This window comes from Somniosus microcephalus, chromosome 13, assembly GCF_052327205.1.
Source record: "Somniosus microcephalus isolate GS21.2 chromosome 13, FLI_Smic_1.0, whole genome shotgun sequence".
NCBI lineage: Eukaryota > Metazoa > Chordata > Chondrichthyes > Squaliformes > Somniosidae > Somniosus > Somniosus microcephalus.
In genome coordinates, this window is record NC_140999.1 from 161717835 (window position 1) to 161862013 (window position 144179).

The 144179-nt window shown below is 46.0% G+C and overlaps 2 long non-coding RNA genes across 2 annotated transcripts; both read left to right on the forward strand.

Moving 5' to 3' along the window:
* The first annotated feature begins 57645 nt into the window (after positions 1-57645).
* Positions 57646-71070, forward strand: LOC147108730 (uncharacterized). Its single transcript, XR_015080637.1, has 2 exons — positions 57646-57902; positions 69838-71070. It is a non-coding gene; the product is annotated as an uncharacterized LOC147108730 (long non-coding RNA).
* Positions 71071-77524: 6454 nt separating this feature from the next.
* On the forward strand, positions 77525-92535 carry LOC147108731 (uncharacterized). Its single transcript, XR_015080638.1, has 2 exons — positions 77525-79864; positions 90760-92535. It is a non-coding gene; the product is annotated as an uncharacterized LOC147108731 (long non-coding RNA).
* Positions 92536-144179: the final 51644 nt, after the last annotated feature.

The following is a 144179-nucleotide window of genomic DNA, read 5'->3' on the forward strand; positions in this document are numbered from 1 at the left end:
GGGCAGCGCTGCAGGACCCACCACAGACTGGCAAGTACGAACATCTGAAGGCTGCGCTCCTTAAAAAATTTCAAACGTCCTCTTACCAGCGCCACTGCCAACTCCTTGACCTCCCCGGCCTTGGTGACGCTTCACCATCAGACCTGCTTTCCCACATGCTGTCCCTCGTGGACGACAAGCCCCCTGGCGCCCTCTTTCGCACGCTTTTCATTCGGCAGCTTCCCGCCAGCATCCGCCCGCTCATTGTGGAGTCCGGCTCCACGGACCTGAATGACATAGCAGAAAAGGCCGACCGGCTGCTCTCTGCACAGTCCGCACGCGACGTCACGCCCGACCTCGCGGCAACGACCACGCGGTCTCCCCGGCCCACCAGGCCCGCCTGCCCTACCACTCCGGGCCACTGTTACTACCACACCCGTTTTGGCACTAAGGCCCAACGCTGCACGCCACCGTGTACCTTCAATTCCCCCCCCGCACCGGCCCCCGCGATTGCCGTGGGGCAAAAGGGGCCTCTACTGTGCGTCACTGACGACAGAACCAACCGCCGATTTCTGTGCGACACAGGGGCCCAGCACAGCATCACCCCCGCCTCCGCCCTCGAAATCCAACGCGGCACACGAGGTATCACGCTGGCCGCCGCCAATGGCTCGGACATCCGCACATATGGCACCCGCATGGTCAGGCTCGACCTCGCGGGCCGCCGCTACCGCTGGGAGTTCCTCACCGCCAAGGTCTTCTGCCCACTCATCGGCGCCGACTTCCTACGCGCCCACGGCCTCCTTGTCGACATTCCGAGGCACCGCCTCGTCGACGCCAACACGATGGCCACCATCCCCGGCGCCTTTACCCCGGACCGTTCGGCCGGCCTGACGACCTACTGCCTCGCCAGGGCCGTGGACGACTACTCGGCACTCCTAGCCGAGTTTCCCGCCCTCACCAACCCGACCTTTTCGGCCAAAGCCGCCAAACACGGGGTGGAGCACTATATCCCCACCACCGGCCCTCCAGTTTCTGCCCACGCCCGCAGGCTCAACCCGGCCAAGCTGGAAATCGCGCGGGCCGAGTTCACCACCATGGAACAACTCGGCATCATCTGCCGCTCCAGCAGCCCCTGGGCCTCGCCCCTCCACATCGCCCCTAAGCCCGGCGGAGGCTGGCGCCCTTGTGGGGACTACCGCCGCCTTAACGACGCCACCACCCCCGACCGATACCCGGTGCCTCACATCCAGGACTTCTCGGCCCGACTAGCCGGACGAACCGTCTTTTCCAAAGTCGACCTGGTGCGCGGTTACCACCAAGTCCCCGTACACCCCGCGGACATCCCCAAAACGGCTGTCATCACCCCATTCGGCCTGTTCGAGTTCCTGAGGATGCCCTTCGGCCTCAAGAATGCAGCCCAGGCTTTCCAGCGCCTTATGGACTCGGTCCTGCGGGACCTGAACTTCCTATTCGTCTATCTAGACGACATTCTCGTGGCCAGCTCCTCCAAACAGGAACACCTCGAACACCTTCGCGTCCTGTTCGGGCGCCTAGCCCAACACGGGCTCATCCTCAGCCCGGCGAAGTGCCAATTCGGCCTAACCGAGATCGATTTTCTCGGTCACCACATCACCCCTGCTGGGGCCGTCCCCCTGCCCAACAAGGTGCAGGCCATCCAGCAGTTCCCCCGCCCCACAACCATCAAGGGCCTCCAGGAGTTCCTTGGGATGGTGAACTTCTACAACAGGTTCATCCCCAGAGCTGCAGCCCTCATGAAGCCCCTATACGACTCCCTCCGAGGTAAATCCGGCAAGATGGCCATAGCCTGGACCACTGACACGTCAGCCGCCTTCGATGCCACCAAAAACGCGCTCGCCGACGCTACTCTGCTCGCGCACCCGAGGGCCGACGCCCGGGTCGCGCTCACCACCGACGCCTCCGACCACGCGGTCGGGGCCGTGTTCAAGCAGTGGGTTAATGGCGCGTGGCAGCCACTTGCCTTCTACAGCCGCCAACTGCGCCCCCCGGAGGTCAAACACTCCACTTTCGACCGCGAGCTTCTCGCGCTCCACCTGTCGGTCCGCCATTTCAGGTTCCTCCTGGAAGGCCGCCCCTTCACCGCGTACGTGGACCACAAGCCACTCACATACGCGATGGCCAAGCACACCGAACCCTGGTCCGCTCGGCAGCAACGCCAGCTCGCGGCCGTGTCCGAGTTTACCACGGACATCCAGCACGTCTCCGGTAGAGACAACATTGTCGCCGACTGCCTTTCCCGTCCCGCCATCTGCGCGAATCACCTCACGGTCGACTATGCGCAACTAGCAGCGGCCCAGCTCACGGACCCAGACCTCCTCTCGGCGGCTACCAGCCTGCCAGGGCTATGCCTAGCCAAGGTCGCGCACGGGCCCGAAGCCACGGCAGTTACTTGCGACATCACACTCAGCCAACCCAGGCCGGTCGTCCCTGAAACCTGGCGCCGCCGCGTCTTCGACGCGCTCCACGGGCTCTCCCACCCGGGTTCCCGCGCGTCCGTCAAACTCCTCTCCCAGCGTTTCGTCTGGCGCGGCCTCAGCAGAGATGTTCGGACTTGGGCCACCTCCTGCCTCGCCTGCCAACGGGCTAAGGTACAACGGCATACAAAGGCACCCCTGGGAGACTTCGAGGTACCCAGCCGTCGCTTCGACCATGTACACGTCGACATCGTCGGGCCCCTGCCGCCATCGCAAGGCCAGACTTATCTCCTCACGATGGTCGACCGCTACACACGCTGGCCTGAGGCAGTGCCGCTGACCTCCACCACCACAGCCGACATCGCCAGGGTGTTCGTTAACACCTGGGTAGCGAGGTTCGGTGTACCGGCCGACATAACCTCCAACAGAGGCACCCAGTTCACCTCCGAACTCTGGACGGCCACAGCACGCAACCTCGGTGTGACACTCCACCGAACCACGGCGTACCACCCGCAGGCCAACGGGCTTTGTGAACGCTTCCACCGGTCACTCAAGGCCTCACTCCGTGCCAGCCTGCAGGACAGTACCTGGACTGACCGCCTACCGTGGGTACTACTAGGCCTACGCACCGCGGTCAAAGAAGACCTCCAGTCCTCGGCAGCGGAGTTAGTCTACGGACAACCGCTGCGCGTCCCAGGCGAATTCCGTCCGGAGGCTACCACGCCTTGGTCGGCCGACCAGCAGCGGCTCAACTTTTTCTCTTCCGCTCAGCAGTTCGCCCCACTTCCGGTCAACCGACACAGCGAACTCGCACCTCACGTTCCGCCAAATTTACAGCAGGCGTGCTTCGTCTTCGTGCGACACGACGCGCACCGCGGACCCCTGCGACCCCCGTACGACGGACCGTACGAAGTACTACAAACCGGGGACAAGGTCTTCAAGCTGCGACTCGGCGACAAGGTCGAGACAGTCTCCATCGACCGGCTCAAACCAGCACACACAGAACCAGGGGAGCAGGTCCCCGTGGCCCGGCCTCCAACTAGAGGCCGTCCCGCTAGCAAGCCAGCACAGCTGTCAGCGAACCGCCAGGCCCCGCCAACTAGACCGGCGATCACGCAGAGCCGCTGCGGCAGAACCATCAGACCACCGTCACGACTCGTCCACTCCTCCTAAGCGGATTCTGGGGGGAGCTCTGTGGCGACACGCCACCACTGGACACAATCCGCTCACGGCGGTACGGACAGTTTAAGCAGACGCCCCCAACCGGGGGCCCTTTCCTCCAGCAACTTGTTTCCCACAGGGACAGGCTGCCGGGAGCACTTCCTGTCTGGGGAGTATTTAAGTCAGGCGCGGGCTCTTCCAGTTCCTGTTTTGCCATGAGGCTGAAATAAAAAGCTGTTCTGTTTTACTAGCTCTGGTCTCGACTCCCACGTTTGCCGCGGTATCTCAACAATATGGTACTTTTTATGCCCAACTCTAAATTATCTATATATAACTGACCCCTGAGGTACACCACCTAACCCTTCTCCAATCCAAGCAACATTTGTTAATTCTATCCCTTTTGTTTCCTGTCAGTCAACCAACTTTCTATCCTCGCTACTATATTTATATCATATGCCTGAGTTTTGTGTAACAAACCTATTGTGAAACATGTTATCAAAGACCTTTTGAAAATCAGTATACGCTACATCTATTGCATTCCTTTTATCCATTCAATCAGTCACTTCTTCAAAATACTGTTGGGACTGGTACCCTTTAAAGAGCAGTGTGAGAAAACAGCATGGAGTTCTAAGGGGAAACTTTTGAGGCTGTGCTCCTGGCATCGAGTCTCACTTGAGAGTACAAGTTGGAGAAATAGGCACAGAGTGCAGCGTGCCTGATTCACTCCTCTCCCAGTATTTTGATGATTAATCTTAATAATTGGAAAATCACAAAGCCATAAATTGGGTGTCTGATTATCCAATCTGCCCTGCTGTCGAACAAGGCTCTGTACCAAGGTGATTAATCTTAATGAACAGAAGATTGCAAAGCCATAAATTGAGTGCATGAATCTTTGATCTGCTCTGCAGTTGAGCAAGGTTCTGCGCCAAGAGTGGATCCTTGGAAAAATGTTCCCTTTACTGTTCACTTGCATTACTCTCTAACCAGGGAAAGCAGAGCTCTGTTGATTACCCTGACAGCTCCTTTCGTTCATTGCAAGCTAAAAGTTTCAGAAGAATTCTGACAGGTTGCCTTTAACGTCAGAGTTTCAAAATTTACTTTCCCTAAATGGTCTGATGCCAAACCCATACCAGTTCAGCACTGTTATACTGATCATCATATCAGGTCCAATATGAAACTGCTTTGCACGAATACCAGACATGCAGTACAACTGTCCAATTAGGTAGCAAGCATTGTGCAATCAGCGTCTCTAAATGTAAAACAACACGCAGATAAGGGAGTGGGAAAATGGCTAAATGTTCAGTAACGTAGTGAGTAGAATCATTGGCAGTGCATGCCCAAATGCCAGCAGGCGAGGCTCCCTGGTGGTGGTGCATAGAATTACCACCGCTCTGATGTCAGCACTTGACCAAGTGTATCAGAGGCTTAAGTACATCACACTTATTAATATGACATAAGTATCATATTCAGAGATTTTTTCAGAACATTTGGGAATAGCTACTTTTGAAAATAGGGTGCACTGAAAAAGGGACCATATATCGACAATCTAATGTTCTCATTGAAACCAAAAACAAGCACAGCTAGTTATACTGCAATCAGATTTTCATGTCATATCAATGCATAAAGCACAGCTGTTACTTTTTGAATGATAGTAAAGCAGGGGTGTCCAAATGATGGCCTGTGGGCCACATATAACCAAAGTAATCCAAGCCCACAAAACCCAGGCAACTAGTTTCACTATTATTCAGAAGCTTAACTGGACTAGCTATTATCAAAATCATAACTATAAGAACAGGTCAGAGACTGGATATTCTGCAACAAATGGCTCACCTCCTGCCTTGTTAAAGCCTCTCTACTATCGACAAGGCTCAAGTCAGGAGTGTGATGGAATATTTACCACTCGCCTGGATTACTGCAGCCGTAACAACACTCAAAAACCATCCAGGACAGTGCAGTTCACTTCATTGTCATTAAACTCAATATCTACCCATACCATCACTGGCTACACTATCCATTCCCTACAGGATGTACTGCAGTAACTTACCATGGTTATTTCAATAATACCTCGCTCTCTTGCAAACTCTATCACTGAAAAGGACAAGAGCAGCAACGACATGGAAACACCATCACTTCAAGTTGCTCTCCAAGCCAAATGCCATCCTTACTTGGACAAATATTACCGTTCCTTGATAGTCACTGGGTCAATAAACTGGTATTCCCTACCTAACGTCATTGTTGAAGCACCATCACCACAAGGACTGCAGCGGCTCAAGAAGACCCAACTCCACCTTCTCAGGGAAACTAGGGGGTGCCCAATAAATGTAGCCCTGCCAGCATTGTGCACATCCCGAGAACATAAAAAAACATACTACAGGTTGAGCGTCCAAAATCCGGAGTTCCGGAATCCGGCATGTTCCGGAACCTGGGACGATTGGTGGCAGGGTCGTCCGGAATCCATAAAATGTTCCGGAATCAGGACACCCTGTCAAACCGCAACCTGGGCCCAGGCATTTCTGGACTCGGAACATGTTTCTGATGTCCGAAGTCCGGAAATGCCTGAGTCCAGGCGCGATATTTCCGGACTTCGGACATCAGAAACATGTTCTGAAGTGCGGAAAAACACAAAAACCGGCTCGGCCTCAGTCCCGAGGTTGCTGGATTCAGGACGCTCAACGTGTATTGCTATACGGTAAGATGCAGCTTGCAAAGGGTTAATTCCCAGGGATACAATACTTTTGACTTAACATTTGAACCTGGAAGATATGGGATTACAGTGAGTTGACCACTTCCTTGTATCCCTGACCACTCATATTTGCTCTACCCCCAAACACCACTTACATTTGAGGCAACTGAATAGATGGTCTCAACCTTAGTGACAAAGAAATCTATGAGCTTCTTGTGTGTATTGTTGGAGGTGAGGCCAGAGTGGGCGGGGGCGAGTGATTTAAGGAAGGAGATGGTTGGTAGTGGAGAAAAGATGCTGATGAGTTAACTTTGGAACAAGCTTTCCACCAAGTCATTTACAACGGCACTTTCAAAGTTCCAACGACCTAGTCCTTGGTCTTCCATTCACCACAGAGCTTCTGCATCGGTTGATTTGCTCAATTATTTGTCCTTGTCCCCAGCACAATGTTTATTCTCTCCCATCCTGGTTGTTCCCCCTATTGTAGCCCCTATCTTCGCTCTCTCAAGTCCAACAGGAGCAGACTTGAGCATATCTGCGGCACAACTGGTTTAGCCATCTATCACAAGATCTGGCTGGACAATACCATCAACTACTCCAGGATCATCCAAGAAAGCAAAGTTAACTCACGGCATCTTTTCTCCACTACCAACTGTTGTGTATGTACCTTTAAGAGAGAACTGATTTTATACTGCAGTACCGGCAGTAACCACACCTGTATATAAAGCCATAGCAGGCTTCTGTACTTCAGTCTTAAGTTTACCCTCTGTTCAGTAAATACCTGTTATTATTGTTCTCCTGCAGTCCGTGTATTATTGATACTCGGACACTACACCAACCATTTCCTTCCTTAAATCACTCGCCCCTGCCCATTCCAGCCTCACCTCCAACAATACACACAAGAACCTCATCGATTTCTTTGTCACTAAGTTTGAGACCATCTATTCAGTTGCCTCTGCTGCTTCCACTCTTCCCCTTTCTCAGCAAACCAAATCTCTCCAAGACTCCCCCACCCTGCTCTAGCCTTGAACCTGTGTCTCTCTCTAGTTTCTCTCCCAATTCCCCTCATTCCCTCTCTGAGCTCATCTGTCCTTGAGACACACCTCCTGCTCCCTTGATCCCAGTCCCACTAAACTGCTGGCCACCCAATTTCTCTTCCTAGTCTCCATTTTAGCTGATATTGTAGATGGTTCTCGCTGCTTGGGTATAGTCGTCCTCCCTTTCAAAACTGTCATAATCACTCCCATCTTCAAAAAACCCACCCTTCGCCCCTCCACATTTGCGAATTATTGCCCAACTCCAATTTTTGTTCCCCCAAAGTCATTGAACATATTGTCACCTCCCAAATCTGTGCCCACCTTTCCTGTGACTCCCTGTTTGAATCTCTCCAATCAGGTTTCCGCCCTTGCCACAGCACTGAAACGACTCTATCCAAAGTCACAAATGACATTCTCTGTGACTATGATGGAGGTGCTTTATTCCTCCTTGATCTCTCTGCAATGTTTGACATGATCGACGACACTATTCTCCTCCAACACCTTGCCACTGCTGTCCAGCTCAGTGGGACTGCGCTCGCTTAGTTCCACACTTACCTATCATGTCGTAGTCAGAGTACCTCCAACAATGGCTTCTCTTCCCGTACCCACACCATTAACTACGAAGTCTTCCAAATATCCATCCTTGGACCCCTCCTCTTTGCCATCGATGTGCTGTCCATTGGCGAGATCATCCAAAGACATGGGGTCAGCTTCCACATGTATGTTAACAACATCAGCTTTTCCTCTCCACCACTTATCCCAATCCCTCTGCTGCCTCTGTGTTCTCAGACTGCTCATCTGATCCAGTCTCAGTTAAGCCGCAATTTCCTCCAGCTAAACTTTGGTAAGACTGAAGCCATTGTCTTCAGACCCCACTGAAAACTCTGTAGTCTTGCCAAGATGAAAGAATATCTAGTGTGACGCCTGTAAAATTTGTAACAGGGTCGCAAATACTAACTGGTAAAAGAGGCAGATTTTTGTCTTCACTGCCCGAGCAGTAATCTGGCAGAGTGGATGACCTGACTTTTATTGAACCCAACCGATTGAATGAAAATGCATTTTCTGGCAGCTTTCCGGGAGGCCTCCAGTGTTTGTGGGTCAGTAAATCAATGGGTGAACTCCATTGCAATGATTGAAGATGATCTGTGATAAAATCTCTTTTATCTGCATTCATGTCATAAACAAACAAAAAATCGACAAACATCGGGTGGCAGCTAATATTATTGGAGCACGTACGGCAACTGTTTGTGTTGTTCCTTTCTTCCCCATTCCCCTACACTGCGACCAGGAGACAGAAGCGATCTTTGGCCTCCTTCTGGGATTAGCGCTGCAAAGGTCGCGTTGCACTACAAAATCACCGCCACGCTGGTGATAATGAGCAGGCAGTACCAAAATGCCGGTAATGCCTGTGCTCTCTCGGCCGGCGGCTGTTAGCCTTGGCCGCCAATGTTACCGGCAGGTTTCCAGAGTTCCCCAGTTTCTAGGCCAAGATCTTTGAAAGCATTGAAGAAGTTAAACATTGTGATTGGGGAACATAGGTTTCTATGAAAGGGTGAATTAGATGAGCCTCATCTGTACTTATCACTGTGATCTTCATAATGTGAACAATCACAGAATCACAGAAACCCCACAGTGCAGATAGAGGCCATTTCGGCCCATCGAGCCTGCACCGACACATATCCCACCCGATCCCCGTAACCCCTTCAACACATATCCCACCCTATCTCCGTAACCCCACACATTTTAATCCCCCTAACACTAAGGGTCAATTTATCACAGCCAATCAACCTAACCTGCACATCTTTGGACTGTGGGAGGAAACCGGAGCACCCGGAGGAAACCCACGCAAACACGGGGAGAATGTGCAAACTCCACACAGTCACCCGAGGCCGGATTTGAACCCGGGTCCCTGGCGCTGTGAGGCAACAGTGCTAACCACTATGCCACCGTGCTGCCCTGATTCTTATTGTGCATTCATTAGTCACTAAATTCTGGGAAGATGAAACAGTGTGTGACTGGTTAAATCATCATTGTAAAACTACTGGTACCTCAGGATATGGCATCAGAATCTCTTACTGTCCACTTCAGTGTGTCTGCATATTTACTACAATAAGGGTAAATTATAAAGAAATTAAAAACTTTGATACAAAACGCTACTTCAGTAGTCAAACAGTTAAATCAAAAGATAAGCTGAACTGTTAACCATAATGCAAGAAAATGTTACTGATGTATTTCAAGCTATAGCTTAGGCTCTTAAAGACTCACTGTAAACACCTTCTGATTTCAGCAACAGAGGGCAGACTAGATTCACAGTCTGTTAGATGGGAAGCGGCCTTCAGTTGTAATTGTAACTTAAAGTGTGCCCTACAATATACTCAGCTTGTCTAATGCTGTTTAATGAGGTAGATCCAACTATATAAAGTTAAAGCACACCGATTTAATATAAAAGGCAGGTACTGTTATGCACAACTGCAAATCTTAATTATCGCTGTCAAAAGTGAATATTCACCAGAAAGAACCAAATAAAGAGACATAATAACTCCAGATAGCAAATTTGGGGCTGTGCGTGCCTGTGATTCAGGTGCACTGTCAGCTGCGTTCATACAGGAGGGTGGCCTTCAACCCCAAATGGGGTTACTCTCCTTCACTCAACCTCCTGCAGCAGAGCCTCCAGCTCTTCAGCAGCAAAGAGAGCAGCGTTGCACACATGTTTCTGCTGTGTCATTGTGAACAATTAGTTGACTTTTCTGTCACGATCTCAGCTTTCCCTTTAATGCCAAGCTGCAGCTCTTTAAACCAGCTGCCTTATCAGATTTTGCACAGGCCAAGCTCCTTGGGAAAACTTTTCCTGTACCTGTAGCCTAAACAAAATAGGGGGCAGGTTTTATAATCTTCTACTGACATAGATGTGCCTGTGCATTGTATAAGTACAACCTCATTTTTTTGCCTGTCTCACAATATTGGGGTTTAAGTGTCTCAGCTTAGGGAGCGCAAGACGGTGGCCAAAAGCTTTCATTGGTTATAATCACTAGCTTCCTTTTCTTATTGGTGGCTTTTGCTGACTGCTGATTGGTGGTTTTCATATGTCCTTTGTAGCATATATTTGCATATAAAAAAGTGTGACACCTGAAAGGTGATGCCTGAGGTTTGATGGAAAAAACATGTACTAAAGTAAGATTTGCATCTGACATAACTATCACACTGTAGACAGCCCTTGAATGTGTGAGTGAGCATGCACATGCATAGAATGATACAGCACAGAAGGAGGTCATTCGGCCCATTGTGCCTGTGCCGGGCATGTAAGAATCTCATCCATGTTAATACATATGTATTTACTAGAGTATGAGGAACCAGGTTTCTAATCTAAAGTAGAAAAAGTAACAAAAACCCTAGCGTGTAAATGAAAGAATGCAATTGGAAGAGTAGAAAAGGGAAAAAGACAGGCTTTTTTTAACTACAATGAAATGTAATACTATATCTGCCAAACATGCTGTACTGATCATGGCGTTTGCACTTCATATTGGAAGATAATGATGAAAATCATGTCATGGTGCTGCAGTTTACTCTAAAGATACACTGTGCCTCTGTGAGGACTGAGCTGATAACATTTTCAAGCAGCCAGTTGAGAAGCACTCTTAAGAAAATGTTTCTGGTACTAAAAAGAAAGAAAAATTTCCATAATAGTTATTGCAATCACCTCTTTCTCCTGTCTGTTTTTAGATGGCAATAACTATCACCTCCTTTTGGTCTTGTGGGCAGGTACCATCTCTCCAAATGGTTTTGAACAGTCTCTGTAACTGGTCAGTTAGGACCCCGTAGTTGCATTTGCAATTCTCTGCAGGGATCCCACCTGGTCTTGGCACCTTATCAGTCTTAATTGCATTGATGGCTTCACTAACCTTGGCAATTGTGGGGATCTCATTACTTTGTGGCTATTGTGCTACTCTGTCAAGGACTTCATCTGTAATGATTAATAGTTCATCAAAGTTCTTGTGTCAACTTTGCATGGTCTAAGCCTTTCCAGTGACAAGCGTGGTATCATTTGAACTCAGCAGAGGTGCAGTATTGGTATATAGTGCAATCTTTCAATGTTAATTCAATGCTTTCAGTGATCTCTGCCTATAGTGAACATGTGAATATAATGCTTAAATTACAATTTCCGACATTAATCTATATTAAATCTGTGGATTTTCATTACATTGTTAATATCAGTAAAAGCCAATTGTACTGATTAGTTTCTGCTGAAATCCCCACTGTTTTGCATTTTGATATTGGTTCTCATCTTCTGATACCATCTGTGAGCAGTGTTGTTGTTTGACAACTGGGCAGTGCTGATCAGTGCTCATTGCCACTGTAAGGGGTTTTCTCTCCGAGGTTGCAGAGGTTTCTCTCGCCAGAGGCCTCTCTCTCTCTTTTGCACAGTAAAACCTTGAGTGGTTCGACCCACTCACCCCTTAGGTTCTAGACACTGGACTTAGGTGCAGGAACTACAATGCAGAGAATACTCTTATAGACCAAGTTTAATGAAACGAAATGAAATGTTATTGCATAAGGAAAAACAAATCAAATGCAAGCAAATAAGAGGGTACATGGGAGGGAAAAACAAATCATAACAATACAGTACTAGCTAAAATGGATACAGGCATATTATACTTTACAAAAGTCATCATGAAATGGGGAAACACATGGAACATCGAGGGACAACTCATGTTAATTATACCCAAAAATGCCCACCCCCTTAAACCTATCTAGATCCGATTATGAAGGGCCAGAAACATGCTCACCAATCCAGCTAGGAATTGTAAGGTTTTGAAACAGGTCTGCGTTTTGATCCTTTCAGGCGTCCTGTCTCCTCGTGGTCAGCGCTGCGGGCTGCGAGCTGCGACACGCCTTCTCTTCCTCGAGGTGAAGGTCACGGACAGGCTGGATCTCAGCAGGCCTGGACGTCGATATGAGGGAAGGTCAACTGTTTGACCACTTTCAAGAGGTCTCTTTGAGCCAGTTACCATTTTCAGATAGTGTTCTTCTGTAGGGCTGCTGCCCTCTTGTCTCGTCAACGGCCCGGGGTTTGTCAACGATCTCCCGATGGTTACCCCGGGGCGGGACGCAGGCTCGAATTGCCTTCTTGATGGCTGCTTCGTCTTCTTCTTCTTCTATGGTTAATCGCCGCCGTGTTGCTTCGTTGCTCTGTGATGGCCCCCGATCGCTACCCCGGGTGTCTCCAATTATACTTCTCAGATGAGGCCATTATCTCCCGCCAAATCAAGGTTAGTCTTTGTTTAACTTTTGGCGGGCTTGTAGCGCAGCGGGGTAGTTATTATATTTAAACTGCTCTCAGGATGGCCGGTAATGGCCATCTCTGGTCTGGAATGACCTGCATTGTTTCGAATGTCTTCTTAATGTCTTTAATGGGTCTTTGATGCTCCCCTTATGAATATGAAACTGTTTCCCTTTGTCTGGGTAAACATTTAGATGGCCTTTATCTACAGGCCGATCTGACTGGATCTGCATCCAATCTTTATGTATAGGTTTGTGTCTGGTTTCGTTTTCTCAGAAACGGCTTCCAGAACTTACTGTGGGTTGAATCCACAAAGGCTGTCTGGGGACTGCAGGAACCATTTTAAAGTGTCCCAATAAGTCGGTCATGGGGTCTGGTGGCTGTGGTGTATGTAACCTGTTCCACCTTAAGAGAACTTAAGCCTGTTCCACCTTAAGAGATGTACTACTTTCTCTGGCTGCTGTATACGTAACACCGGTGGTGACCACCGGTATATAAGTACTGTGTAGTGATATTGCTGTTAGTATAACCCTGACCTCCAACTAGTAAAGACCTGTTGAAACGTTATTCTTGTAGTCTGTGTCAGTAATTAATCTTAAATACAACTAGAACACACAGACTTAACAGTGGCGACGAGTCCGATTCTTACCCTGCGGCAGTTTATATCCACGGCGGCTTCGTATACAGAACGGGCGTCGAAGAGAGGCATCCACCCTCATCACCCTGCTGGAAGACACATCGCGCGGCAGGCATCGAGGACCCGGAGTGCAGAAGATATCCTGAACTCAAAGCCTCCATCAGCGGCAGTCAGCTATCTTCCTTCTACCTCGGTGGTGGGTAAGCCAGTCAGCGACGCGAGCAGAAAGTCGGCCGCGTTGGCTGTACAGACGGGGAGGGAAGACGGAGGAATAAGGGCGGTGAGATCGATCGCGACCGGAGATAAGGGCCGGGCCGCATTCGGGCCGAAAGGCGCAGCGCGGGGACATCGATCACGGCTGGTGATAAGGGCCGGGCCGCATTCGGGCCAAAAAGGCGCAGCGTCTGGGGCGACTGAAGGCGTGAGAGCCGCGGTGAAGGCGAACGCAGCCGGTGCTAATAACCGGGCTGCAAGAAGGGCTGCGAGGCGCGACATCGGGGAAGCGCGAATGTCCGAGGGAGCCGCGGTGAAGCGGAGACAGCGTCGGGGGAGTTACTAACCGCTGGGAAAGGGGAGCAGCAGCGGCACGCCAAACGCCATTGCAGCCAGTGGGTGAAGAAGGTGAGCGCGGGAAAGACCGCCAAGCACGGGAAACCGCCATTTTGTAGGCGGAGGACGAAGACAAGAGCGGGAAACCGCCATCTTGGAAAAAGGGAAATCACTAAAAAAAATTGCAACGATGCCTAAACATGGGAACATTAATACCTTTGATAGCGACATCGAAGATTGGGCCACATATGTAGAACGCATACAAAATTATTGTGAAGCAAATAAAATCCCAGATGATGAGAAAGCACTAACTTTATTAAACTTAATGGGTGTGAAGACATACGGGCAATTGAAACACCTTTTATCACCAGATGAACCGGCGGAGAAGACGTTTGAGGAGATTGTTACTGTCCTGAGAAATCATCTAAACCCCACGCCGCTGATGCTAGCGGAACGATTTAAATTTTACAGCAGAAAGCAGCTGAAAGATGAAAGCAATGCTGAATATTTAATGGAATTGCGTAAGCTAGCAAAGTACTGTCAGTTTGGAACGGGACTAACAGATGCACTAAGAGATAAATTTGTGTGTGGATTATTAAAAGAAGATACACAAAAGCGACTGCTCGAGGAGAATGAGCTGACGCTTGAGAAAGCGGTCACTATGGCAGCAGCACACAAAGCCGCAGCGAGAGGCACGGCAGTAATGCAGCTACGGTCACCGGAACTCAGTACAAATCAATTGGTTTTGGGTACTGTAAAATGTTATCGTTGTGGAAAGACAACGCACGATCAGAACCAGTGTTGGTTTAAAAACCAAGAATGCAGAACGTGTGGCAGGCTTGGCCACATAGCTAAAGTATGCCGGTCAGGAAAGAAGACCAGCAACAAAAAGTCACCGCAAGGAAAATACATAAAGGTACACAAGGTGACAAAGAACAGTTCGAACGAACAGAAGTCAGATTCAGACGCCAGCAGTAATGAACTGGGTAGCTTAAGAGTACACAACGTTGGTAAGGATGCAGATCTCCAGACAATTTGGGTCACTCTTCAGACAGCAGGAGTCAAAGTAAAGATGGAATTGGACACTGGATCGGCATTGACGGTCATGAATAAGAAAGATTACAAAAGGTTATTCCAACATATTCCCCTACGGGATACGGAGATTATATTGAAAACATACACGGGGCAAAGAGTGTACCCCATCGGAAAGATAGAGGTAAAAGTGGTCCACAAGGGCAAAGAAAGCCAAGTAATGGACTTATATGTGCTACCTGAAGGAGGTCCACCACTACTGGGACGGGAGTGGATTAGGAAAATGAATATGGACTGGCACTCCTTAAAGGCACTAACGGTAGATTCCGGGGAAACAGATGTCAAACCTAAACGATTGTCCAGAATATTGGATGATGCTAAAGAGGTGTTCCAGCAGGGACTGGGAACACTGAGAGGAATTACGGCAAACATCAAGATTGATGAACATGCACACCCAAAATTTTTCAAAGCCAGACCGGTACCCTATGCAATACGACCTGCTGTAGAAGCGGAACTGGAAGCGCTAGAACGTTCAGGTGTACTGTCTAAGGTAGATTGGAGTGAGTGGGCTATGCCCATTGTTCCCGTTATGAAACGTCCTTCGAGCAACAAGCCAGGAGAACCAGGGAAGGTTCGCATCTGTGGAGACTTCAAGATCACCGTTAATCTGGTGCTTCACACGGTGCAGTATCCGCTTCCGCGGATTGAGGATATTTTTGCTTCGTTGTCTGGCGGGAAACACTTCACCAAGATAGACCTGGCGCAGGCGTACTTGCAGATGGAGGTTGAAGAAGAGTCACGCCAGTACCTCACGATCAACACGCATAGAGGTTTGTACCGGTATAATAGGCTGGTTTTTGGAGTGGCATCGGCTCCAGCAATTTGGCAGAGGGCCATGGAGCAGGTATTACAGGGAATTCCAGGCACACAATGTTACCTGGACGATATTCTGATTACAGGAGATGGTGATGAAGAACACCTCGCAAACTTGGAACTGGTGCTCAACAGACTGAAAGAGTATGGACTTCGAGTTAATCGGCAGAAATGTGAGTTCTTCCAGAAGCGGATCTCGTACTGTGGTCATGTCATTGACCGGGAGGGGCTTCATAAGTCTCCTGACAAGATAGAGGCAGTTGTAAAGGCTCCCGCTCCGGATAATGTCTCTCAGTTGAGGTCGTTTCTAGGATTGATTAACTATTACCATAAGTTTCTACCGAATCTATCCACGGTACTGCACCCGCTGAACGCTCTTTTACAGAAGGGGGTACCATGGGAATGGAGCGAAAACTGTAAGAAGGCATTTCGCAAAAGCAAAGAATTGATCACCTCAGAGGAAGTGTTGGCTCACTTCAACCCGACACTGCCTATTCGGTTGACTTGTGATGCTTCTCCATATGGTATTGGGGCAGTACTCTCACACAAGTTGCCAAATGGCACGGAAAGGCCAGTCGCGTTTGCATCCAGATCATTGACCTCCGCTGAGCGCAACTATGCGCAGATCGATAGGGAGGCTCTCAGCCTTGTATGGGGAGTGAAGAAGTTTAATCATTACCTGCAGGGCCAAAAATTCACACTTCTGACAGACCATCAGCCGTTGGTATCCATTTTTAACCCTAAGAAGGGTGTTTCGGTGATGACAGTACAGAGACTCCAGAGATGGTCCCTTTTCCTAGGGGCACATCAATATCAAATAGAATTCAAAGGTACAAAGCAGCATGGCAATGCTGATGGGCTGTCGCGCCTGCCACTACCTGAAGAAGAAGAGACGACGAAAGTTGACCCTGTTGAGTTATTTCACTCGACCATCATCGAATGTTTACCAGTCACCAATGCAAGTATTGAAAGAGAAACCAGGAACGACCCGACACTGTCCCGAGTCTACGAGGTGACAGTGAAGGGATGGCCAACACATGGTGATCCTCTGTTACCGGCATTCTCGGCAAGGCGAGACCAGCTGTCCGTCTGCCATGGTACTTTGATGTACGGGACAAGAGTGATTATTCCTCCCAAGTTAAGGGAAAGAGTTCTAAAGGAACTGCATGAAGGTCATCTGGGGGGAGTTAAGATGAAAAGTCTTGCTAGGGCTTATGTATGGTGGCCGGGTATTGACCAACAGATAGAGGAGTTGACGAAAAGCTGCGCTGGGTGCCAAAAAGTGCAAAATGCACCTCCGATCGCACCGCTACACCCATGGGAATGGCCTTCAGCCCCATGGCAACGCATACATATTGACTTTGCTGGTCCATTCATGGACTCCATGTTCCTAATTGCGGTGGACGCACATTCCAAATGGCCAGAAGTGATCAAGATGAATACCACTACTTCAGAAAAGACAATTGCGGTGTTAAGAACAATATTCGCAAGGAACGGATTGCCAGAACAGATATGTTCGGACAACGGACCACAGTTCGTGTCGGAAGAATTCCAAAAATTCTTAAAGAAGAATGGGGTGAAACATTATACCTCTGCCCCATATCATCCGCCGACAAACGGGTTGGCTGAGAGATTTGTCCAAACATTCAAAAAGGCAATAAAGGCCATGAACGATGATCAGATTCCGCTACAACACAAGGTGGACAATTTCCTAATGGCATATCGAAACGCTGCTCATGCAGTAACTAACCAAAGTCCTGCCATGATGTTTTATAACAGGAGGTTGCGGTCCAGGTTGGACTTGTTAAAACCAAATGTGCGGAGGGAAGTGGAAAACAAACAGTTCCGGCATATTAATAACAAGACCACTCGAAGTTTCGACGTAGGACAACCAGTGTTGGCAAGGGACTATGGAAACGAAAAATGGCAGTCCGGAACAATTCGGGCCAGACAGGGACCTCTGATGTACACAGTAGATATTGGTAACAATGTGATAAGGCGTCATGCGGATCAACTGGTAGAATCGAGAGCAAGGGTCGAACCCATGGTTGCGACAGAGACAACTGTGGAAGACGTTAATGAACCTGAAGCATCTACCTCGGCAGGGAATGTACCTGATGATGACGTCCAATACATAGGAAACCAACTAGAGGAGTCACCTCAGCAACAAGAATCAGAGACCACTGAAAGGCGTTATCCAACCCGAATCAGAAGGCCTCCTGAGAGACTGAACCTTTGAACTGTTTATACCTGAAGTTATATATGTATATATGTTATTATGTTATGTTAAATGGGGATATGACTGTTAAGCTAAAAAGGGAGGATTGTGGTGTATGTAACCTGTTCCACCTTAAGAAAACTTAAGCCTGTTCCACCTTAAGAGATGTACTACTTTCTCTGGCTGCTGTATACGTAATACCGGTGGTGACCACCGGTATATAAGTACTGTGTAGTGATATTGCTGTTAGTATAGCCCTGACCTCCAACTAGTAAAGACCTGTTGAAATGTTATTCTTGTAGTCTGTGTCAGTAATTAATCTTAAATACAACTAGAACACACAGACTTAACAGTGGCCATTTTATATGCCCCTTTTTCCTGGACTTCTTTTAAAACGGTCTTTAAAACAAGGCCTCTTCTGCCAAAGGACCCTTATAGTACAATATTAATTTTGCGGATCTTACACCACTTTAATCAGCTGATAAACCAACTGCTCACCTTTTCCTCCCACCATCTTTTCTTAATATCAGGGTTTCCCTTAATATTAGTGCTTTTATTATCAGCTGCCCTTAATGTCACAGCTTTAAATACTAACTGACCTGAATATCAAAACTTTTAATATCAGTTGCCCTTAAAATCAGTGCTTTTAATATCTATTGTCCTTAATATTGCAGCTTTCATATTAGTTGTCCTTAATATCAGCGTTTTTAATATCAACTGCCCCTAACATTGCACTTTTAATATCAGTGCTTTTATTTTGCTGCATTTGTTCAGTCCCAGACTGACACTTTTTAAGTGGAATACAAAAGCAAAATACTGCCAGTTCTGATGAAGAGTCATCGGCCTGAAACGTTAACTCTGTTTCTCTTTCTACAGATGTTGCCTGACCTGCTGAGTATTTCCAGCATTTTCGGTTTCTACTTTAAGTGGAATGGTGCTCAGTGTCAATTTGGTATACATCAGGATAGTTGGATATGATCACATGGGCCAAATCAATCATTGTAACAGGATTCTATTGCAGCTGGGATAGCACCTGCTTTAACACACTATATACAGGTTGTTTAGATCATTCAGGTTGGTTTAGGATTATATTTCATCAGATTTTTTGTTCCACCAGTGTTGTTTTCATTTCTGCACCTTAGCTTGGACCAGTGCACTCAGTTAGGGAAGAGGAGCTAAAAGAGAAAGGCAGGTTTTTAAATCACAGCACTAACAATATAACAGAGATATGTTGAATTGAAGTGTGATCTCTTTTAAAATTTTCTAATTTTTACCCAGCTCCTGAAACAATACTGCACTGCATATGATTTGTTTTAATGTAGTTTAAACGTGAATGTAAACCATACTGCAAAATAAATTACATCACATAGGACACATATTTATTTTCATATTGCAAAAATCATAAAACTGAAAAATAGATAAACTACTCATAGAGAAACAATTTTCTGATTCAAAAGGAGCCTAAAATTGTAAAGGTAACTATTAAAAATACAGGGGATAAATCATGACACAGCTACATTGTCTTGATGACAGAGATAACTACAATATTGACCTTTAATTAACATTGATCACTGAGGCTTTTTATATATTCCAGTCAGTGCATGTCAAAACCCATCAGTGAGTTTCCTATTAATGACCTTTAACACTATTTAAATTGATTTTCTATTTGTAGATTTATATTTTAGCATTTTTATGTAAACTAAAACATTCACCACAATTTCTTTTCAGTAGATTTTTTTGATGTATCATTTGTCTTTAGAACCACATCCAAACTTGCATTTAAATAGCATCTTATCACATCTCTCAATGGGGGAATTGTAACCCCCAAAAACAGGTGGGTTGGGGTTGGGTGGGTGGTTAAAGTATTAAAAATCAGAATCCCGACCCCCAACCCGCCCACTTCTGGTTTTAACGGAGGCGGGCAGCCAACCTGCTCCCAGGAGGTGGGTCGCCCATTTAAATATTATGATGAGGCTGCCATGCCTCAGATTTAACCACAAATTACAAATTTAACTGTGGCTGGTTGGGTTTCGCAGGCCTCGGGGAACCCGCCAGCTAAAGTAAGGCCAGGACTGCTTGATCTAGGAGGTAAGTGCCTTTACACTTACCTCCTGGACCCAGCATCACTGCCTCATCCACCCCCCACCCCCACCACCCCCCCCAATCAGAGACACTCCCACCGAGGCCTCCGATCCCCTCCCCCGAGGCCTCCGTTCCCCCCCCTCCCCATGAGGCCTTCAATCCCCCGCACGAGGCCTCCGATCGCTTTCCCGGAATCCCCCCATCAGCCCCGATGCTCCTCCGGCCCTGATCCTCTCCTCCCCTCGATCCTTCTCCAGTTGGCCCCGCTCCTTTTTCCCTCACCCCGATGTTCCAGCCCCAATCCTTCCCCTCCCGGTGCTCCTCCGGCCAGCCCCGATACTTCCCCCCCACCACTGATGCTCCTCCAGTCAGTTTGAAGGTCAGTCTGAACATCATATTTGCACATTACTTCCAAATCCTGATTGGGACTATTCGATGACAGCAACCATTAGAGCCTCATATCCTGTGCCCTGCACCAGTTGGCTGTAAGGGTTGGTCACAGATATCACCATCACTCCAGAGAGGGGCAATGAGCCTGTTGCTATAAGACCCCACTCCATTGCCTACAGAAGAGCCTGGAATCCTTCAACATTGCAAGAGAATGAGCTGGAATGTGCTTGAGAACAGGGTCATCTCAGGCCTCTAAGGCTCCAGGAAAACCATTCGACCCACCCACCGCTCAACCTCATCTCACTCAGGAAGCACTTTGTGGAAGTAGCAGACTAGGAGCTCGAGCAATTAAGTTAGCTGGCAGCAAGGGTAGACACAGAGTTAAGAAGTAGTTGTAGTTAGGGTGAATGAATTTTTTGGCACATTTTGGAGAACGTTGTAATGGAAAATAAACATGTCTTTACCATATAGAGTTCTGAGTGCATTTTTGTGTATACTTGCAATGTTTTGGAATTAAATGACAGCATATGAAGGAAATAGGCAGAAGTCTTTGAGAGTGAAAGACTTTGAGATAGTGGGGCAGGGGATTTTAGCACAGGAAAGTGTGAAGTGACTTTATTTAGTGTGTCAACATTTATTAATTGAAAGTCCTGGGCTATGGTTTGCTTCCTGCTCTTTTTGGCTGCTGCCTGTCCAGTTGTACATCCTTCCCTTCCTGTACAGCCATCTCTTGCTTTGGAAATGGAGGCTCTTCATCTCCCCATCTTTTTTCACCATTCCATTCAGCTTCTGGAAGCAGCAAACCTTTTCTTCATTGTGATGTTATATAGTATACAGCAAGCTGTAATGATTCTAGAGGTTATCACTGGACTGTATTCCAGGGCTCCAGTGGATTTATCCAGGCATCTAACACGAAACATCAACATGCCTGTAGTCTGCTCTATCACACTTTAGGGGCAAAATTGGGTGCCTTTGTGCCTCCCGTTACCGGGGCGTAAATGGCTTTGCGATTGGGCGCGGCGCTGACATCGACTCCCGCCATATTTGGTGGGAGCTTTGCGGCGGCGCTACGGTGTTGTGCCCTGATCTCCTTCGCCCGGAGATCAAGATGTCATCGCCGTGCACATCGCCCCGGTAGCGTCCTGGACCCGATATTGACTTCCGCCTTCTGCAGCAGCACCAGTCAAAAACACCGACAGCTGCAGGAGACGCGCATCGGGCAGCCGGCCGCTTTGAGGGCGATGATTAAAGGGGAGTTGGCCGAGGTAAGGGAAAAAAAATGACTCTTGTTGCAGTTTTTTTCGCGGGTTCATACCCGCGATCGATCAGCCCGGCACGCTGTTCGAGCGCCGGGCTGATCGCGCGGCATTGTGGCTGCGTTGGTGGTCCAGGTAGGTACTTTTTATATTGCAGAGCCTGCAGCGATGACCCTTCCCTTTAAGGGAGGGCAGGAGCCTTTGAACGCGGCAGCGCTGCTGAAGTTTCCGCCCTGCCTGCTGCCGATTGCGCTCCAAGAAGTGGAGCGCTGATTTAGGGCTCCACTTCCTTCTTGGAGTGCAAATGGCAAATTTTTCAAAAGTTTGAAATCATTAGCACCTGGCGCTAACTTTTCAAACTTTTTAAAATTAGCGCCCCAAATGGGGTGATAGTGAATTTCTCCCCCTTTGTGTAGCATCATGGACCTCATTTTATCTGTTCTTTCCCAGTGTCTGTTGGAAACCTTACTGAAGTCATAAACCATGACTGATTAACAGTCAACTAAACTATTGCCTGGAATTTGAATCATTAGGGCTGGTGTGGTGGATTGGCACATCATGACAGCTTCCTGGATACTTGTTACTAACATACAGAATAGGATGATTGGCGTTGTACACGAGCTGGTTTTTGGGATTGTGGTAAACCACTGTTATACCTGTCTGTGTCTGTATGTGTATTCCACTAGGTACAGGTCTGGACATGCCTCGGCTGACTCCTCCCACTATTCCAGGTATATAAGTGACTACCTCCCAGTCCCTTAGTATTCTGGACGGGTCGACCACTCGAGACAAGACCTTCATTCTTTAGTTAATAAAAGCCTGGTTGTTACTCGCTCAACCTCAGTCTTTTGAGTAATTGATGGCGCATCAGGGATGAAAATTGGGAAAAATTGAGTGGAAATGTTGGCCACCTGACCTCATTTAAATGCAGTGGGGTGGGCTCCAGGTGGGCGGTAAAGGGAATGGCAGTTTTTTCAGAGGACAATTTGAGTGCATTTTTGAGCTGCAGATTTGAAGCAGGATGCTTTACTGGCCTTATTATTCTCTGTTTAGCATCACAACACCACCTGAAAATTGGTGGTAACTCAAAGGAAAATCCAGCCCCATGACTTATTGCCCCATCACCTTCTCCAACTCATTCTATCCCAGGACTTCAAATCTGTGGAACACCTTGGTGGGTCCGGTGTGGCCAGGGTCGGTAACGGGTTGCGACCTCGCTGCTGGCTCCAGCCCACTGTCCAAAGTGATCTTACACTGATTGGGCTTGTTAAGCCTGCCCAGCCCATTTCCCGGCCAATTGAAGGAAGCGGGTCTGATGACATCACTTGATGACGCGTCATCAGCCGATTATCTTAAAAGGATCACGCGCAAATTGATTTTGACATTTGTGCGGTCAGTGTTCTACAGCACTGAGGTGCTGCAAACACCGACAAGCACTGCGCAGAGGTGCACGGCTGCACCCAGGCTCTCCCATGACTCCCTCCGAGTCACAGCACACAGGGAGGTTCTCTTCCCTTCCCATGGGCAGAGGAGACCTCTCCAAGAGATCAACGCAGCCTGGCTGCACATTGCACAGAAGGACACAAGCAGGGATGTCATCAGAAGGACCTGGCTGCAGTGGCGCAAGCCTTTCAATGATCTGAGTACATCACGAAATATTACTGCAAAGCCACACTCAACCTCATCCTGCTGTGCCACTCATCACATCCACATCACTCTGCCTTCCCTACCCTACTCCTGCACATCCTTACTCACACCAACTTACCTGGCACCTCCACCCATCCCTCTCCATCTGCCTTATCACTTCCTCACACTCACCCTCATACTCGTCCAATCATACCAGGTAACAACACACAAGGGTAGGCATTTGGGTGTTTTAGCCAATGTTCATGTGAAGTTTCTGTTAATGTGGTGTCAAACATTGAAACCTTTATTTTCAACACTTTGCATTCTTGGATAGATTTGTGTGCACCTTTGGAAGTCACTTAGTGAGTTGCAGTAAATGGTGAGACATAACCATACCTCCCGCAATGGCGATGAGTGTGAAAGGAATGACTTGGGCATTGTAGGGATGCTTTATGGTGTTGGTGTGGGGTGGTGCCAACCTGGCGCATCATGTGGCAGCCAGGGTGTACAGCGTCAAGTGAAGTAAATCTGGCCATGGTGAGGCCATCCCTGGCCTCCCGGGCAGCAATGTGGTCGGGTGCTGATGCCCTGTGTCCTGTGCAGCATCAGGTGATTGCGGAGAAGGTTGGTGTTGTTCTTGATGCTACTGGTGTACCTGGTGCTGCTGGTGTCGGGGCTGATCGTGGTGGGATTCTGAGGACCAAGGTGAGATAGTTTCAAGGGCATTGATGCTGATGGAATAGGTGGCAGGTGAAGTAGAGATGACAGAAGCGATCTGTCAGTGGTGAGAAAGGTTGTTCCAATGAGTTGATACTGGATACAGAGTTTAATCCAAACACTTGCAAGCTGCATAAAGCTCAATCTGTCTTCCAAATGCAGTAAGCAACAGCTTCTGACCTTGGAAAGTGAACAGATATAAAATGGGAGCTTTTATAAAACATTTGCAGCTGTTAAGAAATTATATCATGGTGGCACAACTGACGTGATCCCCGAGCAGCGGGGAACCTGTGGGTGAACTCTTAAAATTTAAAGGTGAGTTTAAAATAGTTTTTAAGTGCCTGTTAAAAAGCTCTTAATCATCTAAATTGCCTCCCCCGCCGCTTGGTGTCAGGTCTGTTCAGCGATGACAGACCCAACATTTGGGAAACTAGCATTGCGGCGGGTTGACAGCAGGTTCCCTACCCGCTCTCAGAAATTTTTTTTCCTACCTGACCCGCCACCAAACGCGCCCACTGACTGGCCAAAAAATTCCCCCCCCTTATCTCTCTTGATCTTTCCTCTGCCAGAATCTTCAGGCTTTTAAAACCTAAGCTTGGTGTCCACCTAATCTCCCCTTCTTGATTTACCTCATCTTCTCTTTTACACTTTTCAAACTTGATGGTATCCTCTGCCATGGGCCTTAGCCTTTCTCCTAGTTTCTTAATTAGTGAATAAACAAATACAGAGACACATGCACTGATAGGAAATTTAGTATTATTATTAAAGAATAATTAAACTGGTATTGAGCATTAATTTGCTTAATAAAAGATTTAAGAGTAGAAATTGTCATGAGCGAATGTATCATATGCATGTTTAACCTGTCTGTATGTCATTCCTCTGTCTATTTTATGTAGAAGTGTTAAGCTATTTAAAATATACAGGATAACACCCGTGTTAAAATAATAGATGAAAGAATGGCTTTTGAATATTGTTCATCCACTAATACTGCCAATGCTAATTTCTAAATTTTAGTCTGATAATATTCTTAAAAAAATGTTACTGGATAAAACTAAGTAAATGAGTTAGTGTTTGAAGTTTATCATACAGAACTATGTTAAACTTGTATACCGCCTGCTTCACGACGACATGCAAGCTGTGATCCTGACCAATGGCTCCACCACAGACCCAATTCATGTACAGACCGGGGTCAAGCAAGACTGTGTCATCGCACCAATGATCTTCTCGATCTTCCTGGCTGCAATGCTGCATCTCACCCTCGGTAAGCTCCCCACTGGAGCTAATCTACAGAACAAATGGGAAACTGTTCAACCTCCGTCGCCTCCAGTCCAGATCCAAGGTCGTCCCATCCTCTGTCATCGAATTACAATTTGCAGATGACGCTTGCGCCTGTGCACACTCTGAGGCCGAACTCCAAACCATCATCAACACCTTCACCGAAGCGTACGAGAGCATGGGCCTTACACTAAACATCTGTAAGGCAAATGTCCTCTACCAAACTGCCCCCATCACACAGTACTGCTTCCCGATGATCAAAATCCATGACGAGGCCTTGGACAAAGTGGACCACTGAAGCGTTTGCAACCATCTTCAGCCAGAAGTGCCGAGTGGATGATCCATATCGGCCTCCGCCTGAGGTCCCCACCATCACAGAAGCCAGTCTTCAGCCAATTCGATTCACTCCACGTGATATCAAGAAACGGCTGAGCGCACTGGATACCGCAAAGGCTATGGGCCCTGACAACATCCCGGCTATCGTGCTGAAGACTTGTGTTCCAGAACTAGCTGCGCCTCTGGCCAAGCTGTTCCAGTACTGCTACAACACTTGGCATCTATCCGACAATGTGGAAAACTGCCCAGTTATGTCCTGTCCACAAAAAGCAGGACAAATTCAATCCGGCCAATTATCACCCCATCAGTCTACTCTCAATCATCAGTGATGGAAGGTGTCATCGACAGTGCTATCAAGCGGCACTTACTCACCAATAACCTGCTCACGGATGCTCAGTTTGGGTTCTGCCAAGGCCACTCGGCTCCAGACCTCATTACAGCCTTGGTCCAAACATGGACAAAGGAGCTGAATTCCAGAGGTGAGGTGAGAGTGACTACACTGGACATCAAGGCAATATTTGACTCAGTGTGGCATTAAGGAGCCCTAGTAAAACTGAAGTCAATGGGAATCAGGGGGAAAATGCTCCACTGGCTGGAGTCATACCTAGCACAAAGGAAGATGGTTGTGGTGATTGAAGGTCAATCCTCACAGCCCCAGGATATCGCTGCAGGAGTTGCTCAGGGCAGTGTCCTAGGCCCAACCATCTTCAGCTGCTTCATCAATGACCTTCCCTCCAATATAAGGTCAGAAATGGGGATGTTCACTGATAACTGCACAGTGTTCAGTGCCATTCACAACTCCTCAGATAATGAAGCAGTCCATGTCCACATGCAACAAGACCTGGACGACATTCAGGCTTGGGCTGATAAGTGGCAGGTAACAATCACACCACAGAAGTGCCAGGCAATGACTATCTCCAACAAGCGAGAGTCTAACCACTGCCCCTTGACATTCAATGGCATTACCTTCACCAAAACCCCCACCATCAACATCCTAGGGGTCACCATTGACCAGAAACTTAACTGGACCAGCAACATAAATACTGTGGCAATAAGAGCAGGTCAGAGGCTAGGTATTCTGTGGCGAGTGTCTCACCTCCTGACTCCCCAAAGCCTTTCCACCATCTACAAGGCACAAGTAAGGAGTGTGATGGAATACTCTCCACTTGCCTGGACGAATGCAGCTCCAGCAACACTCAAGAAGCTTGACACCATCCAGGACAAAGAAGCCTGCTTGATTTGCACCGCCTCTACCACCTTAAACATTCACTCCCTCCACCACCGGCGTACCTTGGCTGCAGTGTGTACCATCTACAAGATGCACTGCAGCAACTCGCCAAGGCTTCTTCGGCAGCACCTCCCAAACCCGCAACCTCTTCCACCTAGAAGGACAAGGGCAGCAGACACATGGGAACACCACCACCTCCAAGTTCCCCTCCAAGTCACACATCATCTTGACTTAGAAGTATATCGCTGATCCTTCATCATCGCTGGGTCAAAATCCTGGAACTCCCTCCCTAACAGCACAGTGGGAGTACCTTCAACACAAGGACTGCAGCAGTTCGAGAAGGCGGCTCACCACCACCTTCTCAAGGGCAATTAGGGATGGGCAATAAATGCTCGCCTTGCCAGCGGTGCCCACGTCCCATAAAAATGAATAAAAAAATATTTCTGCTTTGGTTCTCTGTTGCTCCCTTTAGGAAAGTGACTAGTTTCTGTTAACTCGCTTACTCTGAAATGGCTGAGAGTAAGTGGGTTGTGGAATTTGTGGGCATGAATCCACACCCTCTCACTCCATTGCCTTATGTCACAACCTGCATTATGTTGAAAAGGTAGAATTGATGTTGACGGTTGGGGTAGGACTGGGCTTTTCTGTAGAACCAGCAACTCAACAACAACATCCAAGGTGCTCCATAGAAACAAATCAAAAAATGAGCTGATTTTGCTGCTTGGAAATTTTGCTTGCCACTGTTACATTCTCAGTGTTGCTGTTTAAAGTCAGGGTGTTGTGATTAAAACTGAAACAGTTGAGGGGTATATTCCATATCATATCGCACTGGTATAGCAGTGCACTGTGCCACCACTGTATGTGCTGATTTTAGAGCAGCATTGTTAATTCAAAAGGAATCTCTATGTCTTTGGGTTGGTCTATAAATAAGACGGTCAGTACCTACATTAATTCTATATATTGTAAATTACCTTAGTGATTTTGGGGGAATTTTAACCCCCAAAAATGGGAGGGTTGTGGTCAGGTGGGAGGTTAAAGTGATAAAAATCTGAATCCCGACCCCAACCTGCCTCCAGCCCGCCCACTTCCGATTTCAACGGATGTGGAACAGGGGATGGGCAGCCAACCCGCTCTCAGGAGATGGATTGGCGCTTTAACTATGATAATGAGGCCAAAAGCCTCAGATTTAACCTGCTTTGTAGGTTTAACCGTGGCTGGCCCAGGTTCCCGGACCTTGGAAATCCCGGCAATTAGGGATGGGCAATAAATGCTGGCCTTGCCAGCGATGCCCACATCCCAGGAACGAATAAAAAATAAGCTGCAGTGAGGCAAGGACAGCCTTGGGGAGCACTCCTTGTGGGCTGGGAGGAGCAGGAGTGATTCCCCACCACCGGCCCCCAGGCTCCCCCACCATCAGCCCCCGCCCCCATACAACCCCCCACCCCCTGGGGTCAGGATTCAGACCCCCTGGGATTGAGGCTCATACCTACCTGGGGCTTCAGCCTCTTCTCCAGCGTTCCCTGCCCGACTGAAAGCCAGCCTATCAATCAGACTGACTTCTGGGTGGGAAACCAGTCAGTGACGTCACAAGCACACTGTGGAGTTAAAACTCCATAGCGTGCGGGGAAACCCGGACTTCTGGATTTCCTGCACGCTATCAGGCCACCCCTGCTCCCAGCGCATCAGAACATTAAAATTCCCCCCAAAGTGTCAGATTAAATGATTGCAGGAGGTCAGACAGAGTTATTTCTGTTAAGCTTTCTGTGTTAAAGCATGAGAAAAAGAACACAAAATAATTCAAAATAGCCAAAAGGTTTAGTAATTAAATAAATGCTACATTCTCTGTTTCCAGATCCAGAGGGTCCTACCATTTCTGATACGTCAGCTAACAGATGTGAATAGGTTATTTTTCATGTGTGAGACACATTTAATGAACAATACATCAGATATGCCATTACTCAGATTCAGTGAGATGAAAGCAATGTTGCTTATCAGTGACATATCAGTGGTGTTGTACATAAGGGAAAATTGAACACTTCCAGGGTTTTAGAGAAGTGATGGATTGTCTATTGAAAAAACATCACCAAATTAAAAACAAACAATACTCAGCAGGCCAGGCAGCCTCTGGAGAGAGAAACAGAATGTTTCAGGTCGATGACCTTATATCAGACCTTATATCAAATCACTGGTCGGGGGCGGGGGGCAGGGGGTGGCGTTCATAGCAGTGCCTGATCTTGTTTCAACGGACCATTCACAGACACGCACACTTTACAGCCCTGACAAATTGCATTAAGTTGCTTTTTCAGTTTGCGCAGTTACCATTGTCCAGCTACTTGTCATACAGAGGATTAAAAAATCTAAAGTGGAAACAAAATGTTCTGCTTACAAATATTAACAGCGAGATCCAGTATGCTTTGAGCCTTGTTTGGGCATTTTAACTTCAATTTCCAGTTCCAGCACTTGCAACACCGAGGAAAAGTTTAAATAAACCAATTGTCACATTTATTTGAAGATTAGTTATTTGAAATATATAAGTAGAATTGAATTTTTTAAGGATGGTGGATAGAATTAATTTGGGTAAACATATGTTTTTTTAATTCATTTACGGGATGTTGGCGTCACTGGCAAGGCCAGCATTTATTGCCCATCCCTAATTGCCCTCGAGAGGGTGGTGGTGAGCTGTCTTCTTGAACCGCTGCAGTCCGTGTGGTGAAGGTACTCCCACAATGCTGTTAGGTAGGGAGTTCCAGGACTTCGACCCAGCGATGATGAAGGAACGGTGATATATTTCCAAGTCAAGATGGTGTGTAGATTGGAGGGGAACTTGGAGGTGGTGGTGTTCCCATGCGCCCGCTGTCCTTGTCCTTCTAGGTGGTAGAGGTCGCGGGTTTGGGAGGTGCTGTTGAAGAAGCCTTGGCGAGTTGCTGCAGTGCATCTTGTAGATGGTACACACTGCAGCCATGGTGCGCTGGTGGTGGAGGGAGTGAATGTTTAAGGTGGTGGATGGGGTGCCAATCAAGAGGGCTGCTTTGTCCTGGATGGTGCCGAGCTTCCTGAGTGTTGGAGCTGCACTCATCCAGGCCAGTGGAGAGTATTCCATCACACTCTTTGTGCCTTGTAGATGGTGGAAAGGCTTTGGGGAGTCAGGAGGTGAGTCACTCATCGCAGAATACCTCTGACCTGCTCTTGTAGCCACAGTATTTATGTGGCGGGGCCAGTTAATTTTCTGGTCAATAGTGACCCGCAGGATGTTGATGGTGGGGGATTTGATGATGCTAATGCCATTGAATGTACTCCCACCTTTTTCCTGCTTCTGTACTTGCTTAAAACCTATTACATCTCTAACTTTTTCCAGTTCTGATATAAGGTCATCGACCTGAAACATTCTGTTTCTCTCTCCAGAGGCTGCCTGGCCTGCTGAGTATTTCCAGCATTTCCTGTTTATATTGCCGATTAACATAGGTTACTTATTCTAATATTAAAATACATCATTCACTCACAATACACACTGATGCTATAATTTTTAAAATCTCTTTTGAACAAATCTTGTATGCCAAGGTTTTATTAAGATTTAATGTCTCCTTCTTTGGCTTGGTGTCAATTTTTATCTGATAAATTTGTTTGTCTTTTAAATGTATCCAAAGGTTGAAATTCACTATGAATTGTTTATTTTGATTTCTTGGCACTTTGCTGTTCGTTTCTATGTTAACAATTTGCCTTAGTCATTAAGTGCAATAAACGCCATCAATTATCTAGTTTGAAGAGATAACAGATTGTTATAATTGGGGCATTTTGATTAGGTTTGTAACATTTTGACACAGTATTTCCAAACCCTTTACATTCATTGGAAATTTAGTAGAAGTCAAATTCTGGAAGTAGCTGTTTCACTAATGAATTGCTATTGAGTTATACAGTTTTCTGTGTTACAGAAACATTTGTAGATTGATATTAAACAGTAAAAATAACAAGCTAGAAATGTCACAAGTAGTGATAATGATGCATTAAAATTACAGCAGAAATGGCTGGTTAAGTTTCAGTCCTTGTCGTTAGCAGTTAAATACAGCTGAGTATGCTGTATTCCCAGGAGCAAGGCTCCACTGAAATGGAAATGACTAGATGTGCATTTTAGTTTAAAAAACTCACATTTTCTGTCATAGTCGCTACAGTAGATTCTTAATTATAAATCTGAAGCACCATTAATTTCAATAGAAAACATCTAATTATTTTGATATGCTGAAAGCAAGGTTTAATGATTTGTTACTGACAAAAATAAGAAATGTACTAGAATTGAACCTGGGTGTTGGAGTGCTAGAGGCTCTTTGCTGTTGTGAATTTTTGATTTATGAGAATGCACCAATTTACTGGTCACAGAAGAACTTAGTAACATCAAACTTAGCATCAACCACATCGGGGTAATCTTCCATGGTATGTGCAGGTGGCAGGGACCTCAAGTGCTGGTTAAGTATATTGAAATGTCAGAGGTAGGCTGCCATTTTCACATTGCAGAGCATGTGGGTTTGGGAGCGGGTCGGCAGTTAAAAGCACTGAAATTGACCACGTCGGGAATCCACCGTCATCCTACCGACTTCATAGAATCATAGAATGGTTACAGCACAGGAGGAGGCCATTCGGCTCATCGCGCCCGTGCCGGCTCTCTGCAAGAGCACTTCAGCTAGTCCCACTCCCCTGCCCTTTCCCTGTAGCCCTGCAAATTTCTTTCCTTCAGATACATATCCAACTCCCTTTCAGGCATTGCATTCCAGATCTTAACCACTTGCTACATAAAAGGTTTTTTCTTACGTTGCTTTTGGTTCTTTTGCCAATTACCTTAAATCTGTGTCCTCTAGTTCTCGACCCTTCTGACAATGGGAACAGTTTCCTTTATCTACTCTGCCCAGACCCCTCATGATTTTGAACACCTCTATCAAATCTCCTCTCAATCTTCTCTGCTCCAAGGAGAACAACCCCAGCTTCTCCAGTCTATCAATGTAACTGAAGTTCCTCATTCCTGGAATCATTCTCATAAATGTTTTCCGCACCCTCTCTAAGGCCTTCACATCTTCCTAAAGTGTGGTGCCCAGAATTGGACACAATACTCCAGTTGGGGCCGAACCAGTGTTTTATACAGGTTCATCATAATTTCCACACTTTTGTACTCTATACCTCTTCTTATGAAGCCCAGGATCCCATAAGCCCCTTTAACTACTTTCTCAACCTGCCCTGCCACCTTCAATGATTTGTGCACACATACCCCCAGGTCTCTCTGTTCGTGCACCCCCTTCAGGATTGTACCATTCAGTTTATATGTTCTTTCCTCATTCTTTCTACCAAAATGTATCAATTCACACTTTTCTGCATTAAATTTCATCCGCCACATGTCTGCCCATTTCCCCAGCCTGTTTATGTCTTTCTGAAGTCTATCACTCTCCTCCTCACAGTTCACTATACTTCCAAGTTTTGTGTCATCTGCAAATTTTGAAATTGTGCCCTGTACAACCACATCCAAGTCATTAATATATATCAAGAAAAGCAGTGGTCCTAGAGCCGACCACTGAGGAATGCCACTGTATACCTTCCTCCAGTCTGAAAAACAACCATTCAACACTACTCTCTGTTTCCTATCACTTAGCCAATTCTGTATCCATGCTGCCACTGTCCCTTTTATTCAACTTTGCTGGCAAGCCTATTATGTGGCACTTTGTCAAATGCCTTTTGGAAACCCATGTACACTACGTCAACTGCATTACCCTCATCAACCCTCTCTGTTACCTCATCAAAAAACTCGATCAAGTTAGTTAAACATGATTTGCCTTTAACAAGGCATTCCTTAATTAATCCACACTTGTCCAAGTAACTGTTCATTTTGTCCCTGATTACTGTTTCTAAAACTACTTCCGCGTTTAACTGTAGCATGTTTCAAAGTGCGTCATGGACCCACTCGGGAGAGGCAGATGGCCTCATTGAGATAGTTAACTTTTCATTGAGAGACCCTTAACAGCCTTTTTAATGTTTCAACTTTTACTGGTTGTGCACGGGATTCATGGACCTCGGGAAGCTCGCCTGTGAAGGGGAGGCAGGAGCTCAGTGGCCTTTGTGCTACTTCATTAAGTGACAGCTGGAAAAAGCACATAAATACTCATACCTTACATCTGCTTCCTTGCCAACACCATTTTGTGCAGAGATTTTGCTTTCAGGAGTTTGCAGGTGATTTCTGCAACCTCGGAAGCCACTCTCACCACATTGCTAGTCACTCTCAGTACATTGGAAGTTTGTGCCTCTGATCTCCACTTTACGTGGCATCTATTAGATCAGCATAGGTGCTGCTTATGCTGTCTCACCTTGGACCTCAGATTTGGATCAAGATGAGCCCCAGCACCAAAACACCAGCCACAGCAGCAGCAACAACACCAGCAGCAGCAGCAACCACACCAGCAGCTTTCTCCTCACCAACCTGATGCTCCACAGGAGAGAGGGGGTCAGCACAGGGGTGCACCACGCTGGATGTGATACCTCCAACAGAGGATGAGCTTCCTGGACATGACTGAGCAGCAGTGCTTCAGGAGGCTCAGGCTATCGCGCCAGGTCATCGCAAACATTTGTAGCTTGCGGGAAGAAGACCTGCTGCCCAGAGGACCTGGTGGACATGCCTTACCAGTGGCTGTCAAAGTCACCACCGCCCTCAACTTCCTCGCCTCAGGCTCCTTCCAGGTATCTGCAGCAGACATTTGCAGGATCTTGCAGTTGGCCAGCCACAGATGCATCACCCAGGTCACCGATGCCATGTTTCACAAGTCAGCCAATTATGTAAACTTTGCCACTGATGAAGGAAGTGTAACTGAGCGGGCGCTCGGCTTTGCAGCTCTGGCTGGCTTCCCACAGATGCAGGGCATCATCGACTGCACACATGTGGCCATCAAGGCACCCCCACATCACCCAGGAGTGTTTGTGAACCGCAAAGGCTTCCACTCGCTCAATGTGCAGCTCGTCTGCAACCATAAAAAGGTCATCATGCATGTGTGTGCCTGATTACCTGGCAGCTATCATGACTCTTTCGTCCTGCGCCAGTTCATCCTCCCTCAGCTCTTCGCACCTCCAAACAGACTTACCGGCTGGCTGCTTGGAGTCAAGGGCTATCCACTGAAGACATGGCTGATAATATCCTTGAGGAGGCCAAGCAATGAGGCTGAGGAGTGCTATAATGAAAGCCACACGTCCTCCAGATGTGTCCTAGAGCAAACAATCGGCATGCTGAAGATGAGTTTCAGATGCCTTGACAGATCTGGAGGAGCCCTTCAGTATGCACTAGCCAGGGTCTCCAGAATCATCTTCGTATGCTGCACGCTGCACAACATAGCGCAGCAGCGAGGATTGGAGCTGCAGGAGGAGCAAGGCGCAAAGCGCACAGCCTTTTCCGAGGAGGAACCTGAGGTAGAGATGGCACCAGCCACGGCACACATTGCTGCCTGGGGGGCCTGGGATGGCCTCATAATGGTGTGATTTACTTAAGTTGCACCAGTGCACCCATCTGGCTCCCAGATGCTCTTCCAACTTCTCCCCGCCTAACCAACACCAAAAAGCAGTCCTAAAATGACCAAATCATTCCTCTCAGCCAAACACCCATTGCTTGAGGCTAACAATGTCTCAACATTCACTCCAAGTGGCAAAGCCACTTCCCAGGTAGCAGGTAAAAAATGGACACGATGAGAAATTGTTGCAAATAAATTAATTTATGTGTGTCATAAATAGAACTGAAAGTTAACACTAACATATTGGCAAACACCCATGTGCATCTATGATTGACTCTTTTTTCTTTTCCGAGTGCTTCTACGAGGTGCAACCCATGTGGCTTCAGCAGAGGTAGAGGCGGGTTGATCGCCTCCCTGCTGCAACTGCTTAGACACTTTTGGTGGATGTCCTCTGGGTTTTGGAGCCTGTGAGTGCCCCGCCAAAGACTGCTCCTCCTGCAACTGTGCAGGAGCAGACTTGGCCATCGGGATCCGAGGAAGCAAGTGGGGCTCTGACTGAGGGGGAGGCAATGGGGGAGAAGTGGGAGTGCTTTGAGAAGAGCGCCCACTTCCATGTCCCCTCTCTCCGTCATCCCTCTCATGGGCCACCGCACTTCCCTGCTAGCAAGGAGCTGCAGAGCACTATGCTGCACATCAGTGGGGCAATGAAGGCACAAGTCTATGTTGGTATCCCTCCTAAAATTTGCAATCTGTTGTTCACAGCAAGCATGTTCTCATTGGACTGGCGCATTAGCTGCTTCATGCAGGTGGCCACCCTTTCCATGGAACAGCACATCGTCGTCATCGCCTGCGAGATGGTTGTGCTCATGTTGGAGATGGACTCCTCCATTCTCTGTACAATCACGCACATCGCGGTTGGAAAAGCTACCAGAGCCTTGCGCATTTGTTGCTGCTCCTCCAAGATCAACCTCTTTGTCGACGGCCCCCGAGTTCAGCATCCGCATCCAGCTGAGCAGAGCTTGGAGCATCCTGCACCCTCCAGCGAGGACTCTCCACTGCTGCCCCCATCTCCATCATCTGCTCTTGCTCACTTGTGATGTGTGAGACACCAGGTGACAACACTACTCTGTGTCTCGCTGGACCCACTGGCGTGCTCGTATCTGCGCTGGTGCTGGGTGCGCAGGGGTCTCAAAGGCTGGAGTTGTCGTCTTCCTCTGGCTGGACAGTGGAGGGGGCACTTGATGGACCTGTGGGAAAGTAAAGACATGAATTAGAACTCTTATGATCAGAATATGTAACGTTACCACTATGCACATGATGATATTTCACTGGCTGCTGACATCAGTCACCATGAGTGACTGTTGTATGCCATGTAGATATTTAATTCTGTCGCCAGGTTGCTGGGAGGTCCCCCTCTCTCTGTCTCCCACCGCCTGCAGCTCTGTCACTCCACTTATTTCGAGAGCCTCCTCCTCTGCAGGCGTCAAATTTGTATATGTTGGAGGGCCGCCTCCGGTTTTCTATCTTTCTCTCCTGTTCTGCGTTCTCTTCTGCAAGGAGGGAAAGAAGAGAACTTTGAGTGAGAATGATGGAATGAGTGTAAGGGATAAATGGGCTACTTCTGTAGAGGGTGACTATGAGAGAGTGGTGTGACATTGTCAAATGGCCTCCTTTGGTGGCGTTACTTTGTAGGATTGCGTTAGGGTGAGGGTGAGTGTTCATGGTCCCTGCGGGAAGGAGGGAGGAGGACAGTAGGAATATGTTTGTGTGTGTGTGTGCTAGGCTGATGTAGCAGAGCCAGGTCTCCAATCATCTTGGATCCCCTTGCCATTGGGCCAAGACCTTGCTCTGTACAAGCCCGTGTGGTAGCTGGTGTGCAACGGCCACCCCGTGTTAAAAGAATTCATGCACAGGCATCTTCCACCCTTTAAAATGAAGTTCGGGACCTGGAATGTTAGGACCCTCATGGACAACCCCAACAGCGACAGACCGGAACGCCGTACTGCTATCATTGCCCAGGAGCTCAGACATTTCGACATGGACATCACCACCCTAAGTGAGACCTGGCGGGCAGGAGAAGGCCAGCTCAAGGAGCAAGGCGGTGGTTACACCGTCTTCTGGAAAGGCAAATCTGAAGAAGAACGCCGCCTCCATGGCGTAGGCTTTGCCATTAAAAATGAGCTGGCTGAACGTCTCAGAGACTCCCCTTGTGGAATAAACAAACGCCTTATGACTACGGCTCACCCTAGCCCGGAACCAGTGCGCTACGGTCATCAGTGCGTAGGCCCCAACACTGGAAGCCACAGACGAGACCAAAGAGGAATTCTACTCCAGCCTCGAACAATCCCTGTCCCGAGTCCCAACGGGCGACAAGCTGATCCTCCTTGGCGACTTTAACGTCAGAGTTGGAAAGGACACAGACCTCTGAGGAGGTGTGATCAACAGAGAGGGGGTAGGGAAAGCCAACTCCAACGGTACCCTCCTCCTGACGAAATGCTTAGAACATGGCCTTGTCATAACCAACACCTTGTTCCATCAGAGAGACAAGTACAAGGCTTCATGGCAACACCCTCGCTCCAAGCACTGGCATCTGTTGAACAACGTCATCGTCCGAGCGAGGGACCGCAAGGACGTCTGCATCACCCGCGCCATGACAGGAGCTGATGACTGCTGGACAGACCACCGCCGAATCCGCTCTGTCATCTCCATCAACGTAGCCCCAAAACAGCGGAAGCAACAGAAGCAATGCCGCAGGAAAATCAACGCTGGAGCACTCAAAGACCTTGCTAAGAAAGCTCTATTCAGCCTGCGTCACACAAACAACCTGACGACTCCCAGTGATGCAGAGACACTGGGTCCACAGTGCCTTGTCTGCATTTAAGACCTCCATAATCAGCATCTGTGAAGAGACGTCGGTCACTCAACCAGGAAACACCAAGACTGGTTTGACGAGAATGACCAGAAGATCCAGGAGCTAATAAACCGCAAGTACAAGGCATTCCTGATCTGGAAACAGCAACAGAACTCGAGAGCAAGAAAGCAGCTCTACAGATGCCTGAAGGCCGAGGTCCAACAAAAAACTCACGACCTAAAGAACAGATGGTGGGTGGAGAAAGCGCAGGAGATCCAGCAGCTAGCCGACAACCACGACGTGCGTGGATTCTTTAGCGCAGTCAAGAACACCGACAGCCCAAGCACCCAAGGTCCTACCCCACTGTAGGCCAAGAATGGAGAGGTACTCATCAAGGACAGAGAGGCAGTCAGTGCCCGCTGGAAGGAGCACTTCGAAGATCTCCTTAACTGAAACTCTGTCTTCGACGCGAGTGTCCTCAACTCCATCCCGCAGCACGCTACCCGCCACCACCTCGGCACAACCCCAGCCCGGCATGAGGTGGGAAGGGTCATCTGATAACTGAAGAATAACAAGGCCTCAGGAGCAGATGGAATCCCCAACGAGGCACTAAAACATGGCGGAGAAGAACTATTGGCGCGAATACATGAAATCATTTCTCTTATTTGGAAGGAGGAGAGCATGCCAGGGGATCTCAGAGACGCCGTAATCGTGACCATCTTCAAGGAAGGTGACAAGTCCGATTGCAGTAATTACAGAGGAGTCTCCTTGCTGCTTGCCACAGGGAAAGTCATCGCAAGAATCCTCCTCAGTTGCCTTCTCCCAGTGGCTGAAGAGCTCCTCCCAGAGTCGCAATGCAGATTCCGCTCACTAAGGGGCACAATGAACATGATCTTCACCACACTTCAACTAAAAGAGAAATGCAGGGAACAGCACCAACCACTGTACATGGCCTTCTTTGACCCCACAAAGGCCTTTGACACCGTCAACCATGAGGGATTATGGAGTGTCCTCCTCAAATTCGGCTGCCCGTAAAAGTTTGTCACCATCCTCCGCCTGCTTCATGACGACATGCATGCCGTGATCCTGACCAACGGATCCCCACAGACCAAATTCACGTATGGACTGGGGTCAAGCAAGGCTGTGTCATCGCACCAACGCTCTTCTCGATCTTCCTGGCTGCAATGCTCCATCTCACCCTCAGTAAGCTCCCTGCTGGAGTGGAGCTAATCTACAGAACAAACGGGAAACTGTTCAAGCTCCGTCGCCTCCAGTCCAGATCCAAGGTTGTCCCATCCTCTGTCATCGAATTACAGTATGCAGACGACGCTTGTGTAGGATTCGCAAAATCCAGAAAATACAGTCTAGATTGGTAAAACCCCTGAAATGGCCACATTGTGAGAACACAAGATGGAGTTGGCAGTTCTCATGGCTCAGTTCAAAAGGACACACCAGCAGTATCTTACAGCAGCCTGAGTCATCACCGATTAGAAGATTCCAGAACTTACTGCTATTGATATGATAATATGGTTACAGCAGTAACGAACTCGTAAACAAAAGTATTTGCACCTGGAGGTGCGCTAATTGCTAGCAAAATGCAAACCCATCTCTGAAATCGCTGAGCACAGAAAAAAAACCATTATCTGTACCAAACTCAGAGGGACACAGGACAGATCCCATCAGTTTCATTTACAAGACATTAAAATAAAGTGCTTGCTTTTGTCAAAGCAGCCTGCCCATTACCTTGATAAAAGAAAACCCCTGATTTGGCGCCGAGATAAGGACAAGGAAACAGTATAACTGTGGAGGGAGAATCAACAGCAAGACTTCAAGATTCATTCAGTGAGATTCAGACAGATTCAAAACACAGTTTCACACAGGAGCACCAAGGTCAAGGACAGTTTTAAAAACCCTCGTGAGGTTCGAGGAGCACAGAGGGCCCACAAGATTGTGCAGGAGAGCAGATTCAGAAGTTCAGTCCAGATCCAAGACCATCAGGAGTTCGAAGGCCGAGTGGAGAGGAGACGGTTCGAGGAGTTCGGAGGACTTTCAAGATTGTGCAGGAGAGCAGATTCAGAAGTTCAGTCCAGATCCAAGACCATCAGGAGTTCGAAGGCCGAGTGGAGAGGAGACGGTTCGAGGAGTTCGGAGGACTTTCAAGATTGTGCAGGAGAGCGGGTTCAGGAGCTGGTCCCATGAGGAAGATCGGAGATCCCGGACGTCACAGGAGTACCAAGATTAAGGACGGTTTTAAAATTCTGGTGAGCATAAAGGCCCAACTCTACCTAACTGACATAGTTGAGGTATATTTTAGCAACGGGAGGGTTTGTAACATTAAGGGTTTTGTAATTCAGGAGTGTGATTTATCCCTCGATGTGTCCGTGTGCTTTTCCCACCCCCGTTTTAGTATACCGCTGATTAAGAATTGTTGTATGATTTAAGATAGTCAAAGTTATTCCTTGTGTGTTAAATTTTAGTTCCCATTGGGAGACGTGCTAATGATTTTTGTCTAAATTGATTCTTGCATTCTCTGTGTTTATTCTCCTTGAAAATAAAGATATTTCTGATTTTAAACTCACCTTGTCTCACCTGATCCATTTGTCTTCCGAGTCACAAGTTGGGCCACACATCAAGGTTGTCTGGCAATAAGCCCAGTGTCTAGAACCGGTGAGGGGGGAGCGCTTCGGAACTGCTCACGAGCAGTGCGAAGTCAAAACCGATCTAGCACACCATAAGCTCGTTAAAATGACCCCTTACAGAATGGCGACCCAGATGGGACACTGGCTACAGAAACCTTGTGTGGTGGACAAAGACTCGGGTGAGACAGATGTTATGGAAGATAGGTTAGCCTCCTACGTGTGTGGTAAAGTAAATGTAGCGAAAAAATGGGTGTATGACCTGTTAGGAGCCGAGCGTCCCCTTGTTGTTTGTGATCTACATAAATGATTTGGATGAGAATGTAAAAGGTATGATCAGTAAGTTCGCAGATGACACGAAAATTGGTGGGGTGGTAAATTGTGAGGAGGAAAGCCTCAGGCTACAGGAAGATATAAACGGGTTGGTCAGATGGGCGGAAAAGTGGCAAATGGAATTTAACCCTGAAAAATGCGAGGTGATGCATTTTGGACGGACAAATAAGGCAAGGGAATACACAATGAGTGGTAGGACCCTAGGAAGTACAGAGGGTCAGAGGGACCTTGGTGTACATGTACATAGATCCCTGAAGGCAGCGGAACAGGTCGATAAGGTGGTTAAAAAGGCATATGGGATACTTGCCTTCATTAGCCGAGGCATAGAATATAAGAGCAGGGAGGTTATGATGGAGCTGTACAAAACGCTGGTGAGGCCACAGCTGGAGTACTGTGTGCAGTTCTGGTCGCCTCACTATAGGAAGGATGTGATTGCTTTGGAGAGGGTGCAGAGAAGATTCACCAGGATGTTACCTGGGATGGAGCGCCTCAGCTATGAAGAGAGGCTGGACAGGCTGGGATTGTTTTCCTTGGAGCAAAGAAGGTTGAGGGGGGACCTGATTGAGGTGTACAAAATGATGAGGGGCATAGATAGGGTAGATAAAGAGGAACTTTTCCCCTTAGTAGGGGGGTCAATAACAAGGGGGCATAGATTCAGGGTAAGGGGCAGGAGATTTAGAGGGGATTTGAGGAGGAACTTTTTCACCCAGAGGGTGGTTGGAATGTGGAACTCAATGCCTGAAAGGGTGGTAGATGCAGGAACCCTCACAACATTCAAGAAGCATTTGGATGAGCACTTGAAATGCCATTGCATACAAGGCTATGGACCAAATGCTGGAAAATGGGATTAGACTGGACAGGGATGGATGGGCGGCGCAGACACGATGGGCCGAAGGGCCTCTTTCTGTGCTGTAAAACTCTATGACTATGACTCTATAAAGGCAGCCGCCCAGTGGACGGCTAGTAAAGAGCACCGCAAGGGCATTGAGAAAGCGGTGTGGCTTATGTGCTATAAAAAGTAGGTTCTGGTACTGGACCACGCGGTGGCCAGTAAAGAAACCAAGATTAAGCGTTTGTCCCAAGAGCTGCAGGAAAAGGTTGCAGCGGAAGGGAAAGTGTTAGTGGCTCTGGAGGCCATAAGCCAAGAGAGGGCAGCGATGGTCCGGGACCATCGGGGGAAGGTAGAAAGGTTGGAGGGCAAGATAGCTGAGCTGGAGGGGAGCGCTAGGTTCAGGGTAGAACACGTAGAGTATCAGGCAAGAGAATCCAGGGAGAAAGAGAGGAGATTAAAAACGGAGATTAGTCGCCTTACAAGGGAACTGAAGGCACAGGAGGAAAAGGTAGGCGAAGTAAAAGCAGCCTATAAGCTGGCCTGCACTCAAGGGTTTGAGGAGGCAGACCACGGCCCCTGTAGGCAGGAAATAGAAAGCCTGAATCTGGCATTGGCCAGGGCAAAGGGGATGACATGCCTCATTAGCCCCAAGGTCGGCCAGGCTGAGTTCAATGGTAACCCAAGCAGGGAAGTCCCGCAGGCAGCCCCCAGAACAAAACGGGTTAGGGAACCAGAGTTTTCACAGCCACCACCCCTAGCCTCTAGTTTTCCAGAGGTCTGGGATCAGGAGGGGGTGGAGGATGAAGAACCCAAGGTAGACCAGGGTAGCCCGAGAGAGAATCAGGGACCGGGACCGGTGTACCCCGTGACACAACGGAGGTACGGACCACCCGGTGACGACGGGGAACCTGGGGACATCCAGAACCAATTCCTGGTGCCACACGGTACGCAACAATTGCGTTCCATGGTGAGCTACACCCCCAAGCTCACCATGAAGGGGGACCCTTCTCTGCACTTCAGGGAGATAGAGCAGGCGGCCTGTGTGAATGACTGCGACGAGGCAGAAAAGGCCAAAATGATGCTGTTCTCCCTGGGTAGCGATCTCCTCCAGACGCTACCCGATGAGTGTAAGAGGGGCCAGGAGAACTATGGCAAGCTCAAGGAAGAGATCCTGGAGGCCATGGGGATGAACGAGGGGAGTCCGTTCTCCCGAGTAGAGAAAACAGTCCAGCTCCCCGGGGAATTCCCGTAGGCGTTCGCTGACAGGCTGTGGCCAGTCTATCAGGATGCGTGCCCTGGAATGCCGGCACGAGCGCGCCTGAATGGGGAACAGTTAGTTCACTGGCTAAGGTGCCTTATGAACAACTCCCTGCCCCGCGTTCGAATGCAGGCAATGGCCTGGTTCGACCCCCGAAACCCTCTGACCACGGAGGCGACGGTAATCCGCCAACTCACTGTCACCTTTAGAAACGGGAGGGATAGTGAGACACCCCAGCAAAAAGGGGAGGTTTGTGAGGTCAGGCCTGGTGACCAGCCCCGTAAAGAGTGGCGCCAGGAAGGGAGCCGTCCCAACCAAAGCAGGCAAACGTGCTACGGTTGCGGGCAGGAGGGGCATTGGCGCAGGGACTGTAAGAATCCCTGGAAGGACACAAGGGAAAAGGTTCCCACAGCCCCAGTCCAAAAGGCAGAGACAGAAATTGCTCCCGCTGGGATCGAGTCATTTTTAGAGGCCATGCGGTCTCTTCTGACTGGCCAGGGAAGTACAGCTACTGTAGTTCCCTCCCCCACTTCTGCCCCCCCACAATGACTAGAGCCAGCGCAGCCTGTCGACCTGTGTCCCCCAGAAAGACATGCACAGGAAAAGACCTCCAGTAAAATGGAGGAATACCTGCGGTGCCAGGTTGCGGAGGCTAAGTTAGTTGAGCAGGCTTTAAGGGAGGAGAACGCTAGGTTAACAGCGAGGGCTGGCAGTTTAGAGGGTCAGCTAAGGGTTTTTAAAATGGTTCATGAAGATTTTCAGCCACCAGCAGCGGGTGGTGAGGGGATACCTGCCCCCAGTACAGGAGTGGGTAGGGAAGAGGAGATAAAACTAGATTACTGGCTAGCTGCCAGGTATATTAAACAGTGCAAGCTGTTTAAGCCGGAGGCAGGGAAACAGACAGCAGGGGCTGAAAAGGCCAGTAAAGAGTTAAACGCTGTAGGGGAACTGCAGCCACAGGTCACACAGGCTGGACGTGCAGCCTGCGTGAGGGGAGGAGTGGTCTCATCTAAACGGGAGACTCCCCCATTGTTCTGGGACCCAGGAGGGGAGGAGCTGGAGGTCTTAGGTCCTGTCCCTGGTTACCCAGAAGGGGACGAGCTGGAGGTCCCAGGTCCTGTCCCCGGTCACCCAGAAGGGGAGGAGCCGGAGGTCCCAGGTCCTGTCCCCGATCACCCAGAAGGGGAGGAGCCGAAGGTCCCAGGTCCTGTCCCTGGTCATAATGAAGCCGAGTCGGAGGACGAAGGTCCCGCCCCCGACTGTGGCGAAGGGGAGGAGCCGGAGGTTTTAGGTCTTGCCCCTCAGTGTAGCATTAGAGAGGTGGCGTCTGGGGGCGGGGACTCTCAACCTGGAGTCCCAGGTAGCAAAGAGGTGCCTACCGCTGACCCAGAGCCTAGGGAGGCGGAGCCTGTGGGAGGAAGCCCACAGCCGGCAGTCGTGGGGAAGCCACGAACTGCAGCCAGGGCCAAAACTCCAGCCAAGGGTCCGACCCATGAGGAAACCTCACATGTGGTGACCGTCAGACGGTCAGATAGAAAACCGCAACCGAAGAAGGTCTGGTTGCCGGTTTTCACAAAAGGAAACCCCCGTAAGAAAGCTGCGGGAAGTTTAAACAGTCCACAGCCAGCAGCCACGGGCTGCCTGGGACTAGCAGCTGAGACTGATGTGGGAACGCCGCCACGTATAAACTTATTGCAAACAACATTTAAGGGTTAATTTTATGAATAGCATTCCTGGAGCAGAATCTAGCCAGCCCTCGGAACTGTGTGCTGAACTCCTGATCTACACGCCCAGAGGTAAGGTCCCATCCCAGTGCCATTTTGCAACATTACACCTTTACTGTAATCCCACATTTGATATTAGGCTAGAAATTACTGCTGCCAATATTAGTAGACAAGCACTTAAATGTGTTCAAATAACATTCCTCTATCTGCTGTTTTGACAGAGCTGAAATAGCGGATAGATGAATATCATATAAATATGTTGAGCATTTGTCCATTGTTGGTAGCTTTTTCCAGGCTATTATGCAGGCATCAAGGCATCAACATATAATACTTTCTAAACTGGAGCTTCTACTTTGCAAACCAGAAGTTTCCTTTTCTTTTTGACTTTATAGTAACATAACAAAATGAACAAATTCTGCACATGCACCAACAAACTACATACATACATATGAAGTGCAAATTTAGGGTAGATATCAAAACGTATGTCTTCACCTAGAGAGTGATCAACAACTGGAACACATTTGCCAGGAAGGGTGACTGAAGCTAGGACACAGGGCTCATTTAAGAAGCAGTGAGATGCTATAATAGGAAGACAGTAAAAGTTGGAATTCTGGAAAGATGGGTTTAATGGGCTGAAGAGCTCCTTCAGCACAGCCTACCTTGGGATGTGTACATGTGTGAAGGTGCAGAATCGAAAAAAAGTTTCCAGTTTAAGTGATAACGTTGGTAATTGCTAGCAAAACTGCTGCAAGAGCAAAAGAAAGAAAGACTTGTATTTATATAGTGCCTTTCACAACCTCAGGATGTCCCAAAGCATTTTACAGCCAATGAAGTACTGTTGTAAGGTAGGAAACGTGGTGGCCAATTTGCGCAAGGTCCCACAAACAGCAATGTGATAATGACCAGATAATCTGTTTTAGTGATGTTGATTGAGGGATAAATATTTGCTGTGATTATTTGCACAAACATCTTTGTGGCCTTCTGTGCATGTGCTCGGTATACCAGAGCCACGCAGAAGGGGAATGAGTGCGCATGCACATTGTATACTGGTCCAAAGGCGGGGGGGGGGGGGGGTAAGAGCAAGATGTGATCCAGATGGTAAGACGGTCACGTTCTTCCCACCCCCTTTACATCTGCACCATGTTCTCCCTCTCCTCCCCCTAGACCTGGTTGATTTCTCAGAAAGCTCAGTGCGTGCGTGGCAAGTGACATCATTGGACTGGACGAAATCTGGAAGTCATGACACTGTCATTATTCACTTCATCATACCAATAAACCTGTTAACAATCCGTGACCCACACACAATGGCCCATCGATGGGGGGTGGGGTGGGGGGGGGGAAGGTCAGGAACTTGAGCAGGGGGAGAAAGTCAGGACCCTGGTGAGGGGGGAACTTGGGCAGGGGGAGAAGTTCAGGAACACGGTGGGGGGGGTGGTGCGGGGAGAAGATCAGGGTCCTGGGGTGGGGGGGGGGCGTGGGTGGTGAAGGTCAGGAACTTGCTGGGGGTGGCATAAGCTTGTTTGGGGGAGAATAAGGTCCTAACCCATGAGGGTGAGCCCTGTCTGTTCCCGGTGAGCTCTGTCTGGAGCCTGGCAGTCAGAATGAATGGCTCGAATTACACATTGCAAAGTACTTGATTACTTAGGCAGGCAGGATCTAATTACACATTCCAGATAATCTGCTGGGTGTGTCTTGTCCTCTAAGGGGACCAATCAGAAAATAGACATGACCATAAATATTGGCAAGGACACCGGAGGATAACTCCCCTGCTCTTCTTAGATATAGTGCCATGGGAGCTTTCATGTCCAACTAAGAGAGCAGACAAGGCCTCGGTTTAACATCTCATCTAAAAGATGGCACCACTGACAGTGCAGCACTCCCTCAGTACTGCAATGAAGTGTCAGCCTAGATTTTTGCATTCAAGTCCCTGGTGTGGGACTATGAACCCACAACCTTCTGACTCAGAGGAGAGTGTTACCACTGAGCCACAGCTGACACCCGAAGACAGCTGTAGGAGACAAGTGGAGCAATAGTGGTAATTCTTGTGCACCATTGCACATTTGCGCACTTGCAACTTGGAGTCTGTCAGAGTTTCAATGTTTTTATTCATTCTGATCCTACAAGATTTATGATGCTAACAATCACAAACTGGAATTAAATACTTTTTGTGTTGGCCAATTTGGCTTCTGTTTTTGACTTTAAGTGAGGTCCAAGTACATAAGCCATCAAATCCTTCAAAACATGTCAGATTTTAACTTTGGCACATCTTAATCTTCTACGGTATTTATATTCATGATAACTCAAAAGCTTGTCTAGAGAATTAGCAACAAAGGTTAAGTAGTCCAGAAGGAAAAATGAATGCCAGGCACGTTTCGACTGTACCACTGTGATGCCCTTTATTTCTTACACTCTGCTCATTTATTCTTTCTAAAATAACTTGCAGAATGAATATAGAAAGCATAGTAATGTGGTGGTCGATTTATTTCTGCTGAAAACTGTACCAACTCTTCTTATTCATTACCCATAATAGCTACAGGAGAGAAAAAAAACTTCATCTCATTTGTTGGAGCTGAATTTCAATTAAGCCTCCAAAGATTAACAATTTTGTAACATGCCTAACTACCCACACACCAACATTGAATCAATGCCGAGCTCCTAAATTCTCCCCTGACATGATATTTGAAACAAATATTAAGTCCATATTTTTAGTAATAATTTTCATTGTGTGGTAGGCTGGACTAAATTTGACAAAAACTGACGTAACCAGTGAACTAAACTGGTTTGCAGCAAAACTGGCCAACGACTAACTGAGAACTAATTGTTTGATTTATGAATGCTCCATTAATTCCAGATATTTTTGCCTACATTCTCAAGCATGCTACCATCATCACCCAGGCCAGTGCCTTATGTGGTTACTGTCCTCTTTTATAAGGTCAATGCTAACCTTTATACAGACATCATCAATGTTCAGGCTTGTCTCCATTATTTTTCCCTCATTCAAGCCACCATTCACATGGTTGTAGCTATGTTCCCTGATATCATTGATACCACTTTTGAACTTTGTGGGGGTGATTTTTACTTCCCAATGGGAAACCGGTGGGAAGTGGGCAGGGAGAGGTCAGTGGCCATCTGGAGGAGTTGGTGGAGGACCTGTGCCAGTTTCCAGATTGCTCCTCATTAGCACGGTGGAGGTGAGCTGCAAGCTTAAAACAGCCTCCCATTGGCAGCTCGCTGATTAAGAGGTGGGAAATAAAACGCATCTGTGGTTTTGACAGGTCTGCAGCAGCTTAAAGAGGAGGTGCTTTTTTTCCTGGCAAAAGAAAGAAGCAATACTGCGGAGCTGCAGGAAGATATCTGTGCAAGCCTAAGTTCTAGCCTGGCTATTCTGAGCCAATCAACAAAATGTGATGGGGTAGTGTGGCAGGAAGTAAGCATCAATTTACAGGAAGTGTGTACTATATGCAAGGTATTTATGTACTGTATTATATATAAATAGTTAGATAATGGTCTATGTTAAAAAAAAAGGCATATCAGGCAATACAAAAGAATCAACATTCTTCACCTTTACATTGTTTAAAATGGATCCATATTCCAGGCTCAGTATTTGAATCAGGCAATCTCAAAAGAGTGAAGCTGCTTTGGTTTTACTATTGGCTCGCAGTGGGGCATCTCCACTCCACAAAAAACATCCATTTTATACCTCAAATAAAACTGCAATTAAATAAAACGGGAGGAGGTAAGGGTTCATTTGGCAGGCACTATGACAGTGGAAAGAATGGTAAAGTAATCAGCATGTGGCTGATTTGGATCTGATGTGAAACCTCTTACTGAGATGGGCCTTTGTTTAGCGTAGATCATCACAGAATTCAGCTGATTGAAAATTTGACACTGCAAAGTTCCCATCAGGTTTCTGCCCTGCCAAAGCAGTGAAAAAGCTTGAATCAAAGTCAGAAATTACATCCTCTGTGACTGTACTGCAGTACCCCTCCTCGTCCTCCTTGAACTCTGCTCCCTTTGACACGGTCAACCACTTCATCCTCCTCCAACACCTGATAACGCCCCGCTTTAACTCTCCACCACCTGTCCTGACATCTCCATTGCCTCTGGATGAGCTATAATTTCCTCTAGCTAAACATTGGTAAGACCAAAAGCCATTGTTTTCACGCTCCACCACAAACGCCACACCCTTGCCATCGATTCCATCCCCCTCCTTGGTCACTGTCTTAGGCTGAACCAGACGGTTCACAACCTCACCATCCTATTCACTCATGAGTTGAGTTTTGGACACCATATTCACTCGATCACAAAGACTGTCTACGTCTGTCTCTGTCCCTGCCTCAGCCCATCTGCTGCTGAAACCCTCATCCATACCATTGTTACCTCCAGACTTGATTATTCCAATGCTCTCCGAGCCGGCTTCCCATCCTTAAGGATCCGCGAACTTCAGCTCATCCAAAACTCTGCTGCCCAAATGTTATCCCACATTAGGTCCCGCTCACCCATTACATCTGTCCTTGCTTTCTACTTAACTTAAGTTTCTAATATAGCATCAGATCTGAATTCTATAAATCATTTATCCTCAATACCCTAATAATTATGGACTCTGAGTATGATATATACAAAGTAGAAATGAATCAGAACATTGTGAAATTGTGACTTCACAGCTCTTCTTGTGGTTGTTACTGATAAGATGTTCTGTTATTACAAAACTACCATGCATTTGATCACAAAATGTTAAGTTCCCAGTTGAAGAAGGGGGTGTCAGAGGAAAACCAGTAACTGTGTGTAGGAGATCACCTACTTGGTAAAATGTGTGGAAAATTAATTAAGAGTGTTACTGCAATGGAGTAATGAAACTCCTGCTTGTGTTTTGTATGAACTTATGGGGTTTCTTTGTGAATGAGCTGTACCAACATTCTGAAAACTTATTTATCACTAGCTGGAGGTTTAGGAGATAACTATGTGGAGGTTTTTGTTTGGAATAAACTACTGGATTTTTAAATAAAAAATTGTTTCTCCTTGCAATAACTTGAATTCATCCAATGAGGCATGAAAGAGCTCACTGTTAGACTGTGCTTATCTGATATAAGAACATAAGAACATAGGAAATAGGAGCAGGAGTAGGCCATTCAGCCCCTCGAGCCTGCTCCGCCATTCAATAAGATCATGGCTGATCTTCTACCTCATCTCCACTTTCCTGCACTATCCGCATATCCCTTGATTCCCTTAATATTCAAAAATCTATCGATCTCTATCTTGAATATACTCAACGACTGAGCCTCCACAGCTCTCTGGGGTAGAGAATTTCAAAGATTCACCACCCTCTGAGTGAAGAAATTTCTCCTCATCTCAGCCCTAAATGGCTGACCCCTTATTCTGAGACTGTGACCCCTGGTTCTAGACTCCCCAGCCAGGGGAAACATCCTCCCTGCATCTACCCTGTCAAGCCCTGTAAGAATTTTGTATGTTTCAATGAGATCACCCCTCATTCTTCTCAACTCTAGAGAATATAGGCCTAGTCTACTCAATCTCTCTTCATAGGGCAATACCCCCCATCCCAGGAATCGGTCTGGTGAACCTTTGTTGCACTCCCTCTATGGCAAGTATATCCTTCCTTAGGTAAGGAGACTAAAACTGTACACAATACTCCAGGTGTGGTCTCACCAGGGCCCTATATATCAGAAATTGTGGTGTATGTAACCTGTTCCACCTTAAGAGAACTTAAGCCTGTTCCACCTTAAGAGATGTACTACTTTCTCTGGCTGCTGTATACGTAATACCAGTGGTGACCACTGGTATATAAGCACTGTGTAGTAATATTGTATTTTAGTATAGTCCTGACCTCCAACCAGTAAAGACCTGTTGAACTTTAATCTTGTAGTCTGTGTTAGTAATTACAACTAGAACACACAGACTTAACAGTGGCGACGAGTCCGATTCTTACCCTGCGGCAGTTTATATCCACGGCGGCTTCGTCCACAGAATGGACGTCGAAGAGAGGCTTCCACCCTCATCACCCTGCTGGAAGGCACGGCGCGCGGCAGACATCGAGAAACCAGAGTGCAGAAGACATCCTGAACTCGAAGCCTCCATCAGCGGCTGTCAGCTATCTTCTTTCTTCCTCGGTGGTGGGCAAGCCGGGCAGCGACGCGACCAGAAAGTTGGCCGCGTTGGCTGTACAGACGGGGAGGGAAGACGGAGGAATAAGGGCGGTGAGATCGATCGCAACCGGAGATAAGGGCCGGGCCGCATTCGGGCCGAAAGGTGCAGCGCGGGGACATCGATCGCGGCTGGTGATAAGGGCCGGGCCGCATTCGGGCTAAAAAGGCGCAGCGTCTGGGGCAACTGAAGGCGCGAGAGCCGCGGTGAAGCGGAGACAGCGTCGGGGGACGGGTGAAGACCGCCAAGCGCGGGAAAACCGCCATTTTGTAGGCGGAGGACGAAGACAAGAGCGGGAAGCCGCCATCTTGGATAAAAATTAAAATAAATTAAATTGCAATGATGCCTAAACATGGGAACATTAATACCTTTGATTGCGACATCGAAGATTGGGCCATGTATGTAGAACGCATACAAAATTATTGTAAAGCAAATAAAATTCCAGATGAAGAGAAAGCACTAACATTATTAAACTTAATGGGTGCGAAGACATACGGGCAATTGAAACACCTTTTATCACCAGATGAACCGGCGGATAAGACGTTCGAGGAGATTGTTACTGTCCTGAAAAATCATCTAAACCCCACGCCGCTGATGCTAGCGGAACAATTTAAATTTTACAGCAGAAGGCAGCTGAAGGATGAAAGCAATGCTGAATATTTAATGGAATTGCGTAAGCTAGCAAAGTACTGTCAGTTTGGAACGAGACTGACAGAGGCGCTACGAGATAAATTTGTGTGTGGTTTATTAAAAGAAGATACACAAAAGCGACTGCTCGAGGAGAATGAGCTGACGCTTGAGAAAGCGGTCACTATGGCAGCAGCACACGAAGCCGCAGCGAGAGGCACGGCAGTAATGCAGCTACGGTCACCGGAACTCAGTATAAATAAATTGGGTTTGAGTACTGTAAAATATTATCATTGTGGAAAGACAACGCACGATCAGAACCAGTGTTGGTTTAAAAACCAAGAATGCAGAATGTGTGGCAGGCTTGGCCACATAGCTAAAGTATGCCGGTCAGGAAAGAGGACCAGCAACAAAAAGTCACCGCAAGGAAAATACATAAAGGTACACAAGGTGACAAAGAACAGTTCGACCGAACAGAAGTCAGATTCAGACGCTAGCAGTAATGAACTGGGTAGCTTAAGAGTACACAACGTTGGTAAGGATGCAGATCTCCAGACAATTTGGGTCACCCTTCAGATAGCAGGAGTCCAAGTAAAGATGGAATTGGACACTGGATCGGCATTGACGGTCATGAATAAGAAAGATTACAAAAGGTTATTCCAACATATTCCCTTACGGGATACGGAGATTATATTGAAAACATACACGGGGCAAAGAGTGTACCCCATCGGAAAGATAGAGGTAAAAGTGGTCCACAAGCGCGAAGAAAGTCAAGTAATGGACTTATATGTGCTACCTGAAGGAGGTCCACCACTACTGGGATGGGAGTGGATTAGGGAAATGAATATGGACTGGCATTCCTTGAAGGCACTAACGATAGATTCCGGGGAAACAGATGTCAAACCTAAACGATTGTCCAAAATATTGGATGATGCTAAAGAGGTGTTCCAGCAGGGACTGGGAACACTGAGAGGAATTACGGCAAACATCAAGATTGATGAACATGCACACCCAAAATTTTTTAAAGCCAGACCGGTACCCTATGCAAGACGACCTACTGTAGAAGCGGAACTGGAAGCGCTAGAACGTTCAGGTGTACTGTCTAAGGTAGATTGGAGTGAGTGGGCTACGCCCATTGTTCCCGTTATGAAACGTCCTTCGAGCAACAAGCCAGGAGAACCAGGGAAGGTTCGCATCTGTGGAGATTTCAAAATCACCGTTAATCCGGTGCTTCACACGGTGCAGTATCTGCTTCCGTGGATTGAGGATATTTTTGCTTCGTTGTCTGGCGGGAAACACTTCACCAAGATAGGCCTGGCGCAGGCGTACTTGCAGATGGAGGTTGAAGAAGAGTCACGCCAATACCTCACGGTCAACATGCATCGAGGTTTGTACCGGTACAATAGGCTGGTTTTTGGAGTGGCATCGGCTCCAGCAATTTGGCAGAGGGCCATGGAGCAGGTATTACAGGGAATTCCAGGCACACAATGTTACCTGGACGATATTCTGATTACATGTGATGGTGATGAAGAACACCTTGCAAACTTGGAACTGGTGCTCAACAGACTGAAAGAGTATGGACTTAGAGTTAATCGGCAGAAATGTGAGTTCTTCCAGAAGCGGATCTCGTACTGTGGTCATGTCATTGACCGGGAGGGGCTTCATAAGTCTCCTGACAAGATAGAGGCAGTTGTAAAGGCTCCCGCTCCGGATAATGTCTCTCAGTTGAGGTCGTTTCTAGGATTGATTAACTATTACCATAAATTTCTACCAAATCTATCCACGGTACTGCACCCGCTAAACGCTCTTTTACAGAAGGGGGTACCATGGGAATGGAGCGAAAACTGTAAGAAGGCATTTCGCAAAAGCAAAGAATTGATCACCTCAGAGGAAGTGTTGGCTCACTTCAACCCGACACTGCCTATTCGGTTGGCTTGTGATGCTTCTCCATATGGTATTGGGGCAGTACTCTCACACAAGTTGCCAAATGGCACGGAAAGACCAGTCGCGTTTGCATCCAGATCATTGACCTCCGCAGAGCGCAACTATGCGCAGATCGATAGGGAGGCTCTCAGCCTTGTATGGGGAGTGAAGAAGTTTAATCATTACCTGCAGGGCCAAAAATTCACACTTCTGACAGACCATCAGCCGTTGGTATCCATTTTTAACCCTAAGAAGGGTGTTTCAGTGATGACAGCACAGCGTCTCCAGAGGTGGTCCCTTTTCCTAGGGGCACATCAATATCAAATAGAATTCAAAGGTACGAAGCAGCATGGCAATGCTGATGGGCTGTCGCACCTGCCACTACCTGAAGAAGAAGAAACGACGAAAGTTGACCCTGTTGAGTTATTTCATTCGACCATCATCGAGTGTTTACCAGTCACCAGTGCAAGTATTGAAAGAGAAACCAGGAACGACCCGACATTGTCCAGAGTCTACGAGGTGACAGTGAAAGGATGGCCAACACGTGGTGATCCTCTGTTACCGGCATTCTCGGCAAGGCGAGACCAGCTGTCCGTCTGCCATGGTACTTTGATGTACGGGACAAGAGTGATTATTCCTCCCAAGTTAAGGGAAAGAGTTCTAAAAGAACTGCATGAAGGTCATCTGGGGGGAGTTAAGATGAAAAGTCTTGCTAGGGCTTATGTATGGTGGCCGGGTATTGACCAACAGATAGAGGAGCTGACGAAAAGCTGCACTGGGTGCCAAAAAGTGCAAAATGCACCTCCGATCGCACCACTACACCCATGGGAATGGCCTTCAGCCCCATGGCAACGCATACATATTGACTTTGCTGGTCCATTCATGGACTCCATGTTCCTAATTGCGGTGGACACACATTCCAAATGGCCAGAAGTGATCAAGATGAATACCACTACTTCAGAAAAGACAATTGCGGTGTTAAGAACAATATTCGCAAGGAACGGATTGCCAGAACAGATCTGTTCGGACAACGGACCACAGTTCGTGTCGGAAGAATTCCAAAAATTCTTAAAGAAGAATGGGGTGAAACATTATACCTCTGCCCCATATCATCCGGCGACAAACGGGTTGGCCGAGAGATTTGTCCAAACATTCAAAAAGGCAATAAAGGCCATGAACGATGATCAGATTCCGCTACAGCACAAGGTGGACAATTTCCTAATGGCATATCGAAACGCCGCTCATGCAGTGACTAACCAAAGTCCTGCCATGATGTTTTATAACAGGAGGTTGCGGTCCAGGTTGGACTTGTTAAAACCAAATGTGCGGAGGGAAGTGGAAAACAAACAGTTCCGGCATATTAATAACAAGACCACTCGAAGTTTCGATGTAGGACAACCAGTGTTGGCAAGGGCCTATGGAAATGAAAAATGGCAGTCCGGAACAATTCGGGCCAGACAGGGACCTCTAATGTACACAGTAGATATTGGTAACAATGTGATAAGGCGTCATGCGGATCGTAGAATCGAGAGCAAGGGTCGAACCCATGGTTGCGACAGAGACAACTGTGGAAGACGTTAATGAACCTGAAGCATCTACCTCGGCAGGAAATGTACCTGAGGATGATAACACCCAATGCATGGGAGACCAACTAGAGGAGTCACCTCAGCAACAGGAATCAGAGACCACTGAAAGGCGTTATCCAAACCGAATCAGAAGGCCTCCTGAGAGACTGAACCTTTGAACTGTTTATACCTGAAGTTATATATGTTATTATGTTATGTTAAATGGGGATATGACTGTTAAGCTAAAAAGGGAGCATTGTGGTGTATGTAACCTGTTCCACCTTAAGAGAACTTAAGCCTGTTCCACCTTAAGAGATGTACTACTTTCTCTGGCTGCTGTATACGTAATACCGGTGGTGACCACCGGTATATAAGCACTGTGTAGTAATATTGTATTTTAGTATAGTCCTGACCTCCAACCAGTAAAGACCTGTTGAACTTTAATCTTGTAGTCTGTGTTAGTAATTACAACTAGAACACACAGACTTAACAGAAATAACAACAGAAAATGCTGGAAATACTCAGCAGGCCAGGCAGCGTCCGTGGAGAGAGAAACAGAGTTAACGTTTCAGGTCTGGGACCCTTCATCAGAACTGGAAAAAGCTGGAGATGTAACAGATATTAAGCAGGTGCAGAGACAGAGGGGGGGGGGCGTTAGGAGGGGAGGAAGAAATAGAAAGAACATCCTGTACTTTTGTAAGAGGCAGGAAAGATAAAATGTTGCAAATGGGAATGGCAAAAATCATACTGCATGAAAAATGGGGGCAGGGATAATTATCTGAAATTGTTGAACTCAATGTTGAGTCCGGCAGTCTGCAAAGTGCCCAATCGAAAGATGAGGTGCTGTTCCTCGAGCTTACGTTGAGCTTCATTGGAACAATGCAATAGCCCGAGGACAGAGAGATCAGAGTGCCTAAACCCCCATTCACACTGACAAATGGGGCAGTAGACAAACAAACATATTTTAAAAGTCCTACTGCTCACTGGCCACCTGAACGCCATGTGACTCAATTTTCCAACATGCCTCAAAATGGTTAGCCAGCACTTCCAACCGAAACAGGAGAGAGGCTTATTAAAATACTTAAATGATGGTCCTACTCTATTTGTATGTACCAGTTGGCAGAGTGTGCTGTGCCCAGGAGAGCTGGACATAAAGCAGCCTAGCCAGTGATCTATGAAGGCTGCTTGAAAATGGCAACAAAAAAGCAGTGCCACTGTTTTATGTGGGGCGAGGTGGAGTGTGAGCAAATAATCTAGGCTGACACTTCAGTGCTGCACTGTCGGAGGTGCCGTCTTTCAGTTGAGATGTTAAACTGAGGCCACATCTGTCCTATCAGGCGGACATAAAAAAAATCTCTTGGCACTATTTGAAGAAGGACAGGGAGTTCTGTTGTCCTGTCCAACCAGCATTACTAAACAAACCCCCCCCCCAGATTTTCTGGTCATTTATCTTACTGTTGTTTCTGGGACTTTGCTGTGCACAAATTGGGTGTTGCATTTCCATGCATTACAACAGTGATTCTACTTCAAAAAGTAATTCATTGGTTGTGAAACACTTTCGCATGTCCTGAGGTCATGAAAGGGCTATATAAGTGCAAATTCCTTCCTAATAAAGGTTTAGATTAAATCATGGTTACATTTGATATTACATTTTAGTGGAGAGGTTGAATGATAAGCAGAGTATTGAATTGGGATAAATGGGAGTGTTGGAATTCATAAGTAGGAATTTAAATGCTGAATCACTACACTCGGGTTAAATTAGCTGGCAATATTCCAGCTTGTTTTCTAGATAAATTTGTATTCTCTAACCATTATAATTCAAGATTGTTAATTTTAATCAATATTATGCAGCAGTGCAGAGAATAAGGCGATTCATTAATCTGCATAGTACTTGGTACAGATTTATCTGGGTGGCTAGATTGATTTTTCCAACGAGTGATGGAGCCAATAGAGGGAGTCCTGAATTTGACATTGAGAAACTAGTTTTGAAATTAGTAATAAGCTCCTTTAAAATGCTTGTTTTCTGCTTTCCCACCTCAAGTTTTGCCCTGAGATATCCTCCCTCCTTTCCTCTCCACTGAGCAACTCCTCAACATTAGTGATTTCAACCTCCATCTAAGCTCCCTTTGCCCTCACTCTTTCTGAAATTTTCGTACCCATCTTTCTTCTGAATCCACACTTGGAAAAAGTCTCCATCAAGTTACTTACAACTGATTTAACTTTCAAACTTCCCAGGCTTTTGCCCTGCATTAGCCATGATAATTATCCAGCCATTGATTTGCTCAACAACTTCTTCACCTCCACCTTTGATGCCCTTGTAAAACCTTTAGGGGGAAAAATTCGGTTGCTTTGTGCCTCCCGTTAGTGCCCTAAGAGGAAATTCAGCAAGAGGTTAGCGGCGGCGGTAACCAGTAGCGCCCCGTGGCGCTGCACCGCCGGCGACGACATCATCGTCGTGCGCAGCGCCCCGCTCATGCCCCGGCCATGATCTTCAGGAGCGCCCCCTGCCTTACCGCCGGACACTATGTCCGACGGGGTCAGGGAGGGTTACCTGCAGCCAGGGAGGCGCTATTTAAAGGCGAGGTGCGGGGCGGCCATTTTTGTTGCTGGCTGCCTGCCAGCACCTGCCTCCACTCCCGTCCCCTTACCCGGCCCCCGTGGAGTGTGGCTGCGCTACATGAGACCGGCACTTCTCTTGAGTGCCGGGCTCTTTTGCCGGCACTCCCGATCCCCGAAGGCCCAGCTGGGCCCCGGGTTGCGCTGCGCAAGGTCCCTCCCCTTTAAGAAGGGGAGGAAGGCCTGCAATACCGCAGCACAACGTGCCGCAGCGCAGCGATATTCCCTCGCAGCGCTCCAAGAGGGAGGCAGGGTGCTTCCAGTAGCGTCCCGCTTCCCTCTTGGGGCGCTACCACTCAATTTCTGTCGCGGGGGTGCTAATTTTTCCGGGGTGCCCCCACTCAATTTTTAGCCCTTACTCTCTTCTATCCTGGCTGTTTCCCCCTGGTATGGCCTCCAGCTTTGCTATGTCAAGTCCAAAGAGTGCAGACTTGAGTGTATCTAGCCATCTATCACCAAATCTGGCTGGACCACATCAAGCGTGATTGATCCACCCTCTGTTCTGCTAAAACTGTCCACTACTCTAGGATCATCCTGAAGAGCAGAGATAGCGGCGGGATATAAAGAGCGCGACCGGAGGCCTGAGAGCACAGCGAGAGTGGGACCAGCGGCGGTGATATAAAGGGTGACGTAATAAAACTCACTATGCACTTGGTTTGAGCATAAAGCAAGGCTTTAATCAACTTATTTCTGAACATGGAAGTCTAGTTGTATCCACTAGCTCCCTTGTCTTTACACAATGTCCCTGGCAAGCTGGGGCCAATGCCCGAGTATTTATACTCCTTGGATGGCGCCACCAGCTGGCCGTCCAGTGTTATTTCATAGGTAGTTTCTAGATGATGAGATTTATGACAAAGGGCGCAACCGGAGGCCTGCGAGCACAGCGAGAGCGGGACCAGCAGTGAGAGCAGTGGAGATATAAAGAGCGCGACCGGAGGCCTGCGAGCACAGCGAGAACGGGACCAGCGGTGAGAGCAGTGGAGATATAAAGAGTGCGACCGGAGGCCTGAGAGCACAGCGAGAGCGGGACCAGCGGTGAGAGCAGTGGAGATATAAAGAGCGCGACCGGAGGCCTGCGAGCACAGCGAGAGCGGGACCAGCGGTGAGAGCAGTGGAGATATAAAGAGCGCGACCGGAGGCCTGCGAGCACAGCGAGAGTGGGACCAGCGGTGAGAGCAGTGGAGATATAAAGATTGCGACTGGAGGCCTGAGAGCACAGCGAGAGTGGGACCAGCGGTGAGAGCAGTGGAGATATAAAGAGCGCGACCGGAGGCCTGAGAGCACAGCGAGAGCGGGACCAGTGGTGAGAGCAGTGGAGATATAAAGAGCGCGAACGGAGGCCTGAGAGCACAGCGAGAACGGGACCAGCAGTGAGAGCAGTGGAGATATAAAGAGCGCGACCGGAGGCCTGAGAGCACAGCGAGAGTGGGACCAGCAGTGAGAGCAGTGGAGATATAAAGATTGCGACCGGAGGTGTGAGAGCACAGCGAGAGCGGGACCAGCGGTGAGAGCGGCGGTGAGAGCGGTGGGGAGAGAGAGAGCAAAAAAAAATCAAGGAGTGACATCACAGGACAACAGGAACTGTCTCTGCCTTCAGTCACTCTGGCTCAGAGTCATTGAGCTGGACTGTGAATTAGAGACACTCCAAAACATAAGGGAGGGGGAGGAATTTCTGGACAGTTGTATCCACAATACAGTCACACTCCAGAGGAAAGCACAGGTTCAGGAAGGGGATGGTGTGACTGTCAGGGAGCCAGGTAGCGGGAACTTAAGAGAGGCTGAGAAGGAGGTCCCGCAGACACTGGTCCTGTCCAACAGTTATGATGTACTCGCTACCAGTGAGGACAAGGAGAAAGGCTGCGGGGAGGACAGCCACAATGCAGACCAAGGCACCATGGCTCATAAGGCTGTCCAAGCGAGGGAAGAGCAGAATAGAAATGTGGTAGTGATAGGGGATTCTATAATTAGGGGGATAGATAGCATCCTCTGCAGCCAAGAACAAGAATCCCGAAGGGTGTGTTGCCTACCGGGTGCCAGGGTAAAGGATATCTCATGGCGGCTGGAGAAGAATTTTGAAAGGGAGGGGATAAATCCAGTTGTTGTGGTCCATGTTGGAACAAACGACATTGGTAGGAACAGGGAGGAGGTCCTGCTGAGGGAGTATCAGGAATTAGGAGCTAAATTAAAAAGCAGGTCCTCGAGGGTAATAATCTCTGGATTATTGTCCGAGCCACGTGCAAATTGGCATAGAAACAGTCAGATCAGGAGAATTAACACGTGGCTAAAGGGCTGGTGTGGGAAAGAGCAGTTCCTTTTCATGGGACACTGGCACAGTTCTGGGGCAGGAAGTGTAGTGTCCGAGGATAAATAATACTCAGACTGCAGGAGAACAATAAAACAGGTATTTACTGAACAGAGAGTAATTCAAGACTGAAGTACAGAAGCCTGCTATGGCTTTATATACAGGGGTGGTCACTGCCGGTACTGCAGTATAGAATCAGTTCTTCTCTTAAAGGTACATACACAACAATTCCTCCCCTTTTAGATAAACAGTACATAACATTCATTTAACAACTAAATAATAACTAATTACAATTACAATTTTCTCTGTACTATATACATCAACTGAAATAATCATTTATAAGTTCAGTCTTTGAGGAGGCTTCCTGATCCTGACTGGATAGTGCCTTTCTCGAGTATCCTGTTCTTGTGGCGGAGTTGATTCTGGCTCATTGTCATTGGTTGGTTCGTCAGCTTCCAATACCACTGCTTCTGAGGTAGACGCAATCTGTACTTCGGGTTGATTACCAGGTGCATCTGCTCATGGTATGGGTTTGGCTTGTTCCTGTGACTCTAGAATCTGGTCAGCATGGCGTCTCACGGTGCTCTCTCCAACGTCCACTGTGTACATTAGTGGTCCCTGCTGTGTGCATATCGTTCCTGGCTGCCATTTTTCTGTTCGGTAGTCGCGGGCCAAGACTGGTTGCCCTATCTTGAAGCTCCTGGTTGGCTTCTCATTTATGTGCTGGAATTGCTTATCCTCAACATCTCGTCTTATGTTTGGTTTGAGCAAATCCAGGCGACATCTTAGCCTTCGGTTGAAGAACATTATGGCTGGAGTTTGGTTGGTGACTGCATGTGTCGCAAACAAGAAATTATCCACCTTGTGTTGTAGTGGTATGTCGTCATTATGCATTGCCTTTATTGCCTTTTTAAAGGTCTGAACAAACCTCTCAGCCAATCCATTTGTGGCTGGATGATATGGGGCAGATGTGTAATGTTTCACCCCATTATTCCTCAAAAACCTCCAGAAATCCTCAGACACAAACTGTGGCCCATTGTCGGAGCAAATCTGTTCTGGCAAGCCATTCCTGGCGAAGATGGTCCGTAGGACTGCAATAGTTTTCTCCGTGGTGGTGGAGGACATTTTGATGACCTCTGGCCATTTTGAATGGGCGTCCACAGTGATTAGGAACATTGAGTCCATAAATGGACCAGCAAAATCAATGTGTACCCATTGCCATGGAGGTGAGGGCCACTCCCATGGATGTAGCGAGGCCTGTGGTGGAGCGTTTTGGACCTTCTGGCATCCTGTGCATCTCTTGGTCATATCCTCGATTTCTTTATCGATTCCCGGCCACCACACAAACGCCCTGGCTAGGCTCTTCATTTTTACCCCTCCCAGATGACCCTCATGAAGCTCATTGAGCACTATATCTCTCAACTTGGGTGGAATTACCACTCGGGATCCACACATCAAGGTCCCCCGGCACACTGACAGCTGTTCTCTCCTTGGCAAAAATGCTGGCAACAGTGAGTCGCCATGTGCTGGCCATCCCTTCACCGTCAAATCATAGACCCGAGAGAGTGTCGGGTCATTTCGGGTTTCCTTCTCTATACTTGAGTTTGTAACAGGTAGACATTCGACTATGGTCGCATGGAATATCTCAACAGGGTCCACTGCAGGTGCTTCCTCTACCGTAGGCGCGACAGCCCATCAGCGTTTCCATGCTGTTTTGTACCCTTGTACTCTATGTCGTACTGATGTGCCCCTAGAAAAAGTGACCATCTTTGCAGCCATTGCGCCGTCATCACCGGAACGCCCTTCTTTGGGTTAAAAATGGAGACCAGGGGCTGATGATCAGTCAGTAGGGTGAATTTCTGCCCGTGCAGATAGTGATTGAACTTCTTCACCCCCCACACCAGGCTGAGGGCCTCCCTGTCAAGCTGGGCGTAGTTACGCTCGGATGAGGTTAACGAGCGCGACGCAAAGGCTATTGGCCTCTCTGAACCGTCAAGGAATTTGTGTGACAGCACCACTCCGATGCCGTAGGGAGACGCATCACATGCTAACTGAATCGGTAGTGTTGGATTGTAATGGGCCAATGCTTCTTTTGAACTGATTAGGCATTTACATTTCTGAAAGGCACGCTTACACTCATCACTCCATTTCCATGTTACTCCAGTTTGCAGTAGGGCGTTCAGTGGGTGCAGAATTGTAGATAAGTTCGGCAAGAACTTATGGTAGTAGTTCACCAACCCGAGGAACGACCTCAGTTGCGACACATTTTCCGGTGCTGGAGCCTTGACTACAGCCTCAATCTTGTCCGGCGACTTATGCAACCCTTCCTCATCAATCATGTGGCCACAATACGAGATTTGTCTCCTGAAGAACTCGCATTTGGGGCGGTTGGCTCGTAGCCCATATTCCTGTAATCTCGTGAGCACCTGCTCTAGGTTGGCAAGGTGTTCACTGTCATTTTCGCCCGTAACCAGGATATCGTCCAAATAACACTGGGTCCCCAGGATCCCTTGCAGGACTTGTTCCATCACCCTCTGCCAAATAGCCGGGGCTGATGCTACCCCGAATACCAGTCGATTGTACTGGTAAAGGCCTTTGTGAGTGTTTATCGTGAGGTATTTCCTAGATGCTTCTTCCACCTCCATTTGTAGATACGCTTGGGCCAGATCAATCTTTGTAAAGCGTTTCCCTCCAGATAGTGAGGCGAAAATATCTTCTATCCGTGGAAGTGGATATTGTACTGTGTGCAGGACTGGGTTCACAGTTACCTTGAAGTCCCCACAGAGGCGAACCTTCTTCGGTTCCCCAGGTGTGCTGCTCAATGATTTCTTCATTACAGGAACGATGGGTGTGGCCCACTTGCTCCAGTCCACCTTGGACAGCACACCCGAACGCTCCAGACTCTCCAGCTCTGCTTCAACGGCTGGGCGGATCGCGTAAGGTACCGGTCTGGCCTTAAAAATTTTTGGGTTTGCGTTATCTTCGATTTTTATCATTGCCGTTACTCCTTTTAGAGTCCCAAGTCCTTGTTGGAACACCTCTTTCGCGTCAGTTAGAATTTTTGACAGTCGTCCAGGTGTGACGTCATCATCCTTTTTATCAGTCACAGTTAGCGCCTGAATGGAATGCCAATCCAATTGTATTTTTCGGATCCATTCACATCCCAATAGTGGTGGTCCTCCATCCGATAGTATATATAGTTACAGTTTCTGTGTTTCCTTGCCGTTGTATTCAACTGGCACCCTTATTTTTCCTCTGGGGTAGACTTTTTGCCCCGTGTATGTCTTCAATACAATGGACGTGTCCTTCAAGGGTATGTGTGAGAATAGCCGCTCATAGTCTCGTCGATTCATGACAGTTAGGGCTGATCCTGTATCCAATTCCATCTTTACTTGGGACCCTGCTATCATGAGGGTGACCCAAATGGTTTGGTGATCCTCCTTTGCGATCACGTTGTGTAACTTTAGACAACTTAGTCTCCTGCTCCCGGAGTCATTATCACTCTCCTGATCTTCCGAACTACTGTCTGTCATTGTTTTTTTACTCTCTTGTACTTTTACTTAGTACTTCTTGTAGTGTTGGTTTTCTTTCCCGACCTGCAGACTCTTGCTATATGTCCCATTTTCCCACATTGCCTGCACACTTTGTCCTTAAACCAGCAGTCCTTCTGATCATGGGTTGTTCTGCCACAGCAATAGCACTTTTCTGCTCCATACGCCATTTCGTTAGCGCTGTATTCTTGTGGTTTCTGTTGTATTTCCGCAGCTCCCCGTGCTGCTGCTTCGTAGGATACTGCCACGCTGAAAGCCTGTTCTAGCGTCAGGTCCTTTTCTGAAAGTAGTCGTTTCTGGGTTCCTTCACTCTGGAGCCCACAGACAAACTTATCCCGTAAGGTGTCTGCCAGTCCTGCTCCGAACTGGCAGTGCTTCGATAACTTGCGCAGTTCCGTAAGATAGTCAGCATTGTTCTCATCTTTGTGCTGGTTTCTTTTATGGAACTTGAATCTTTCTGCTATCAGCAGTGGTGTAGGGTTTAGGTGTTCCTGTAAGATATTAACAATCTCTTCAAAACTTTTCTCCATTGGTTTAGCTGGGGTAATTAAATTCCGCAATAGGCCGTACGTTCTCGCGCCCATCAAATTTAATAATACCGACGCCTTCTTTCCATTGGCCACCTCATTGGCATTGCAGTACACTTCAATTCTTTCCACATACGTGGTCCAGTCTTCTACCTCGTTGTCGAAAGCAGTGATACTGCCACTCTTCGGCATCTTGGGTGATTTAAAATGGCGTCTCTCGCGCTTTTTCTTCTTCCCCAATGTAATAAAATGGCGCCTCCCGCGCTTTTCCTTCTTCCCCTTGCTGCCACGCTGCTCCTAGCATTCTACAGGGTAATGGCAGCGACCCGCGGCTTCGGCGCGTCTCACTTTTCCTTCCCCGCGTTCTATCCTCTCCATGCTGCCCTGGTCTTGAGCACCGACCGCGCCCTGTGCGCTCCACCCTCTCTCTCTCTCTACCTCCCGATGACGCTGCATGGCCCCTTTGCAGAGCCGCTCAATCGAGCCCGAGCCCGCCGCAGTCCAGAAGGGTCAGCGCACTACCTGCTACCAGCACGACTTGCTGGAACACCTCAACTGGGGAGCCAGGCTCGGCTCTCCACAGCCTCCCCTGCAACTCTCCGATGGATCCCTGGGCGGTTGCCCGCGGTCGACGCCCGCCGTTCTGACTTCGACCTCCAAGAAGCTTCTCTTCAGGGAAAAGATCCCCGTGAGGTGATGCAGTACTTCAGGTGAGTTCAAACCTGCCCGTCGCCAGTGTAGTGTCCGAGGATCAATAATACTCAGACTGCAGGAGAACAATAAAACAGGTATTTACTGAACAGAAAGTAATTCAAGACTGAAGTACAGAAGCCTGCTATGGCTTTATATACAGGGGTGGTCACTGCCGGTACTGCAGTATAGAATCAGTTCTTCTCTTAAAGGTACATACACAACAGGAAGGAGCTGTACCGGTGGGACGGGCTCCACCTGAACCGGAATGGGACCCGTGTCCTAGCGGAAAGGGTAAATGGGGAGGTGGCAAAGACTTTAAACTAGTAAGACGGGGAGAGAGATCTACAAGAAATGAAACCAGCCTAAAAATAAACAAAACAGGAAAGAAGAGCATAGTAAAGAATAAAGTAAGGGAGGACATTGATGTTTAGGGAGTTTAGAACAGGAGTTTAACAAGATGGTTAAAAATAAAGTAAGAGGAACTGCTATTAAAAATGAGTTAAACTATCTGTACAGCAATGCACACAGTGTTTGTAATAAAACAGGGGAGCTGGAAGCAATCATGTGTTGTGAGGAACCAGACATAGTGGAGATTACTGAGACATGGGGCTGGATTTTGCCAATGGGGAGATTTTGGAGGCGGGACTCCCACTTGTCAGGTTTCAGTCCCGCCTCCATCAGTGTTTGGCCGACCCACGCTATTTTCCCTTGATTGAACTAGTTATGCCTGCACAGCGGGCTTAGCAGGCCAATTAAGGGTAAGTCAGTTACAGTGAATGTCAACGTATGATGTTTCATCTGTCAAATTGTCATCGTTTGACAGCTCTGTGAAGCTGTCAAACACTGACATTCTCTGTAGTTTGATGAGTTCTTGAATTCAAGACCTCATCAAACCTTTCTTTTGCAGAAATGAGATGGTTGTTGCATTGGAGAATGCAACGGCCATCTGTCATCTCTGCCGCGGAGGTGCCTTCGGGAAGCCCGCACTTGTGTGGGCAAAATGGGGATAAACCTCAACAGGCAGGTAAGTGGCACTAATCCCCTTCCCACCTCCAAGGAGACAGGACCTGGCGCGGGTCAGCTACCCGCCTCCTGGCAAGGTGGCACGGGGGTGGGTTGGGCAACCACCCCCAAATTCTGCCATTTTCCTGGCAGTCCCACCTCCATACCTGTCTCCCCAGGGTTGGCAAGATTGTGCCCATTGCTACAGAAAAATCAGGACTGGGAATTAAACATTGACGGGTATAACATATTTAGAAAAGATAGAGAAGGAAAAGGGGGAGTTGGAGTAGCTGTACTTTTTAGGGATAACATAATAGCAGTAGAAAAAAATTACGCAGCTATCAGCAAGGCAGAAATAAAATCCATGTGGATAGAGATAAAAGATAATAAAGGATCAAACACACTAATAGGGGTAGTCTACAGACCACCTAATTGTGGAAGGGAGGTGGAGGAAGAAATATGCAAACTATTTAGGGAAATGAGTAAAAAGCATAGAATAATAATCATGGGGGATTTCAAGTACCTTGTTATTAATTGGACAGAAGAGGTAGGTAAAGGGGATAAGGGAATGGAGTTCCCACAATGTGTGCAGGACTCCTTTCTAACCCAATATGTAGAAAGCTCAACAAGGGAGGATTCACTATTGGATCTAGTAATGGGGAATGAACCAGAGCAGATAAGAGAAGAAAAAGTAAGGGAACATCTAGGCAATAGTAACCATAATATAATACTCTTTAAGATAATAATTAAGAAGGACATAAGTATGATGAAGAAAAGCTGATTTTGAGGGGCCGAGAATAGAATGTGGGAAAATAAAATGGACAACAATATTGGCAAAAAATGACATAGAGCACCAATGGGAATGATTTAAAATGGTGTACAACAGAGTCCAGGAAAAATATATTCCACTAAAAAACAAGAACAAACTAAACACTAATAAGACACCATGGATGAATAAAACCATAAGGGAAAAATTGAGGGTAAGGAAAGAGGCATACATTAAGTACATGGACAGCAGGGGAGAACATGATAAGGGAGAATATGAAGAGATTAGGAGAGAAGTCAAAAAACAGTTAGGAAAGCAAAGAGGAACTATGAAATTAAATTATCAAGGAATATAAAACAAAGTAGTAAAATATTTTACAGGCACATAAATAAAAAAAGGAAGGTTTGGATGGGATTGGGCCACTAAGGGTAATACCGGATCATACCACAGGTAGCGATAGAGAGATGGCAGAAATATTAAATAATTACTTTGCTTCAGTATTTACCAGGGAGCTAGAACACGTGGACATGACATCGGATGATGAGATTAGTAATGAGATAAGTGCATTTAAAACAAAAAGAGGAGATATATTAAATAAACTAATCAAACTCAAAGAGGATAAAACCCCTGGTCCGGATGGATTACATCCGCGCATTTTAAAAGAATCTAGGGAAGAGATAGCAGAGGCATTACACATATTTAATAATTCGTTAGAACAAGTTGTAGTGCCAGAGGACTGGTGGCTAGCTAACATAATACCTATATTTAAGAAGGGAGATAGAACATGTCCAGGAAACTATAGACCAGTCAGCTTAACATGGGTGGTAGAAAAAATAATGTAATCCCTACTAAAGGAGAAAATAGAAGAACATCTAGAATTCAAAAATATAATAATGAATAGTCAGCATGGATTTCAAAAGGGAAAGTCTTGCTTGACCAACCTCATTGAATTTTTTGAAGAGGCAACAGAGAGAGTAGACAAGAGTAATGTACTAGACTTCATCTAGAGCCATCCTTTGTTTCTTAACCTGTCCCATTACCATCTCCTTTTGCCTTGAATATCTCTCAATGTCTCTTAATCTCTCCTGCCTTCTATCCTATCACAGGCCTTTCCTTTTGTTCTTTCATCCCCTCCCCCATTTCCCAGCCTCTACACTTGCTTAAAAATCTGTTCAATTTCCTGCTTTTTTCCAGTTCTGACGAAAGGTCATCGACCTGAAACGTTAACTCTGTTTCTCTCTTCACAGATGCTGCCTGACCTGCTGAGTTTCTCCAGCATTTTCTGTTTTTATTTCAGATTTCCAGCATCTGCAGTATTTTCTTTTTGTATGAATGTAGTAGATGTAATTTATCAATATTTTCAAAGGTCTTTGATAAGGTACCACATAATAGAGTAATGAATAAGATCAGAGAATGAGGAGTCAGGGGACAAGTAGCTGGCTCCAAGACAGAAAGCAGAGAGTAGGGGTAAAGGGTAGCTATTCAGAGTGGTAGAAGGTGGGAAGTAGTGTTCCACAAGGATCAGTGCTAGGACCACAATTTATATTAATGATTTAGACTTTGGAATCAAAAACACAATTTCTAAATTTGCAGATGACACCAAATTGGGGGGCTAGTCAATACTGAGGAGGACTGCAACAAATGACAGGAAGACATTAATAAACTTGAAGAATGTGCATATAATTGGCAAATGAATTTCAACACAGATAAATGTGAGGTATTACATTTTGGTAGGAAGAATAGGGAGGTCACCTATTACTTGGCAGGTGTGAGTTTGGGTGGGGTAGAGGAGCAAAGGGATCTCATAAGAACATAAGAAATAAAAACAGAAAATGCTGGAAATACTCAGCAGGTCAGGCAGCATCTGTGGAGAGAGAAACAGAGTTAACGTTTCAGGTCGATGACCCTTTGTCAGAACTGGAAAAAGCTGGAGATGGAACAGGTTTTTAAGCAAGTGCAGGGGCAGGGAAAAGGGGAAGGGGAGAAAAGAACAAAAGGGAAGGTCTGTGATAGGATGGAAGGCAGGAGCAATTAAGAGACATTAAGAGAGATTAAGAAATGATGCAAGGCAAAAGGAGATGGTAATGGGACAAGTTAAGAAACAAAAGATGTCTCTAGATGAAGTGTAAATGGCATTGGCAGAATGAAAGACAGCTGCCATGTGGGAGAGAGAAAAAAAAATAAATGGAAAAAAAATGATAGGGGCCGTGGTTATGGCCTGAAATTGTTGAACTCTATGTTGAGTCCAGAAGGCTGTAAAGTGCCTAATCGAAAGATGAGGTGCTGTTCCTCGAGCTTACATTGAGCTTCATTGGAACAGTGCAATAGGCCAAGGACGGTGAGGTCAGAGTGGGAGTGGAGCGGAGAATTGAAGTGACAGGTGACCGAAAGCTCGGGGTCACCCTTACGGACTGAATGGAGGTGTTCTGCAAAGCAGTCACCCAATCTGCATTTGGGTCTCCCCAATGTAGAGGAGACTGCATCGTGAGCAGTGAATACAGTATACTAATTTGCAAGAAGTACAAGTAAATTGCTGTTTCACCTGGAAGGAGTGTTTGGGGCCCTGGACAGTGGGAAGGGAGGAGGTAAGAACATAAGAAATAGGAGCAGGAGTAGGCCATTTGGCCCCTCAAGCCTGCTCCGCCATTCAATAAGATCATGACTGATCTTCTACCTCATCTCCACTTTCCTGCACTATCCCCGTGTCCCTTGATTCCCTTAATATCCAAAAATCTATCGATCTCTGCCTTGAATATACTCAACAACTGAGCCTCCACAGCCCTCTGGGGTAGAGAATTCCAAATCCAAGCCCATCTCTTCCACAACTCCGTCTAAATCACTCCAATTAAGTTTATACCCTACCACAGCAACAAAACTGCCCTAACCAAAGTAACAAACAGCATTCTGTGACTATAACCATGGTGCATTATCCCTCCTCAACATCTCTGCAGCCTTTGACACAGTCCACCACACCATCCTGCTCCAGTGCTTCTCCTTCATTGTCCAGCTCAGTGGGATTTCCCTTGCTTGCCTCCAATCTTACCTATCCAATCATAGCTAGAGCATCTCCAGCAATGTCTTCTCTTTCCGTCCCCATACTCTTACCTCTGGAGACCCCAAGGAGCTCTCCTTGCCACCCTCCTCTTACTCATCTACATGCTGCCACTGGACGACATTACTGAAAGACATGGGATCAGCTTCCACATGAATGCTGATAACACCGAGTTCTACCTCTCTACTATGTCTCTCGACCTCTGCACTGCCTCTGCACTGCCTCTGTTTTGTCTGATTGCTTGTCTGATGTCCAGTCTTGGATAAACTGCAATTTCCTTTGGCCATTGTCCTTGGCCCCTGCCATAAATCTGTACTCTTGCCACCTCCTCTGCCCCCCATCCCTTCCTTCTCCACCTCCTCACCCCCTCCCATTTGGAGCCTGCGCCATGCTCTGGACTTTCCTCTCTAAAACAATCCACCCCTCCACCTCCCTCTCCTCCTTTAAGATCCTCCTTAAAGTCCATTTTTAAAACCAAGATTTTGGTCACCCCTCCTTATAACTTTGGCCCGGCTTCATTTTTTATGATTATGACTCTGTGAAGCAAGTTGAGATATTTTTCTACATTAAAGGTGCTTTATAAAGTTGTTGTTAATGACTCAGTGTTGCTCCCCACTATTTTCCAGATCTCCTGCAGGCAAGCCCTGACATTGTATTTCCTGTCATTTGTGCCATAGTAACACTAAATGCCAGGGACTCCTGTAGGTCCCGAGCATCCAGCATTGCTATGGCAGCAGAAGTGTTGCTTTCAAATTTTTTATCCGGCAGAAGGCCTGTCCAATTAAACAATCTATGATCGATGGCACAGGGCAGGGGTGAGGAGGGGGATTTAAATATTGATTAATATTTTAATACTTTCACCAGTAGCTCAGAGGCTGCTGGCCCCACTCTGGCTGGACTCCCTATGGATACTTGGGAGCTCACTGTCAACGAGTTAATGACTGCAAGGCTGGAAGATTGGTCCAGGTAAGGGGCACATCTTTGTGGCAGGAGGAAGTCTTGATAGACCTGAGATGCACGATCTTTAAATGTGGAAAATCTAAGCCACGCTGTTCAATTTAAGGTTGTAAAAGAGAGGAAGATCTTTAAAGCCCAAATCAAATTATCAGGCTGGCCCTTGAAAAGATTTCCTTTCTCTCTCTAGCCCCTTCTTCCAAAATCCATTTTTGTGGAAGTGAAGAGAAAAAGGCTGAAGAACAACCAATCTGCAGCTACTCTGAGATCACACAGAAAACAACAAAAAACCTCTATCCAGCTTCTTATCAATCACTGTGGAATTCAGGGCTTTTGCTTTGTCTGTGCATGCTGTTGATGTGCTATTTAATTTCTTATTACCTGGCCTTTCTTGACCTGTTTGGCTATTAGTCTCCATGTCCTACAGATTGGGAGCTGATTTCCTGAGTACACGCTGCTGGTGGGCGAGCTTCCCTGCTGGCAGGCGCTACTTTGAAAATCGGCCCTTACCTTTGAGCACTTCTGCCATTTCAAGAAATATTTCTTGCAGTCTTAACAGCTGCTTTCTGTGGCATTTGCAGTATTACAGTTCTTTAATATTAATCTTTAAAATCTATGTAAACTTTGTTATTCATGTAATTCATGGAACCTGCTGTCCACTGCTGCCCATCATAATGCCCTGCCAGCAATAAAAAGAAAAACAGTAAGTTGAAAATGAGAAATAATTCCTAAATTTGTGTACATTTTAAAACAATACACCTTGAAGTATGTTCCAAGGCAGTAAAATGGACCTTCACTATCTTCAGTCATCTCAGCTCCTCGATGTATTGCACAGCAGAATGTGTATTATATTGTGTCAACAATTTTGGTACATTTCTGCATTGCTATTCAAAGGTTTACAAAGTATAAATAGCTGATCATCATAGTCTATATTTGCACTTGGGAGATGTGATCTAGATCTCTTTAGCTGTATTTCATTCATGATTTGCACTTGTTTAAATGTAAGATCCATTTCACTTTTTCATATATTGCTTGCCCAACGCAATTTTAATTTTCATCAACATTTGAACTTGGAGACGTTGAGCAGGGTGTTCTTTGGTTAACAGAAGTTTGGCTTTGGACACACAACCTAGTGCAATAAAAAATAATTTCACCAAGCTTACTATGATTAATTATCTTTGTTCTGAAGGATGTAGGCTTTTGTTCAATCATGTGCAATGCAAAACATTGAATTTTCTTAACGTTTTAATGCAGCCAAGAGAATTATAGTACAATGTGCTGCATTAACATTCATCTGTGAGAAAAACAGGCTGGTTGTATTTTAAAGCTGTAAATGGAAGCATAATTTTTCTTCATCATCTGTACTGACAATGTAATGCAATGACTTCTTAAATGCGAACAATGATAGATAATTGTGTAATAAGCTGTCTGGCATTTATCAATGTTCCTTTTGTACTTATTTTTCTTACCTTGGTTACTATAGCATCTGACATTTGGGTCAGCTCAGACAATTGCAATAAGCTTGTACCTTAATGATCGATGGGCCCTTCCTGCGTTAATGACCAACCAATTTGTTTTCTGTTTTGTCCAGTAAAGGACCAACACAGAATTTTTCATTACCCACTGGTCTGGGCTCCATACTAGAACATAAGAACATAAGAAATAGCAGCAGGAGTAGACCAATCGGCCCCTCGAGCCTGCTCCACCATTCAATACGATCATGGCTGATCTGATCCTAACCTCAAATCTTCTATCACTCTGCATCCACCCGAACCCATGTGATCTCCCGGGAGAGGCGAAAAACCAGATAAAGACCCAATGGCCAATTTGGGAGAAAAAAATCTGGGAAATTCCTCTCCGACCCATCTAGGCGATCGAAATTCTTCCAGGAGATCACTCTGTCCCTATATTTTCTACAATACTTACCTTCTGTAAAGGCGATCTCCACCCCAGCCAGGAACAGGAATAAAACCATCTTCTGAAATCTAACACAGAATTAGAACACAGTAGGAGCAGAACCAGGCTACACGGCCCCTGGGCCCACTCCACTACCCACAGGGCCATGACCATTCCGAACCTAGACTCATGTCCAATTTCCTGCCCGCTCCCCGTAACCCTTAATTCCCTTTACTTCTAGGAAACTATCTATTTCTGTTTTAAATGTATTTAATGATGTAGCTTCCACAGCTTTCTGGGGCAGCAAATTCCACAAACCTACCACCCTCTGAGTGAAGAAGTTTCTCCTCATCTCAGTTTTGAAAGAGCAGCCCCTTATTTTAAGATTATGCCCCCTAGTTCTAGTTTCACCCTTCATTGGGAACATCCTCACCGCATCCACCCGATCAAGCCCCTTCACAATCTTATATGTTTCAATAAGATCGCCTCTCATTCTTCTGAACTCATATGACCACCCCCTCACCCCAGGGATTAACCGAGTGAACCTTCTTTGTACTGACTCGAGAGCAAGTATGTCTTTTCTTAAGTATGGACACCAAAACTGTATGCAGTATTCCAGGTGCGGTCTCACCAATACCTTGTACAACTGCAGCAATACCTCCCTGTTTTTATATTCCATCCCCCTAGCAATAAAAGCCAACATTCCAGTGGCCTTCGTGATCACTTGCTGCACCTGCATACTAACTTTTTGAGTTTCGTGCACCAGGACCCCCAGATCCCTTTGTACTACAGTACTTTCCAGTTTCTTGCCATTAAGATAATAACTTGCTCTGTGATTTTTCCTGCCAAAGTGCATAACCTCACACTTTCCAGTATTGTATTCCATCTGCCAAATCTCTGCCCACTTACTTAGCCTGTCTATGTCCCTTTGCAGGTTTTTTATGTCCTCCTCACTCACTACTTTCCCTCCCATCTTAGTATCATCTGCAAACTTTGATATGTTACACTCGGTCCCCTCCTCCAAATCGTTAATATAGATTGTAAAGAGTTGGGGACCCAGCACTGACCCCTGCGGAACACCACTAGTTACTGGTTGCCAATCTGAGAATGAACCATTTATCCCAACTCTCTGCTTTCTGTTAGACATCCAATCCTCCACCCACGCCAGAATATTACCCCCAATCCCGTGATTTTTTATCTTGAGCAATAATCTTTTGTGTGGCACCTTGTCAAATGCCTTTTGGAAGTCTAAATACACTACGTCCACTGGTTCCCCTTTATCCACCCTGTATGTTACTTCCTCAAAAAACTCAAGCAAATTTGTCAAACATGGCTTCCCCTTCATGAAACCATGCTGAGTTTGTCCTATTAAATTATGTTTATCCAAATGTCCCGTTACTGTCTCCTTAATAATGGACTCTAACATTTTACCAACCACAGATGTTAGGCTAACAGGTCTATAGTTTCCAGCCTTCTGCCTACTACCCTTTTTAAATAAGGGTGTTACATTAGCAGTTTTCCAATCTGCTGGGACCTTTGCTGAGTCCAGTGAGTTTTGGAAAATTATTACCAATGCATCCACAATCCCTACCGCCACTTCCCTCAAGACCCTAGGATGTAAGCCATCAGGTCCAGCGGATTTATCCGCCTTGAGTCCCATTATTTTACCAAGTACCACTTCCTTAGTGATTTTAATCGTATTTAGTTCCTCCCCCCCTAGAGCCCCCTGTTTGTCCAGTGTTGGGATATTCTTAGTGTCCTCTACTGTAAAGACTGATACAAAATAATTGTTCAGTGTTTTTGCCATCTCCATGTTTCCCACCATTAATTTCCCGGTCTCATCCTCTAAGGGACCAACATTTACTTTAGCCACCCTTTTTCTTTTTATATAACTATAGAAACTTTTGCTGTCTGTTTTTATATTTTTTGCTAATTTACTTTCATAATCCATCTTCCCTTTCTTAATCAATCTTTTAGTTATTTTTTGCTGTCTTTTAAAGACTTCCCAATCTTCCATCCTCCCACTAGATTTGGCTACCTTATATGCCCTTGTTTTTAGTCGGATACTATCCTTAATTACTTTACTTAGCCACGGATGGCTATCTTTTCTTTTACACCCTTTTTTCCTCAGTGGAATATATATTTTTTGGAAGTTGTAAAATAACTCCTTAAATGTACACCACTGATCATGTACCGTCTTACCCTTTAATCTATTTTCCCAGTCCACTCTAATCAATTCCGCTCTCATACCTTCATAGTCTCCTTTATTCAAGCTCAGCACGCTTGTTTGAGATCCAACCTTCTCACCCTCTAATTGAATATGGAACTCAACCATGTTATGGTCACTCATTCCAAGGGGATCCTTTACTGGGACATTTTAAATTAATCCTGTCTCATTACACAGGACCAAATCTAAGGTTGCTTGCCCCCTGGTCGGTTCAGTTACATACTGCTCAAGAAACCCATCCCTAATACACTCAATGAACTCATCCTCAAGGCTGCTCTGCCCAATTTGATTTGTCCAGTTAATATGATAATTAAAATCCCCCATAATTATAGCTGTTCCCTTATTACAAGCCTCAACTATTTCCTGATTAATACTCCGTCCAACAGAGTTGCAACTGTTCGGAGGCCTATAGACTACACCCACTAGTGTTTTTTCCCCCTTATTATTCCTTACCTCCACCCAAACTGTTTCACTATCCTGCTCCTTTGACCCAATATCATTTCTCTGTATTATAGTGATTCCTTCCTTTATTAACATAGCCACCCCACCTCCTCTCCCTTCCTGCCTGTCCTTCCTGATTGTTAAATAACCTGGTATGTTTAATTCCCAGTCATGGTCACCCTGCAGCTATGTTTCTGTAATGGCCACAAGATCATACCCATATGTCGTTATTTGTGCCGTTAACTCATTCAATTTGTTACGAATGCTACGTGCATTCAGATAAAGAACTTTCAAATATGTTTTGTAACACTGAGTTCCTGTTTTTTCCCTTTTCAGTACTTTACTTTTTACTCCATACCTTCTGTCCCTTCCTGACATGTTCTGTTTTTTAATTCCCCCACTGCTACCTAAATCTATGACCTTCTCTGTTGTCATTTCTATTATTTGCTCTCTAGAAACCTCCCCCCCACTAATTAGTTTAAAGCCCTCTCTACAGCCCTAGTTATATGATTCGCCAGGACTCTAGTCCCAGCACTGGCCAAGTGGAGTCTGTTAAGTCTGTGTGTTATAATGAGAATTACTACACAGACCACAAGAGTAAATTTTAACAGGACTTTACTATTCGAAGGTCAGGGCGGAACTGTCAATAAATCATTACACAGCACTTATATACTGGTGTGGTCACCACCGGTATTACAGTATACAGCAGCCAAGATAAAGTAGTGCAACTCTTAAAATAGTTCTCTTAAAGGTAGGACGGTTCTCTTAAAGGTGGAACGGTTACATACACTACAATCCTCCCTTTTTAGCTTCACAGTATATGTTTCCCATTAAACATAACATCATAACATATATATATACACTTCATGTAAAAACAGTTCACAGATTCAGTCTCTGCGGAAAACAGTTCACAGATTCAGTCTCTGCGGAGGCGCCTCCTGCGCTTCCTGACTCGGTCCGGATAATGCCTCGGTGGTGTAATAGTTCTCGGTGGTGTAGTAGGTTCTCGTTGCTGGGGTGACTCATCTAATAGTCCTTCACTGGACTTAACAGCTTGAACTTTCGTAACTTCAGAACCAGCATTGCTGACTTCTAAAGGCTCAAGTACCTTGGGAAGTTTTTCTACTTCCAGACTGATTTGGCTCAGTTCGGAGGGACCACGTGCGTGACCTGGTAGGGGTGATAATGGTTCAGATGAGTCATCATCTTCTGCTTCTTCTCTATTGTCTTCTATTTCCTCCACCACTTCAGCTTTTGCCTCTGCCACCAATTCTCTGCGTGGCTTATTACTGCTGACACTGCTCACAAAAGGGTGCTCTTTCTTCTTATCTTTCAACTGATCGATGAATTTGACATATTCCCTTTCTTGCTCAGCTTTGATTCGTTTGGCCTCATTGCGCAGACGGTTTGTGTGTTCCTGTTCCATTCTCTCAATCAGCTGCTTCTGCTGTCTTTCCAGATTCTCCCACTCTGTGTCAAAGAACTTTTTCTTTGCATTCATCTCTTGCTCAAAACGGCGAATCATTTGTTCTAATTGCTGTTGTAGTTTGAGATTGAGTTGAGTTCGAGCCCCGGGTTCCTCAGAAATGTGCATGTCTGTAGACTGGACAGACTCAGAATTCTCTGTCAAACTATGTTGTTGTTGTTCAGTGGAATTCTGTTCTGATACTTTGTTCTCTCCTGAAGCATTTATACACTCCTTCGTTTTTCCATCATTAGTCTGCAAGTCCATTTTAGACTTGTCTTTTGCACATGGGCTGGTCTTACCATCATCAGTTCCAGGGTCTGAGCTGATTGTCTTCCCCGAGTTCTCACTCTCTGCTTTGTCACTGTCACTGCTGCATATGCCCTCATCCAATATTCTGGACAATCGTGCAGGTTTGACATCTTTTCTTTTTCCGGAATCTCCCGTTATTGCTTTTAGGGAGTGCCAGTCCATCTTTATTTTCCTGATCCACTCCCGTCCCAGAAGTGGTGGACCTCCCTCAGGTAGCACATATAAGTCCATTCCTTGGTGTTCTTTGCCCTTGTGTCTCACCTTGACTTTTATCTTTCTGATGGGGTATACTCTTTGCCCCGTGTATGTCTTCAAGACAATCTCGGTATCTCTCAAGGGTATATGTGAGAATAGCCGCTTGTAGTCCCTTCGGTTTATGACTGTTAGGGCTGATCCTGTGTCCAATTCCATTTTCACTTGGACTCCGGCTATCTTGAGCGTGACCCAGATAGTTTGTAGGTCAGCTTCCTTACTCACATCGTGAATTCTCAGACTACCCAGTTCCTGGTTGTTGGAGTCTGAATCCGAATTCTGTTCATCCGAACTCTTCTCAGCCACCTTATGTACCTTTCTGCACTTTTCCTGCGGTGACTTTTTGTTGCTGGTCTTCTTTCTTGACCGGCATACTTTAGCTATGTGACCAAGCTTGCCACATTTTCTACATTCCTGGTTTTTAAACGAGCATTGGTTCTGATCGTGTGTTGTCTTCCCACAACGATAACATTTCGTTGTACCCAAAGCCATTTGATCTACGCCGAGTACCGCTGCCTTCAGCTGCATTTCCGCAGTGCCTCTCGCTGCGGCTTCATGCGATGCTGCAATAGAGACAGCTTTATCAAGTGTAAGATCATTCTCTTCAAGTAGCCGCTTTCTCCCTCGCTCGCTCGGTCTCGTTCTCCCTCGCTCGCTCGGTCTCCCTCGCTCGGTCTCGGTCTCCCTCGCTCGGTCTCCCTCGCTCGCTCGGTCTCTTCTCTCTCCCGCTCGCTCGGTCTCGCTCGCTCGCTCGGGCTCTGTCTCTCCCGCTCGCTCGGGCTCTGTCTCTCCCGCTGGCTGTAACGGCGATTGCCGTATTGCTGCGTTCGCCCTCCCCAGCGGTTTTCAATCATGCCTCCCAGCCCCTCTTGTAGTCCGGTCCTTTCCCCCCCGGCTGCGGCTGAGTTCTCCGCGGTTTTTAAAAAAAAAAAATATTTTCTCCCGCGCAAGCGGTTCTCGAATCGTGCCTCCCAGCCCCTCTTGCAGTCCGGTCCTTTCCCCCCCCGGCTGCGGCTGAGTTCTCCACGGTTTTTTAAATTTTTTTTAAATTTTCTCCCGCGCCTTTCGCTGTCCCGGTCGCTGCACCTCGCGGCCTCGGTAGCTGCACGGCCTTTTTCACCAGTCGCGGTCGAGCTTGCTCTCGACGCTGTTGCGTCTCCCAGCCCGCTTGCAGCCCGGTCTCTCACACCGGCTGCGTTAGCGTTCACCGCGGCTTCCGTGCCTTACGCTGCCCCAGTCTCAGCGCCTCTGGCCCCGACTTCTGTCCGGCTCTTTTCCCCGGCCGTGGTCGAGTTCTCCGCCCTTATATCCTCCGATCGTCCCTCCCCTATTTCACAGCCAACGTGGCCGACTTGCCGCTCGTCGCTGATCGGCTTACCCACCACCGTGATAGAAGGGATGATCCTGCCTGTTGCTGATGGAAGGCTTCGTGTTAGAATTCTTCCATTGCTCTGCAGACCCGAGTCTTTTCTCAGCAGAATGATGAGGGCGGATGCCTCTTCTCGACGCCCGTTAAACTGCCTTGGATAATCTCTGCCGCAGGGTAAGATCGTACTCGTCGCCACTATTAAGTCTGTGTGTTATAATGAGAATTACTACACAGACCACAAGAGTAAATTTTAACAGGACTTTACTATTCGAAGGTCAGGGCGGAACTGCCCAATAAATCATTACACAGCACTTATATACTGGTGTGGTCACCACCGGTATTACAGTATACAGCAGCCAAGATAAAGTAGTGCAACTCTTAAAATAGTTCTCTTAAAGGTAGGACGGTTCTCTTAAAGGTGGAACGGTTACATACACTACAGAGTCCATCCCAACGGAACAGCTCCCTCCTGTCCCAGTACTGGTGCCAGTGTCCCAAGAAGCAAAACCCATTTCTCCCACACCAGTCTTTGAGCCACACATTTAACTCTTTAATTTTATTTATCCTAGCCAAATTCACTCGTGGCTCAGGTAATAACCCAGAGATTATTACCCTTGAGGTTCTGTTTTTTAATTTGACCCCTAGCTGCTCATACTCCTTTAACAGAACCATCTTCCTTGTCCTAGCTACGTCGTTTGTACCAACATGGACCACGACAACTGGATCCTCCCCCTCCCACTCCAAGTTTCTTTCCAGCCTAGAAGAGATGTCCTTAACCCTGGCACCGGGCAGGCAACACAGCCTTCGGGACTCCCGCTCTTGACTGCAGAGAACCCTATCTATCCCTCTAATGATACTATCCCCTACCACTACAACATTTCTTTTTACTCCCTCCACTTGAATGGCCCCCTGTACCACGGTGCTGTGGCCAGGTTGCTCATCCTCCCTGCAGTCCCCGCTCCCGCCCTCACAGGGAGTAAGAACCTTGATCCTGCTGGACAAGAGCAAGGGCTGCGTCTCCTTCAACACTACATCCTGGATCCCTGTACCTTCCTCACTCGTAGCCACACCGTCCTGTCCCTGACCACGGACTACATCTGCAGTAATTAACTTCATAGGTGTGACCATCTCCTGAAACATAGAGTCCAGGAACTTCTCCCCCTCCCTGATGTGTCGCAGTGTCTGAAGCTCGGTCTCAAGCTCCATAACATGGAACTTGAGTTCCTCTAGCAGCAAACACTTGTCGCAGATGTAATCACCGTGAGCCTCAATGGGGTCCACTGGCTCCCACATCTCGCAACAGTAACACATCACCTGCTCCATTCTATATAATTAATTAAATTTCTTATTATTAGTTATGAAGACCCTGCCCGGATATAGATGATAATATCACACCACTATTCAATAGGACTTACCAACTTAAAGGTATAAAAGAGAAGAGAAGGAAGAAAACCAACCAACCAGCTGATCACCAACCTCCTCCTTGATACTGTCTGTGGGGCCTGTTTGGTTCACTCGTCTCGCTGCTCCGCCTCCGCAGTGCTGTCTAAGCCAAAACTCCAGCAGCACTCAATGCACAAAGCCTGGTCTGCCATTGAGAACGGCATTGACAACCGTAATTTAATTTCCCTCCCAAACAGAATAATAACTAGAACCACTCCCAAGCCTTCAATCCTACCTAAAAAAAGTCACAAAAGCTGGATTTTCTTAGTGAAATCGGGCTGATTTTGGGTGGTATAGAGGCAGTGTGGCAAGAGGAATGAGATGGGAAGGCCCTCCGCTGATACCTGCCCCAAAAAATGTCCACTCCAATTTTGCTCCACTAATCCTGCAATAACCCAGATCTATTTGCCCTGAGCCTACATGTAGATGAAGACAGATGGACGTGGTTAGGTAAGCTTCACACAAATTTCCTGCACCCTAGAAAGCACAGTCTGTATAAAAGGGCTGATGTTGGGACCAGTTCAGCGTTCTGGCACCAGGAAAAGATGGTGAAGGCCAGAAGACAGTTCAAGCAGAGTTCCTGCAAGAGTTTGAAAACTGGAAGAGACTTCCATTTGCACTACAGCACTGAGGTATCAGTGTTTAAAAGTATTTGAAAATAATTTAAAGAATAACCTTGTAAATAAATAATGGATTTCTCTCTTGGTTTTCCATTATTCTCATTCGTTGAGAAAGAGGATGGTGAAGACAGGAGGAGAAGAGGAGGGAAGACCTGAGAATTCGGCATCACGTACATAAGTGCCACCCAAAATGTAAGTGCTCATGCCAAAGGGCCTACCGACCAAAGTGATCAAAAATGGATTTCTCCCAAAGGTAGTGTGTAAGAAGGCTGTGGTTTCTTCTTTGAGCAGTCAGTGAATTATACCAGCTGTTGGCATCTTGCCCTGAAGCCTCTTTTTACTAGGGGTATAACCCTGCCAGTGAATGGAAAGGTTAAGAACATCTCTAAATTCTGTGTCACCAAAGGCCTACATAAAAATATTCTGAAATGCACCAATGTACCAAAGATTTGCACATTTATTGATTGTCTCTTTATTATGTCCTATTACTATTTGTTATCACACGCTTACCCCTTGTGCCTAAAACCATTTTCACTCACGATCTTAACCTCTGGTGCTACCTCAGGAGATTGTGAGGTTTGGTGGCTAGGATGGAGGTGGCACTCATCTCAGTGATGCTGATGTTCATGCCGAACCTGCTTCTGGTGTCATGTTGATTGTGCGTTCCATGCCTACCTGACCCAGGCCAGAAGCTCCTTTCTGTGCTGACATTAGAGGAGCTTGGATTGATGCAGCAACAATGTCACTATCATCAGAAATGCCAACATCTGCGTCCACTCTGTCCACAGCCCACCCGCACTGGGTACAGGTTTAGTTGGGCTAATGGTCTACATGCCCAATTAAATTCTGAATGCCCTGAGCTGGGGTGCTTTTGAAGGAATCTATAGAAGCAGTCGTAATTGCTACTCTGGAAGCAACCATCACCTTCTGCCTGATGTCTTGTTGCTGTACATATCTCTTGGAATGCCACACTCACCAAAATGTTCAGCATGCCCTGATATACTTCTTTCATTGTGTTGCTGATGCGGGTTGTGGACTCCTCCAATGTATCCACTATCTGTAACACATGAGATGAGACCACTTCCACTGCCTGCACATGAGGTCTACACTCTTGCATCATACTTCTGTTCTGAGATCTGGATCCCTTGGTTTCTCAGCTGAGGCCAGTTGTTTCTGTTGTCCTCAGCCCCCAGGTAGAGACAACTGACTCTTCATCATCCCTTCACAGTTCCTCTTCTCACTGCTGCTCTGTGTTTCACTCTGTCTCACAAGTTACTCCAGAGTGAATGTACCTGGGCTGGGGCTTGAATCAGTAAGGTGCCATGACAGGGAATCAAATGAATGAATGGGCTCTGTGGTGTTGTTAGGTTGATCATCACATTCTTTCTTCTATAAAGGGACAGCACCTATGAGAGATACAAGGGTCATTCATTTTAGGAGTGTGCACTCTCACTTGTGATTCAGAATAAATTATTGAGCAATTGATAGAAGGCCTTTCAGTACTCAGAATGTTTGAAGACTGCAACCATTCACAGTACTGCAGCTAAACAATTCCCTACCAATCTGAACCTGACAGCTCTCCTCCAAATTCTTCCTCTCCCATCACCTCCCTGGTGTGTCTCCCAGGGAGTTGCAGAGTTTCCTCCTCATTCCTACTTAAGGGCCTGATGGTTGCCCCTCCTCCACCATGGAACTTTTTTCTGGAACTTTTTTCTGCTGATTGTGGGTGATCTTTTCCTCTGCATAAAACAAGAAGACATCAAAAGTATAGGGATTCATTCAAAATTAAATGTCGCCAAGATGTCCGCAGACATTCCATTGTGATCCCTGCTTTCAGATACAGACTATATAGCATTCTCTTCACTTTTTACCAAACCCTTGCTCTCAAAGTGAGATAAGGGACAGTAGAATGGTCAGAGAGGGATGTGTGACTGTTGGGTGGGGAAATTAACTGTCTTATTCATCTGTTCATTTCCACTCTGTGGAAATGGAGGGTGTGGAGGTGAGTCATGCTTCCAGCATTATTTCAGGATGTGTGTGGGTACTCAAGCTTTAACTTACCTTTGCCAACCTGATGAGATCATTAAAACCTTTCTGGCACTGCATTACTGTTTGCAGGATGGTTGATGAGACACTACCTCCCTCCATATTGCCTGCACTACCCTTTTTTGGGGCTTACTGTCTTGGGTTCCAAATACTCTAGTCCTCCTTGCCCTTATATCTGCCAATATCATTTCCACAGAAGCTTCCGAGAATCTTGGGGTATTGACCACAGCAGGCACTCTCACTGCTGGTCAACCTCTGCCATCCCCTCTGTCTGAACTTGCTCTGCCTCTGCCTCTGCTTCCTTAGGACCTGCAGTACCTTCTGGCCATTTAAGCTGCAGAAGCCTTTTAAGTACTGTAGCTAAACCATATTTCCCTCTCAGTGGCAGTGAACCAATCAGCAGCAGGATGAATCTATCTTGCATATTTAATTAGGACCTACTACTCAGGAAAATGCAGTCAGTTTCTGGTGGAATTACATGGGCAGGTACAAGTCCCATTCCACCATGTTTCTGACAGGCAAGAAAATCCAGGCCCACAAGAACCTGTATTCAGTGTTTGAAATATGTATGAAGTGAAACAGCTCATCATTGTAGACATCATTGATGTCTTTTGCACTTACCTCTATTGCACAGAAATTAGTCTTTTCAGTGTTATTTATTTTCAGTGTCACTGATTAAACATTTTGACGAGATACACATCAATACTGCTGCCCTTTAAAAATTTGTACAATTTTCTTGATGGATTTATTTTCACTACCTATCGCATCAATATCTAGCAGTAGGTGCAATTAGGTAAAGTAATAATAAAAAAAAACTTGTATTGAAAAGGAAACGGAATAACTCAGCAGTGAAATCAATTGTGACATTTACAGTGTCTATGTTGTCAAGTAATGTAGCAAAATAATTGCAGAAGAAAAGCAGTGTTACGATTTTTTGAATTGCTTCTGCATTGTACTCAATAGCATGCTCAAAAACTAATTTACAGTAAAATGTGGATCTTGTTTTTAAGCTTTTTTTTATTATATTGTGGCTAATATTGAACTATAGAACTGAAAGTTTAACTATGTTCCAAGGCCAGCTTTAACATTTACTGTACTTGGACCTTAACTGCTCATATTGTAAAACTTTTTTCAGCAACTTTCTCTCTATACTAGCTATAGCAAAGTCATCTACCAGTCTTAAAGAATGAGTTTATGTTTTCACTACACCCAGCACACAAGGGAAATATCCCTCCCATGTTGGCCAGCTGTGAGGGAATGAAGCAAAAATTGTTCTGCTCACTATTTCTCTCAATTATGTTTTTCTACTTTCAGTGACAGTTCGTCCTCACAAGCAGGGGTGGATTAACTCACATGCCCTAGCCAAATATGAGGCCCCCCCATGGGGCAGTTTCATTTAAGCGCTGTATAATTTGAGTTACAATTATTAATGTACTGTGTAGACATTCTATGGGTTTATTTCTTAATATATTTTACTACACTTTTGTGTGTTAATGGATTGAAGGGGGGACAGTTGTGAGGAGGGTGGGGAGAATGGCAGAGGGGCTCAAGAACTTTTAATTCTAGCTCTGCTCACAATTATATAAATATTAATTCAAGATGTGATTTAAGAGAGGTAAGAAGGTATAATATAAAATTTATCAGTTTACCATGCAATTTGTTTGCTTCATGAGTAAAACCAGTCGCTACCCAACTACTGCCATATGTCTATCATGTTCAGGCATTATATAGTAGTAATATTACCTAAAAAGCCTGCTGTTCAACAACTTTCATCCGTATAGTACCTTTATTGTAATAAAATGTCACAAGGCACTTCACATGGGATAGAGATTGATTAAGTGGTAGAAGATTTAGTAGAGCTGGATGCTGGGAGGGGGATGTATAGGAACCCAAAGGCAGATGACCATGAGGCACTGATGGGACGTAGACCTAGAGATGTGGTAGAGGTGAATTGGGAAGGATCAAGAGGGATTTTACTGAGGTCAATGAAAATTTGACAGGATATTTGATTTTTTTTAGTGTTGATGTGGAATCATGGGATGAAGATTCTTGACTTGATGGTAAAAGTAACAACATTTGAGTGGGTGACCGTATAAATGTAATACTTGTTTTGAAGATGTTTATGATTGAAGATGTTTTGTATGCAGAGAGACAAAATACAGTCATGTAATTCAGCAAGCATCACTAGTCATGGTGATTAAATCACTTTATTTGAGCTTAACATCTCATCCAGAAGATAGCAACTCTAACAACAAAATATTCCCTTAGTATTGCACTGAAGCGTAGGCCTAGAATATGTGTTCAAATTCTGGAGTGGGTTTAAGGATTTTTAAAAATGTGTTCATGGGATCTGGGCATCGCTGGCAAGGCTAGCATTTATTGCCCATCCCTAATTGCCCTTGAGAAGGTGGTGGTGAGCTGCCTTCTTGAATCGCTGCAGTCCGTGTGGTGATGGTACTCCCACAGTGCTGTTAGGGAGGGAGTTCCAGGATTTTGACTCAGCGGCAATGAAGGAACGGCAATATACTTCCAGGTCAGGATGGCGTGTGACTTGGAGGGGAACTTGGAGGTGGTGGTGTTCCCATGCGCCTGCTGCCCTTGTCTATCTAGGTGGTAGAGGTTGCGGAAATGGGAGGTGCTGCCAAAGAAGCCTTGGTGAGTTGCTGCAGTGCATCTTGTGGATGGTACACACTGCAGCCATGGTACGCCGGTGGTGGAGGGTGTGAATGTTTAAGGTGGTGGATGGGGTGCCAATCAAGAGAGCTGCTTTGTCCTGGATGGTGTTGAGTTTTTTGAGTGTTGTTGGAGCTGCACTCATTCAGGCAGTGGAGAGTATTCTATCACACTCCTTACTTGTGTCTTGTAGATGGTGGAAAGGTTTTGGGGAGCCAGGAGGTCAGACACTCGCCGCAGAATACCCAGCCTCTGACCTGCTCTTGTTGCCACGGTATTTATGTGGCTGGTGAGAGAATTATCAACTGGGTCAAGCTGACACTTGGGAATATCTCAAATCAGAGATACTGGCAAATTCTACAAATGTTCTAGAATATTAATGGCATCAAAATTTTTGAGAGACCTTTTCCAAAGTAACGTAAGGTCAGAAAAAAACAACAGGCTGGTGAGGGAGGCCCTTAAACGTGTGATGTAAGAAATGTTTACATTTCTTAAGAGCATCCAGTGAAGTTTGTGATTGGTACTGTTAGAAAGCAGTTCTGTTAGTTTAGATTATGTCTGAGAATTGATATGAGAAATGAAGGGGCCGGATCACAATATCAGTTTTACAACCAGTGGGAAATTGAAAATCTACTGCAATGGATGAAGTAGTCATATTATCCTATATTGTTTCCCCATTGGTGATCATTTTCTGGCTCACAACAAAGGCCTTAATAAAAGCTATCAGTCCTCCAGAGTTAAGAATATGAACATGTATAAAAACAATACTGTTATTGGTCAATGCATATCAAAGCTTGTTTAAAACCACTCAGGCCTGAATCACACGGAGGTTATTTGCAGGACTAACAATCCTTTGTTGCGACTGTAACCATGTGTAAAGGAAATAGCCATATTCCAAGATATACAACATCATATAAATAGATTTCTGATATTATTAATACATGACATACTGGGTTTAAAAGTCTGGAAAGCCTCGGCGACACAGGCTGTCAATACAGGCTTCTGAGATAAGATGAAGTGTTAACACAAAAGTTGTAAACACCACACAAGCTTTTGAAATGGGAATTGATTGTTAATACTGAGACAATAGCCTTGTTGAAACAGCAGGCTGGAGGTTCCTCTATGTCTGAACATTGGAACCAACACAATAGCAATGCCCAAGTAAAGTGTTAAAAACTGACACTTCGAACAGGAACACAGAATATTAAAAAACCATGTGCCTTTGCAAAAATAACATCAAATGAGAAACAGGAAACACGATTATATATGCAAACAATTGAAGTAGCTAAGAAATGCAAAAAACACCCTAGATTAAGTGTTTTTAATTTACATGTTGTAAAAGATACCTACAGAACACTTTGAAAATATGATATCAATAGATGACACCAAACAATCATATTGTGTTTGTGTTGAAAATGGAACAGTTAGGAGACAGGCGTCTGTAATACAACCAGTTAAGGTGTTCTAAATGTAAAAAAAGATACAAGCAGGAGACTTTGATAAGAATGGCATCAAAGGGATACATCGGTCATAACCATTTTTTATGATAAAATTTGAACACCTAAAGGTAGAGACATAATTATGCATGCAGCAGCTAAATTGACAGTAAGATAGAAAACAATCAACAGAAAGAATGACTAGAGATAATTAGTTTACATCAGCAGAAAACTTCAAAGGATAAACCACTAAAAAAAGGTATAAAAATAGGGCTTTTCAGATGGAAAGTCAGAAGTTGCTGGAAAAGGGCAAGCGATTCTCAACTTCAGAGGCAGGCTCTGTAAATTTTAATTCTTTGAGTCTCGGGGATCAAAAAGGTACTTTTATTTGATTTTGGTGGAAATTCTAGATTAAGAATAATAGAAATGTAAAAATGTACGAAGTTAAGATTTGATAATCAGAATCTCTGAGAATAAGAAATGTAAGCTATTTGTATTTTGAACTGTTAAAGTTGCGATTGACTCAACAGCTGTTAACTGTATGTCGGCTCTTAAACAAATCTATATATTTTTAGCATTGTCTCAAATAGTATTTCTGTATCAAACTCGTGAACTCAATCTCTGTACACTCTTTTGTAAGGAGTTGCAGAATTCTGGGGGGGTTTTCCAGACCCTCATAATATCCGGAAGGTTACAGTCTAGTTAAACTGATTAAAAGTGCTATCTGGAGGATGGTAACATCTTCAAGTCATTCCTTTCCTTTAGTGAGAGATAGTCTGAACCTTTGGACCCAATTACGTGTCTTCTAACTTTAGTTGACGGTGAACGTCTGGGGAATACGCCTGATCTGGGGTAGCCCAAAAAGGGCTAGGACTAGTAATTATCACTTCAGTTGGCGCCCAACGTGTGTGTTAACGAGTTGATACAGAACCTATACTTATATTTACATCTATATCCATCTTGTAGATTGTTAAGTATAGAAGGAGTGTTTTACTGATAGTGGTACTAAGACCCAGATTTAAGTCTCTAGAGATGATAAAACCCTGATCAGACCTTGTAGAACTTAAATCAGAACTCCCTCAACATACCATTGAGGTCTAGAAATTTCTTATAAAGTTCATATTAAACCCTAACTGAGGTTCGGTCCTGATGAAATATTAAACCCTAACCGATGTTAGGTCCTGAAGAAAGGGCATACCCTGTCAGAATTGGCCTAGTTTTTTTATTAGAAGATTCAAATTATTGCTTTATTAGGGGAAATAATCCTATCCCTGTACCTCCACAAAACCAAGTGATAATTTTTGAAACAGAATGCTTTGATGCCGAAGGAGCCGTTAGAACTCATGGCATGATTAATGTTGATCACCAGAATGAGGGGATACAGAATATCCTGTGGGATAATCAAACAAATACACCAAATCTACTAAATTCCTTAATGATAAGGTGCACACCTGCACAATTGGGAGGCCTAATGAATGGTGCCCAACAAGGTGGTGGCAACCATGGCCGAATAGCAGGACCCGGAGGAGCTTATGCTCCTGGGGGCTATGGATTCCATTTAAGGTGGCAAACTCATGATGAAATAAATGACAACAATCTTCGAGAAAACTATAGGCAGCTTAGGATCCATTATAATCAATGCCGACAGGCACTAGCTCACTCTTATCTAAATGCTGGAGGCGCAATGATTAATGGTGCAGTAAACCAACCCCAGCAACCACAAATTGCACCCCTAGGTCAAGTAAGCCTGAGCTCTATCTACACAATGTGTGGTAGACCGGGAAACACCAGCCAGGAAAAAACCTGCTGGATTCTAACTAACCTTGATAAATGGGAAACCTGTTGCCAAGTTTGGAATGCCCAACACCTGAGGCAACTACTGCAAATGATACTAAGTTCAGACTTAATTCCTCCATTAAACCAGTGCAACAACTGGGTTCAAATATATGCTTATGTTCTCACGGCAACTCAGGGAGGGCATGTAATGGGTTCAATCAAGGAAATACTCACTAATACAGCCACAACTAAAGGGCTGGTTGCTGCTTACAGATTAGGCAAAGTACATACACAGGATAATTTGGACATTGTCCATGGTTGCCTGGCTCATCAATATCAAAATACAGCCCCCAAACTTGCCTGTGAGGGTGCTCCAAACGATTATCGAGATAACCAACAAAGATGGGATAATGTCTATTGCATTATTCAATTAAATCATGACCTTTTAGGTCTACCCCAAACTAAACTTATAATGAGATCAGAAACTAGGGATAAAAAAACCGCAGAAGTTACCTTTGGTACTCAGAAAGAAGGACTGTATAGACCCAAGTCTCAAGTCCACCCTGCCCAGACACAAATCCGTGGCTCAGGACCACCAAGGGGGTATTCCAGAAGGTTTACACCCCCAACTTGCCCTCAATACGAGAAAGATTTCTCCCTAGAAAGATGGGATAGACGAGGGGCTAGACCTCAAAAGGAAAGCGAAGGACAGTGGACTCCCTATGGGGACAGCTTTTACACTGGCCAAAACTATCAAAGAGCCATGGGAGGGTACCGAGAAAACTGAAATTGGGATCAAAAAGATTCCTGGCAAAACCAACGTCCACCTCAACAGGAGGATCATCAAGAAAGTAAACGGCCCGACAAACCCCCTCAGGGATCTGGAAAACATGAAACCCCCAAGAGGGAGGAACAAAAATCAGTTAAAATAATTAAAGATAAAGCAGCAAATGAAGCTCAGGATCCTGGGGATGATCAATCCCAGGATTGAAGGCCTGGCACCCAGCCAGGGCCTCTTGAATTCCCCTATGCCTTGGCAACCTTGCCCACAAACACACAAGTGAAAGCCCTGTTTGATACGGGAGCTGATTACACTGTAATAGATCCTGCAATTATAAAAACTAAGTGGTCAGGTTTGGGAAGCCCAATTTGTAAAAAAATCATTAGCGGGATTCACGCAAGATAAAACCAAAATAATTAAATTTTACAAGATACCTATTACTATATATGGAATAACGATGGCCCTAGATGTAGGACTGGTACCACAATTGGCCTGTTCCCTCATTATAGGACAACCAAACATGAAACATTACCTTAAAATATCAACCAGACCTGTAGAAGCATCCACAGACCAGGATGACAGGGAAAAACATGTTCGAACACAGCTTGATCAAACTTGCCTAGAGGGGGGAGGCAAAGACCTCCTCGAGCAACTCATAAATAGGTATTATCCATATCTACAACGCCATCCAAATCAATTTGCAAAGATAGAGCATCTCCCCATCATGGAGGATGATGATACGGAGGAGGGAATCAGACAAATGCCTATGAGACTGCTTACAGAATACCATCAAGTTATTTACTGTGATGGATCATCAATGACAATTAAAAAAGAGACTTCCCAACAATCTTCATCTGGGATGGGGATAGTAGTAGGGAATTTTCGAGATTCCTATACTTTTTATCCAGAAGAATTACTGTCTATACCCCTTGGCCATAAGACAGCGCAATATGCTGAAGCCGCAGCATTACGGTATGTTTTAGAGAAAGCAGACCTTATTAAACCCACACTGTGGAAAGATATTCTCCGTTCGAGAATGGAGAAAAAGAATTGTCAGGTGATTCATGTAAACGGGCATACCACTGGGACAGTACACTCTAAAGGAAACAGCCTTGCAGACGAACAAGCGAAACGTTCAGTCTGCATGACACCCCCTCAAGCAGGTTCTGCCAATGTTAGTGTAAACACTAGGGCAGAACGGGCAGCTAATATGGATGAGGAACTGATTCAGCTATTAGACCCGACAAAAGAGAATCCACCAGGATATCCACCAAAGTACTTTTACTCAGAAACCCCTACGGGTATTGAACTAGTTAAGTTGCCTAAAGGAAACCAAGAGGTACCCCCGAGACACAAACGAGAACAGCTTGTAAAAGAAGCTCATGAGGGCATAAGTCAAGCACATTGTGGTGCCAGAACAACATTCTGCAAATTGACCCCTTATATTGGTGGCCAGGCATGCTTAAAGCCTGTAAAACATACGTGGCAAATTGTGAGCCATGATATTTAACCAATCAACCAAGTCATCACTAATTAAGCCACCACTATTGGCTCCTGTGAAAGCTGATGAGCAAATGGGAAAATTCTTTTATTGACTTTATTGGACCACTTCCCCCGTCTTTGGGATATAGATATGTTCTCGCTTGTGTAGATGGCTGCACTTCCTTCTACTGGCTGGTCCCCACAAAAACTGTTTCAGAAAACGCACTTGCCAGGGCTATTTCTGATATAATTACTGTAGCTGGTGCACCCAAAATCTTACACTCCGATCAAGGCGGAACCTTTGTATCTAAGGTCTTCAAAGACTACTGCGAACAAAGGGGGATTGGCTTAGAGCACAGCACGCCACATCATCTGCAATTAGAGAGGCTGGTGGAATGTAAAAACCTGGAAGTAAAAAAGCTATTGGTGAAACTGTTGAGAATCAGGGGGAATAAGTGGATCACCATCATTCCGGAGGTGCAGTTATCACTCAATAATATGCCCACATCTGCATCAGGGACAGTGTCCCCTAAAACTCCATATTATCTGATAAATGGGGTTGAGATGCATACACCGCTTACCTATAGTTCTTTTATTGCCTCTACACACTCTGAGTCCTTGATCTGACAGCGACAGTTAAAAAAAAGAAGTAACAGAGGAGATTCATTGAATTGATCAGAGGATAAGGGAAGCAAATAGGCAGAAAAAATTGACAAATAAAGCATGGCAACCCATAGTAGGAGAATGGGTACAGGAAAATTTCGAGCAAAAACCTGGTTTAACACCAAAGTGGAAAAAACCTGTTGAAATACATTCTGGTATTAACGAAAGAACAGTTCAAATATATATTAACCAGCCGAATGGCAAGCATATTCTTTAAACTGTCTCCATAGACAATATCAAAAGATGTCCTGCAAAATACCGAAAAGGAGGAACAATACAAGGTGCAGTCGTACACTGTCTTTCAAGACACAGCTTGGAGCACGACATAGGAAATGGATGCGATCGAATTACTGACAACGGTCAGTCAGATGGTGTCGCCGGCTCTTCCACACGTTGCTTGGCAACACATCAGGAATTGGATTTGCGAAAAGCAACAGCCGAAACAAGGAAAGATCAATTAGTTATTTCAGCTAAGAAGGAAGACACCGCGGCTAAAGAAGGAATCAACTGAGTGCCTGGCAAGGCCTTTACGACAACACACATCTATACACACGCCGGATCGAAGAAACAGCGTGTCAAGCTTCAACTAGTTTCAACTGACGTCTCCTTGACTCGTATGAATAACTCACCTCTACGGAACGTACATCTGCCGATTGGACATTCTAAGTACATGTTGTTTCACTCATAGCATGACTATGTACTTATCATCCTTTTAAATTGTGTTCAATTTAAAATAAGACAAAACATTGTCCTAGGATGACATCGAAGGAATTTTCATGTAGCACATGATTGTGCATCTCGTGAAATTAATATGCTACTGTAAACTTATTAGTATCATTTACCAAACTCTGCCCTGATGTTATGAGCTCATCTTTTGGTCAAGAGGGGGGTGTAAAGGAAATAGCCATATTCCAAGAGATACACCATCCTATGAACAGATTTCTGATATTATGAATACATGACATACTGGGTTTAAAAGTCTGGAAAGCCTCGGCGACACAGGCTGTCAATACAGGCTTCTGAGATAAGATGAAGTGTTAACACAAAAGCTGTAAACACCACACAAGCTTTTGAAATGGGAATTGATTGTTAATACTGAGACAATAGCCTTGTTGAAACAGCAGGCTGGAGGTTCCTCTATGTCTGAACATTGGAACCAACACAATAGCAATGCCCAAGTAAAGTGTTAAAAACTGACACTTTGAACAGGAACACAGAATATTAAAAAACCATGTGCCTTTGCAAAAATAACATCAAATGAGAAACAGGAAACACGATTATATATGCAACCAATTGAAGTAGCTAAGAAATGCAAAAAACACCCTAGATGAAGTGTTTTTAATTTACATGTTGTAAAAGATACCTACAGAACACTTTGAAAATATGATATCAATAGATGACACCAAGCAATCACATTGTGTTTGTGTTGAAAATGGAACAGTTAGGAGACAGGAGTCTGTAATACAACCAGTTAAGATTTTCTAAATGTAAAAAGATACAAGCAGGAGACTTTGATAAGAATGGCATCAAAGAGATACATTGGTCATAACCATTTTAATGATAAAATTTGAACAGAATTATGCATGCAGCAGCTAAATTGACAGTTAGATAGAAAAAAGTCAATAGAAAGAATGACTAGAGATAATTAGCTTACATCAGCAGAAAACTTCAAAGGATAAACCACTAAAAAAAAGGTATGAAAGTAGAACTTTTCAGATGGAAAGTCAGAAGTCGCTTGGAAAGGGCAAGAAATTCTCAACTTCAGAGGCATGCTCTGTAAGTTTTAATTCTTTGAGTCTTGGGGATCAAAAAGGTCTTATTTGATTTTGGTGGAAATTCTGGATTAAGAATAATAGAAATGTAAAAATGTACGAATTTAAGATTTGAGAATAAGGATCTCTGAGAATAAGAAATGTAAGCTATTTGTATTTTGAACTGTTAAAGTTGCGATTGACTCAACAGCTGCTAACTGTATGCCAGCTCTTAAATAAATCTATATATTTTTAGGATTGTCTCAAATAGTATTTCTGTATCAAACTCGTGAACTCAATCTCTGTACACTCTTTTGTAAGGAGTTGCAGAATTCTGGGGGGGGGGTTTCCGGACCCTCATAATATCCAGAAGGTTACAGTCCAGTTAAACTTATTAAAAGTGCTATCTGGAGGATGGTAACATCTTCAAGTCATTCCTTTCCTTTAGTCTGAACCTTTAGACCCAATAAAGTGTCTTATAGAATTCGGCTATCTCTAACTTTAGTTGAAGGGGAATACGCCTGATCTGGGGTAGCCCGAAAAGGGCTAGGACTAGTAATTATCCCTTCACATGAACAATTTAGATTCATCGTTTTAAAGAAGGACCAGCCTAAATCTGATATATCCCTGAAGCATCCAATTCACCGTATGAAAGGCTTTTGCCATTTTGAAAGGGAAAACCATTGATTCCATACCATTAACAACATTTAGCAATACTGAAAACTTTGCATAAGCTGTCAAATGGAAACTTGCTGCTTATGAAGTCTAATTGAGAGAAACATTTGCTAATTATTATTATTTTGGGTGGGATCTTTTTAGATGAGATGGATCTGGAGCAACAACAACAACAACTTGTATTTATATAGCGCTTTTAACGTTGTAAAACATCCCAAGGCGCTTCACAGGAGTATTAAAAAAGCAAAAAATTTGACACCGAGCCACATACGGAGAAATTAGTGCAGGTGAACAAAAGCTTGGTCAAAGAGGTAGGTTTTAAGGAGCATCTTAAAAGAGGAAAGAGAGTTAACGAGGAGCAGATAGAATAAAGGTAAGGAAGATTTATTCAGCTAATTGCATGGAATCCCAAATGGCGTAGTCTAATTAATTATAGCTAAAGTACCCTGTGCTGACAGAGAGACATTCCCTTATAAAGGTCAGAGGTAAAGACATTAATGCATGAAAACTGACAGCTACCATACTTGGAATAGCTCTTCGCAAGTTTGTAACATAAGTTTCCCATTGATCCTTACTTAAATAAACTTGTGAGTACTCAATTTTAAAAAGAAAAAACATCTATGTGGCTGCTCACTCTGCAGAACTTTGAGAAACATATATGGGGCAGATTTTCTGTTGCTGTGCTTGGGCATATTGAATCACCTGGAAGCAGTGCAGAGCGGGGAAATTGGGCAGGGTGGATTGCACTCCCGTAAGGGGGCTCACCCGATTTTTAAATCAACTTAATTTAAAAGAAAATGAATGGAAAATCACGAAGGCTCCCATTCAGGCGTGCAATCCTCCCCACCTGACTTTCCTCTTGTGCTGCACTCAAGTGGTCCAATACACTCAGATGCTGGAGCGGGACATTTTCCCCATTACAGCTTTTCATTGAAAATCTGAATCTAAGAACTAATTTCTTTTGATGCAACTCAGATTGGACCAGAGTATACGTCAGCCATGTGTTTCACTGCTTAGGCCTCACACTCTGGACTTCCTCCCCCCATATTGCTTTGATTCACTACTTCCAACCCTCAGCTTAAATTCCCTCCTCTTAACCAAAAGCACCAGGTTACCGCCCTGGCAGCAGTGTTGAAAATTACCCCAGTATGTCTTTGAACTGAGGAGGGGCTTGGATGTGCGAGAATGACTGTTGAGGTAACTTTTGGGATAATTATGTTCTGGTTGGCCTGATGAAAATCCTTGTTTTTCATTTTTTTATTAGATTAAGAATCTATCAATTGTGAAGTATAAAAATGCTTTAAAGTGCTTAAAAAATGGAATGCATCATTTTACAGGAAACTTTCTGGTATCCGGCACAGACGGGACCGAGCTGGTGCCGGTCTATCAACAATGCCGGAGAATTGAGCGCTATAGTTAAAAGATATGGAGCTCAGCGCTCCATCTAAAGCAACAAACCCTGTTGCTTAGCAACAGCTTCTAAACAATCAGCACAGCTTGCAAGCGTCTCTGTAGCTTAGCAACAGCTTCAGTTAGACACTTGCACAGCCAGAAATGAGTAAAAAAAAGTAACTAAAAGTAAAAAAAGTTATCTGAACCGACTCCTGAATTTTGCCGGTTAACCGACATTCCCGGTTATTTAATGGCTGGTTAATCGAAAGTTTCCTGTAATGTTAAAATTCAACATTTTCTGTGGGAGCGTGCTCCTGGACCCTCCTAAAAATGCACCATTAATTTTATACTTTCAACACTTGGATTTCCCTTTTTAGACTTTCATATCCATTTTTATGTCTCCATACAAGTGAAGGAATGTTGGGTGTACCTACTGCTTAAGTTAGAAATCCAAAGCAACCACTTGTTTTCACAAGTCAAAGGTTTATAATCAAGGACTTTCTTGAGCTGTCAGGTTCCTGAAGGTTGTTTCAGCTTTATTTGAAGCTGCAGGTTATTTTTTTTAGGTTGTCATGTATGATTCTTGGGCTCGTCGACTTTGAAATTGGGAGGAACAAGGCCTGTTCCTCCTAGCAGCCCTTTGAAGAAGCTTCATTGTCCATTCAATTAATGGTGCTGCACTCAAGAGTCACTTTTTTAGACTCTATTGGCTTTGGGTTCAGTGCACTTTTTTGCAAGAAAATGTTCTTTCTGGCCAGTAAGTAGTGCAGCATTTGGTGGATGAGGAAGGGAACAATAATAGGTTCTCGGGGGACACTGGAGGTAACGGTCCGAAGGCGGGAAGAGAAGTAATTGCTGGAGATACTTTGGCTAGGATTGGATAGATAAGAGTGAAACCAAGCAATGATAGTTCCACTGAGCTGGAAACTGAAGGTGAGAATTGGAGGAAGATGACGTGATCAACTGTGTCAAAGGCTGCAGAGAGGTCGAGGAGGATGAGAGGGATAAAGCACCATGATCACAGTCTCAGAGGATGGCTTCTTATAGTCTTTGAATTTACTTCAAGTTGTGTGCTAGGCATCTAATCTCCCAGCCCATTGAACAATTCTGCCATTTATGCAATAAGCTCATTCTGTCACTGTAACCAGGACAAGAGCCTGTCAATCTTTCACTGTTGGAACATTATCATTCGATTTCACATCACAATTAAATTATTAACAAACTAATAATGTGAGAGAAGAAAGGAGGGATACAGTGCTCCCCCACAGAGTACTGTCCCCCTTTAAAAGCTGGAAGGAGGGGATATAACATTCCTTAATGAAAACTGGAAAAATCCCTTTTCTTCATAATTAATACTTCTTCTTAGGCAGTCCCTCGGAACTGAAGATGACTTGTTTCCATATTAAAAATGAGTTCTCAGGTGACTGATGAGTCCAATGCGGGACCTACAGTCTCTGTCACAGATGGGGCAGACGGTGGTTGAAGGGGCGGGTGGGTGGGGTACTTGGGTTGACATGCGCTCCTTCTGCTGTTTGCGCTTGGCTTCCGCTTGCTCCCGGCGAAGAGACTCGAGGAATTCGGCACCTTCCCGGATCCTTCTCCTCCACTTTGTACGGTCTTGGGCCAGGGATTCCCAGGTGTCGGTGGGGATGTTGCACTTTTTCAAGGAGGCTTTGAGGGTGTCCTTGTAGCATTTCCTCTGCCCACCTGGGGCTCTCTTGCCGTGTCAGAGCTCCGAGTAGAGCGCTTGTTTTGGGAGTCTCGTATTGGGCATGCGGACGATGTGACCTGTCCATCGGAGCTGATCGAGCGTGGTCAAAGCTTCGATGCTGGGGATGTTGGCCTGAGCGAGAACACTGACGTTGGTGCGCCTATCTTGCCAATGGATTTGCAGGATCTTGTGGAGGCCGCGTTGGTGTTACCTCTCCAGTGCTTTGAGGTGCCCGCTGTAAATGGTCCATGTCTCTGAGGCATACAGGAGGGCAGGTATTACTACTGCTGTGTAGACCATGAGCTTGGTGCCGGGTTTGCGGTCCTGATCTTCAAACACTCTCTTCCTCAGGCGACCGAAGGCTGCACTGGCACACTGAAGGTGGGGTTGGACTTCGTCATCGACGTCTGCCCTTGTTGACAGTAGGCTCCCGAGGTATGGAAAGTGGTCCACGTTGTCCAAGGCCTTGTCATGGATTTTGATAATTGGGGGACATTACTGTGTGGCGGGGGCAGATTGGTAGAGGACCTTCGTCTTACGGATGTTTAGTGTAAGGCCCATGCTCTCGTACGCTTTGGTGAAGGTGTTAACGATGGTTTGGAGTTCGATCTCCGAGTGTGCACAGACACAAGCGTCATTTGCATACTGTAATTCGACAACAGAGGAAGGGACGACCTTGGATCTGGACTGGAGGCGATGGAGGTTGAACAGTTTCCCGTTTGTTCTGTAAATTAGCTCCACTCCAGCGGGGAGCTTAATAACTCACTAACAGAATAATAGTCTCTGGAATGGTACATTTTAAAGCTGTGCATTCTCATGATTTCATTTGCAAATCATTGGCCCGTATTTTCCGATGCCTACGGGTGTGAAGCGCATGTGCTGAAAACCAGCACTTCAGATTGGACGCCTGCCCTAGAGAAGGGCCTCTGTGGGTGGAGAGTTCCGCTTTCTGCACAACCTCCGCCCGCTGAAAATCCTTAGAAATCTTACGCCTGGTAAAAGCAGGCGTAAGGCCTGCTTTTACCAGCATAAGAGTTGAAAAAAAGTAACAAAAAAAATAAAAAACATTTTCACTCATTTATAATTTTAAAATACTTTAGAAAAGGTAAGTTTATTTTTAGCCCTCTAAAAACTTTAATTATTTTTTTCAAAAAATTTAATTTTGTTTAAAATATTTAATTTAATGTATTTTTAACTCATTTTAAAAACGTGATGGTTTTTTAAAAATTTATTTAATGTTTTAGTGTCTTTTTGGGGTGATCTCCATTCATATATTTGATAGGTCTATCTGTCAAAAGTATGAAGGGGGATTCCCTACTCCTATTGGCTGGCTTGGCCCACGTGATCCCAGGGATGCTTGTGAACTGCATGCGCCTCTGGGATACGTGGGCCCTGCGCATTTCAACTGTGGAGAGGCCCAGGAGCAGAAGTGTCCGGACCCCGGGAGCCCTCAGGTAAGTTCGTAGATTTTTTTCCGATAGGCGGCATCCGCACGCAGGAAGCCTCCTATCGGAAATTACGGGCCATTAATTATGAGAAAAACAGGCCTTTCCTGTTTTAGTTAGGAGAATTTTTGAATCCCAAGTGTCTCCAATGGTTAGACCTCCCCTTTCATGAGAAATTTAGAATTTATGTTCCAAAGGCTTGGATGGTGATGTGAAAGTTGGAATTACTTTGAATATAGAACTAATTATTTTTGAAATATTATCCAAACAGCAAATTAAGAGGGTTCACTATTTTATTCTTAGGGCTGTAACACACCATACATCACCTAGAAGAGGCCTGTCACTATAACGTGTGAGAGACTACATGTAAAATAGCTACTGTTAAAAGCCACAATTGATATAAAAGTATGTTTTCTGTGGCTGGTAAGTTGCCGGTGTAGTTCTGTTCTATCTATGTTTAATCTGTGCAAATACTTTGATGTATGTTGAAATTCTAAACAATGATCTTTTAGATATTTTTTCTCTTTCCATTTCTCTGTTGAAGTAAATAAAAAATAAGCATAGGTCCAATACACACATCACTATAGGATGAGTGTAATTCAAAAGAAACCATCATCTTTTATTGATGCATATTGAGAAGAAAAAGACTTGAAAGGTAATCTATTCATAAGAACACCCAATATTTGCACTCTTACCAAGCACAGTGTCCTGAAGTAGAATGAAATTGTACTTTAAGAGTGTGAGTTCCTTCATTTTGTCCTCAGCCCATTTGTTCTCTTTAACTGTGGCACAGACTTTGACCAAGAAGCCTGCTCCATGGACTTCCCTAACGACACTTTAAATAAGCTGCTGGAAATGGATCCGAATAAGATTTAAATTTATCTCATATTATAGAAATAGGAGGATAGAGCAGATGAATGCATGGCTGGAGAAATGGTGCAGGAGGGAGGGCTTTAGATTCCTGGGACATTGGGAGCGGTTCTGGGGGAGGTGGGACCTGTACAGGCTGGATGGGTTGCACCTCAACAGAGCCGGGACCAAAGTCCTCGCGGGGGTGGGAGGGGGGAGGTGGGGGCGGTGGGGGGGGGGGTTGCTAGTGCTGTTGGGGAGGGTTTAAACTAATTTGGCAGTGGGATGGGCACCAGGATGTAGCATTAGAAAGGAGAAACAGGGTGCATAAAGGATTGGGAGAGACAGATAATACTAGGGTAAGAAATAGTATGGAATTAGGTGGGGTCAGACTAAGAGAGAATACAAGAAGGTCTAAGATAGGTTTACAGTGCATGTGTGTGAATGCATGAAGTGTGGTAAATAAGGTTGGTGAGCTGCAGGCGCAAATATACACATGGGAATATGATGTTATGGTGATAACAGAGACCTGGTTCATAAAAAGGGCAGGATTGGGTACTAAATATTCCTGGAAATAAGGTGTTCAGGAAAGATAGGGAAAGAAAGAAAGGAGGTGGGGTGGCAGTATTGATCAAGGAGAATATTACTGTGCTGGAGAGAGAGGATGTCCTGGAGGGGTCAAGGACAGAATCTTTTTGGTTACTGTTGAGAAACAATAGGGGTGCTGTAAGAGTCATGAAAGTTTAAGAAAGTGTAAAGAAGAAAGAAAATACCTTAAAATATTGGTTAAATATTATGGTACAGTATGTATGTACATTTGTTTATTATTGATGCATATTCTAGTATAATAGTTAATTTACCTGACTGACTTACTGTATTGAGAAACCCCCTCTTTTCTTGTTCCAATAGTATAGTCTGAGAGGCCCCCTTTATTCTTGCTCCAATGGTATAGTCCTTAAACTTGTCATATGATATATCCAGCCATTTTTAAAGTTCAAGCACCACGAGGCTAGGAAAGGTAGAAGCTTTGATGGCTGTGGAGCAATACAGTTTTTGACCGTGTTTAAACGTGTTTTACTTTGAAATCCTGTTTGAAATGTATTACAGTAAACAGTTAAAAGACAAAGTTACATTTTGGAACGTTTTATTTCGACACGCGTCTACTCGTTGCTAAAAGCCTCAAAGCTAAAGCTCAGTGGCTGCATATTGAAAACTACGGAGCGCCACTACATTAGTCAAAAACTAGCTCCCTATGAAGGAAAGGACGGAATTGTCGGCGAACGTATATACAGGAATGGTCACGGAGCCAGACGGCAATATAAGAAAGCGAAGGTACCGTGACTGTTACTTGCCTTGTTCATTCTATTCAGAAGCTAGATAAGAGCTGTGGGTAAAATGGCCGCCGCCTCATGGAGCCGTGAGGGGCTTCCCCCGGCTGTACAAAGGATTGTTGACCAAAAGAGGGAAGTAAAGTTCACCCCAAAGGCAATGGAAGAGAAGTTACATAGAAGCATAGGTACAAGGAGGGCTAAATTAGCTCAGATAACTGGAAAAATGAAGGTAATTGATTGTCTCATGGAAGATAATGCTAATATTGAGAAAGTTGAAGACATAATGCATTATGATTTCTCCAAGTTGTATGAAGAATTTACTGTACTCAATGAAGATGTATTAGCACTTTTGTCTGAAGATGAGGGAAACGCTGATCAGCACAACTGGCTTGATCTTAAATCATCTAACATTAAGGACTCTGTCAAGGCCACAGAACAGTGGATGTTGAAGATTCGTCAAGATGCTGATACAGCAGAGAAAGATAAAGATGACGATGAAGTCAGACCAGATGACAGCATTTCAGAGATTTCAGCCAGACTGAGCAAAAATCGAAAAGAAGGTAGCTCTGTTACTGGACAGAGGTCAGTCGCTTCTACCACATGCTCGTCGCAGCGCATGAGAGAAGAGGTTGAACGGGCAGCGTTGATGGCGCACGCAGCATCTTTAGTGGAGAAGCAAGCTCTTGAACGGGAAGAGGCCAAACTGCAGGCCCAACAGGCCCAACTGAAGGCTAAGAAAGAACAGCTGGAGCTAAAAACAGCTATTGCGGTCTCAAATGCCAAATTGAGAGTGTTTGAAGATTATAAAGGCTCACATGATGGCATGAACAACTACTGCCAGTCAATGGTGTCACACAGAGTTGGATCCAGGGCACCTTCAAGAGTTAAAAGAGAGTCTGAAGACCATCTCCTGGCATTACAGCGTGGAAGAGAGGCCTCTCCACTAACAGGAGCACGTGCTGCTGCCCCAGACGTCAGACGGTCTAGACTAGACCCTGCTGATGACCACCAGAGACCTGAAGACACAGAGAGAAGCCTATACCGAGTGATGTAGCGTCAGAACAAAATTACAGAGATGCTTGTAAAACAACAGAATCTGTTTCTGTGGTGTATGTAACCTGTACCACCTTAAGAGAACTACCTTAAGAAGATGGACTACTTTCTCTTGCTACTGTATATTGTAGTACCGGTGGTGACCACACCAGTATATAAGCTCTGTGTAGTAATTTGTAAAGCAGTTCAGCCCTGACCTTCAAGTAGTAAAGACCTGTTTAAGTTTTTCCTGTTGTCTGTGTCCAGTTATTTAAAATAAGTATATCTGGAACACACAGACTCAACAGTGGCGACGAGTCGATCTTACCCAGCGGCAATTGCATCCAAGGCAGCTTCGTCCCCAGAACGGGCGTCGAGAAGAGGCATCCGCCCTCATCATCCTGCTGAGTACCGCATTCGCACGGGAGGCATCGAGAACCCGGGTTGGAATTGCTGACCACGAAGTCCACCATCAGCGACAGGCAGTGATCATCCTTCTTCCACGGCGGTGGGTAAGCCGATCTAGCGACACAGGCAGAAAGTCGGCTGCGTTGTCAGTGGAGAAGGGGGGCGAGACCGGAGGAAAAAGGGCGGAGAACTCGACCGCAGCCGGTGTAAAGGGCCGGGCTGCAATCGGAATAGACGCGCAGCAAGAAAGGAAGCGCTAATACCCACGAGGACAGCGGGGAGTAAAAGCAGCAGCGTCGGGGGAAATTAAGGACCGCTGGGAGGCGAGAACGGCAACAGCGCGGTAATCGCCATTGTAGCCAGCGGGGGAAGAAGCCAAGCGCGGGAAGCCGCCATTTTAGTCGGCGCAGGAAGAAGACAAGCGCGGGAAAAGCCGCCAAGCTTGGGAAGCCGCCATTTTGGAAAAAAAAAATACTTAAAGAAACTTACAAGGATGCCTAAAAACGGTAACATCACTGCTTTTGATAGCGATGTCGAAGATTGGGCCACTTATGTGGAGCGTATTGAAGTTTATTGTACAGCAAATGAGATACCGGCTGAAAAGAAAGCACTAACCCTATTAAACTCGATGGGTGCGAAGACGTACGGGTTATTAAGGCACCTTGTAACACCAGATAAACCGGCGGATAAGACTTTCGCGAATATTGTTACTATCCTGCAAGAGCATTTAAACCCCACGCCGCTGCTGATAGCGGAACGATTTAAATTTTACAGTAGAACGCAGCTGAAAGAGGAAAGCAATGCTGAATTCTTAATTGAACTGCGCAAGCTATCAAAGTACTGTCAGTTTGGTACAGGACTAGCAGATGCTCTGAGAGATAAGTTCGTGTGTGGACTATTAAAAGAAGGAACTCAGAAGCGACTGCTAGAGGAAAAGGACCTTACGCTAGATAAAGCTGTCACCATTGCAGCATCGCACGAGGCGGCACCACGAGGCACCGCGGAAATGCAGCTAAGGCCATCGGAACTCAGCACCAATCAAATGGCATTGGGTGCAGTAAAGTGCTATCGTTGCGGAAGGACAACGCACGATCAGAACCAGTGCTGGTTCAAAGATCAAGAATGCAGAAAATGTGGCAGACTCGGTCACATAGCGAAAGTATGCCGGTCAGGAAAGAAGACCAGCAACAAAAAGTCACCACAGAAGAAGTACAAAAAAGTACACAAGGTGACAGAGAACAGTTCGGATGAACAGAAGATGGATTCAGACTCCAGCAGTAAGGAACTGGGTTGTCTAAGAATACATAATGTGGGTAACACAGCAGACCACCAAACTATTTGGGTTACACTCCAGATAGCAGGAGTCCAAGTGAAGATGGAATTGGACACGGGATCGGCATTGACGGTCATGAATAAGCAAGATTACAAAAGGTTATTCTCACACATTCCCCCAAGGGATACGGAGATTGTATTAAAAACATACACGGGGCAAAGAGTGTACCCCATCGGAAAGATAAAAGTAAAGGTGGTCCACAAGGGTAAGGAAAGCAAAGGAATGGACTTGTATGTGTTACCTGAGGGTGGTCCACCACTACTGGGACGGGAATGGATCAGGAGAATAAATATGGACTGGCATTCCTTAAAAGCACTAACTGTAGATTCCGGTAAAAAGGACGATGTCAAACCTAAACGACTGTCCAGAATATTGGACGATGCTAAGGAGGTGTTCCAACAGGGACTGGGAGCACTGAAAGGAATTACGGCAAACATCAAGGTTGAAGAACATGCAAACCCGAAATTTTTCAAAGCCAGACCGGTACCTTATGCGATACGACCTGCTGTGGAAGCTGAGCTGGAAGGGCTAGAACATTCAGGAGTACTGTCAAAGGTGGACTGGAGCAAATGGGCCACGCCCATTGTTCCCGTCATGAAGCGTTCATTGAGCAACAAGCCGGGGGAACTGGGGAAGGTTCGCATCTGTGGCGATTTCAAGATCACTGTTAATCCGGTTCTTCACACGGTGCAATATCCGCTTTTGCGGATTGAGGATATCTTCGCTTCGTTGTCTGGAGGGAAACACTTCACCAAGATAGACCTGGCGCAGGCGTACTTACAGATGGAAGTTGATGAAGCGTCACGCCAGTATCTCGCGATCAACACGCATAAGGGCTTATATCGGTATAATAGACTGGTTTTTGGAGTGGCATCGGCTCCAGCAATTTGGCAAAGGGCCATGGAGCAGGTATTACAGGGAATTCCTGGCACACAATGCTACCTGGACGACATTCTTATTACAGGAGATGATGATGAGGAACGCCTTGCTAATTTGGAACAGGTGCTCACCAGATTGAAAGAGTATGGACTTCGAGTTAATCGCCAGAAATGTGAGTTCTTTCAGAAGCGAATCTCATACTGTGGTCACGTCATTGACCAGGAGGGGCTTCACAAGTCACCTGACAAGATCGAAGCTGTTGTGAAGGCTCCCGCTCCGGAGAATGTATCCCAGTTGAGGTCGTTCCTAGGGTTGATTAACTATTACCATAAGTTTCTGCCAAATTTATCCACGGTGCTACACCCGCTGAACGCTCTTTTACAAAAGGGAGTGCCATGGAAGTGGAGCGAGGACTGTAAGCGGGCTTTTCACAAAATCAAGGCATTGATCACCTCTAAGGAAGTGTTGGCTCACTTTAACCCAACGCTGCCTATTCGTTTAACTTGTGATGCTTCTCCATATGGTATTGGGGCAGTGCTATCACATAAGTTGCCAAATGGCTTGGAAAGACCAGTCGCGTTCGCATCCAGATCATTGACCTCCGCTGAGCGCAACTATGCTCAGATAGATAGGGAGGCTCTCAGCCTCGTGTGGGGAGTAAAAAAATTTTAATCATTACCTGCAAGGCCAAAAGTTTACGCTGCTGACAGACCACCAGCCGTTGGTTTCCATTTTTAACCCTAAGAAGGGTGTTTCGGTGATGACAGCGCAGAGGCTCCAGAGATGGTCCCTTTTCCTAGGGGCACATCAATATGAGATCAAATTCAAAGGTACAAAGCAACATGGTAATGCTGATGGGCTGTCGCGCCTGCCACTACCTACAGTGGAAGAGGCACCGACAGTTGACCCTGTTGAGTTATTTCACTCGACCATCATCGAATGTTTGCCAGTCACCAATGCGAGTATTGAGAGAGAGAGCAGGAATGACCCGACACTGTCTCGGGTCTACGAATTGACAATGAAGGGATGGCCAGCACATGGCGAACCACTGTTACCGGCATTCTCAGCCAGACGAGAACAGCTGTCTGTTTGTCAAGGAACATTGATGTATGGAACAAGGGTGATTATTCCTCCTAAATTAAGGGAGAGATTTCTAAAGGAACTGCATGAAGGTCATCTGGGGGGAGTCAAGATGAAAAGCCTTGATAGGGCTTATGTGTGGTGGCCAGGTATCGACAAACAAATAGAGGATCTGACTAAAAGCTGCTCAGGGTGCCAAAAAGTTCAAAATGCACCTCCAATTGCACCGCTGCATCCATGGGAATGGCCTTCAACCCCATGGCAGCGTGTACATATCGACTTTGCAGGTCCATTCATGGATTCCATGTTTTTGATAGCGGTAGACGCACATTCTAAATGGCCAGAAGTGATTAAGATGGCGACCACTACCTCGGAAAAGACGATCGCAGTTCTAAGAACCATATTTGCAAGAAATGGATTGCCAGAACAGATATGTTCAGACAACGGACCGCAGTTCGTGTCAGAAGAATTCCTTAAATTCATGAAGAAGAATGGGGTGAAACACTATACATCTGCCCCATATCATCCGGCTACAAATGGGTTGGCCGAGAGATTTGTACAAACGTTCAAAAAGGCGATAAAGGCCATGAGCGAAGACCATATTCCACTACAACACAAGGTGGACAATTTCCTAATGGCATATCGAAACGCCACACATGCAGTGACAAATCAAAGTCCTGCCATGATGTTTTATAACAGGAGGTTGCGGTCCAGGTTGGATTTGTTAAAACCAAATGTGCGTAGGGAAGTCGAAAACAAACAGTTCCAGCATGTAAATAACAAAACCACTCAGAGTTTCGAAATAGGACAACCAGTGTTAGCCTGGGACTATAAGAATGAGAAATGGCAATCTGGAACAATTCGTGCCAGACAAGGACCCCTGATGTACACGGTAGAGATTGATGAAAACGTAATACGACGTCATGCTGACCAACTTGTAGAATCGAGAACAAGGGTCGAACCCATGGCTACGGCAGAGACACCAGTGGAAGAAATCATTGAACCTGTAGCATCTACCTCAAATGCGAACGTACATGAGGATGTTCAATCCATAAGAGATCAATTAGAGGAGTCACCCCAGCAACCAGAATCAGAGACCCCTGAAAGGCGTTATCCAACTCGGATCAGGAGGCCTCCTCAGAGACTGAATCTTTGAACAGTTGCATGAAAGTTGTATATATGTTATCCATGTTATGTTTAAATTGGGGTGTACACTGTTAAGCTAAAAAGGGAGGAATTGTGGTGTATGTAACCTGTACCACCTTAAGAGAACTACCTTAAGAAGATGGACTACTTTCTCTTGCTACTGTATATTGTAGTACCGGTGGTGACCACACCGGTATATAAGCTCTGTGTAGTAATTTGTAAAGCAGTTCAGCCCTGACCTTCAAGTAGTAAAGACCTGTTTAAGTTTTTCCTGTTGTCTGTGTCCAGTTATTTAAAATAAGTATATCTGGAACACACAGACTCAACAGTTTCGACTCCCTCAAAGAGACATACCAGTGTTCCAAGGCGACCCACTCAAGTATAAGCCCTTCATCAGATCCTTCGAACAAGCCATTGACTCCAAAACAGAGAGCAGCAGTGATAAGTTGTACTACCTGGAACAGTACACCAGTGGTAAACCACAAGACCTGGTCAGAAGCTGTGAACACATGAGACCGGACCGGGGATACATAGAAGCCAGGAAGTTGCTTCAGGAGCACTATGGTAACGAGCTGAAGATAGCCACTGCATATATTGAAAAGGCTATTAAGTGGCCATAGATCAGATCGGAGGATGGGGAGGCATTGAACACATATGTTCTTTTTCTCATACGATGTCGCAACACCATGGAGGATGTTGAATTCATGGAAGAGATGGACAATCCTACAACTATGAGAATTATCATCTCTAAGCTTCCTTACAGGATGAGAGAACAATGGAGAGGAACAGCCTTTGAGATAATGGAGAGACGGAAAGGTAGAGCCAGGCTTGCAGACTTCGTGAATTTCATAGACAAACAGGCTAAAGTTGCTATGGGCCCATTGTTCGGAAACATCCAGGATGTCAGCCCAACTACTGATGAGAAGGCAGATGGAAGAGTGAAAGCCAAGCCTGCTGAATCAAAGACTCTCAGGAAAGGTGGTTCCAAGGGAAGCAGCTTTGCAACTATCGTCACTCAAGCTGGAGAAGAAAAGTCTCAGAACTCATCTCCCAAAAAGAGCAGCACAGTGACGCCTGCTAATGCCTTTCAGAAGCCATGTTTATTCTGCTAGAAGAATCACACATTGGATTTCTGCAGTGACATCAAAGCACAGCCACATAAAGACAGAATTGAATTTCTGAAGTACAATGGCCTATGTTTTGGATGTCTTTCTCAGGGGCACCTGAGTAGAAACTGTAAGCAAAGAACAACATGCAGAGAGTGCACTCGGAAACATCCCAGTCTGCTGCATATCCATAAAGAAGAACAAGTCTCTAAGAAGAGTGAAGAAAACAACAAAGACGAGAAGGTTGTTTCAAGTGCTCTGGTGTCGCTAGAACAAGAGACTTGTGGATTCACTGGGGCCGGTGACAGTGATTGTATTCTTGCCATCGTACCTGTAAAGATCAAGTCTAAGAGGAGTGAGAAGTTGGTGGAGACTTACGCCTTCATGGATCCAGGTAGTTCAGCAATGTTCTGCACAGAAACACTCATGCGACAGCTGAACGTTAGAGACAGAAGAACAGAAATCCTATTACGCACTGATGTAACAAAAGAGTCTCACACATCAAGGAACTTTAAAGTGAGCTTTAAGCAACTTATAATTAAACTATATACAAGAGCGGTCTTCACCATGCCTCTAGGTGAAGCCCTTTTACCATACTGAGCAGTTCAGTATTTATACTAGTCCAAACACAGGAAGTGACGTATGCACAGGAAGTGATGTATGCACAGAGTTCACAGTTCACAGTTCACAGGAAGTGATGTGTACATAACTTCCCGGAAGTTATTATTATTATCACATGCACCATGGGTCATGAGAAGTCAGTGCAAAGTTACATCCTGTCAGACTTAGAAGTGTGTGGACTTGAAGAGAAGGACTTCATAGACCTGCCTAATGTTTTCACACAGAGGGGGATTCCTGTTAAAATAGGGAACTTAGCCCTGCAGAAGGATGTGGAGAGATGGCCTTACCTGGGAAAGGTGCGTCTCCCATACATTGAAGCAGAAATTGGCCTATTAATTGGAACCAATGCCTACAAAACTATGGAGCCATGGCAGGTGATAAACAGCAAGGATGACGGACCCTACGCCGTCAGGACAGCCCTTGGATGGGTAGTCAATGGACCGGTAAGGAGAGATGATGGCAACAAGTCGAACAAGGAGGAACGACAAAATGTCACAGTTAATCGTATCTCTATCGCAAGCATTGAAGAGCTGTTGATACAGCAGTTCAACGCAGACTTCTCAGAACGCAGCTGTGAGGAAAAGACAGAGATGTCACAAGAAGACAATCAGTTCATGGATTTGATGACAAGGTCTACACAGTTCATTGATGGCCACTATCACATTGGTTTGCCGCTGAGAAGACAGACCGCGAAGATGCCGAACAATTGCTGCATAGCAGAGCAGCGCGCCATCAGTCTAAAGAGAAAGCTGAACAAGAACCCCGACTTTCATGAGGACTACAAAGGCTTCATGAGAAACATCATAGCGAAAGGCTATGCTGTAAAAGTGCCCGAGGAACAGTTGAACAGAGAAGATGGAAGGGTCTGGTACATTCCTCATCACGGTGTGTATCACCCAAAGAAGAAAAAGATCCATGTAGTGTTTGACTGCACCGCTTCATTCAGAGGAACTTCACTGAATGACCAGCTGCTTCAAGGTCCTGATCTTACCAACACCCTCATTGGTGTCTTGACGAGGTTTAGACAAGAGCTCGTTGCCATGATGTCAGATATAGAATCAATGTTCTACCAAGTCAGAGTCCCTGACGAAGATGCTGATCTTCTGCGTCTCCTTTGGTGGCCAGATGGCGACGTTAGTCAAGCTATAGTGGAATGTAGAATGGCCGTACACTTGTTCGGAGCCACATCATCTCCCAGCTGTGCAAGCTACGCTCTCAGAAAGACTGCAGAAGATGGCAAAGGCAAGGCACCATCAGAGGCTGTGGAGACAATCTTCAGAAACTTTTACGTCGATGACTGTCTGAAGTCCGTGTCAACAGAAGACGATGCCATTGCACTGTCAAGAGACCTTAGAACTCTGTGTTCGAATGGAGGATTCCATCTGACTAAGTGGATAAGCAACAGCAGAGCAGTTCTAGCTTCTATCCCAGAAAAGGAAAGAGCCACTGAAGTCAAAGATCTGGACCTGAGCCACGATGTCCTTCCTATCGAGAGAGCTCTTGGTGTACAATGGTGCATTGAGTCAGACACGTTCAACTTCAGAATAATGGTGAACGAAAGACCATCCACAAGACGAGGGATTCTCTCCATGGTCAGTTCCATCTACGACCCTCTTGGATTCCTAGCACCACTCATTCTGCCAGTGAAGCTGATCCTACGAGAGCTGTGTAGAGACAAGAGAGGCTGGGATAAAGATATCCCAGAAGGTCAAGGTCAGAGATGGCTCAGATGGTTGACAGATTTGCAACAACTTTCTAGCTTTAACGTCAGCAGATGCATCAAGCCTGTGAGTTTTGGAGTTACAAAGACGGTTCAACTACATCATTTCTCGGACGCCAGTGAGGACGGCTATGGCACGGCTACTTACCTCTTGCTGACAAATCAACAGGGCCAGAAACATTGTTCCTTCCTCATGGGGAAATCCAGGGTGGCTCCGCTGAAGCAGGTCACCATCCTGAGACTGGAGTTGACGGCGCGGTTGTTGCAGTTAAAGTTGACAAGGTGATGCGGAAAGAGTTACAGTTCCCACTAGAAGAATCTGTCTTCTGGACGGATAGCACGACGGTGCTGAAGTATATAGAGAATGAGAAGATACGCTTCAAGACCTTTGTAGCAAACAGAATCTCATCCATTAGAGAAGCTACACAACCATCTCAGTGGAGGTATGTAAACACCTCATTAAACCCAGCAGATCAAGCCTCACGGGGATTGAAGGCTGAAAACTTCATGAGGAGTGAAACTTGGATACAAGGCCCAAGTTATCTGCTGGAAACAGAGCGATCATGGCCAGAAAGACCAGATATGCCAAGTCAGATTGCTGAAGACGACGTCGAAGTCAAGAGATCAGTCACAGCAAATCTCATAACTACGAAAGAGAACTTTGACACAGTGAACAAGCTTGTTAACCATTTCTCAGGATGGCACCAGTTGAGGAAAGCAGTTGCATGGTTTCTAAAGCTGAAAGAGTTGCTGCTACACCTGAGCGGTAAGAGAAAAGAGTACTGAGCCACTATCAGTCAGCCTGAAAGTAACCCTGATAAGCAGAGAATGCTTCTACAGCAGTATATGCACCAGCACAAGACCACATTGGGTAAGAATTCACTGACCGTGGAGGATTTGGCCAAGGCTGAGATGGAGATAGTTTGCTTCAGTCAGAGACAAAGATATCCAGAAGAAATCGAAGCTTTACAGCGAAATACTCCAATCAAGAAAGGTAGTCATATCTACAAGCTGGACCCTACACTCCAAGATGGAGGACTGAGGGTGGGAGGGCGACTAAACAGATCTGCTATGCCAGAGGAGGCCAAGCATCCTGCTATCCTTTCTAAGGACCTCCGGGTTGCTACTCTCATTCTTCAGCATATACACCAGAGTATTGGACACAGTGGGAGGAACCACGTGCTTGCGAAGCTAAGACAAAGATACTGGATTCCAGGAGCTAATTCTGTAATAAGAAAAATACTCTCTGAATGCATTGTTTGCACCGGCTGCATCCCACCACGGAGGTGTCTGGGAAAGACAGATACGCACCGTAAGAAAACTACTCAGTTCTGTACTGAAGCTGCAAATGCTTGACGACGAGGGACTTCAAACCGTTCTGTGTGAGGTTGAAGCCATCATTAATGACCGACCGATAGCTAAGACATCTGATGATCCCAATGACCTCGAAGCCCTGACCCCGAACCACCTGTTGTTGTTGAAAACACAGCCAGTCATGCCCCCGGGAGTCTTCAAAAAGGAAGGTCTGTATGCACGTCGGAAGTGGAGGCAAGTTCAGTATATGTCAGACCTTTTCTGGACCAGATGGACAAGAGAATATTTACCTCTGCTACAGGAGCGTCAAAAATGGTCCAAAGTAAAGAGGAACTTCATTGTCGGAGACATCATCTTAATCGTGGATGATTCAGCCCCCAGAAATTCTTAGTTGATGGGAAAAATAATTAAGACCATGCCAGACTCCAGAGGCGTTGTTCGTCGTGTTTGTCTGCAAACCAAGACCAGTACCCTGGAAAGACTGATCACAAAGCTCTGCCTGCTACAAGAAGCAGCGTGAAAGGTTCCCGAACAAAAAAAAAAGGAAGGGGACATTTATATTGTAAATATGTTGAACTCATTAGTTTATGACTCTTAAGAATGTTTGAGTACTTGCTATGCTTCATGTGCCTAGTCAATTAGGGGCTGGAATGTAAGAGTCATGAAAGTTTAAGAAAGTGTAAAGAAGAAAGAAAATACCTTAAAATATTGGTTAAATATTATGGTACAGTATGTATGTACATTTGTTTATTATTGATGCATATTCTAGTATAATATAGTTAATTTACCTGACTGACTTACTGTATTGAGAAACCCCCTCTTTTCTTGTTCCAATAGTATAGTCTGAGAGACCCCCTTTATTCTTGCTCCAATGGTATAGTCCTTAAGCTTGTCACATGATATATCCAGCCATTTTTACAGTTCAAGCACCACGAGGCTAGGAAAGGTAGAAGCTTTGATGGCTGTGGAGCAATACAGTTTTTGACTGTGTTTAATCGTGTTTTACTTTGAAATCCTGTTTGAAATGTATTACAGTAAACAGTTAAAAGACAAAGTTACGTTTTGGAATGTTTTATTTCGACACGCGTCTACTCGTTGCTAAAAGCCTCAAAGCTAAAGCTCAGTGGCTGCATATTGAAAACTACGGAGCGCCACTACAGGTGCCATTACACTACTAGGTGTATTCTATAGGGACTAGTGGGAAGGATATAGAGGAACAAATTTACAGGGAAATTACAGAGAGGTGCAAGTGCTATAGAGAAGTGATAATGGGGAACTTCAACTATCCTAATATAGACTGGGATAGTAATAGTGTAAAGGGCAGAGAGGGGGAAGAATTTCTGAAGTATGTTTCGGAGAACTTTCTTGATCAATATGTTTCTGGCCCAACAAGGAAGGAGGCATTGCTGGATCTGGTTCTGGGGAATGAAGTGGGTCAAGTAGAGCAAGTGTCAGTAGGGGAACATTTAGCAAACAGTGATCACAGTATCATAAGGTTTAGACTAGCGATGGAAAAGGACAGGGAGCAATCTAAAATTAAAATACTTAATTGGAGGAAGGCCAACTTCAGTGGGTTGAGAATGGATCTAGTCTGGGTCAATTGGAATCAAAGATTGGCAGGCAAAACTGTAATTGAACAATGGGCTGTCTTTAAAGAGGAGATGGTCCAGGTACAGTCGAGGTACATTACCACGAGGGGGAAAGGTAGGGCAACCAAAGCCAGAGCTCCCTGGATGACAAAAGAGATAGAGAGTAAGATGAAGCAGAAAAAGGGGGCGTATGACAGATGTCAGTTTGAGAATACAAGTGAGAACCAGGCTGAATATAGAAAGTTCAGAGGGGAAGTGAAAAAGGAAATAAGAGGGGCAAAGAGAGAATATGAGAATAGATTGGCAGCTAATATAAAAAAGAATCCAGAAGTCTTCTATAGGCATATAAATAGTAAACGGGCAGTAAGAGGAGAGGTGGGGCGATTAGGGACCAAAATGGAGACCTATGCATGGAGGCAGAGGGTATGGCGGAGGTACTAAATTAATACTTTGCATCTGTTTTTACCAAGGAAGAAGATGTGAAAGTCATAGTGAAAGAGAATGTAGTTGAGATACTGGATGGAATAAAAATTGATAAGGAGGAGGTACTAGAAAGATTGGCTGTACTTAAAGTAGATAAGTCATCAGGACTGGATGGGATGCATCCTAGGATGCTGAGGGAAGTAAAGGTGGAAATTGCGGAGGTACTGGCCATAATCTTACAATCCTCCTTGGATGCCAGAGGATTGGAGAATTACAAATGTTACCCCCTTGTTCAAAAAAGGGTGTAAGGATAAACTCAACAACTACAGGCCAGTCAGTTTAACTTTGATAGTGGGGAAGCTTTTAGAAATGATAATCAGGGACAAAATTAACAGTCACTTGGACAAGTATGGATTAATCAAGGAAAGCCAGCACGGATTTGCTATAGGCAAATTGTGTTTAACTAACTTGATTGAGTTTTTTGATGAGGTAACAGAGAGGGTTGATGAGGGCAGTGTAGTTGATGTCATGTACATGGATTTCCAAAAGGCATTTGATAAAGTGCCACATAATAGGCTTGCCAGCAAATTTGAAGCCCATGGAATAAAAGGGACAGTGACAGCTTGGATACGAAATTGGCTAAGTGACAGGAAACAGAGAGTAGTGGTGAACGGTTGTTTTTCGGACTGGAGGAAGGTATACAGTGGTATTACCCAGGGGTCGGTACTAGGATCACTGCTTTTCTTGATATATATTAATGACTTAGACTTGGGTGTACAGGACACAATTTAAAAATTTGCAGATGATACAAAACTTGGATGTATAATGAACATTGAGGAGGATAGTGATAGACTTCAAGAAGACATAGACAGGCTGGTGGAATGGGCGGGCACGTGGCAGATTAAATTTAACGCAGAAACGTGCAAAATGATACATTTTGGTAGGAAGAACGATTAGAGGCAATATAAACTAAATGGTACAATTCTAAAGGGTGCATGAACAGAGAGACCTGGGGGTATATGTGCACAAATCATTGAAGGTGGCAAGGCAGGTTGAGAAAGCGGTTAAAAAAGCATACGGGATTCTGAGCTTCATAAATAGGGGCATAGAGTACAAAAGCAAGGAAGTTATTCTGAACCTTTATAAAGCACTGGTTTCGCCTCAACTGGAATAGTGTCCAATTCTGGGCACCTCACTTCAGGGAGGATGTGAAGACCTTAGAGAGGGTGCAGAAAAGATTTACAAGAGGGGTTCCAGGGATGAGGAACTTCAGTTACGTTGATAGACTGGAGAAGCTGGGGTTGTTCACCTTAGAGCAGAGAAGGTTGAGAGGAGATTTGATAGAAGTGTTCAAAATCATAAGGGGACTAGACAGAGTAGATAGAGAGAAAAGGTTCACATTGGCAGAAGGGTCGAGAACCAGAGGACACAGGATTAAGGTGATTGGCAGAAGAACCAAAGGCAACATGATGAAAAACTTTTTTACGCAGCAAGTGGTTAGGATCTGGAATTCACTGCCTGAAAGGGTGATGGAGGCAGATTCAATCGTGGCTTTCAAAATGGAATTGGATAAGTACCTGAAGGAAAAAAATTTGCAGGGATACGGGGAAAGGGCAGGGGAGTGGAACTAGCTGAAATGCTCTTGCAGAGAGCCGGCATGGGCTCGATGGGCTGAATGGCCTCCTTCTGTGCTGTCATGATTCTATGATTCTATGATTATAGGATAATTAGGAACTATAGAAGGAATTTAATAATACCCTCAAAATATACAGCCACATTTCCCTTCACCAGTACTGGTTCTTTGAACTTAAGTTTGCTGTTACAACTACAAATGTAGTGTCAATGTGAAACAGTTTTGCTTTGCACAAATACTAAGAAGTTGTAGTGTAAATTCAGACAAAGGGCCCAATCAGACTCTGGAGTGAAGTGGAACAAAGCTCCTACCTCCGGAGTCTCATCCTGCCTCACTCCAGAGTCATCTCCTATTCCTAACGCTAGATTTGCACTCCAATTTCTTAGTGTATGTGCAGATACTACAGATGTAGTGTAACTGGAATTTGAAGCTTCTGGAACTTGGCCAAGTATATTACTTAAAAGACTTATCTATTTAATTCTCACTAAGTTTATTCACTACAACTCTTCCAGGGCCCCACAGTCCTGCATAGATCATGCTTAATATGAATCAAAATGACAGGAACAGAATGCTGTCTCCCAGCAGTTATATTGAGAGCTACCCATATTCAGTTAATACACTGAGCAGTATTAAATTGCCAGACCAACACATAGACTATTTCAAATCCCATAGAAAAGGTAGGAAATTTGTCGGCATTTGACACAAATTTTCTGTTTGATAGCCTGTCAATTCTGAGACTTTAAAAAATGGGAACTTTATCCTAAACTAATTTTTTTTAAAGTCAGTTCAATGTCATTTAAATGTCACAAATTTAAACCAAATTAAAGTTGCATGTCAAGTATAAATGTCGACATAAAATTAAACTTTATATTGGAGCTGAATAACTTAATTTGAAAAAAGGGAAGAGAATTCTACATAGGTCATTTTACATTTTCTTCACATAATATTAAGAGCAACAAACACTGAATTTATTGACACAGTTCAATACGTTAGGAAGGTATTGTGCAGTGAGAGCACTCAGAATGTTGATAATTGGATGAGATAGATGACCTGTGGGTGCTGGGTCTGTAGTGTAATCACTTTTATGCAACCCTTGGTGCCTAGTATTATACATAACACTCTTACAAATATCATGATCTTTCAATATTTTGTTAATGCACATAGAAAGATATATTAAAATGGTGAGCAGGCTCAAGATGCTAAATGTATTGCACCTGTAGGTGGCAGTGTAAACATTAGCATTATATGACCAGTTGGTTATAATGGGGCAAGACAGTTATCCTCATGGAACACACAGGAATAGCAAGCATCCCAAGATTCTGCCACCTTCCCTGATGAACAAGATTTCAGCCCCCTCCCCCAACAGAATTACAGCCCTTCTCCTGATGCACATGATTGTGGTTCCTTCCCCAGATTTCAGCCCCCTCTTCCCCCCAATGAGTATGAATTTAGTTGCCTCTTGCCCCAAAAAAGAGTTAATTTCCTTCCCCTAATGTACAAAATTTTGACCCCTTTCCCTGAGCAACATTTCAGCTATCTCCCTTTCCCCTCCGCTGTCCCTTTCCCTCCCATTGCCTTTCTCTCTCTTACCACTATTTTCTCCTTCCCTATCCCCTCTCCTTCTCTCTTCCTCCCTCCTCGCTCCCCCTCCTCTGACTCCTCTCTTCTCATGCAAGATTTGAATCTCAACAATGGCAAAACTTTTCTGCACTTTCAGGTTTGGGAATATTGTTTTGAAACTCCTAAAACAGAGGGATAGCCTAGAAAAAAAGAACCCTTGTGCTTTAAATTCCTTTTATTAATTGTCCATGGTGCTGAAATTATACCATGGATCACCAGTGCATGAACACTTAACTGGCTTGTTTGACATTCGTCTTTCCGCCTCTTTAGAGACCCATTTATTTTGAACACCATTATTCCCCCAAAGCAGTTTAAGGGCCAATGTTTCAGGAGTTAAAATGTGTTTGAATTAGTAATTAGCCTTGATTTTCTCTGTTTTATCACCCACAGTCATAACTGCATTTTGTTTGCTTCAAAACATCTTGCCAACAGAAAAGTAACAAACCTTTTCAGACAACTTTAACTTTTCATTTCACTTCATCTTGTGACAACCATGTTGGCAGGGGGGTGGGGGCAGGTGGTTGGGGGGGGGGGTGGGGGCGGGTGGTGGGGGGGTGGGGTGGTGGGGGGGTGGTGGAGGTTGTAGAGGAGAGTTGGACCTAAGAATTGTCTGCTCGCACCTCATATTTTCTGGCACAGTGGTAGATCATATAAAAGGAAAACAAAAGCTGTTGACTTCAATTACAAAACATTCCTGCTTATCTGTTGGCAATATTGCTATTCTTCTCCTCAGGGATTTCCATGCCGGACTGTGATACCATGGTTTTTAATACTTTCTGACACACAGTGCGGTTCTCCTGGAGCACATACAGAGAAGCAAGATTAGAGTTTAGAAATATTTCTTCTAAAATTTTCATTTAATGTTTTATTTGACAGTAGGAAACGTCACCTTATAAGGCATTCAGCCTCGCTATATTTTACAAACTTCTTGTTTTCAGAAGAAATCATACTGCAATCTGAATGACACTATAGTCTGATTTAAGACAGGCCGACTACCATTTTTCTATTTTTATACTAAAAACAGAAGAACTTGCTGGAAACAAATCAAAATTCATTATTTAGTCAGCTTTATCTATTGCACCTTTATCAGAAAGGACTGGAGTCTACGGGGGAGGTGAAATTGGTCAACGCCAGTAGCACAAAACGGGCTAATAGCAAATCGGAAGCCTGTTTTACAAAATGCACCAGATTTTTTCTTCCATTGACTTATCCCCCCCCACCCCCACCCGCTTCCAGGTGATTGTCCACCAAAATTTAACTTTGACTGCTCAACCTATCTAGCCTCACATTGCCTTGCCTCCTGACCCCTGGAGCACCTCCATTCTGTGGGTCTCTCACCCATCTCTTTCCTTCTTTCCCTGTACAGTTGATGAACCATTCTCGTCCACCCTCCTTGTCCTCGCTGGGTGGCTGGTTCTCCATTATATAAGTGTGACAAAATATTTTAATCATAAAACACCAGTACTCGACTGTTGGTTAAAAATACAAAACTATGGGTGATGAGATGGAAAAGGAATCAAGATAAGGTGAATTGTTACAATTTGCATTTAGTACTAACATTGAAAATATGCGTAAAATTACGAAGTTTGTTCAAATGTTAGTGTCGTGAACAGCAGCTTACGTGTGGTAACCGGCGTGTGTGAAAGGCTTTGGAATATTTTTTGAACTCTAACATCCTTACTGGTGTAAGCTGTGTGTACCATCTACAAGATGCACTGCTGCAACTCGCCAAGGCTTCTTCGGCAGCACCTCCCAAACCTGCGACCTCTACCACCTAGAAGGACAAGGGCATGGGAACACCACCACCTCCAAGTTTCCCTCCAAGTCACACACCATCCTGACTTGGAAATATATCGCCATTCCTTCATCGTCACTGGGTCAAAATCCTGGAACTCCCTCCCTAACAGCACTGTGGGAGTACCTTCGCCACACGGACTGCAGCGGTTCAAGAAGGCGGCTCAACACCACCTTCTCAAGGGCAATTAGGGATGGGCAATAAATGCTGGCCATGCCAACATCGCCCAGATCCCGTGAACGAATAAAAAAAAGTGACTGCCCTTCATCATATTGGAATGGTGACATAAACTATCTTTTCAGATTAAAAGGGAAAGTTATACATCTTCTTTCTCACTCGTACACAGCTCTTTGGGGGTCAGTCATAAGTTGTATTGTGCAGAGTGCAATCACAGGAAAAGCATAATAATAAGCTGCTGATTATGCGATGTGCTTCGCCAGTAAGGAGGACTGATTATGTCAGGAGCGCCAGCAGTGCTAATGAGTTGTATGATTTCTGAACACTGGTAGGATATTTTCTATTCAATGGCTTTTACAAATCATTTTAAAGTAAAATCTGGTTTAATACTATGGCCAATAATATAAAAAATGTTGCTTTACTTGAAGTTCTCAAAATTCTGGATGATGATGATAACGCTAATACGTTTACGTAAAAAGGCTTTCCCTCTTCTCCAAATATCGCTTAATTGGGGATTAAAATTAGAAATGATGTATTTCTAAAACTACAAGAGTTACTTTTAGAGTGAATGCTTCAATGCTTAATTAGACAAAACTTACATTTTCTCAACCTTTGTTGTATTTCATGTTTAAAATAGCATTTTTCAGAAACATTTCATATTGTTTGTATCCGCATTTTGTTTATTACTCCCAGGTCATTCTCTTTCTCCTATTTTTTTGAAAGCAGTAACTTCCTAATTTTTAATTCAGCTTGAAGTGCACAAACTGTTATTTCCTAAAGCGTATTTTCTGCTCTCCGATGTGCTAAAAGGTCAGTTTTCAGAAATATTTCCTAGAATTTCAACCAATATAGGTTCTTATTACTTTCTGTAATAGTGGCAGAGTTCTACAGCAAAATTCCTACCCCTACCCCAATTGTGCTCTGAAATAGTTTGTCTGTCCAATGCAAATAGTCTGACCGTGAGATTTCAGACATAGTTAAGGAAACAGTGGCTGATTATTGCCTTATCAACCTCCTTACAATCATCAATAACATGATTGAGGGAGTCACAAATAATGCCTTCAAATGGCAGTTACCCACCTTTTGGCTCCAGACCTCAACATGACCTTGATCCAGGCATGGATGTAAGAGCTAGATGCAAGAAGAGAGGCCATTGACCTCAACATCAAGGTAACATTTAAGTGAATATAGCAGCAAACTGAGGTCAATGGGGGGCAAAGGAAAAACCTTCCAGTAGCTGGAGTTATCTGACCACAGGAAGATGGTCATGGCCAATCATCTCAATCCCGGAACATTTGCTGCAGGAGCTCCTCAGGGCAGTGTCTGCAGTCTAACCATCTTCAGCTGCTTTATCAATGACCTTCTTGCCATCATAAGTGTAATGAAATCTGTTTGTCTTGATCCTGTATTCGTTTTGCACTCATGTATATTACCCTCCCCCACTGTGTATAATTTCACTTCCTCTTTCCCGACTAACCTGGGAGGTTCCAGGTCTTGGCTCTTGGCTCCGCCCCTGACTTCTCTTACATAAAGATCCCAGGATCTGTATGACTCATTCCTGTGAACCAGTCGGCATGTTGAGATGTTAGCTCTGATCTTAGTGATTAAAAGCCAACTTGTTTAAGTCTATAACTTCTAGTTTTGTGGTTATTGACGGCCCATCAATTTTAATCACTAAAGAATACTAGGATGGATCGACTCCTAAAACCAGAGCGTCTGGACTTGGATCCACATTCTGCTGAAGCATCAAATCAATTTGGACACTGGCTCAAATGCTTCGAACTCTTCGCGGGGGCCTCATCCGCTAGCGAGGTAGATAAACTGAGTCTACTGACTACTCGCGTAAGTCAGCGGATTTATTCGTTCATCCGGGACGCCACCTCTTACACGGAGGCCATCACTATCCTGAAGGCCCAATACCAGAGGCCGGTAAACGAAGTGTACGCCAGGCATCTGCTGGCTACACGCAGGCAGCGACCAGAGGAATCAATGGGCGATTTCTTACAGGGCCTAAAGGACCTGGTCCGGGACTGTAACTGCAAGGCCGTGACAGCCAACGCGTACTCTGAAGAATTGGTCCGCGATTCCTTCATCACGGGCCTCAAATCTAATTATATCCGGCAGAGACTGCTGGAGAAGGAGGTCCTGGACTTAAAAAAGGCAGTGGCCACTGCGCGATCGCTGGACGTGGCCCAGAGAAACTCTGACTCTTATTCTTCCGGCCATGCGGCCCTCACCGCCTCGTGCTCGCCGAGGGGGCCGCCATCTTGGAATCAGCCATCTTCCCCATCCAGGTCTCAGACCAGCTCTACGCCGCTGGAGTCCCCACACAGAAGTTCACCCAGGAGTCCTACTACAGCGGCAATGTCTCGAGGCCCGAAATGCTACTTCTGCGGCCAGGCCAAGCACCCCAGACAACGATGCCCAGCGAAGGATGCTACATGCTTCAAATGTAAGAAAAAGGGGCATTTTAGCAAAGTCTGCAGGGGGAATCCGATTTCCAACTCCGTCACTGCCTCGTGTGTGCTGTGCGGGCCGCCATCTTGGGATCCGCCATCTTTTCCCGACTCAACGGCCGCCCAGGGCCCAACAGTGGCTTCGATCACGGTGGATCAATCCAGGCCACACCCGTCGACAAAATCCATGATGGACATACAGGTAAACGGGAATTTAACGAAATGTTTAATTGACTGTGGGAGTACCGAGAGTTTTATCCACCCTAGCCTGGTACGGCGGCACTCATTAACGGTAACCCCTACACGGAGCAGAATTGCTATGGCTGCTAAGCCCCACACTTCGGACATTTTGGGCTACTGTGTGGTAACACTGACTGTAAAAGGCACGGGCTACAAGGATTTTAAACTCCTCGTGATGCCAGAACTCTGTGTTAATGTAATCTTGGGCCTGGACTTCCAGTGCCACCATGAAAGTGTCACGCTAGCATATGGCGGGTCCCAGCCGCCACTCACAGTCTGTGGCCTATCAACCTTAAAAATCAGCCCGCCCTCTTTATTCGCTAATCTCGCTCCGAACTGTAGGCCCATAGCGACCAAAAGTAGATGGTACAGTCTGGAAGACAGACACTTTATCAAGGCGGAAGTGGACAGACTCCTGCGGGAAGGCATTATTGAATGCAGTACCAGCCCGTGGCGTGCCCAAGTAGTCATAGTTAAAAATAGCGAAAAGAAACGGATGGTAATTGACTACAGCCAGACTGTTAATATTTATACCCAGCTGGACGCCTACCCTTTACCCCGCATATCAGAAATGGTCAACCAGATTGCGCAATACCGAGTCTTCTCGACTATCGACCACAAATCCGCGTATCACCAGCTCCCCATTAGAATGGAGGACCGCCCATACACCGCCTTCGAGGCGAACGGGCGCCTCTACCATTTTCTCAGAGTGCCCTTCGGGGTAACAAATGGGGTCTCGGTCTTCCAACGTGAGATGGACCGCATGGTTGACGAGAATAAACTACAAGCTACCTACCCCTATCTGGACAATGTCACTATCTGCGGGCACAACCAGCAAGACCACAATCTAAATCTTGCGAGATTTTAAAAAACTGCCCTAAAGCTGAATCTAACCTACAACGAAGACAAATGTGTCTTCAACACAACCCGTCTCTGTATCCTCGGCTGTGTGGTGGAAGATGGGGTAATTGGACCGGACCCTGACCGATTACGCCCCCTAAAGGAACTGCCCCTGCCACACAATCCCAAAGCTTTAAAAAGGTGCCTGGGATTTTTTTCGTATTATGCCCAATGGGTGCCCAATTACTCGGATAAGGCCCGACCCCTCATTAAATCGACGTCCTTCCCACTATCAGCTGAAGCTCGGGAGGCTTTCACCAGTATTAAACAGGACATTGAAAGGGCTGCAGTGTGTGCAGTGGACGAATGCATTCCCTTTCAAGTCGAAAGCGATGCGTCAGACTTTGCCTTAGCTGCGACCCTCAATCAGGCGGGGAGACCTGTGGCCTTCTTCTCCCGAACCCTTCAGGGACCTGAAATCAGGCACTCTTCTGTCGAGAAGGAGGCAGAGGCTATAGTGGAGGCAGTGCGGCACTGGAGACACTACCTAGCCGGCAAACGTTTCACCCTGCTCACCGACCAGCGGTCGGTGGCTTTCATGTTTAATAACAAACAAAGGGGGAAAATCAAGAATGACAAAATACTCAGGTGGAGGATCGAACTATCCACGTTCGACTATGATATTATGTACAGGCCGGGAGCCCTTAAGGAACCCCCAGACGCCCTATCGCGGGGAATGTGTGCCAGCATTCATACGGACAAATTACAGGGTCTCCACAACGACCTCTGTCACCCAGGGGTCACCCGACTATACCATTTTATAAAGTCCCGCAATCTGCCCCACTCCATCGAGGAGGTCAGGGCAATGACCAGAGCCTGCCGCATCTGTGCGGAATGCAAGCCTCGTTTCTACAGGCCTGACCGTGCACACCTTATCAAAGCCACACGGCCATTCGAGCGCCTAAGTCTGGACTTCAAGGGACCCCTTCCCTCTGCCGACCTTAACGTATACTTCCTCAATATCAGTGATGAATATTCCCGCTTCCCCTTCGCCATTCCCTGCCCAGACATGACCAGTGCCACGGTCATCAAGTGTCTCTGTAATCTATTCTGCATGTTTGGCATGCCGAACTACATACACAGCGATAGGGGGACGTCATTCATGAGTGACAAGCTGCACCAGTTCTTGCTCTCGAAGGGGATAGCCACTAGCAGAACCACTAGCTACAACCACCGGGGTAATGGGCAAGTGGAAAGGGAGAATGCTACTGTTTGGAAGGCTGTCACGTTAGCCTTAAAGTCAAAAGGCCTTCCGACCTCCCGCTGGCAGGAAGTCCTCCCAGATGTGCTCCACTCCATAAGGTCTCTGTTATGTACTGCCACTAACGCTACCCCTCATGAAAAGATGTTCGTTTTCCCCCGGAAATCCACCTCGGGCATATCTCTACCCGCGTGGCTGACGTCTCCGGGGACAGTACTATTGCGGAAGCACGTGAGAGGCCATAAAACGGACCCCCTTGTGGAAAAGGTACAGCTCCTCCATGCAAACCCTCAGTACGCCTATATCAAATACTCTGATGGGCGAGAGGACACTGTTTCCATAAAAGACCTCGCTCCCTCGGGGAGCGGAGAGAACGATGGGAGACTACCCGATGAAGACCTACACTACAAAGAGACAGGACGCCCAGAGGTATCAATACCCAACTTTAACCTGAAGGACACTGCAGATAACCTGGAAGACACTGCGGAGGCCCAGACAGCGGAGGAACCAGAATCCACTCCCCTAGAGGCACCCCAACCGGCTTTGCGCCGATCACTGAGAACTGCAAAACCTCCTGACAGACTCACTTATACCAACTTTTAAGAAACATCACCCCGATGGACTAAATCTATAGAAGGGGTGAATGTAATGAAATCTGTTTGTCTTGATCCTGTATTCGTTTTGCACTCATGTATATTACCCTCCCCCACTGTGTATAGTTTCACTTCCTCTTTCCCGACTAACCTGGGAGGTTCCAGGTCTTGGCTCTTGGCCCCGCCCCTGACTTCTCTTACATAAAGATCCCAGGATCTGTATGACTCATTCCTGTGAACCAGTTGGCGTGTTGAGATGTTAGCTCTGATCTTAGTGATTAAAAGCCAACTTGTTTAAGTCTATAACTTCTAGTTTTGTGGTTATTGAAGGCCCATCAATAAGATCATGGGTGTGTCTGTTGCTTATGAATCCAAAGTATTCAGCTGCATTTGCAACTCCTTCAATAATGAAGCAGTCTAAGCCAGCAAATCACAGGACATGGACAACGTCAAGGCTTAGACTGATCAAGTGACAGATAACATTTATGCCACAAAAGTGCTAGGCAATGATCGTCTCCAACAAGAAAAAGTCCAACCACCTCCCCCTTACCTTCAATGGTATAAACATTGCTGAATCCCCATCATCAACATCTTGGGGGCTAGCTTTGACCAGGAGCTTAATCGGACCAGCCATATCAATACTGTGGCTACAAGAGCAGAGCAGAGGCTGGGTACTCCACGATGACTGGCTCACCCCCTGACCTCTCAAAGCCACTCCAGCATTTACAAGGCTCACAACAACAACTTGCATTTACATGGTGCCTTTAATGTAGGAAAATGACCCAAGGCACTTCACAGAAACATAATCAGTCAAATATTAACAGTCAAAGATGAAGATATTAGTAGGGGTGACTAACAGCTTAATTGAAGAGGTCTGTTTTAAGGAGGGCCTGTAAGATTTGCAAAATTTGTGCATCTCCCTGAAGGTTATTATCGATAAAAGGGACCCTGCGTGGACATTTTTAATTAAAAAGGGTACCCAAGATGGCGTCCGTGCCTCGTGGCAGAAAGCCTATGGGTCTCCAAATGGATTCTGCAGCACAGACAGTTTGGGGGTAATCAAAACTAAGAACTAACCTGATTTGGCCGTCAGATAAGGGTTTTTCGACGAAGGTATAATTGAAGACCCCCAGGTAGCAATCGGGGAAGAAGGAACTCCTGCTCTGCTCTCCTGCTGCTCTGCTGCTGTGCTGGTGTCGGTACTGCCGCTCCCCGGCTCTTCGGCCCCTCGCCCTCGTGGCTGCCGCTCTTCCCCCATCCCGCGCTTACCCCCTGGCCTTTGCCCGTGCCCTCTCCCACTCCATCTGGACTCGCCCCGACACCGGGTCGGGCGAACATGGGCAATTCAGGCCAGGCGAAGCGGGACGCGACGAGGGGAGGGGGAGGAAAGACCACCGGAGGGAAGGCCAACTGAGGGTAGGCTTCGAATCATCGGGCCTTCAGCCTCAGCCGACCTGCGACGACCTTCATGCAAACTCAAGCTGTCGACGAAGGACCATCCCTGCAAGGTAAAGTACCCAAGCAGAGACTGTAACTTTGGGGTACTCGAACCTGGACAATGCCCTTGCAGCACCCGGAGCCCACGTGATGACGGCAGGCTCCAGAGAGCACCAAAAGCGAACCCCAAACCCAACTGCTGGTTTGAGTCTGACAAACCCTTTTGATGGGTGAGCATGAATTCTGACCCCTCATAGCTTAACCTAGTTAGGTATAGGGGTGGGATAAGGATAAGGGGATTGTTAAGATAGTTGTTTTCCCTCGATGTGCCATGTGTTCCCCATTCCCTGTATAAGTATAGTATTATTATGACTCTCTTGTAATTTTTGCCTGTAGAAATGTACACTAATAATTTTCCATAAGATTGTATCAAGTTTTCCTCTTCAATAAAAATCTTGGTTTTGTTTGCATCCAACCACCTGTCTACTCGAGTCTTCTCTGTATCGCTGCCTGTATTTAAGTCCGGTGTCCAGAACCCACGGGGCGAGCGATTCGAACCGCTCAAGGAAGGTAGTCAGAGGCAAAGCTGACTGACCCGAACACGCCCGCGCAAAACCCCCTACAGGTCTTAAGGGAAGAAGGAGAGGTGGAGAGTCAGACTGGTTTGGTGGGGAATTTCACAACTTAGAGCCTAGGTGACTGAAGGTACGGCCACCAATGATGGGTGAAGGGAATAGGTGATACACGAGAGACCAGAGTTGGAAGAATACAGAGTTCTTGGAGAGTTTTAGGGTTGGAGGAGATTACAGAGGTGGAGTGGGATGAGGCTATGAGGGATTTGAACACAAGGATTATAGTTATAAATTGGAGGCTTTGGGGGACTGGGAGCCAATGTAGGACAGCGAGAACAAGGGTGACTGGTGAATGGGACAGTGCGGGATAGGATGCGGGTTGCAGAGTTTTGGATGAGATAAAGGCCCAGAAATTCTGGTCGGGGGCTTCCCGTGGGTGTAAGCCCCTGACCTGCATTTACCTTGTGCGCCGGCCGTTGAGCTGTGGGCCCCCATGGAAAGCGATCCTGGGCCTGCTCCAGCTGCCGGTGCGCAGTGCTTGTGTATCCCAGGGGCGCAGTTAGTTCGATGCGTCCCCTGGGATCACATGGGCCATGGGGAGCCAATCGGAGCAGGGAAAGCGCCATTCATAAGTTTGACAGGAAGAGCTGTCAAAACTTATAAATACTACGGGCCCCAAAACATCACTAAATCTTCAAATAATTTTTTTTTAAATCACATTTTTTCAATAAACTATAAATTACATGAAATAACTATTTTAAACAATAATTTAAATTTTTGAAAAAAAGACTTTTATTTTCTAACGGGGCTAAAAATAAACTTACCTTTCTTTAAAGTATTTTAAAATAATAAACCTGTCATAAATCTCATCATCGAGAAACTACCTATGAAACAACACTGGACGGCCACTGGTGGCGCCGTCCAAGGAGTATAAATACTCGGGCGTTGGCCCCAGCTTGCCAGGGACATTTTGTAAAGACAAGGAGCTAGTGAAATACAACTAGACTTCCATGTTCTGAAACAAGTTGATTAAAGCCTTGCTTTATGCTCAAACCAAGTGCGTAGTGAGTTTATTACATCAAAACCTGTGGAAAAAATGTTTAAATTTTAATTAATTCACCACTTACCTTGTAAAAAGCAGGCCTTACGCCTACTTTGTATATGTGTAAATTCTGGAGACTTACCCTCCCGGGAAAACCTGTAAAAACAACGTAAGTTCGATGCGCACGCGCAGCCTCCCCCGCGCACGCGTTCGAACTCTGAACCCCATCTTTCAGGGGAACGGAAGTGCCGGTTTCCCGCGCATGCACAGTGTGTGCAGGAAACCGGCACTTCCATTGGGCTTACAGGCGAGTACCCCGTGCGTACTCACCCGTGGAGACCCGAATTTCTGGGCCAAAGTTTGTGGAGGGTGGAGAATAGGAAACCAGCCAGGAGAGCATCGGATAGCCCAGTCCTGAGGTGGCAAAGGCATAGATGAGGGTTTTGACAGTAGATGGACTGAAGTATGTGCAGAGACGAGTGACGTTATGGAGATGGAAGTAGGTAGTCTGTGAGAGGATATAGGGTCAGAAGGTCAACTCAGGGTCAAATAGCCGAGGTTGTGGACAGTTGGCTTCAACCTGAGACAGTGTCTGGGGAGGGGAATGCAATTGGTGATGAGAGTACTGATTTTATGGTGGGTGTTGCATCCGTGTATAATAAGACACAGACTGTGGAGAACGGTACAACAGGTGTTTACTCAACGTGGCTCACACTGCAACTGATCTGTACAGATTACTACTCAGTGCTATATACAGGTGTGGTCACTGCCGGTACTGCAGTATACATGAGCTGTAAACCATAGTTCCCCCCTTAAAGGTATAAACATTACAATTCCTCCCCTTTTAGATTAACAGTACCATAACACTCATTTAACAATTAAATATCAAACTAATTACAATTAACACTTTTAACATGCAACATTAGCTGAAAATAGTCTATTTATATATTCAGTCTTTGGGGAGACTTCCTGATCCTTTCTGGATAGCGCCTTTCCCGAGTGTCTTGCTCTTGGTGCGGAGGCGATTCTGGCCCCCTGTCGTCAGTTGGTTCATCAGCTTCCGATGCTACTGTTTCTGGGGTAGATGCGACCTGTATGTTGGGTTCATCACCAGGTACGTATGGGCGAGGCATGGGGTTGATTTGTTCCTGTGACTCTAGGATCTGGTCAGCATGGCGTCTCACGATGCTCTCCCCAACGTCCACTGTGTACATTAGTGGGCCCTGCCGTGTGCATATCGTTCCTGGCTGCCATTTTTCTGTTCGGTAGTTGCGGGCCAAGACTGGTTGCCCTACATTGAAGCTCCTTGTTGGCTTCTCATGGATGTGCTGGAATTGCTTACTCTCAACATCTCTTCGTACGTTTGGTCTGAGCAAATCCAGGCGAGATCTTAACCTTCGGTTAAAGAACATCATGGCTGGGGCCTGGTTGGTGACTGCATGTGTCGCATTCCGGTAGGCGAACAGGAAATTGTCCACCTTGTGCTGCAGTGGAATGTTGTCATTGTACATAGCCTTTATTGCCTTCTTAAAGGTTTGTATGAACCTCTCAGCCAATCCATTTGTGGCTGGATGATACGGGGCGGATGTGTAATGCCTTACCCCATTCTTTTTCAAGAACCTCCGGAACTCTTCGGACACAAACTGTGGTCCGTTGTCGGAGCAAATCTGTTCTGGCAAGCCATTCCTGGCAAAAATGGTCCATAGGACTGCAATAGTTTTCTCCGTGGTGGTGGAGGACATTTTGGTGACCTCAGGCCATTTCGAGTGCGCATCCACAGCTATTAAAAACATTGAGTCCATGAATGGACCAGCAAAATCAATATGCACCCGTTGCCATGGAGATGAGGGCCACTCCCATGGGTGTAGAGGGGCCTGTGGTGGTGCATTTTGGACTTTCTGGCATCCCAAGCAGCTCTTGGTCAGGTTCTCGATTTGTTTATCAATTCCCGGCCACCACACATAAGCCCTGGCTAGGCTTTTCATTTTTACCCCTCCCAGATGACCCTCATGAAGCTCATTGAGCATTCTATCCCTTAACTTGGGTGGAATTACCACTCGGGATCCACACATCAAGGTCCCCCGGCACACTGACAGCTGTTCTCTCCTTGTCGAGAATGCTGGCAACAGTGAGTCGCCATGTGCTGGCCATCCCTTCACCGTCAAATCATATACCCGAGACAGTGTCGGGTCATTTCGGGTTTCCTTTTCGATACAAGCGTTAGTTACCGGTAGGTATTCAACTATAGTCGAATGGAATATTTCGACAGGATCCATTGCTGGTGCTTCCTCCGCATTAGGCAGTGGCAGGCGTGATAGCCCATCAGCATTTCCATGCTGTTTCGTGCCCTTATATTCAATCTGATAGTGGTGCGTCCCTAGAAAAAGTGACCATTTTTGTAGTCGTTGCACAGTCATCACCGGAATGCCCTTCTTTGGATTAAAAATGGAGACAAGAGGCTGGTGATCAGTCAGCAAGGTGAATTACTGCCCGTGCAGATAGTGATTGAACTTTTTCACTCCCCACACTAGGCTGAGGGCCTCCCTGTCAATCTGGGTGTAGTTACGCTCGGCTGAGGTTAGTGATCGTGACGCAAAGGCTATTGGCCTCTCTGAGCCGTCCGAGAATTTGTGCGACAGCACCGCTCCAATGCCGTAGGGTGACGCATCACATGCCAACCGAATTGGTAATGCTGGGTTGTAATGGGCCAATACCTCTTTCAATGTGATTAGTGTTTTGCTGTTCTGGAAAGCTCGTCTACATTCATCACCCCACTTCCATGGCACCCCAGTTTGCAGTAGGGTGTTCAGTGGGTGCAGTATTGTAGACAAATTTGGCAAGAAGTTATGGTAGTAGTTTACCAGCCCGAGGAACGACCTCAGTTGTGACACATTTTCCGGTGCTGGAGCCTTGACTACTGCCTCAATCTTCTCTGGGGACTTATGTAACCCCTCTTTATCGATAACGTGGCCACAATACGAGATCTGTTTTCTAAAAAACTCGCATTTGGGGCGGTTAGCTCAGAGTCCATATTCCTGCAATCTAGTGAGCACCTGCTCCAGGTTGGCAAGGTGATCACTGTCATTTTCGCCCGTGACCAGGATGTCGTCCAAATAACACGGGGTCCCTGGGATCCCTTGCAGGACTTGTTCCATTGCCCTCTGCCACATAGCCGGAGCTGATGCTACCCCGAATACTAGCCGGTTGTATTGGTAGAGACCTTTATGGGTGTTGATTGTGAGGTATTTTTTTGATGCTTCTTCTACCTCCATTTGCAGATACGCCTGGGCCAGATCAATCTTAGTGAAGCGTTTCCCTCCAGATAGCGAGGCGAAAATATCTTCAATCCATGGAAGTGGATATTGTACGGTGTGAAGGACCGGGTTCACTGTTACCTTAAAGTCCCCACAGATGCGAACCTTCCTTGGTTCCCCAGGTGCGCTGCTCAACGACGTTTTCATCACAGGGACGATGGGTGTAGCCCACTCGCTCCAGTCTACCTTGGACAGTACACCTGAACGTTGCAGACTCTCCAGCTCTGCTTCGACGTCTGGGCGGATCGCATAAGGTACCGGTCTGGCCTTAAAAAATTTTGGGCTTGCGTTTTCTTCAATTTTAATCATCGCTGTCATGCCTTTTAGTGTTCCGAGTCCTTGCTGGAACACTTCTTTCGCGTCAGTTAGGATCTTTGACAGTCGCCCAGGTGTGACGTCGTCATCCTTTTTGTCAGCCACAGTCAGTACCTGTATGGAATGCCAATCCAGTTGTATTTTCCGGATCCATTCACGTCCCAGTAATGGTGGTCTTCCATCTTGCAATACATACAGGTCTAGTTTTGATGTTTCCTTACCGTTATATATAACGGTCACCCTTATTTTTCCTTTGGGGTAGACTTTTTGCCCCGTGTACGTCTTCAAAATAATTTTTGTGTCTCTCAAGGGTATGTATGAGAATAGCCGCTCGTAGTCCCGTCGGTTTATGACTGTTAGGGCTGATCCTGTGTCCAATTCCATCTTTACCTGGACTCCTGCTAACGTGAGAGTGACCCAAATAGTTCGGTGATCCTCCGTTGTGATCACATTATGTAGTTTCAGACAACTCAGTTCCCTGCTTTCAGAGTCGTTATCACTCTTTTGTTCGTCTGAACTATTCTCCGTCATCTTATGTACCTTCTTCTACTTTCCTTTGGTAGGTTTCTTATTGCTGGTTTTCTTTCCCGACCTGCAGACTCGTGCTATGTGTCCTACTTTTCCACACTGTCTGCACACTTTGTCTTTGAACCAGCAATCATTCTGGTCGTGTGTTGTTCTGCCGCAGCGATAGCACTTCTCTGTTCCATATGACATTTCGTTTGTGCCATATTCTTGCGGTCTCTGTTGTATCCCTGCAGCGCCCCGTGCTGCTGCTTCATATGATACCGCAATGCTGAAAGCCTTTTCCAGCGTAAGGTCCTTTTCAGATAAAAGCCATTTCTGGGTTCCTTCACTTTGAAGCCCACACACAAACTTGTCCCTTAAGGTGTCTGCCAGTCCCGCACCAAACTGGCAGTGTTTCGATAGTTTGTGCAGTTCTGTTAAATAATCAGCATTGCTTTCATCCTTATGCTGGTTCCGTTTGTGAAACTTGAATCTTTCTGCTATCAGCAGCGGTGTGGGGTTTAAATGTTCCTTTAGTATCATTACTATGTCTTCAAAACTCTTTTCCATTGGCTTCGTTGGGGTTACTAGATTTCGTAATAAACCATACGTCTTTGCACCCATTAAATTTAACAATACCGACACTTCCTTGTCATCTGACACCTCATTTGCCTTGCAGTATACCTCTATTCGTTCGACATATGTAGTCCAATCTTCGACTTCATTGTCAAATGCGGTGATACTGCCACTCTTCGGCATTTTGGGTGTGGTTTAAAATGGCGTCTCCCAATGGCTTAAAATGGCGTCTCCCACGCTTTCCTTCCTCCCCCGCTGCTGCCAACGCCGCTCCCGGCGGTTCTCGTGGCAATGGCGGCGCCCTGTAGATTTCGCGCGCTTCTCCTGCGCTGCTGCCAACGCCGCTCTCGGCGGTCCTCGTGGCAATGGCGGTGCCTCGCGGGTTTCTGCGCATCTCTCTCTCCCTCTCTCCGACACTGCTCGGCCCCTGAACACCGGCTGCGCCCTGTGCGCTCTGCCCTCTCTCTCTCTCCCCCGTCGACGCTGCTCAGCCCTTTGCTGTGCCGCTCGGTCGGGCTCTAGCCCGCCGCTGTCCGGGAAGGGTCTGCGCACTGCCTGTTGCCAGCCCGTTTTGCTGGGCCACCTCGACTGGAAAGCCAAGCCTGGCTCTCGACAGCCTCCCCCGCAATTCTCGAGTCTCTGCTGGATGACTGGGCGGTTGCCCGTGGTCAATGCCCGAGTCTCTGGCCTTGACCTCCAATCCACTGATCTCCAGGAATGAATCCCCGGGAGGTGATGCAGAATTGCAGGTAGGTTCGAACCTGCCTCATCGCCAATGTTGCATCCGTGTATAATAAGACACAGACTGCGGAGAACGGTACAACAGGTGTTTACTCAACGTGGCTCACACTGCAACTGATCTGTCCAGATTACTACTCAGTGCTATATACAGGTGTGGTCACTGCCGGTACTGCAGTATACATGAGCTGTAAAACATAGTTCCCCCCTTAAAGGTATATACATTACAGTGGGGGCAGAAGATGATGGCTTCAGTCTGCCTAAGATTTAATTGGAGGAAGTTGTGGCTCTTCCAGAACAGGATGCCAGACAAGCAGGCTGACAACACAGAGGCTGTGACGTGGGGTTGGGGAGGGAGGGTTGGAAGAGGCGGTGGAGAGTTAGACCTGGGTGTCATTAGAGTGCATGTGGAACCTAACATTATGTCCCCTGAGAAGTCGCTGAGGGGCAGCGTGTAGATGAGCAAGAGGAGGAAACCAAGAATAGTGGGACTCCAGAGGTAACGGTGTGAGGGCAGGAAGAGCAGCCTTTACTTGAGATATTCTGCCTAAAATTGGATAGATAAGAATGGAACCAAGCAAGGGTAGTACCACTCCGTTGGACAATGGAGGAGAGGTGTTGGAGGTGTGGTCAACTGTATCAAAGGTTACAAAGTGGTCCAGAGGATGAGGAGGAATAGTACACTGTGGACACAGTCACAGAGGTTGCCATTTGTGGCTTTGATTAGTGTAATTTCAGTGTTGTGGCAGGAACCTAATCCTGATTGGAGAGATTTAAACAAAGAGTTGCGGGAAAGATGGGCATGGATTTGGGAGGCAACAACATGTTCAGGGACTTTGGAGTGGAAAGGGGGATTGGAAATGGGGCAGTAATTTGCAAGGGCAGAAAGGTCGAGTGTGGGTTTTTTGAGGCATGGGTGATGTCTAGTTTTGAAAGGGAGGGGACAGTACCTGAGAAGAGGGAATCATTTACAATGTCAGCTAACATGAGTGACACGGAAGGGATGTTTTGTGGTCAGCAGTTTAGTGGGAATGGGGTTGTGAGAACAGGAGACGGGTCACATGGACAAGCTGAGCTCGGAAAGGGCATTAGGGTAGAAAGGAGGGAAATTAAAGAAAGACATGGGTTCAGGGTTTGTGCAGGGGACAAATTTGGGGTGAGTTTGGCATGATGGGCAAAGGGAGGGGAGGGTGGGATGTAGCAGAGGCAGCTGAATGGATAGTCTCAATCTTAGTGACAAAGATGTCCATGAGCTCTTCATACTTGTTGTTGGAGGTGAGGGGGAAGGGACGAGGGAAGGGTTTAAGTAGTTGGTTAGTAGTGGAGAAAGGAAGCTAGTGGTTTTTGTATTGCAGAATGATCTGCCAATGGGAACAGTTTCCCTCTATCCACTCTGTCTCGACCCCTCTATCAAATCTCCTCTCGACCTTATCTGCTCTGAATAGAACAACCCCAGCTTCTCCAGTCTATCCATGTAACTGAAATCCCTCATCCCTGGAACCATTTTTATAAATCTTTTCTGCACCCCCTCTAAGGCCTTCACATCCTTCCTAAAGTGCGGTGCCCAGAATTGGACACAATACTCCAGTTGAGACCAAACCAGTGTTTTATAAAGGTTCATCATAACTTTCTTGCTTTTGTACTCTGCCTCTATTTATGAAGCCCAGGATCCTGTATACTTTTTTAACCACTTTCTCAACCTGCTCTGCCACCTTCAATGATTTGTGCACAAATACACCCAGGTCTCTCTGTTGATGCACCCACTTTAGGATTGTACCCTTTAGTTTATATTGCCTCTCCTCGTTCTTCCTACCAAAATGTATCATTTTGCACTTTTCTGCATTAAATTTCATCTGCCACGTGTCTGCCCATTCCACCAGCCTGCCTATGTCCTCTTGAAGTCTATCACTATCCTCCTCACTGTTCACTATACTTCCAAATTTTGTGTCATCTGCAAATTTTGAAATTGTGCCCTGTACACCCAAGTCTAAGTCATTAATATATATCAAGAAAAACAGTGGTTGTAGTATCAACCCCTGGGGAACACCACTGTACACCTTCCTCCAGTCCGATAAACAACCGTTCACCACTACTCTCTGTTTCCTGTCACTCAGCCAATTTTGTATCCATGCTGCCACTGTCCCTTTTATTCCATGGGCTTCAACTTTGCTGGCAAGCCTATTATGTGGCACTTTATCAAACGCCTTTTGGAAGTTAATGTACACTCTGTCAACCGCATTGCCCTCATCAACCCTCTCTGTTACCTCATCAAAAAATTTGATCAAGTTAGTTTAAAATAGGCAACGATTTTTCTTGCATAGACATAAGAAAGGAGAAGTGAATTTGTGCTGCTTGTGACCTTAACAGTGCCAGTTACCTTAGGAACAGCTAGCTTGAAAGTGAGTTTTACAGAAACATAGAACAGAAGCAGATTTGCATTATTGGTTTACAGTCAGTTGTGGTTTAATGGATAGCACACTCGTCTTAGAGTCAGAAGGTTGTGGGTTCAAGTCCCACTCCAAAGACAGAGCACAAAAATCTAGGCTGACACTTCAGTGCACTGCTAAGGGAAAGCTGCACTTGGAGGTGCTGTCTCTCGAATGAGACATTAAACCGACGCCCCGTCTGAACATAAGCAGGATTAGGCCATTAGGCCCTTCGAGCCTGCGCCGCCATTCAATAAGATCATGGCTGATCTTCTACCTCATCGCCACTTGCCTGCACTATCACCATACCCCTTGAATCCCTTAATATTCAAAAATCTATCGATCTCTGTCTTGAATATACTCAACGACTGAGCCTCCACAGCCCTCTGGGGTAGAATATTCCAAAGGTTCACCATCCTCTGAGTGAAGAAATTTCTCCTCATATCAGTCCTAACGGCTGACCCCTTATTCTGAGACTGTGACCCCTGGTTCTAGACTCCCCAGCCAGGGGAAACATCCTCCCTGCATCTACCCTGTCAAGCCCTGTAAGAATTTTATATGTTTCAATGAGATCCTCTCATTCTTTTAAACTCTAGACAATATAGGCCTAGTCTACTCAATCTCTCCTCATAGGCCAATCCCCCATCCCAGGAACCGGTCTGGTGAACCTTCATTGCACTCCCTCTATGGCAAGTATATCCTTCTTTAGGTAAGGAGACCAAAACTGTACACAATACTCCAGCTGTGGTCGCACCAGGGCCCTATATAATAATTGTAGTAAGACGCCTTTACTCTTATACTCAAATCCTCTTGTAATAAAGGTCTGCTCTCAGGTGGACGTAAAAGATCCTGTGGCACTATTTTGAAGAAGAGCAGAGGAGTTCTCCCAGGTGTCCTGGCCAATATTCATCCCTCAATCAACATCACTAAAACAGATGACCTGGTCATTATCACTTAGCTGTTTGTGGGAGCTTGCTGTGCATTTCCTATATTACAACAGTGACTACACTTCAAATGTACGTCATTTGCTGTAAAGCGCTTTGGGACTTCCTGAAAGGCGCTATATAAATGCAAGTTTTCTTTCTTTCTTTTTGCTAGCGTGCTTTTCAATGCACCTTACTGTAAATGCATGTGTGAGATTACAGTAACCAATGTACACAACAAGGGTTCTATGTTATGATTCCTGATTATATTATCATTTAACTGGCTATTAGCCAGTAAAAGTGCATTTTGGATCGTTCAGAATGCTAAGTCTTCTTACGGGAGTGACTGGTGTCACGGAACCTGAGACAATATTCAGCGAAAAATTGTAACATTGCTTTATCAATGTAAATTCTTTCTTTCCTTCATCATGTTTTTATTGCAAGGTAATTCCAATGCCTTTAAAATTGGTACGTACATATACTTTGGATAATCCTGGGTTTTACAAGTTTATATCGTTGATGTTTAGCAGGATGCACAGCAGCCTTTCCTTTAACGATAACAAAATACTGCGGATGCTGGAAATCCGAAATAACAACAGAAAATGCTGGAAAAACTCAGCAGGCCAGGCAACATCCGCGGAGAGAGAAACAGAGTCAATGTTTCAGGTCGAAACCCTTCGTCAGGACTCAGTTCTGATGAAGGGTCATCGAATGGCCCAGAAATTGGGGTCGGGGGCTTCCCGCGGGTGCAAGCCCCCGACCTACACTTACATACCGTGCTGACATTTGAAGACTGGGCCTGCGTGGATTTCCGGTCTGTGGCCTGGTTCAGCTCCCGGCGCGCTGTGCGTGCGTGATCCAGCAGCGTACTTAGTGCGATGAGCCGGCTGGGATCACGTGAGCACTGGGCAACCAATGGGAGTTTACAAAAGTTCATTCATGAGTTAGACATAAGACCTGTCAAACTCTTGAAAACTCCGGACGCCCAAAACAGTACTTAAACTTTAAGTAAAAGTTAAAAAAAAATCCCACTAATTAAATTAACTATTAATAACTTTAAAAACTATTTTAAACAATTATTAAAATTTCTGCCAACATTTTTTTTTCAAGAAATCGGGTCCAAAAATACACTTACCTTACTGTAAATTCTTTAAAAATAATAAACCTGTGGAAAAAAATTTCTAACTTTAATTATTACACCACTTACTTTTTAAAAGTAAGTCCTTACGTCTGCTTTTTACATTCGTAAAAAGTGGAGGCCTTCATGCACGGACAAACCTGTCAAAAAAAACAAAGTTCAACGCGTACGCGCTGCCTGAAACGTCGCTAGGGAACCGCCTCTTAACCCCTTGGTTCAGAGGAGAGGAAATGCCGGTTTTCCGCGCATGCGCTGTGCATGCTGAAATCCGGCACTTCCAACGGGCCCACGCGTGAGTACCCCGTCCGTACTCACGCGTTGGGGCCAGAATTACTGGGCCATTGACTCTATTTCTCTCTCCATGGATGTTGCCTGGCCTGCTGAGTTTTTCCAGCATTTTCTGTTGTTATTTAGCCTTTCCTTTAAGTTTGCTTACAGCAAGAAAACAAAGGGGCCGATTTTCCCGCAGGTGCGGGGAATTGTTGGGTTCCCCGAATGTCGGGTTCCGACACGAATCTAAATGGGTCTGCCAGCTGGATGCAATTTTTGCACAATTGGCCAATTAATTTCCAGCGTGTGGGCACCCTTGCTAATTGTCTATTTCCAGTCAGAAAGCCCCACAGTATGATGTCATCATTCGTGGTGCTTTTAAAGTCTACAGAAAGCTTTTCAACCTCTGCAGGCTTCCCAACGAGCCGTCCAGTACGGCAGAGGAGCCTGCAGCAGCTGTTGCCAGTGGCAGAGCCCGAGCTGCCGCCAAATTTGATGAAACCTCACTACAGACATTAGTGGATGGGGTTAGCGCCCACAGGCCCCTAGCTCAGGGAGGAAGAGGCCTCCCAATGAGACCAGGGCTGCTTGGATGGAGGTGGCAGCAGAGGTGAACTCTCAGGGAGTCACCAGAAGGACCTGGATGCAGTGCAGGAAGCGATTCCATGACCTTCACCATACAGGAAAAGTAAGTATGAAGTTTCCATCATCCTCAACCTGATCCCCATTGCCTTTCCCCAACAGCACTCAGCTTCAGCACTCTCTTCCTCCACATCCCACTTCACAGTCACATCCATGCACCCTTACCCATTCCCTCTCTCTCTGCTCACATTCACATAACTATTCCACCATGCAGCCCTCACACTGCCTCTCACTCTGATGCTTGGAACACAACTGACAACACACAGGGAGGGCCCTTGGTCTTGCAGCCTCACACCATCTTTGCCTCCTTCTAAGTATCTATGCTATGCAATCTCTACACTCACTCCTGCACTCTCACTCAAACTCCACTTGTCTCCCTCATTGCAGGAAAAGAGAGCTCACAACAGGAGAGAGCGAGCCAGGACTGGAGGAGGCCCACCCTCAATCGCCCACCTGACCCCCTGGGAGGAAGGAGTGATGGAGATTGTCGGGGCTGACATGGCTGCGGAAGCTGGGGAAGGAGAGACAGGAGCAAGCCCGCAAGCTGGTGACAGAATAGTTTGCCATCTCTCTCATTGACATAGCATGAGTCGCTGTTATGATTCTGAAGCTACATCATTTGGGACTTATGAGCATCTGCAAAATCCAATGTGCAAGTAGCTTTGGCATCACATCTCTAACTCTTTCCTTTACTCCCCCACAGGACCATCTAGAGCCCCCGTCCCCACTGTCGAGGAGGAAGAGGCTGTGCAGCCAGACTCCTCAGAGGAAGCTCCAACCTCTGAGGGCGCACCCAGCACCAGCGCAGACACTCACACCTCGGTGGGGAGCCTTCGGGACATAGAGTAGTGTTGTCACCTGGTGTTTCACAGCTCACAAGTGAGCATCAGCAGATTGTGGAGACAGGGACAGCAGTGGAGAGTCCTCGTCGGAGGGCGCAGGCCTCTGCCAGCTCAGCTCAGCTGCATGTCGACCCTATGCCTCTGGGTCCATCCGCAAGAGAGGAGGTGATGGATCTCCATGCACAGATGCAGGAGTCTCTGGCAGGTTTTGTCTCCAGAGTCGCTGCGAATGTGGAGCAAATGGAGGAGTCCATGGCGAACATGAGCAGAGCCTTATTGGAGTCATTGGCGCATGAAAGCATCACCATGGAAAGGATGGCTACCTTCGTGGTAAGGCTGACTACCGCTGAGGAGAGGAGGGCTGCGGCCATGGAGGAGCTTAGTCGCCAGGGTATGGAAAACATGGTGAGTGCTCAGAATCAAATGACATCTCTTGAGGAGTGATGGGCATCTATTGAGCACTGAAACCAGACCTTCATGGAAGTCCCTCTGAGCAGGACTTCCAGTGCAGAGACGGGTCCCCATGGCCCTCCTGATGTGCAGCAAGGTGCTCTCCAGCCACTTGCAGGCACTGAGGGGGAGCTGACCCATGGGAGGGAGGTTGTTGGCACACCTCAAGGAAGTGGGGGCTCCTCTCCACGTGCTCACACTTCCATGCCACTTCAGAGCCCTCGGTCAGAGCCCCGCCGGAGCCCACACCCAAGTGAGATAGGCGTCTCAACCCCTGCACAGCCGCAGGAGCAGCAGACTGCTGGCGAGCCGTCACAGGCTCGCCACCCCAGAGGACGCCCGCCAAAGGTGTCGAGACAGGAGCAGCAGGAAAGTGAGCAAGGGGCCTCCACATCTGCTGAAGCCACAGGGGTACCACTACGTAGGAGCACGCGTAAGAGAAAAATAAAGCACCCACCACTAATCACAAGGGTAGACACTTGGGTGAAAAGTTCTGTATATAGTTTTAATGCCATCAGTTTCTTGTACATAAAAAATCTGCTGGCAACTGCTGCAGTTGTGGCGTCTGTCATTTGGCGAATGGGGATTTCACATTGAGGCCTTAGGATTACTTGCAGATGTCGGCAAGCTGGTCAAATAGGTAGAAATGTGCAGGGATAGGCCACTGTCCATGGTCAGTTAAGAAGCAGCGAGGCTACAGTGTTTGATGTATCAGGCTAAGCAAATCTGGCCAGGATGAGTGCGTTCCTTGCAATCCGAGCAGCAATGTTCTCGCGCACTGGTGCCGCTGGCTGATGGGCCTCTGTAGGATGCTCGTTTCTGGTCTCCTCCTCCTCCTCAGCATCATCCTCAGCATCATCCTCATCCGAGGCGGCTCTGTGAGGAGCCTCTTGGTCCTGCAGAATCGGCAAGCCACGACGCTGTGCCATGTTGTGAAGCACACAGCAAACCACGACGATTCTGGAGACCCTGGCTGCTGAGTACTGTAGGGCTCCACCTGATCTATCGAGGCATCTGAAGCGCATCTTTAGCAATCCGATGGTTTGCTTGATAATGCATCTGGTGGAAATGTGGCTGGAGTTGTAGCGCTCCTCAGCTTCGTTGGCTGGTCTCCTCAACGGCGTCATTAGCCAAGTCCACAGGGGATATCCCTTGTCTCCAAGTAGCCATCCCTGAAGTTCATTTGGCAGACTGAATAGCGGAGGCACAGTAGACTGGCGCAGTGGCTCAAAGACTGGTGTGGGAGGGTTTTGCTTCCTGGGACACTGGCACCAGTACTGGGGCAGGAGGGAGCTGTTCCATTGGGACGGGCTTCACTTGGCCAGTGCTGGGACTAGAGTCCTGGCGGATCATATAACTAGGGCTGTAGAGAGGGCTTTAAACTAACTAGTTGGGGGGAGGTTCCTAGAGAGCAAATAATAAAAATGACAACAGAGAAGGTCATAGACTTAGGTAGCAGTGGGGAAATTAAAAACCAGAGCATGTCAGGAAGGGGCAGAAGGTATGGAGTAAAAGGTAAAGTAATAAAAAGGGCAAAAGCAGGAACTAAGTGTCACAAAACATATTTGAAAGTTCTCTATCTGAATGCATGTAGCATTCGTAACAAAATAGGCGAGTTAATGGCACAAATAACTACATATGGGTATGATCTTGCGGCCATTACAGAAACATGGCTGCAGGGTGACAATGCCTGGGAATTAAACATACCAGGTTATTTAACGATCAGGAAGGACAGGCAGGAAGGAAGGGGAGGTGGGGTGGCGATGTTAATAAAGGAAGGAATCACTGTAATACAGAGAAATGATATTGGGTCAAAAGATCAGGATAATGAAAGAGTTTGGGTGGAGGTAAGGAATAATAAGGGGGAAAAAACACTAGTGGGCATAGTCTATAGGCCTCCGAACAGTTGCAACTCTGTTGGACGGAGTATCAATCAGGAAATAGTTGAGGCTTGTAATAAGGGAACATCTATAATTATGGGGGATTTTAACTATCATATTAATTGGACAAATCAAATTGGGCAGGGCTGCCTTGAGGATGAGTTCATTGAGTGTATTAGGGATGGGTTTCTTGAGCAGTATGTAACTGAACTGACCAGGGGGCAAGCAACCTTAGATCTGGTCCTGTGTAACGAGACAGGATTAATTAAAAATGTCCTAGTAAAGGATCCCCTTGGAATGAGTGACCATAACATGGTTGAATTCCATATTCAATTAGAGGGTGAGAAGGTTGGATCTCAAACAAGCGTGATAAGCTTGAATAAAGGAGACTGTGAAGGTATGAGAGCGGAATTGAGTCGAGTGGATTGGGAAAATAGATTAAAGGGTAAGACGATACATGATCAGTGGTGTACATTTAAGGAGTTATTTTACAACTTCCAAAAGATATATATTCCACTGAGAAGAAAAGGGTGTAAAAGAAAAGACAGCCATGCGTGGCTAAGTAAAGAAATTAAGGATAGTATTCGACTAAAAACAAGGGCATATAAGGTAGCCAAATCTAGTGGGAGGATAGAGGATTGGGAAAACTTTAAAAGAGAGCAAAAAATAACAAAAAGATTGATTAAGAAAGGGAAGATAGATTATGAAAGTAAATTAGCAAAAAATATAAAAACGGATGGTAAGAGTTTTTATAGTTATATAAAAAGAAAAAGGGTGGCTAAAGTAAATGTTGGTCCCTTAGAGGATGAGACCGGGAAATTAATGGTGGGAAATATGGAGATGGCAAACACACTGAATGAATATTTTGTATCAATCTTTACAGTTGAGAACACTAAGAATATCCCAACACTGGACAAACAGGGGGCAATAGGGGGGGAGGAGCTAAACACGATCAAAATCAGTAAGGAAGTGGTACTCGGTAAAATAATGGGACTCAAGGCGGACAAATCACCTGGACCTGATGGCTTACATCCTAGGGTCTTGAGGGAAGTGGCGGTAGGGATTGTGGATGCATTGGTAATAATTTTCCAAAACTCCCTGGACTCAGCAAAGGTCCCGGCAGACTGGAAAACTGCTAATGTAACACCCTTATTTAAAAAGGGCAGTAGACAGAAGGCTGGAAACTATAGACCGGTTAGCCTAACATCTGTGGTAGGTAAAATTTTGGAGTCCATTATTAAGGAGACAGTAACAGGACATTTGGATAATCATAATTTAATAAGACAAAGTCAGCATGGTTTTATGAAGGGGAAGTTATGTTTGACAAATTTGCTGGAGTTCTTTGAGGAAGTAACATATAGGGTGGATAAAGGGGAACCAGTGGACGTAATGTATTTAGACTTCCAAAAGGCATTTGACAAGGTGCCACACAAAAGATTATTGCTTAAGATAAAAAGTCACGGGATTGGGAGTAATATTCTGGCATGGATAGAGGATTGGCTATCTAACAGAAGGCAGAGAGTTGGGGTAAATGGTTCATTCTCAGACTGGCAATCAGTAACTAGTGGTGTTCCGCAGGGGTCAGTGCTGGGTCCCCAACTCTTTACAATCTATATTAACGATTTGGAGGAGGGGATCGAGTGTAACATATCAAAGTTTGCAGATGATACTAAGATGGGAGGGAAAGTAGTGAGTGAGGAGGACATAAAAAACCTGCAAGGGGACATAGACAGGCTAAGTAAGTGGGCAGAGATTTGGCAGATGGAATACAATACTGGAAAGTGTGAGGTTATGCACTTTGGCAGGAAAAATCATAGAGCAAGTTATTATCTTAATGGCAGGAAACTGGAAAGTACTGAAGTACAAAGGGATCTGGGGGTCCTGGTGCACAAAACTCAAAAGGTTAGTATGCAGGTGCAGCAAGTGATTAAGAAGGCCAATGGAATGTTGGCTTTCATTGCTAGGGGGATAGAATATAAAAATAGGGAGGTATTGCTTCAGTTGTACAAGGTATTGGTGAGACCGCACCTGGAATACTGCATACAGTTTTGGTGTCCATACTTAAGAAAAGACATACTTGCTCTCGAGTCAGTACAAAGAAGGTTCACTCGGTTAATCCCGGGGATGAGGGGATGGACATATGAGGAGAGGTTGAGTAGATTGGGACTCTACTCATTGGAGTTCAGAAGAATGAGAGGCGATCTTATTGAAACATATAAGATTGTGAAGGGGTTGGATCGGGTGGATGCGGGGAGGATGTTCCCGATGATGGGTGAAACTAGAACTAGGGGGCATAGTCTTAGAATAAGGGGCTGCTCTTTCAAAACTGAGATGAGGAGTGATGCGTTATCAATTACTCATAAAAGACTGAGAGTTAAGAGAGTAACTAAAGGCTTTTATTAACAAAAGAATGAAGGTCTGCCTCGAGTGGTCGACCGGTCCAGAAATACAAAGGGCTGGGGAGCAGTCACCTTTATACTAGGACTTGTGGGAGGAGTCAGCCGAGGCATGTCCAGGCATGTACACAGTGGAATACAAACAGTGGTTTACCACAAGGAGGAACTACTTCACTCAGAGTGTGGTAGGTCCATGGAATATGCTGCCCCAAAAAGCTGTAGAAGCTACATCATTACATAAATTTAAAACAGAAATAGACAGTTTCCTAGAAGTAAAGGGAATTAAGGGTTACGGGGAGCGGGCAGGAATTTGGACATGAGTCTAGGTTCGGATCGGACATGGCCCTGTGGGTAGCGGAGCGGGCCCAAGGGCCGTGTAGCCTGATCCTGCTCCTATTTCGTGTGTCTTATTCTGTTAGATTCAGGAGATGGTTCTGTGATAGTAGATTTGCGGTTAGGATCAGATCAGCCATGATCTTATTGAATGGCGGAGCAGGCTCGAGGGGCCGATTGGCCTACTCCTGCTCCTATTTCTTATGTTCTTATGTTCTTAGTATGAGGGAGTCATGGCAGCTGCCAGTGTACTTGGCACAAACATGCAAAATCTCCTTCTTGTGGTCACACACCAGCTGAACGTTAAGGGAGTGGAAGCCCTTGCGGTTGACAAAAACTCCTGGATTGCGATGGGGTGCCCTAAGGGCCACATGTGTGCAGTCAATGACGCCCTGCACCCTTGGAAAGTCTGCCAGCTGAGCATATTCCAAGTGCTCGCGCCCTCACACTTGGCAATCCCTGGTGAAATGGATGTGATTGTGCGCGAGGGCAAAGAGGGCATCAGTCACCTGAGTGATGCAAGTGTGTGCAGCCACCTGGGAGATGCCGCTGATGCCTGCTGCTGATCCCTGGAAGGAGCCTGAGGCAAAAAAGTTGAGTGCGGTGGTGACTTTGATGGCCACTGATAAGGAGTGTCGACCTGGTGCTCTGGGCTCCAGGTCTTGCTGCAGCATTGCGCAGATGTCAGTCACTACCTCTCGCGAAAGTCGGAGCCGCCTTTGGCACTGCTGCTCAGTCATGTTGAGGTAGCTCACCCTGTGTCTGTAGACCCTTTTGGGGGGTGTCTCCCGCGCCGACGGCCTTCCATGCACTGGCCCCTTCTGGCCTGTGCTGCCTCAGGTGGCTGAGCCGCATCCTGTCACTCCTTCTGCTGCTGCTGTTGCTGGTGCTGCTCAGTCAAATCAAAATCAAATCAACTTTTATTGTCATTGTTAGTGCACAAGTGCAGTACAACGAAATGTAGGCTTGCGGCTCCCGAGAGTGTACATTTAGATTAAGACATTTAAACATTCAACATACTTTTGGCTTGTAATACATTAACATAAGCATAACCATAATAAAGTGCATTGGCAGATGTGCAGGCTTTAGAGTTTATTTGTGGAGTTCAGTAGGATGACAGCCCTGGGAAAGAAGCTGTTCCTAAATCTGGTCGTACGGGTGCGAATGCATCTGTAGCGTCTCCCAGATGGCAGGAGGGTGAACAGACTGTGGCTGGGGTGGGTAGGGTCTTTGATGATGGACCGTGACCTCCGTAAACAGCGTTTCTGGTATATGTGCTCTATGGTTGGTAGCCGGGTGCCGGTAATGCGTTGGGCAGTTTTGACTACCCGCTGCAGGGCTTTCCAGTCGTAGTAGCTACAGCTGCCATACCATACTGTGATACAGTTTGTCAGGATGCTCTCTATTGTGCAGCGGTAAAAGTTAGAAA